This window comes from Rana temporaria, chromosome 1 (genome assembly GCF_905171775.1).
Source record: "Rana temporaria chromosome 1, aRanTem1.1, whole genome shotgun sequence".
Lineage (NCBI taxonomy): Eukaryota > Metazoa > Chordata > Amphibia > Anura > Ranidae > Rana > Rana temporaria.
In genome coordinates, this window is record NC_053489.1 from 450,376,952 (window position 1) to 450,500,517 (window position 123,566).

At 43.8% G+C, this 123,566-nt stretch overlaps 1 protein-coding gene across 1 annotated transcript; it reads right to left on the reverse strand.

The window, feature by feature from the left end:
- Positions 1-9,834: 9,834 nt before the first annotated feature.
- PPEF2 (protein phosphatase with EF-hand domain 2) lies at positions 9,835-107,984 on the reverse strand. Its single transcript, XM_040327577.1, has 18 exons — positions 107,885-107,984; positions 102,239-102,256; positions 87,524-87,547; positions 81,626-81,753; positions 70,544-70,598; positions 68,681-68,856; positions 66,925-67,039; positions 63,496-63,542; positions 59,224-59,390; positions 59,099-59,135; positions 40,770-40,919; positions 36,737-37,144; positions 32,709-32,894; positions 27,688-27,830; positions 27,486-27,592; positions 17,319-17,482; positions 13,972-14,059; positions 9,835-10,293 (listed from the first exon to the last, which is right to left on the reverse strand). Exons 1-18 carry the CDS (start codon positions 107,946-107,948, stop codon positions 10,091-10,093), a joined length of 2,280 nt encoding a protein of 759 aa, XP_040183511.1. The 5' UTR covers positions 107,949-107,984; the 3' UTR covers positions 9,835-10,090.
- Positions 107,985-123,566: the final 15,582 nt, after the last annotated feature.

Here is a 123,566-nt window from a genome sequence, read left to right on the forward strand (position 1 = left end):
ACGCAGAGGTGATCAAATAACAACAAAAGAAAGCTCTATTTGTGGGGAAAAAAGGACGCCAATTTTGTTTGGGTACAGTGTTGTATGACCGCGCAATTGCCATTCAAAGTGCGACAGTGTTGAAAGCTGAAAATTGGCTTGGCGGGAAGGTGCGTAAGTGCCTGGTATGGAAGTGGTTAAGGGAATCCAGTGCCCCCCCAGAACTAGTGTGTGGGTCCCCTGAAAATTACTGGGCGGGGTTATACAAAAACAGGGTGTGACCTTGACAGGAAGGGGTGGGTCATTTTTCTATTAGGAGGTGCAGATATGTAGTCAGGCCTAGGGCAGAACCAAACCTAAATATACTACTGCATATTAGGGCTTATTTAGACCGGAAACCGATTTACAGCGTGTTTTTATATTGTGGGAGGAAACCCACGCAGGCACAGGGAGAACATGCAAACTCCATGCAGATGCTGTCACGGGCGGGATTCGAACCAACGACTCTTTTGCTGCTAGGTCAAAGTGCTATACACTACACCACTGTGGTGAACGAACATGATTGCAGCTGAAAGCATGAGAACTTTTATTTTTTTTTTCAATACCATGCTTTCCAGCCTTATTGACCCCGCCTCTCTCCATAAAGAGGACCTGTCACACACTAGTCCTATTACAAGGGATGTTTACATTCCTTGTAATAGGAAGAAAACTGATCATTTTTTTTTTATTTTTTTATTTCAGTGTAAAAAATTATAAAACTAAATAAAAATAAATAAGAAAACCCATTAAAAAATTTTTAAAGCGCCCCGTCCCGACGAGCTCGCGCACAGAAGCAAACGCATACGCGAGTAGCGCCCGCATATGAAAACGGTATTCAAACCACACAAGTGAGGTATCGCCGCGATCGTTAGAGTGAGAGCAATAATTCTAGCCCTAGACCTACTCTGCAACTCAAAAAATGCAACCTGTAGAATTTTTTACACGTCGCCTATCGAGATTTTTAAAGGGTAAAAGTTTGACGCCATGCCACGAGCGGGCGCAATTTTTAAGCGTGACATGTTGGGTATCATTTTACTCGGCGTAACATTATCTTTCACAATATATAAAAAAATTGGGCAAAATGTATTGTTGTCTTATTTTTTAATTCAAAAAAGTGATTTGTCTCCAAAAAAAGTGCGCTTGTAAGACCGCTGCGCAAATACGGTGTGACAAAAAGTATTGCAATGACTGCCATTTTATTCCCTAGGATGTCTGCTAAAAAAAAATATATAATGTTTGGGGGTTCTGATTAATTTTCTAGCAAAAAATTTTTGATTTTCACATGAAGGAGAGAAGTGCCAGAATTAACCCGGTGGGCAAGTGGTTAAAGTACTCATGGCTATAAAGAATAGAGTCATTGCTCATTAAAAAAAAAAAAAAAAAAAAAAAAAAGGGGGTCCCTCCAAATTAAATTACCAGGCCCTTCAGGTCTGGAATGGATATTAAGGGGAACCCCGCCGTAAAAAACCCCCCAAAAAATGGCGTGGGGTCCCCCCAAATATCCATACCAGACCCTTCAGGTCTGGTGTGGATTTTAAGGGGAACTCCACCCCAAATTGAAAAAAAAATGGCGTGGAGTCCCCCTAAAAATCCACACCAGACCCTTATCCGAGCACGTTGACCTGGCCGGCCGCAGAAAAGAGGGGGGGACAGAGTGCGGCCCCCCCCTCTCCTGAACCGCACCAGGCCACATGCCCTCAACATGGGGAGGATGTCCCCATGTTGATGGGGACAAGGGTCTCATCCCCACAACCCTTGCCCGGTGGTTGTGGGGGTATGCGGGCGGGAGGCTTATCAGAATCTGGAAGACCCCTTTAACAAAGGGGACCCCCAGATCCTGGCCCCCCCCCTATGTGAAATGGTAATGGGGTACATTGTACCTCTACCATTTCACCCCAAAAAAAATGTCAAAGTGTTAAAAATGACAGTAGCCGGTTTTTGACAAATCTTTTAATAAAATCTTCTTTTCTTCTTTCCTTCGGGTTTCTTCCGCTGCTTCTATCTTCTCGTCCACATCTTGCCCGACGTCTTCTTCTATCTTCTCCGTCCATCCTTCAGCCTTCTGGTCACGCATCTTGCCCGTTGTCTTGTCCTGTCTTCTTCTCCGTCCTTCCGCCAGCCTCCTCGCATCTTGTGTCTTCTCCCGTCTTCTTCTCGGTCCGCCAGCCTTCTCGTCCCCGGACTCAGCGTTTGAATTTGAATTGGGCCGTCGTGTTCCCGCTCCTGGGACCCGCCCCCCTCTGACGCCACAAGTAAACTCCTTAGAAGGTCATGTGCGTCAGAGGGGGGCGGGGTCACATGAGTGTGACACGGCGGGAACTTCTTCTCCGGGCGGCGCGATTGAAATTGAATTCCCCCGCTGTGTGACGCTCTGTGACCCCGCCCCCCTCTGACGCACATGACCTTCTAAGGAGTTTACTTGTGGCGTCAGAGGGGGGCGGGTCCCAGGAGCGGGAACACGACGGCCCAATTCAAATTCAAACGCTGAGTCCGGGGACGAGAAGGCTGGCGGACCGAGAAGAAGACCGGAGAAGACACAAGATGCGTGACCAGAAGGCTGAAGGACGGACGGAGAAGATAGAAGAAGACGTCGGGCAAGATGTGGACGAGAAGATAGAAGCAGCGGAAGAAACCCGAAGGAAAGAAGAAAAGAAGATTTTATTAAAAGATTTGTCAAAAACCGGCTACTGTCATTTTTAACACTTTGACATTTTTTTTGGGGTGAAATGGTAGAGGTACAATGTACCCCATTACCATTTCACATAGGGGGGGGGCCAGGATCTGGGGGTCCCCTTTGTTAAAGGGGTCTTCCAGATTCTGATAAGCCTCCCGCCCGCATACCCCCACAACCACCGGGCAAGGGTTGTGGGGATGAGACCCTTGTCCCCATCAACATGGGGACATCCTCCCCATGTTGAGGGCATGTGGCCTGGTGCGGTTCAGGAGAGGGGGGGGCCGCACTCTGTCCCCCCCTCTTTTCTGCGGCCGGCCAGGTCAACGTGCTCGGATAAGGGTCTGGTGTGGATTTTTAGGGGGACTCCACGCCATTTTTTTTTTCAATTTGGGGTGGAGTTCCCCTTAAAATCCACACCAGACCTGAAGGGCCTGGAATGGATATTTGCCGGGAACCGCACGTCTTTTTTTTTTTTGGTTTTTACGGCGGGGTTCCCCTTAATATCCATTCCAGACCTGAAGGGCCTGGTAATTTAATTTGGGGGAACCCCTACACATTTTCTTGTTTGTTTTATGAATGAATCCCTTTAGAATTGTCAGAGCCGACAATTCATTATAGCCGCGAGTGAATTTTTAAATGACTTTTTTCCTTCTGAATGTCACTTTGTGCAGGGGGAGTTCTAAGTGCGGGAAAAATGCGCTATTTCACATGCTGACATTACACCCCCCCTAGGTACGAAATTTAAAGGAATATTTCACTTTTATTGTTTCACTTTAAGAATTATTAATTTCACTGCTCCCGAAAAAACGGCCGTTTTAAAAAATAAAAAAAGCATTGATACATGTTCCCTGGGGCAGGACTGAGGTCCCCAAACACTTTTTAGGACAAAACTTGCAGATTAGCCTTTAAAATGAACACTTTTGATTTCTCCCATAGACTTCTATAGGGAGTTCAGCGCGGCTTTTCATATTAGTTTCAATGCGCCGGCTGCTACGCTGGTTCATGCGCCCAATTAAGCCTCCACCCGGAGTACTAATTAACGCATGAACCAGCGCAGCGCACAGAGCATAGTAAATCAGGCCCATAGTGTAGTACCGCAAAGATATTTATTGATAAAAAGCAATTCAAAAAATTACTCACATTTTGTAAAAGAATAACGAATGTTTTTAAAAGGTTTGTTGCCGGCCGGCGAACATGCAAAGCGGAGCTCTTTCTCCTAACGTGATGACGTCACCGCACGTCCTCCCAGACGCGTTTCGTCATTGGACGTTGTCAATGGGATCCTGCAGACTGGGTTGGAAAAGCTCCTCCACTTGGGACAGAAATATTTATCAACAATCTCCCTCAAGAAATCTATGAAGATAAATTAATAACACTTGTTCTTATGATAACATTTGTAGTGGACACATTACACAAGTGAAAGCCAAATGCCTGAAAGACAGCATGTGTACTGTTAATTAGATGGCTGTTCATTAGATGTACTATTAGATAGGGATGAGCCAAACACCCCCGGTTCAGTTCGCACCAGAACACAAACAGGCAAAAAGTTTGAGCAAACATGCGAACCCTATTAAAGTCTATGGGATACGAACATGAAAAATCAAAAGTGCTAATTTTAAAGGCTTAAAGTATATGCAAATTATTGCCATAAAAGTGTTTGGGGACCGGGTCCTGCCCCATGGGACAAAAAAGTTTTTAAAACAACCGTTTCAGGAGCAGTGATTTTAATAATGCTTAAAGTGAAACAATAAAAATGAAATATTATTATATTATAATAATTTAAATATCGTGCCTGGGGGGTCCACTTAGTCTGCCTGTAAAGTGTCGCTTCTGTGTGATATGTATGTACATGTGTCACAGCAAAATTACATTTCTAAAGAAAAAAAAATATTTAAACTTGCTCGCGGCTGTAATGTATTGCCTAAGCTATAAGAAGATTGCCAAGACCCTGAAACAGAGATGCAGCACAGTGGCCAAGACCATACATCGGTTAAACAGGACAGGTTCCACTCAGAACAGGCCTCCCCATGGTCTTTTTTGCCTTTCTCTAGGATTGTGTATATGGGATTGCATGATATTATTTTTTATTTATTTATTTGTATAGTTGAACTAGATGGACTTGTATCTTTTTTCAACCTGACTAACTATGTAACTATGCGGTTTTGCATTAGAAGTAATATTATCTGACTGAAATTTCTGCCTGTACACTGCCTATCTATAGAATCGTTGCAGATGCCTTCTCTATAATATAACATCAATAACAATCCAACAGGCAAATGTATATGCCTCACAATGGCTGTGGTTTGTGGGTTAACATGCCCAGAAGGTAAAGAGCATTTTTTGAGTTTTTGTGCAAATTTACAATTTTGTCTTCAGCACTGGACAAGCTAGTTTGATCCTAGTAAAAGTAAACCCATGTCTACCAAAGCTTTACCTGCCATGAGAAACATGAAGACTGACATTGTAAAATTCAAGTTCCCTGGATACCATGCTAATCAACAGATGTCAATACTTTGGCCCGGATTCTCAGAGGACTTACGATGGCGCAGCGCCATGTACGCCGTCGTAAGTCTGAATCCGACCCGTCGCATCTATGCGCCTGATTCTTAGAATCAGTTACGCATAGATATCCATTAGATCTGACAGGCGTAAGTCTCTTACGCCGTCGGATCTAAACTGCATTTTTTTTGACCGCTAGGTGGCGCTTCCGTCGAATTCCACGTTGAGTATGCAAATTAGCTAGATACGCGAATTCCCGAACGTACGCGCGTCCGACGCAGTAGTTACGATGTTTACGTTAGGCTTTTCCCGGCGTAAAGTTGCCCCTGCTATATGAGGCGCAGCCAATGTTAAGTATGGCCGTCGTTCCCGCGTCGAAATTCGAAAAAGTTACGTCGTTTGCGTAAGTCGTCCGTGAATGGGGCTGGACGTCATTTACGTTCACGTCGAAACCAATGACGTCCTTGCGGCGTACTTTGCAGCAATGCACACTGGGAAATTCCACAGACGGCGCATGCGCCGTTCCGCAAAACCGTCAATCACCTCGGGTCACAGTAGTTTAACATAAAACACGCCCCCCTGATCCAAATTTGAATTAGGCGGGCTTACGCCGGCCGATTTACGCTACGCCGCCGCAACTTACGGAGCAAGTGCTTTGAGAATAAAGCATTTGCGTAAATCGGATACGTTACGCCACCGCAGAGATACGCCGCTGGACGTGAATCTGGGCCTTTGAGTCCAGAACAAAAATCAGTTGGGTGGGTCCAGCACTGGGCTCTGCTGATGCGCTCTACTAGAGACACCTTTTGTGCAAACTGGTGGTTAGCCAAGAAGTGACGTACAGATCAATGGCCACAGTGCACCTGTCTAGTGGAACCCTGTCCCTGAAAACTCCTTAGGAAGTATGCCCAATGGGAGGGTGTAAGCTATCTGGATGGGGCTTTCCACTGGTTCCTGCCTTTTTCCAGCTTGGAGGGGACAGCAGGGTGTCTTAGGACCACCACTTGTTGGCCCCTACTGAGTCTGCGTGGTCTCCATTTGGGATGTCTTTTACAACTTTGCCATTTTTCAGGACACCTCATCAGCCTTCACACCACCTCCTCAGACACGCCAGTGTCCCCCAGGATGTTTATTTGGAATCCCTGCTGCCTAAAGCCTCATACACACAATCGGACTTCCATCTGACTTTTCCATGGATTTTTGTCCAAAGGGGCGTTGGCCGTGAACTTGTTCTGCATACACACGGCAGAACTTTTTCAGCCAACATTCACCAAATCACGTGTTTTTTCAGCTCTTTACCGCCAACCTTTGAGCAACTTCTGCTATTGTCGTCTGATGTTTAGCATTGGTTCTGAGCATGCGTGTTTGAACTTTGGATTTTAGTCCGATGGACTTGTGTACACACGATCGGATAATCCTCCATCGGACATTTGTTGTCAGAAAGTTTGAGAGCATGCACAGCGAGCATTTGTCCGTTGAAAAACTGAAAACAATTGTCCGAAGGAGCATACACACGGTCGGATTGTCCGATAAAACACCTTCGTCGGACCGCTGTTGTCAAAAAGTGACAGGTGACAGCAGGGACGTGGAGCTCTGTGTGTAAACACAGAGCTCCACGTCCTGTCAGGGAGAGAGGAGACCGATCTGTGTCCCTTGTACATAGGGACACAGCATCGGTCACCTCCCCCTAGTCAGTCCCCCTCCACACACAGTTAGAACACACCCAGGGAATACGTTTAACCCCTTCCTCACCCCCTAGTGTTAACTCCTTCCCTGCCAGTCACATTTATACAGTAATTAGTGCAGTTTTTATAGCACTGATCGCTGTATAAATGTGAATGGTCCCAAAATTATGTCAAAAGTGTTCGATATGTCCGCCTCAATATCGCAGGCCTGACAAAAAAATCGCAGATCGCCGCCATAACTAGTAAAAAATAAAAAATAAATCATAAATATATCCCCTATTTTGTAGGCGCTATAACTTTTGCGCAAACCAATCAATATACGCTTTTTGCGATTTTTTTTAACAAAAATATGTAGAAGAATAAGTTTTGGCCTAAACCGAGGAAAAAAAAATATATAAAAAGCATTAACCCTTTGTGCTTCTGCAGAGTGTTTATTAGTACCCCTTGTGGAAATCCCTCACTTTTCTTCTTAGTATGACAGATCATAGGTGCAAGGAAAGCGATCCTGTGGGCCTTGCCAGCTTCCGATCCACTAACAGTTCTAGGGTGTTGCAGTGTACCTCCAATAGGCAAACTTAAAGTGATATTAATCCCTCAGTTTTTAAGCACTTTTAGCAGCTGATTTGATGACATCATATTTTAATCCTTGCCTATGTTTCAGTTTAAGCAGGTGCTCCTGTTTTCTCCTGTTTCACGGTGGTTCCTTTCTCTAGCAGCACCTTTGGAGCCGCCTTGCGTGCAGGGAGTAGAGTTTTCTCGACCTACGTTGTGTTTGTCAATAGAAACATACAGCTTTATATCCAAGGCACTATCCTGTCCTGTCCCGTCCCCCCCCCCTCCTATTTTTAAGCTAACAGACTGGCTGGAGACTACAATGTCCACTGTTAACTCTTTCCTGTGAAAACCTGAAGTTCAAGGAGGCGTCACTGACAGCTAGAGCCAGCAGCACTGAAAGTTGTAAACTGCAAATGCTAGGTTAAGAATTTTTCAAATGGTCCTCTACACGTAGGCGATTATAGCACTTTTTTGGGTCATTATTTGATTTATTATTACTATCATTTTTTGATTTGTTTATATATACTATTGGTAACAACTCGTACACTGTTGCAAATGTTATGTATTAATTTGTAGCTTAAGAGCACTATAAAAGAATATTTCAGTGACACAATTGTATACTATTTTGATAAAGTCATTTTGCATGGTTGTGAGCGCTGTAATCTATATATTAAAAAAAATATATATATATGTATCCTTGTTAACCACTTCAGCCCTGGAAGATTTTACCCCCTTCCTGACCAGAGCACTTTGTACAATTTGGCACTGCGTCGCTTTAACTGACAATTACGCGGTCGTTCGACGCTGTTCCCAAACAAATTTTTTTCCCCCACAAATAGAGCTTTCTTTTGGAGGTATTTGATCACCTCTGCAGTTTTTATTTTTTGCGCTATAAACAAATAAAGAGCAACAATTTATGAAAAAAATATATTTTAAACTTTTTGCTATAATAAATATCTCCAAATAAGAAAACAAACAAACACATTTCTTCATCAGTTTAGGCCGATGTATATTCTTCTACATATTTTTGGTAAAAAAAAAAAAAAAAAAAAAACACAATAAGCGTTTACAAACTATGGGAAAGATTTATGGAATTTTTATATATATTTTTTTTACTAGTAGTGGCGTGATCTGTGATTTTTAGCGGTACTGCGAAGGACACATCAGAGACTTTTGACACTTTTTTGGGACAATTGACATTTATACAGCGATCAGTGCTATAAAAATGCACTGATTATTGTGCAAATGTCAATGGCAGGAAAGGGGTTAACACTAGGGGGCGATCAAGGAGTTAATTGTGTGTTCCCTCAGTGTGTTCTAACTGTGGAGGGATAGGATTGACTGAGGCCCCGTACTCACGACCAAACATGTCTGCTGAAACTGGTCCGCGGACCAGTTTCAGCAGACATGTTTGGCCGTGTGTAGGCACGAGCGGACCATTTTCGGGCGGATCGGACAGGTTTCCAGCGGGCAACTGTTTCCTGGACTTGCTTTAAAACAGTCCGCTGGAAACCTGTCCCCCCGACATGTACGGTCGTCTGTACAGACCTATCGTACATGTCCGGCCGCCCGCCATCCCTCGCATGCGTCGAATGACTTTGACGCATGCGTGGAAGCATTTAAAAGGCAGGCCCGCCCACGTCGCCGCGTAATTGTCGGGGCGACACCGCGTCATCGACGCGGCGACACCGCCGACACGCCCTGCGTATTGTTTACGTGCGGAGTTCTGTTCGATGGTGTGTACAGCCATCGAACAGAAGTCCCCGGGCAGACATGTCCGATGAAAACGGTCCGCGGACCGGTTTCATCGGACATGTCTGCTCGTGAGTACAAGGCCTGAGAGAGGAGACATATGGTTTTTCCTACTGAGTAGGAACAAACGATATGGCTCCTCCTCCCTGACAGCCCAAGGATTTGTACGTTTACACACACAAATCCCCGTGCTGGTGCCACTGCTCATGCACACGATTGTGCATGGCCGGCGCCCTCTGGTGTCCGCTAAAGGAATGGACGTACCCATATGGGATTTTGCCAAGGGGGCATATTAGAAAATATAAGAGCACAATGTACATGAGATAAAGTGCCAATAGATTATTTTAGGATCATGGCTTGCTTACATAAGATACAATTATGTATTTTTTAAGATATTCTGTAGGTAGATGCTGTTGTCTACCATGTCCCCAATACTAGTTCCAGAGCAGGTATGTCTTCATGTAATGTGGCGTGGAGGTGTCCCAGCCTCAAACCAGCACTGATAGCAGGTACCAGCCAAGACAGCCTTGGCTGAATAATATCATTGCCATAAAAAGCTAATTTTATAATATTGGTTCAAATTGACAGTCACAAGTATAGAAGGAAACACATCATGAATTGCAATAATGGACTCTTACCTTCTTACCTCTAATGTCTATAGCATGCAATTTTATTTAAATATTATGTAAAATACAGGTTATGTTTTTCAGATTTACATTCACATTATAATACATACTATTTTTATAATGTACTGATGGGAATTTAATCAATCATGATGAATCTGTACATGCTGAATTTCTCTCTATGTAGAATATTGTATCCTTTTAGAGTCAACAGATTGTATTGGTTTTCCATTTTGATGTGGCTCTGAATTGTATGATAGGGTTTAAATGCGAAGGAGCTTGTATCACAAATCTGGCTCTTTATCTTCAGTGTGAGGTCTGTCTGCTAATCGGAAGGCTTCCAGGAACTCATTGATGTCTATGTTGCCATCTTTATTAAAATCTATGCTCCTGGCCATGTTAGCAATGGCGTCATCGCTGACCTCTATTTTCAAATGGGAGCTCAGTAGCTTCCAAGTGTGATGAAACTCCTGAAATGAAATGAGGCCTGAAACAGAAAGAATGAAATAACCTAATCATAGTGTAGCAAGTCTAAATATGATGCTTAATTGCTTTTGTTACCAGTATATATGAGTATTTACTGTAAGGTTGGCCATACATGATTTTTTTTTTTAATTGAGCAGCAGGTGGAACAAAAAAAAATTGCCAATTCCCCCATCCACACATTCGAGGTGATTAAGGTAATCACTCCCGCTGTGGTATTGTATTCTGCCAGTGGGGAACCTTCCCTGCCGTCAGAATACAATGATCATTGTTGCCAGCTATAACAGGTGGTGCTGATTGTATACAAGTCGATCAATAGATCAACTTGGTAACAACCAGCCAGCTCATACATGGATCAAAATTTGTCTGGTCAATTCTGAACAGGCCAAATATTGATCCATGTATGGCCGGCTTTAGTTAAACTATGCACAATAATTCCTTTATCCATTAGAAAAACAATATAAACTTTTCCTGTAGTACAGCGATCACACTGTGCATTGCTTGTGCTATTTATTATGTTTTTTTTTTAAAAAGGACTTGCATACATTTTAAAAAAGAAGCATGGACTTACATACTGTATATATTTATACTCACCTAGGTGGATGCAGAATCAATCCAATGCTGCTTCTGTCCTCTGCTGGCTTTGAAGTAAGAACTAAGCGATCAAACACCACAATCGCTCAGTTCTCCTCCTCTGCTCTGAGCAAAGACCCTTGTCTGTCAGTCACTGGCTTTCTGCTTTGCTCCTCCAGTGCTCACTGGAGCACTGGGCTGTGGAGAGACTGGCTCAGACTCTTAGCGGATTACTCGGAGACTGAGCCTGGTGCCAGTACAGGCCTCTAGGTGGATCCTGACCATATGGTTGTGATCTTTTCTGAGCCTGGGCCAGCTGAGTGACATCAGCCGACAGCAGACTTTAGTCCACTGTTGGCTGAAAATTGGTCACAGGAGTGCAGAACAAACTGGACTCGCGTGCCTACAGAAGTATAGCCAAAATAGCTTTTTTTAACCACATCCCCCAGGTTGATGTCATTTGATGTCGGGGACTTGAAGTGGAGAAAACTGAATGATGCCAGCTGCAACAGGCATCATCCAGGTATCTTTTTATTTCAGCCGGTGATTCCCTGCAATCTAAAAGCCATCATAGTGGCTATTTAGCCTCTTGATTGCTTTTACAGGCAGCCGGAGGGGGCGGTAATCCCCCTCCTGCCGCCCTCTGGTGCTTCTCCAGTCTCTGGAAATGAAAAGTGGTGGTGGTTTTCCATAGAGCTCTGACCCTCAGAGGCTGAAAGCAACATCATGACATCACTTTTTTGTTTTTTGTCTTTTTATCTTGGGCTTTCCAGCAAAGAGGAGAGATCTGGGGACTTATAGACCCCAGATCTCCTTGTAAAGGGGACCTGTCAGTAAAAAAAGTGTAAAAAAAATAAAATAAAAATAAATAAATAAAACAATAAAAATAAAACATTTTAAAATGCCTCATGCTCGCATGCAGAAGCAAACACATATGTAGGTCACGCCCGCATATGTAACCTGTATTTAAAACCACACATGTGAGGTATCACTGCGATCGTTAATGTATGTAAGGTATCACTACAATCATCAAAATAAAAAATAAAGAAATGCTTGAAATATATACATTTTATGTGTAATGAATCTATATAATATACTTTATGAGGTTTCACTTTTTGAATAGACTTCCTGATTTTTTTTTTCTTTTTTTATGATATTAAATTTTTTTTAGATGCACCTGTACATTTACCAACGGCTTCCTAACAACCAGTGGGGATCCCCACCCATCTTATTTAGCTGTCAACCAAGGTTTCTAGGCTGACGGATGAATGTAAACAAAGGAGGGAGGGGGGTTTGACATCACTGGCCAAAAATAACCATGACCAATGACAACAGACACTAAACCTGCCCTTCGTTTACATTGACCTGTCAGCTGGGAATCTGTCATTTGTGGTGAGTATCTGTCAGGAGTGGGTTGTATTATAGGTTGTTTTGTTTTTATTTGTTCAGTGGGCAGCTTTTTTTGATAAGGATTGATGTGAATCCTCATTGCTGGATGTTGTGATTGACAATGAACACACACAATAGCTCCTTAAGTATTAATGTTGACGTTAAAATTTATATTTGGGTTTAGTCATATCCTTTTATGTCATTTTAGTTTTAGCCGTATTTTAGTCATCTGAATTGTTTTCATTTTAGTAGACTAAAATCTCCAGTACATTTTAGTTGACTAAAATCATTTAGTAACTCTAATGGGTTTAGTTAAATTGTAATGCTTTTTTTAAGCATTTCTCTAGAATTTTGAAACTCATGTACTCCTGGAGTAAAAATCTAACAACATGTTATTATTTATTGTATTAAGGTTTGAACATGCAATACAGACATAGATTTAGCCATTGTGATATATAACTAGTGTTCATTTTGATGTCAAATTTCAATTTAGTTTTACTCATTGGGCCAGATTCTCAAAGGCGTTACGACGGCGCAACACCATTAGCGCCGTCGTAACACCTCATCTGGCCCCGGGTATCTATGCAACTGATTCTCAGAATCAGTTGCGCATAGGTACCCATTAGATCTGACAAGCGTAAGGCTGTTACGATGTCAGATCTTAAAAGTATTTTTTTTTCCCGCCGCTAGGTGTCGCATCGTCGCTTTTCCCCGTCGTCTATGCAAATGAGGTAAGTACGGCGATTCCCGAACATACGCGAGGTCGACGCAGCGAATTAACGTCGTTTGCGTAGCGTACCCGACGCGTAAGGTTGCCCCTGCTAATTAGCAGGCGCAACCAATGTTAACGATGGCCGTCGTTCCCACGTCGAATTCAATAAAAATTACGTCGTTTGCGTAAGATGTCCGTTAATGGCGCTGGACGCCATTTACGTATACATCTAGGCAAATGACGTCGGGGCGACGTCATTTAGCGCAATGCACGTCGGGTAATTTACCCGACGGAGCATGCGCAGTACGCTCGGCGCGGGAGCGCGCCTAATTTAAATGGTGCCCGCCCCATTTGAATTGGGCGGGCTTGCGACGAGCAATCTAACGCTACACCGCCGCAAGTTTACAGGTAAGTGTTCTGAGAATCAGGATGTAAACCTGTAGACCTGCGGCGGTGTAACGTAGATCTCATATATTACGCTGCCCAGGAGCAGCGCGAATGTATGAGAATCTGGCCCATTGTCTTTTGACCAAAACACCATTTTAGTTTTAGTCGTATTTTAGTCACCTGAATTGTTTTAGTTTTAGTCGTATTTTAGTCGACATTCAATAGAAGACTGCGAGCAGGCATAGCATGTCTTGTCTGCAAAAACGAATTTGGGCAATTTAGGTGTAGTTCCACTTTAATGTTAATGTGTTACAGTATATGATTATTTTTCTGCGTTCCAACATTAACAATAATAATGAAAAATACAGATGTAGAGAAGGCAAAAAATGTATTGTCAAAGCAATACCTTTCAGTAAAAGGTATAATTTTGATAAAAAATATTTACCTTCTCTACATCTGTATTAAATCCTGGTTTTCATTATCTTTATTTTGCTGGCTACAATGATCAATAATAATGATTTTTTAATTTATGTTTTAGCTTTATTACAGGGTTTAATGAATATATACATTTTAAAAGTAGATTTTTGCTGTTTATTTTCAGTGTAATTTAACTGCACTTACCTGAGCTATCACTGTCTATTATCCTAAATATTGTTTCCAAATCTGATCGGTTTCTGTACAGGGCTTCTAACAGACTCGACTGTATATTCTACAAGTGATAAAGAGAGAGAAAATTATACAATCGACATGTTTAGTTTAAAGGCATAATACTTTAAATCAAAAATAGACAATAAATAAATTCTTACCCATAAAAAGGAACATTAAAGGTATTGTACCTGTAGTGCTACCCCCTCAGGAGCCGCTGGTTGTTGTTGGGATCGGCATATTAAGTTACCTCAGTGTTGTCTAGGGGTGTATTTGATGAGTAGAGTAGTGAGCGAATGTCCAGTCAATGAATAAAGAGTTTTCAAATGCTTTATTTCCAGGCCCAACATGGCCAACATCAACATCAAATGAGGAGAAAAGGTTGATGAAGCAAGAGAGAACTTTGCAGTATCAGGCCTGGATATGAACCGAGCAAACCTGCTCTCAGTAGTATCAATTGCAGTTCGTCGCTACTCTAGCCAGAGTGGGTGAAGTGCCCCCGGACAGACTCCCGCCACGAGCCTGGCAGCCGAAGTGTCACTTTAGATTGCTGGGAGGAACAGGCCTCTGCCACAGACCCGCCTCTAGGGCCCCTGCCACAGGCCAATTATTTTGAATGAGCTAAATGGACGAATTGAGCGAATCCTCCCAGTAAGCATAGGTCACCGGATGACAGCAAAGTGTACCTGTCAGCATTCCGGTCACCAGATCCCCGATGGTTCGTTCAAGCCCTGTTGGACAACCTGCCTCTGGGTTCTCCTCAAGCCGACCCCCCATCGAACGGCATCCTGCCTGGGATCTCCTCAAAAGAATTGGGAACCCAGTAAGTCACTGGGGTCCCTATCAGGAACGTGGAGCTCCGCCTAGCGTGTAACCCCGGCCTGGTAGGCCATCACTGGGGTCCGTTGGATGCGCACACCCTGAAGGTGGGTGCCGCACCTGGAACCCGCGAAGGACTAAGAAAAATGGCGTCTGCCACAGATATACTCCTCCCCAGCATGCTCCGCGAGGGAAAACGCCTCCAATTGGCAGCTGGGGAAAAGTGGCTCTGCCAGAACCCCTCTAGCGCCACCTGTCGCCCAGGTGTGGAAACGACACCCCTGGAGCGCAGACTGACCCACAAGGCAGTTCAGGAATGACAGCAGCCCAAATTTAACAAATTGCGAATGGGAGCAAAATAATTCTCCCATTACCCACTAACTTTAGCGTAGTGCCCATACTGAAAGTAAGGGGGTGCTACATACCTTTTCAAATGTTTTCATTGATTTTACTAGGTATTAGTATAGTTATATTTCTCTGTTGTTTGTCTGCCTTTCCTTGTAATGATGGGCTCACATGTTGTGGCTGAAGTTTGTAGTGTCTTGGCTGATCAATTCCCCTATGTCCATCAAATAATTTATCTGCCTTGTCCCTATTCACCAGCAGGCAAGAAAACTATTCTAATGGGTCACATGCATTTCTAGCTATTTCCCTGTGTTGGATCACAAATGTTATATGAAACAAACACATCTCTCCCAGCATGGGAAGCTCTGTTGATTGCTTTCACCTTGACCAGAACTAGCCTGCCATGGTGATTGCCTCATGTTTCAAACAGAATGTGAAGATTTACTCTACTATAGACTGTCCAACAGTGGTGTCGCTATGGGAGTGCGGGGGGTGTGGACCGCACCCAGGTGACACCATCGCGGGTAACACCATCCCCAGGGTGGCAAGGGTCCTGGGTTATGAAGGCAGGGCTTTTTTTCAGCTGGAACATGGCCGAGTTCCACCACCTCTGCCACTAGCCCTGTATTTTCCTCTCACTGCTGCTGTCACTTCTAATACAGATGTCCGGCTTCTGCATAGAGATTGACAGCGCAAATCTCCTGGCAAGGCGGCTGCACTGAATCCTCTCTGCTCGGGTGCAGCTGAGCTAGTTTTAATGTGGGGGGAAGACCAATGACACTGCTGGTGCCGCTGTGTGGGCATCCATCCAGTCGTGTTGCCGCCGGGTTGCCCGCTGTGATTTCCGGCACCCACAGCATCTTTCTCGCGGCCATGCAGATTCCAGTAGGGATGCAGTCAGCTAAATCCGATGGCGTTTTTGTGTAAGTATCATGATTCTCCTCCTACTTCCTGTTGCCTGACCTTAGGAGGTACTAATGGATTGGTGATAGGAAGAAGCCTGATGAAGTCCTGCCTGTTGATTGAGGGAGCATTATGAGTGGTGTGAATTAGTGAAATAGCATGGCCCTCGAATATATAGGTGCTATCCACCACTGCTCTCATGGGGTGATAGTGGAGAGCTTCTGGTGTATTGATTAAGATCTTGCTTTGCCTTTGTAAACCCTCCTGCCCTATATCTGCCAGTTAACTAGCATTTTAACATTGCAAAGGTCAGCAATGGCTGCCTCCATGTTTCTCTTGCAACAGGTTACTGTTAAAGCATTCCTTTGCTGCCATTAAAAAAAAAGAGTTTAAAGCTGAACTCCAGGTATGACCTTCACTGCATACTTAAATTTGGTCCAACCGGAACCAATGTAAGTATGCATATCTCAAACCTGAGGGCCGCTGGGGAAGCTGACAATCACTGTAGTAATCTGTGCTACTACAGTAATCACTGCAATCTTCCAGGTGCTGTGCAGCTGCCCCACTACACACTGACCACAAGTTGGTCTGTTGTCGACTTGATTGGATGAGGTGGAGAGGAAGAGAAATGACATGCAGGACCTGGAAGATTGTGGCAATCACTGTTGTAACGCTGATTATTACAGTGATATCCATTTTCATAACGGTCCCTCTGGTATTAGATGTGCATAACTACATTGGTCCATGCTGGACCAGTGTACAGTAAGTATGCAATAAAGATAATCTAGAGTTCAACAAAGTATGCTTGCTAAAAGAAACGAATGCCTCGTTTCCACTGAGCGGATCGGTTCGGGTCGCTTAGAATGGAACGGGTTAGAATGGTCCGGTCTATTCTTCAGAGCATTTCCACTGCAAATCGGACCATCCAGGACCATGCAAGGTTTAGAAAAAAAGCCTAGCACATCCACCAATCAGTGAGATGTATTTGTAGGTCCGCCCTAATGGAACCGTTCCATTCTCTATGGCCCCACATCTGAAGCAGGACCCAGAATGGTCCGGTACGGTTCGCTTTTATGGCACGCTTTCATAATGGAAACACCCAAAAAAGCGTACTGTACCAAACCGTACTGAACCGATCCACTCAGTGGAAACGAGGCATAAATGTCTTTAAATATACAGTTCCTCACAGGGAGAAGTGTTAAACTAGTAGAAAAAATATTCTTTTACATATACAGTACATATTTAAAAAGCTTTACCTCTCTAGTTGGCTGACACACAGAGAGTTCATCAAACCATTCTTTGTATTTTAGTAGACCGTCTGTAGCATTGCGGACAAGTTGTGGCCTGAGCATTCTCCATGGCAGTCCTAGTTTTAAGACCGACTCTAGTGCAGTTGCCCAGTCATTTAATGTGATGGATCCTGTATAGAAAAGTTAAGCAATGTAATTAGGTCTTGAGATAACATAAAATCCATCTTTCCTGCCTCTAGCTTGCACAGCCTGTGGTTTGAGAACTCCAACATCTGGCAGCTGATGGTTTCCACTATTTCCACCAAGATCCTTCCCGTTCCCATTGTTTGGCAGACATAAAGCCACAGTAGAATTACAAGAATTGTTTCTAAAGGTTCAACCTTTTCTTGATATGCATTACAGGGCAACAGGTTAAAGAAAAGCTTACCAGTGGCTGAAGACCTTTAACAATGAAGAGTAGACTGAGCTACAGGTTTGACAGACTGTCAGGCCCCGTACACACGGCCGAACAGGCGGACCAGTTTCAGCAGACATGTTCGGTCGTCTGTACAGCCGAGCGGACAGGATTCCAGCGTACATTTGCCCGCCAGACCGTTTTTGAGCGGGCAAATGTTTCTAAACTTGCTTAGAAACATGCCCGCTGGAATCCTGTCCGTCGGACATGTTCGGTCGTCTGTACAGATTTACGGTACATGTCTGAGCGGCCACCATCCCTCGCATGCGTCGAATGACTTTGACGCATGCGTGGAAGCTTTGAACTGCCAGGGCCGCGCACGTCGCCGCGTCATCGTCGCGGCGACGGCGCGGCCTCGTCGCCGCGTATCGTGTACGCGCGGATTTCTGTATGATGGTGTGTACAGTCATCATACAGAAATCTCCGGGCGGGCATGTCCGCTGAAAACGGTCCGGCGGACCGTTTTCATCGTACATGTTTGCCCGTCTGTACGAGGCCTCAGAGTTAAAAGCTGGAAAAAATAGGATTTTTATAACAGCTTACCTGTAAAATCCTTTTCTTGGAGTACATCACGGGACACAGAGTCTTAATCATTACTATGTGGGTTATATTCCGCCATCAGGTGCTGGACACTGGTGTAATCAATTAGAACAGGAAGTTCCCTCCCTATATAACCCCTCCCATACTGGGAGCACCTCAGTTTTTGTCCCAAGCAATAAGTGTCCCAATATCCCCAAACAAGAGGGGTGGGGACTCTGTGTCCCGTGATGTACTCCAAGAAAAGGATTTTACAGGTAAGCTGTTATAAAAATCCTATTTTCTTTATCGTACATCACGGGACACAGAGTCTTAATCATTACTATGTGGGATGTCCGAAAGCAATGCTTACTGAGGGGAGGGAGACACCAACAATGCAGACTGCCATCAGACACGAGGACCTCTAATTCTGCCTGCCGCATATTGTGGCAACAAAAAAAGGTTGCATCCTCCTGCCGTCTTATGTCCACTTGATAGGATTTAGTGAACGTAAGCACAAACGACCAAGTTGCAGGTCTGGCAAATCTGAGTCATAAAGGCTTGGTAATGCACCCCGCATGAAGTGCTTACTATCCTGGTAGGGTGCACCCCAAAAAGAAACAGGGGGAAGCCCTCTCTATAAACCACAAGCCTGAATAATAACCTGATGAATCAACATTTGACAATAGTTGATTTAGACGCTACCTGCCCCTTGCTGGGGCCTCCTGGTAACGCAACAACATCAGTCTTCCGTATCCGAGCAGCCGCTTCAGATAGGTCTTGAGCTCTCTTACTATAACGAGAGAGTGCATAGCCATTTTAATAGCCGATCTGAACACTGCCCGCCCCATCTAGGGGCTTTCTGGCAACAAAACGTTAGGTTTCTATATCTGAAGCCTTCAGATAGATCTTTAACTGCTCTTATCTTTATTAAGAGAAAGCAATAACCTCTCCTTCCGCGGATCAAGATCCTGAACAAAAGGAAAAGGAAGGCAAGAATATCTTAATTCAAATGAACACTGGATCCTTCTAGCCATTAAGGTTGGGTGAGTATTTAACATCACCCTTCTTGTAAAAATAATTAAGTATGGCTCTATACAAAGAAAGTTGCCAATACTCTCTTGCGGAGGCAGCCGCAAACAAGAACACCAATTTCCTCTTTAGAAGGATAAAGGGAAATATTTATGGTGCATCAGCCCAAGGTGCTGACTCTGTAAGCCAGCATACTGGATCCAATCCTCCGAGCACAAGGGCGCCTTAACTGGCGGACTTATACCCGTCACCCCTTGTATAACGGCCCAGATCAAGAGTGTGCCGAGATCGGACCCTTGATGGAACTTAAGGCCAGCTCCATCTCTTTTCCAATGTAGAAAGGTAAGAATTTTACCTATGACCTACTACCAAGGATTCCACCCCTTGGTTTCACACCAGGAACATGGGCCTTCCATATCCTAGGATATCTGGTCCTGGAGGCCAGCTGTCCTGTATGAATCAAGGTAACTGCCACTGATTCTGTACACCCCGATCCTCAAGAATGCAGGCTATAACAGCCAGACCATTAATACCCATGTATGCAAGACAGGATGTAACCCTGCAAAGTAGGCCTGGACAAGCTGTAAGGGACCCTGGGTCCTCTACGATCAGTTCTGCTGTCCCTGCGCAGTAAGGTTGTATGGGCTATGCTGGAGCAATTAAGCCAGCTTCCGTTCTCTTCTGATGTAGCATGGAAGCCACGAAGGTTGCGGCCCTGGGGGGAGAAAACACATAAACCAGCGACAACTGGGCCCCCAGGGTCACTAAAAAATCTGTCCCGCATGCGGGTGGATCCTTTGTCCTTGACACAAAGTTGTTCAATCACTTGTTGAACCTGGACGTCAACACCCTTTATGTGCAGGGTAACGTTTCTATGACATTTGGTCAGAAAAAAGTCGGGGTGTAGAGGCCAATCTCCCGGACCCGATTGTTGATGGCTCCAGCGAATCGCCTGCCAATCTAGCATTCCATGAATGACAATTGACAATAGGCAAGGCACAAGCTCTTCTCTGGTAACCAAAGTAAACCACTAGAGAGGCATAGTCAGATTGTATTCAGACAGAGCAACCCTGTAACCTAAACGTTCAGGTCCTTAAGCCGGATGCTCCATCCGTAGCTCTAGAAAGCTAGCAGATAAGGCTCCCTAGGAGCTTGACCACCTTCCCTGTGCCGTGGTCTCTTCCAGGCCTGGATTCTATCCCTAGAGGCCAGTCCTCGCAACCTGCTCCCAGGTAATGGGTATGAAGGATATTCCCTTCTGCCAATCATTCAGTTAAGAACCCTAAACTGAAATTCCAGCATATCCCTGGGACAAGACTCCTAGGATAATGCTAGGTTAGGATCCACTCGTTCCAGCCCGACAGAGCAAAGTTTATATCAGCCTTGAATAAAACTGAGCATAGGGAACTGTGTTTGAATAAAGACGGCATATTCCCTCTAGACTGGGATCCTAACCCAGGAGTTCCAGATAATTAATCATGCTGGACTCCCCTAGGCCCAGCCATGCTACTGACTGATCTGTCAGCACGGGTTTGCCTCGGAATGACATTACTGCTATACCCTGGGCCTTTAGCCCTGCTAGAGGCGGGCCCTAGCAGCCTTGTAAATAAACACACATGCAAATAGCTCCCCCTATGTGCATGTGGCAAGCTTTAAAGCCATATGCCTCTATGGAAGCGTGTGTTCATAGAAGCGTGAGTTCATAAGAATATGTTTTCCGCAAACACATGAAAAAGGGGGCGTGCTGTATACACGCATACATATAGCATGTGAGCTATGAACAAGCATCCTGCAAGCAAGGCCAAGGAATCCTGTATAATTAAGGAAACCTAATTATAATGCCTCCTAAGTCAAACTCTAGGCAAACATGCATTCTTATGCGATTCAGCAAATTTTCATGCGATCCAACATCTATGCATCTTAAGCACTCTTGTGCGGACAAGTACCCTTGTGGGACCAAGGATTCTTGTATGATCGAGTACCACTGTGCGATCCAGCAATTTTATGCAATTAAGCCTTTTAATGCGATTTTTGGCATTTTTGCGGGCACAACCTCTCTGTGTGACCAAATATGCCTGAGTAATCCAGGACTCAGGTGATCAGATAACCATGTGTGAACCCGCATCTTTATGCACTCCAGCATCTTTATGCGATTTCAGACCTTTTTGTGGAAACAAGCCTCTCTGTGTGACCAAATATCCTTGGGTAATCAAGGTTTCCGGTTTGTCAGGTAAACCTGTGTGATCCCGCATTTCTATGCACTCCAGCATCTTTATGTGATTTTAGGCATTCCTGTGGAAACAAGCCTCTCTGTGTGACCAAATACCCTTGGGTAATCAAGGATTCGGGTTATCAGGTAACCATGTGTGATCCCGCATCTTTATGCACTTAAGCATCTTCATGCGATTTCAGGCACTCCTGTATAAAACAAGCCTCTCCGTGCGACCAAATATCCTTGGATAATCAAGGAATCGGGTTATCAGATAACCATGTGTGATGTCGCATCCTTAAGCCCTTAAGCATTTCCATGCGATTTTAGACATGCCTGTGGAAACAAGTCTCTCTGTGTGACCTAAATAACCTTGGGTAATCAAGGACCTGGTTTATCAGGTAACCATGTGTGATCCCGCATCTTTATGCACTTAAGCATTTTCATGCGATTTTAGGCATTCCTGTGGAAACAAGCCTCTCTGTGTGACCTAAATAACTTTAGGTAATCAAGGACCTGGTTTATCAGGTAACCATGTGTGATCCCGCATCTTTATGCACTTAAGCATCTTCATGCGATTTTAGGCATTCCTGTGGAAACAAGCCTCTCTGTGTGACCTAAATAACCTTGGGTAATCAAGGACCTGGGTTATCAAGTAACCATGTGTGATCCCGCATCTTTATGCACTTAAGCATTTTTATGCGATTTTAGGCACTTTGCTGTGATTAAACACCCTTATGTGACCATATAAAATCATACGAACAAAATAACATGTCTCTTTATGTGATCAACAATAAAACATGCTTTGTTACCGTTTTTTACCCCACATGCATTTTGAACATTCCAAACTCATGTACTTCATGCAAACATGTGGACTGTAAAGAGGCAGTTATGCTCTGCAGATGTGTGCGTCTCCGCAAACCTGCAACGTTAGCCATGTGCACAGCAGCAAATGTGCACCCCCCCTGTTGTGCATTCGGTTAGCCTGAAGCCAACACCAGGATGAGGACTTTAAAGAGACAGAGGCTCTGGCCGTCTAGGCTAAGTGAAGTTATATGCAGCTTGGATCTCTGAAAAGACTGCAGCTGCAACCAGAGCTTTTGGGGCTTCTGATAGTTTTCTCCTCATTAACACCTGTTATCTGTTCTCTGAGAGTGAACCTTCATCCTCAGGTCTTTCAATCCCTTGTTTGAGGATTTAGAGCAGGGAAAGGGACACACCATGTTTTCTGCTTGTGAGGCTGCTGTGAATATAGCAGTTAACATCTTATAGACCTATACATGCAATGCAACAAAACATATGCAGAGTGCTGCAATGTTGGGGGAGGCTCACGCCTGACAGGGCTAATAGCTAATTATGTAAGCTATCTTAAGTCTCTACAGGGGAGGATAGTATCATGCAAGCATGATAAAAAAGGGCCACCAGATTTAGGTGGTGATACCCCTTCCTACCCCTGAACCCTCTTTTACGGGGAGACAAAGTCCTAAGCAAAAAGCAGAGGAACTTAACCCTGGTGCATCAACAGTTGAACTTAGTCTAGCAAATAATGCTTGCTAACACAGCTAGATGCCGAGTAGGTGTCTTAAATGAATCTGTATCCAATTTCCACAAGGTGCTTACGTGCTCAAGCTACTGTGTCCCCCTGGCTTCTCTGACGTCTGGGCTTTTCGAAGGGGCCGCCCTGCGTCAGCACCATAAGTCGGCGCACGTGCGCGTGCGCCAGCGGCAACCGCATCGTCCCCCCGCCTTCAAAGCGCGCCCCTTTCACGCACACGCGCGTAGGGGAATGGTGGAGGTGGGGGGAGAGGGAGATCCCCCAAGGAGCCGTAGAGACTACGAGGGACCCCCCCCCCATCGTGGCAGAGCCTGAAGCGGAGGCAGTAAGCTGCACCCTAGATCAGCTAACCTTGAGCTTCCGTTCCTGGAAAGCATGGCAAGCGAAACACCCGGCATGTCCTCTTATGGCCCTTCTTGGAAAACAGATAAGACATACTCATGTAGGGGTACCAACCTCCTGAATGGGAGATCTATGGGTATTACAGCCATCCTGTCTCAACAGACATAGTGGTTTCTTTGCCAAGGCACACATGCATTATAGGCAAGACCCAATAGCCCCTTCAGCAGAGGACTAGGACCCACTAGGGGAGGTATATGGGTGCCAGAGCCATCCTGTCTCAAAAGACTTTGTGGTTAAGTTGCCCATGCATAGAAGCATAAAATAGGCGAGACCCATAATCCCCAATGGAGAACCCACTGTCGGACCAAGTCCCGTAGGTACCTCCGCTTACCTTTCCACGCTGCAGGGTATTGCAAAGCAAGAGGCCCAGCCTTCACCCCTCAACGCGGGCTTCGTCTCAGACCTTCAGGGACTGGGGTCCATAGCAGGTCACCTCTCCCCTGGACCTATATAGCACCCTGGCAACAGAAAAAATATTTGGTCTTTGGCATCGACCAATGTACTGGAACCCAGGGTCCAGCTCTCAGAGAGAAGCATTATAGGCAAAACCTCGTTCTTCGTACCGAGGCCCGGGTACCGTCCACTTTGGCTATGAAGCACCTTGGACGGATCCGGATTTTATGGAGGCTTTTTACATCCAGCATGGATCCCTCCAGTGGAGCTCCTCAGAGCACATGTTAATTCGTGACCAACACCTTAGACACTGGTGAAAAAACTGAGGTGCTCCCAGTATTGGAGGGGTTATATAGGGAGGGAACTTCCTGTTCTAATTGATTACACCAGTGTCCAGCACCTGATGGTGGAATATAACCCACATAGTAATGATTAAGACTCTGTGTCCCGTGATGTACGATAAAGAAAAATTGACTTTTTTGGGCCAGAAGTCTACTGAAAACAGGGTTAAGGTATTATTGGCCAATAAATCAGGGGCCAGATTCAGGTACGAGTTACGATGGCGTATCTCCAGATACGCCGTCGTAACTCTGAGTGTGCGGGGTCGTATCTATGCGCCTGATTCTTAGAATCAGTTACGCATAGATTTCCCTAAGATCCGACCGGCGTAAGTCTCTTACGCCGTCGTATCTTAGTTGCATATTTACGCTGGACGCTAGGTGGCGCTTCCGTATATTTAAGCGTAGAATATGTAAATTAGGTATGTAAATTAGGTAGATACGCCAATTCAGAAACGTAGGTGTGCCCGGCGCATTTTTTTACGTCGTTTACGTAAGGCTTTTAGTTACCCCTGCTATATGAGGCGTACGCAATGTTAAGTATGGGGTTTTGCGTAAGTTACGTTGACGTCGAAAGCATTGACTATTTGTGGCGTAATTTGGAGCATGCGCACTGGGATAAAAACGTCAAAGACGTGGGGTCACGATTAGTTAGCATACAACACGCCCCCTACCAGCCAGTTTTGAATTAGGCTGGCTTACGCCGGCCCATATACGCTACGCCGCTGTAACTTCAGGTGTAAATTGTTTCTGAATACGGGACTTGCCTGTCAAAGTTACGGCGGCGTAGCGTATATGAGATACGCTACGCCAGCCTAAAGATAGGCATTTGTATCTGAATCCGGCCCCAGAAGTTTAAAGAAATTAGATGGTTGCTCAGTCTGAGACCAACTGGTAAATATGGAGGATGAAACATGATGGTATCGGGTTCTCTCTCCCTTTTCTGAATTTCTCATGCCGCGTACACATGATCATTTTTCAGCATGAAAAAAAACGTTGTTTTTCAGCATGTCGAAAAAATGAAGTTTTCCCAACTTCATCATTAAAACGATGTTGCCCACACACCATTGTTTAAAAAAAATGATCTAGCAAAGCGCGGTGACATACAACACGTACGACAGCACTATAAAGGGGAAGTTCTATTCGCCTTTGGGCTGCTTTAGCTGATTCCGTGTTAGTAAAAGACGATTTGCGCTTTTTTGTCTGTTACAGCGTGATGAATGTGCTTACTCTATTATGAACGGTAGTTTTACGAGAACGAGCGCTCCCATCTCATAATTTGCTTCAGAACATGCACAGGTTTTTTTTAAGTTGTTTTAGCTCACACACGATCATTTTTTACAACCCGAATAACTACATTGTTTAAAACGACGTTAAAAAATGCAGCATGTTTGAATTTTCGTTTTGTCGTTTTTCAGAACCTGAAAAATGATGTGAAGCCCACACACAATAATTTTAAATGACATTTTTGAAAAACAACGTTTTTTTTCATGCTGAAAAATGATCGCATGTACGCGGCATAAGTCAAAAATAAGAAGACCTCTAAAGCTAGGTTTGCACTTGTTTCCACAGCCACAACCACCCACAGTTACATGCAGGAGATGTGTGTAGGCTCCATTAATCCTTAATGGCACGCAGCACGCACTGGAAATTGCACTGACACTGGGAACTGCACTTGCAGTTCCCATCTGGGCTGCAATTTCAAAAATGGAGCAGGGACCTTTTCCCTGCTTTCAGGAGGCAGAGCCGCATCTGTGTGAACCTAGTCTAAAGATCATCTAAGTCTCAGACACTGCAAATCGACTTGTCAGTCACCCCTCAGAATACTTGAGGTACCTGTAATCCACTGTAGTTAAAAACTTAAACAACAATTCTCCACAAGTAAATTAGGTAAATGTGTATTCAAAAGTTAAAATCTAATATTCATTTCCACATTGACTTTTAATTATTCATAGTCAACTCCAACTACAGTAAATTATCACATAATCTTTGTTCTGACTAATGGGTTTAGAGAGGTGGAGAAGCAGCAGTACACTGATCTTCCTACTGAATGGCCGTGCAGGGTTCGTGTCAGCAGATGTCTTGGCCAATTGAGGACAGACAGGCTGTTCTCCCATCACAGCCAAAAAACTGACCAAACTGGTATAGATGAGCTCTCTTGCCTAGTGACAGACAGACAGACACATATCAGGTATATAAAATGTTGGGGTGACATATTCTTTAACCTGAATAATCTTGAGGTATGAAAACTTACTTTTTTTGAAGAATCCCCACATGTTTACTTCCTTGCATGCAATGACAGATAGGGGTTGATTTACTAAAACTGGAGAGTGCAAAATTTGGTACAGCTGTGCAAGGTGTCCAATCAGCTTTTAACTTGTTCAATTAAGCTTTGACCATTTTGGCATTTGTGTGCTGCCTTTCTATGGTTTTATGTACTGCAACCATTTACTCCTGTCTGAATGCTAAATTAATAAATAAAGAATAAAAAAAAATGTAAGCTTTGACAAGAAAATCTGGAAGCTGATTGGTTTCTATGCAGAGCTGCGCCAGATTTTGCACCCTCCAGTGTTAGTAAATTAACCCCAATATTGACTATGCCTTGTGACTATACACTACTGTGTCACACATTTCACAGAGCCTGCCTTCTGAATGATAGAGGTGCTGTAAAATACAGTGGAAACTTCAGTAACACCACATCTAATGCAGTATGTCACTTTTTTTGCAGTCCAAACAATCGGATTTTGGCTTGGGCTTCGAGCGGATGGATCCTTTGGGGCAGCCTTTGAGATGCGATCCACTACTTAATGCTTTTCAGTGAGGTGGCAGAGGGAGCTTGACAGTCAGCTGGAAAGCCATATGTTAACTCCTCACCTTCTTTTTTAACCTGCATCACCATGTTTGGTGCGACCTGATTCACATAAAGGGTCATGTTTTGGAGCAGTACTGCCTGGCAAATGCAACAGGGGGTATAATTCTTGTAGCAGCTCTGAAAGCAAAGCATTGTGATTGCGCCATGTGTACAGCCCTGGGCGCCTGCATGTTCCCCTACCCCCTTTACTTTAATCTGTGTTTTGGGCAGACTGTTTATTCAATCCCAGTTCATGCTCTACATTTACCTACATTTTTTCAGAACACAAAAACCCTGGCATTTATGCTCACAATAAACAGCGGGACTGGTGTGTACACTTATTACACACAACCCTGTACTATACATGTTAACCTGATGGTAATATTTAGACATAAAACAAAAAAAAAATCATATTTGACTTACCTGTTTTATTCTTGTCATATCTTTTAAATTCATTAAGAAGTCCAGATTTATGAGCAAAAAGTTTTTCCCTTAAGGCCTTCAGAGCGGATGCTTCCACAGTGCTCACTCTAGGAAAAAAAAGGCACAGGTGCCGTAAGAACTCACCCAAAGCTGCCTTGACTTGTCATTTTGAACAAAATGCTAGGAATATAGGAAGCAGTACCTTTGCCTCATGGTCAGAGTGTTGGTAGTTTTGTTTGCTTGATATTGCACAAAATGTGGGACAAGGTCATGCCCTAGTTTCACATATGCCCCTTTGTTGCTGCCAACTTCATAGTAATTAGATGCAGAAAATATTGTGAGAACCTGAAAAAATAAAGGAACAAACATTTTTATGTCCAAAGATTATATAATGGCTGAATTAATTGCCTTAAATATGCAGTGGACACCTCAATGCCAACGTAACGACTTCTACTGTCGGAAATAAAGCGTATGGAGGAGGGGGGGAAAGCATATTACTGATGACATCATCACGCTTGTAGTAGTAGTGGGGACGCATTTCGGTGAGCTGTCTGTCTGCATATGCCGGCTTATACCTGTGGAAGTATATAGTTTGAAGCACTGTATCCATTACCTTTTTTGTGAGTGTTCTAAATATTATCAGTGAGCACTATAAGTTCTCTTTCCATTTCATGTATCTATGGTACTGTATATGATCATGTAGATATGGTGATATGAATTGGGGATCTTATTTGGTGGAGAGAGAAGACCAGACCACCACATTAATCCTTGCTGGGGAATACGCTATGTTGACCCTCATTATTATTGAGGTCATTACCATGAGGTGAGCAGATTTAAGTATCACTGGGTGGAGTGTTTCTTCACGTCACACAGTAGGAATTCTGGTGCGAAGATCACAGATGATTCACTCTAATTGGGATCTGATCACTGTGGATTTTTTTTGCATACAGTATTATATATAACACCTGTTTGTTATCAGATAAGGGCTGCACTGGGTCTGGAGATCTATTGCTTGTTTTTTTAACTTTTCATTTTTTAACTTTGTACAATTTGATTGCTGGTAATATTATTTTTTACACCTGTGTAATACTTATGATTTTTATTCTTGTATATTTGTGGGCAGCAGTGCACTGTTTTGTTATTTTATTAATGTGGAGTTGTAGCGAGATTACCTTTTTAGCATTAGCTTGCGACCCTGGGTATATTGGCTTCTGATTGCACAGACTGATTTTTGGTTATTTATTCTGATTGATGTCTAGTTAATGCATCTGTAGCCAAAGGTTTGTAGACACCCTTTCAAATGATTGAGTTATGGTATTTACTGTGAAGGGTACTGCTAAACCTACTGCAGTTAGGGGAAGGCTTTTTTCTTTTCCAGAATGACTGTGCACAAAGCTAAGGGCCAGATCCACAAAGAGCCGCCGTAACTGCAATATTCTGATTTAAGTTACACTGCCGCAAAATTTCTACCTAAGTGCCCGATCCACAAAGCACTTACCTAGAAATTTTCGGCTGTGTAACTTAAATCCGTCCGGCGCAAGGCGTTCCTATTTTCATGGGGCGAGTCCCATTTAAATTAGGCGCACTCCCGCGCCAGACGTACTGCGCATGCTCACAACGTCATTTTCCAGACGTGCATAGCGCGGTTTTACGTTACGCCGAGTTTTGAGAATCGCGCCGGGTAAAAAAAGTTGCGTCGGAAAAAAAAAAAGATACGGCGGGAATTAAAAAAAAAAAATAACAGCGTCGCGGGTAAGAAGGGTCTACTTTTACAAGGTGTAAACAGTTTACACTTTGTAAAAGCAGCCCTAATTTTACGATTGCAACGTAAGTATTTACGGAGATTTCACGAAGCTAAACCGCTTCGTGGATGTCCGTAAGTGCTCATTTGCATACGCGAAGCGGCATTTCGACTCGAAATGCCCCCAGCGGCGGATGCGGTACTGCATCCTAAGATCCGGCAGTGTAAGTCCCTTACACATGTCGGATCTTCTGCCTATCTTTTGGAAACTGATTCTGTGGATCAGTTCCAAAGATAGAAACAGGGATACGACGGCGTATCAGTAGATACGCCGGCATATCCCTTTTGAGGATCTGGCCCTAAGTTCCCAAAGACATACTATAATAAGTTGTGTGGAGGGACTGCACAGAGCCCTGACCTCAACCCTATTGAACCACTTTATAATGCATTGAAACATAATTTGAGAAGCAGTCAACATCAGTACCTGACCTCACAAATGTTCTTTTGGCCGAACTGAAACAAATTCCCACAGGCACACTCCAAAATCACAGCTGGCTAAGCTGTACTGTAAGTCTGAAGGCTTCATCAGTTAAAGGGTTAGTTTACCTTTACTCAGTGGCATATTATCCGTGTGTTTGTGTTGACACTTTCCTGGGTAACAAAATCTGATATACCTCCTCCCCTTAACTTCTCCTGCTCAATCTCCAGGCTGCCAATTTTAATCTCTCTGAGCATGCATTAACAAACTACCCTTGGACCAGAAGGTCTTTCACAGAAGGTTTTGGCCAAGCATCCAAAATGTTCATCTTCCACAATAGCAGAAACTAGGGTTGTCCCGATACCACTTTTTTAGGACTGATACTTTTTTTTATGTACTCGCCGATACCGAATACTGATACTTTTCTTAAATGTGTCCCCAAATGCAGCCATGTCCCCCCACATATTGCAGCCATGTCCCCCACATATTGCAGCCATGTCCCCCACATATTGCAGCCATGTCCCCCACATATTCCAGCCATGTCCCCCACATATTCCAGCCATGTCCCCCCACATAATGCAGCCATGTCCTCCACATTCCAGCCATGTCCCCCACATAATGCAGCCATGTACTCCACATTCCAGCCATGTCCCCCACATAATGCAGCCATGTCCTCCACATTCCAGCCATGTCCCCCACATTCCAGCCATGTCCCCCACATTCCAGCCATGTCCCCCACATTCCAGCCATGTCCCCCACATTCCAGCCATGTCCTCCACATTCCAGCCATGTCCCCCACATTCCAGCCATGTCCCCCACATTCCAGCCATGTCCCCCACATTCCAGCCGTGTCCCCCACATTCCAGCCATGTCCCATACCTGGATGATGCCGCACGTGCCGCCGTTAATCAGCGTGCGGGGAACAGCTTTCGTTTGAATAGCTGTATCCCCGCCGCGTATAGACACTCCCCCTTGCGCGGGATTGGACAGATCATCCGTGCAATCCAGCGCAAGGGGGAGTGTCTATACGCGGCGGGGATACAGCTATTCAAACGAAAGCTGTTCCCCGCACGCTGATTAACGGCGGCGGCTTTGCGGTTTGCAGCGCCGGGTTTGCGGCGGCGGCGGCGGTGGTGGCGGGGGGGGATGACAAGTATTCTATTTTAGTATCGGGGGTATTTGCGGGAGTACGAGTACTCCCGCAAATACTCGGTATCGGTCCCGATACCGATACTGGTATCGGTATCGGGACAACCCGCCATGGCCTGTGAGGCCAAAATACAAGGATTACAATCATTTACACATTCTCAGTCTCTTAAGATCAGAGGTGCATTAATGTGTCTTTCCCTAGGGCATTGGGATCATACATTCTGGTGAAGTAAATCATGTTAATGCCTCGTACACACAACCGTTTTTCTCGGCAGGAAAAAAAACAATGTTTTTCCCAACGGGATTCCTCTCAAGCCTGCCTTTCATACAAGTACCAAATACCGCCCGTCCAAAGCGCGGTGACGTACACCACGTAAGACGGGACTTTAAAGGGGAAGTTCCATTCAAACGGCGCCTCCCTTTGGGCTGCTTTTGCTGATCCTCGTGTTAGTAAAAGTTTGGTGAGAGACGATTCGCGCTTTTCAGTTTTCGTGCTATTCAGTCCATTACAGCGTGACGAATGTGCTATCTCGGGAAAGCATACACGCGACCGGTTTTCCCGACGGGAAAAAGTCTGCGGGAAACATGTTCTCTTTTTTCCCATGGTTTTCTCGTCAGGAAAACTGTGATGGAGCATACACACAGCCGGTTTTCCCAGGCCAAAAGCTGTCATGGCAGTTTTCCCGACGAGAAAACCGGTCGTGTGTACGAGGCATCACTATGCCATCAGATCCATTGTTAGTAATTCATATTTCTGGAAGAACTTGATTAAGTACTTAGGGTTCAGTGACCATTACTTTGCATCTGGAAAACTGTGGCTCAGTGAAACTGCTAATGAGTGGTCCACCCCAGTAATGTGGTTTGATGACAGATTGACTAAATCGTTTTCTGCCCACTGAAATCAAAACTAATTGCAATAGAAGATTCAGACTAGGAGCGCTCACTTTGCAATTTATATAAGTGACAGCTGTGGTGTTGTCTAGCTGTAACTTGACTCACTTCCATTGAATAAAAGGATGAAAATGCTGACGGATAAGAAAAGCTCCTCTCAGTTTGAGGACATTGGAGGATGTGTTTGGGGGTGCCCACCATTTTTCCTGTACTGTTTGTTCTCAGGAAATGATACCCAGACACTGCCATTGGGAGTGAATGTAATCCAGTCTTCTGGGTTGAAGGACAGCAGGATCCACAATATATACTAAGATATATATACTAAAGCCCTGTACACACGATCGGATATCTGATGGAATCTAATCCGATGGATTTTTTCATCAGATATCCAATGAAGCTGACTTTCATCAGTCTTGCCTACACACCATCACTTAAAAATCAGATCGTATCCAAACATGGTGACGTACAACACGTACGACGGCACTATAAAGGGGAAGTTCAAATCCAACGGCGCTACCCTTGGCTTTTGCTGATTTTGTGTTACCACATGTTAGTAAAAGTTTGGTGAGAGACGATTCGCGCTTTTCAGTCTCCGTGCTTTTCAGTCTGTTACAGCGTGACGAATATGCTATCTCCATTCCGAATGCTAGTTTTATCAGAACGAGCGCTCCTGTCTCCTAATTCAGTCTGAGCATGCATGGATTTTTGACCGATGGACTTCCCCACAGACGATCGTTTTTTTCTATCGGTTTTTTAACCATAGGAAAAATTTAAAACAGGTTATATTTTTTTTCACCAATGGGGAAAAAACTATGGGGCCCACACACGATCAGTTCGTCCGATGAAAACGGTCCATCGTTCCGTTTTCATCAGACAAACCAATCGTGTGTACAGGGCTTAATATATATTGGTTTCTTTTTAAGTCTTCTTAACTATATGCAAATAGTTATAATTTGTCATTTACCTTTCCATTGTGGCAAAACTCATATCCTTCTTGCTTACACTCATGAGACCGGATCAGCATTTGTAATCCATGTTTTTGCAGGATTTTTTCAGTTATATCAGGACCAAAGTAACATCCTCCTCCACGTACTGTGTTTGACTTGCAGCCATCCTGAGCTATAGGATCACTCCACAAAATATCTACAATCTATTCATGGGTTTAAGAGTTATCAAACGCATTCATGCAACATTATGGACTGATTTAACAAATGAAAAGAAATAGAAATACAGTAATAAATTAATGCTGAACTGTAGCCATCTAGAAAATGTAATGTTAGAAATCTGGACTAGTGTTTTTATCATAATATGTCAACCCCCCCCCCCCCCCCCCCAATAGTAATTCTTTACCATTAAATGGCTTCAGCTTCTGTTCAAGTACTGGCTCCTGTCAAGCTGCTTGCTACGTATTGATAAAACAGGCACACGTCTAGGGGAGGGAATCTATAGATGTGATATTGCAGTGGATAAGAGATGGGCATGTCCATCGCTGCATCGTTCAGTCTTATAGAAGCTTCCGCACAGAGTGATCAAAGACATCCCCTGCTTATAACATTGTTTGAAATTTTTGTTTCGTTTTTAGGTAGCTACAAGAACACTAGAATTCTGGCAGATTCAATAGGTATTTTTCTGTACTTGCATGAAATATGCTTTAAGGATCACTAAAGAGAATTATAAAATAAAAATAACAAACCTCCACTGTGCAGCTCGTTTTGCACAGAGTGGCCCTGAACCTGGTCTTCTGAAGTCCCTCGGCGGCTGTCTCGGCTCCTCCCCGCAAGAACTTTCCACCTTCATGCGAGCTCTCTCACATGGTGGAAAGTCCTTGCGGGCGCGCTGCCATGATACAGCCGGCAGCTATAGCCGCTCACTGTATCACTCGTCCCCGCCCCCAGCGCGCTGCATCATTGGATATGATTGATAGCAGCGCGAGCCAATGACTGCGCTGCTTTCAATCAACCAATGAATGAGCCGAGAAGCCAACCGAGAAGCCTGCGCATTTACGGCGTGGGACTTTTGAAGGGTCAGGTAAGTAAACGGGGACTGGGGGGGGGGGGGGGGGGCTAACGCTGAGATGTTTTTTCACCTTAATGCATAGAATGCATTAAGGTGAAAAAACGTACCTTTACAACGCTAAATAAGAAAACATTACATCTAGGGACTGATAAGTTGAATTATATTGCATTTTGATGCAGGGCATACAGCATGCAATGTGGCTGATTTAAATAAAAATGGATAGTGTGAAATTTGGTGAAGCCATGATAGCCAATCAGCTTCTAACTTCAGCTTGTTCAATTAAGTGTTGACAATAAAACGTGAAAGCTGATTGGTTTCTATGCAGAGCTGCATCACACTCTGTGTGCATCAGTTTTGGCAAATCTCCCCCCAATGTGTCTTTAAAGTGGTTGTAAACCCTGTAGGTGCTTGAAATATCTCCTAAACCTCCACAGTTTAGGAGATATTTGCAAAAGAGACGGACGCGATGTCTCTGGCGCAGGCGCACTTTAGAAACCTTCATAAACGGCGATCGGGCCGTTTCTAAAGGTGATCGTGCCATGACTGGTGGCCCCCGCGCGCATACATCACATAGTAGCCCATTATGCTTTATCTTTGCAGGGAAACAAAGAGGAAGTAAAACCTATCAGGGTTTACTTCCTCTTTAAAGCGGTGTTTCACCCTAAAAACAAATTTCTAGCATGCCATCAAGCATACTAGCGCGATCTACAGTACACCTTTCTTTTATTTTCTTTTTTCTTTTATATTTCTTTTAGTTTACTGCCGTAGTGAAGTTTCATAGGAATGGGCATTCCTATGCACAGGGAAGATGATTGACAGCCGGCTATGGCGCGTCACGCTCCCCGAAGATAGCCGAAATAGGACTTGCCTCTTCACGGCGCTATACGGCGCCTGCGCACAGACATCGGACACCGTGAAGAGGCAAGTCCTATTTCGGCTATCTTCGGGGAGCGTGACGCGCTATAGCCGGCCGTAAATCATCTTCCCTGTGCATAGGAACGCCCATTCCCCGCGGGGAGTCTGAAACTTCATTACGGCAGTAAACAGTGAGTACGGCGCCAAAAAATAAAAGAAAGGTGTACTGTAGATCGCGCTAGTATGCTTGATGGCATGCTAGAAATTATTATTATTTTATTTAGGGTGAACCCCCGCTTTAACATCTTTAGGAATAATTCCAGGCATTGGTATGTTATACATAGTTACTTTGGTCTAGTTTGGACCAATGTAACTCTGTATATAGTATACCTGACCAATGCCCTAGAAAGTTGGAAATCACTGACATAGACACCGCTACTCCAGTGATCATCACTTGCTTACCGGTGCTGCAACGAGTGGCTGCTGTCCTGCATTGTGAACACAGGAGGTTGGCCACTATGCTTATGCCCTTCAGAATGCTTTTCCTTTTTTTGTTGAATGACTGCAAAGTGTTCTCTGATTGGACAAGGTTGAGAGTGTCACATTACTTCCCCACCTCATCCAATCCAAGAGCACTTTGCATTCATTCAGAAAATGTGAAACATTCTCTGAATGGCACTCGTGCTCAGTGGCCAACCTTCTGTCTTCAGAATACAGCAGGGCAGTCGCTCAGGACTGGACACTGAAGCAAGTGAAGATCACTGAAGTAGCTGTGTCTACGCTTGTGATTTCCAACTTCCAGGACCATTGGCCATGTATGGTACATACATACCGTAGTTACATTGGTCCAAGTTGTACCAATGTAATTATGTATACCGATGCCTGGAGCGATTCTTTAATAATATACAATATAAAAGTCAGTTCTAAATAATGAAGCAGAGTTTAATTCATGAAAAAAGAGGTAACACTGTTTCGCATCATGTAAACTAGCCTACACTGGCAGCTCCTAAACTTGAGTTTAAATGCTTTTGGTGTTTTTTCGCCAAAGCTCTTAAACTCAACTCCATAAAAGTGTATGTGTTAATGTACACATAGGGCCAGATCCTCAGAGCGAATACGCCGGCGTATCTACTGATACGCCGGCGTACTTTCAAATTACCCGCGTCGTATCTTTAGTTTGAATCCTCAAACCAAGATACGACGGCATCTGGGTTAGATCCGACAGGCGTACGGCTTCGTACGCCTTCGGATCTAAGATGCAATACTTCGGCGTCCGCTGGGAGGCGTTCACGTCGTTTTCCGCGTCGGGTATGCAAATTAGCTATTTCCGACGATCCACGAACGTACGAGCGGCTGGCGCATTCCTTTATGTCGTCTCTAGTCGGCTTTTTCCGGCGTATAGTTAAAGCTGGTATTTTGCGGCGTATAGTTAGACTTGCCATGTAAAGTATGGCCGTCGTTCCCGCGTCGAAATTTGGATTTTTTTTTTGAGTAAGTCGTCCGTGAATCTGAATGTACGTAAGTCCTGTCTAAGTTAAAAAAAATTAAGTCCTAGCGACGTCATTTAGCGCAATGAACGCCGGGAAATTTCGGGACTGCGCATGCGCAGTTCATTCGGCGAATTCTTTGAGGATTCAAAGCAGCCAAAAGTAAGTTACAGCGGTGTAACGTATCTCACATATGCTGCGCCGATCTATTTCTATGTGGATCTGGCCCATAAGGTTTTAGCAAAGTTTAGAAGTTGCCACGTTTAGGTAAGCTTCAACCTCCCTCTCCTGAACACAGAAGAACCACGTTCAGGATAAGAACGTTTTGACCATTGGCCATGGCAAATGTAGGCCAGTGTACATAAAGCCTTATCTAGCAGCATTGTTCAGGCAGTGCTATCTTATTCAAATACTACTGCCACTAGGTAATAGTACACATCGGACTTAATAGCATGTGTTTCACACTATGCTGACCTCCTGTTTGTGTAGCTCATTAATAATTTTGATCTTTTGGTGCCAATAGGGTACAAATGGCACTATAGGGGTTATGGTCAGGGGTGATCTATAAAACTAAAACTATCTTCTGTTTGAAAGAAATTGTAAAACAAGTGGAAATAAGCTACCGTATATTTACCTGCTTTCTCTCTTCATTGTCCATGTCATACTCTTGCATTTCTCCGGATTCTGATTCAGAGTCAGAAACAGACACCGGACTGTCAGGCTCACGAATGGTCTCAGTGAAACCCACTTGTCTTCGACATTTTACTAGTTCTTTGTCCACAGCTTGCTTCACTCGTTTGGAGATCTCTTTTCTGTCAATTGTCATGGTGGTGGGGCTACTAGCTGATCGTTTCCCCTTATAATTGGGTAGGAGGCTTGGACTGGAGCTATAGGAGAAAGAACCACTCCTTGGGGGCTGCCAAGGCGATGCCACTGTTAGCGCATTTTCTCCATTTGTACCCTGATCAGTCTTCTCTTCTGTCTTTTCTTCTATCTTGTTTATCTTGTCTTTCTTTTTTCTAGGCCTCAAAGTAGATGCATACTAAACAAAAGCAGTTTAAAAGTGACTTATGTATTTTTTTTCCTGTATTGCTCTATGATCATATTTTACATTTTCTCACACTAAGATAATATATTATTTTAAAATATGAATCTGGTTAAAATTGAGGTGCAGCAATCAAAATTTGTTACTGGTCTATTTCAAGCCCAAATCAAGCTTATGCCTTTTTTATTTTTAAATAGGAAGGGTTAGAGCCTCTGTTATCATTGCTGTTTGTGACCTTGTTGGTCAGATTCCTCCTGACTTCATCTCAAGACCTGATGAGAAATGTCCCCAATAGTGAAACTTACAATACATATACAGTAAAACCTTGGATTGCAAGCATAATTAGTCCCGGAAACATGCTTGTAATCCAAAGCACTTGTATATCTAAGCAAATTTCCCCATAAGAAATAATGGAAACTCAGATGATTCGTTCCGCAACCATTTACTCAAATGGTTTTCTGGTTAGTCCTTATTAAAAGATTATAGCAATGTGACCAGGTGAATGACATTGTCTGCCATTTCTTCCCAGAGAATTTGGAAGTGACATGTAGAAGCTAAATGACCATTTGTCTTCTGAATGTAGCCACAATCAGAATGCCTCCCTTTTGAAAGTGTATAAATTGCTTAGAGGCTAATGGACTCAGTAGAACAGATATTTTGAATGTATGACAATGTATACACACTGTTCTCCAAGCTTTTAGAGTTTTCTGGAAGCTTGCTTGTATATTAAATACATCTTTTTGAAATCAATTTGGATTCAGCAGTCAACTTTACTGAAGAACTTTAAGTTAAGGTTTCTTCTCCGTCAGTAACCATAAAATGTCTATCCACAAATGTTATAATCAGATAATCAGTTCTGACATGACGCTACTCTTATATCAAGACATCGCTTGTCTATCAAGTCAATATTTATTAAAATAAAATTCTTGTCTTGCAAATCGCTCTCAAACCAAGGTTTTGCTGTATTGTAGATTTGGGAGGGGAAATACATTCTAATAATGCTGGTATTGCTGCCTATGCCTTAATTTACCAGTGGCAAACACATCTCCCATTTCTTGTCCTGGTATCACAGTAACAGGAAGGGCTATTTCTGCTATGAGGTTATAACATATATAAAAAAGCTTTTTAATTATTTTTCTTTGTGAAGGTTCTAATTTATCCAAAGGAGAAAAGAATTGTTTGGGCTTGGCTATTGGAAAATCATTGTACAGTGAACATCCCTTTAATAGATACATAATAAAGAAAATAGGATGATGGGACTTTTAAGGAGCACAAGAAACCAAAATGTAGAAAAATAGAAATTTTATAAAGTTAAAATTTATGATTGAATACATAAAACAATTCATATATTGGATCATTGAAATTCAAATTTATTCAGGTTATGGTATAGCTAGTATTAGGTCATCACGTTCAATTGGACTTGTTCAAGTTCCTCATTGTTCTATCCAAAATAAATAAATAAAAATAAAACTGACTACATTTTGGCTATAATAAAAACAATTGGAATTCTCAAGAAAGGCTAGCAAGGCAAGTGTAAAGCTGGCCATAGATAGAGTAATTTTTGTATGAAACATCGGACATGCTGGTTGTACCTAAGTTGATCAATCAACTTGGGTACAATCAATCTGCCCATACATGGTTTGAATCTCGGCCAGTCTCTGCTGAATTGGCCGAGAGTTGAACCATCTATGGCCAGCTTATCACATAATTTGTAATAAAAACACATTTGCCATTCTGAAGCTTCACTCCAACCACTTTGCATATTATTTTATATATATATACCGTGAATGTGCCCTGTGGCTTGCGATGCGATGCATACAAATGCAAAACGTGCAGTTATTTAAATAAAAAATAAAAATAATTTAAACTGTTCCTTATATTGTAACAAGACAAGTCACCATCCCTAAATAATGGACCCCTGCCTGCATGTTAAAACATCCCATTTAAGCATGCAGGCTAGTGTGAATGAATCCTGTCCATTAGTGAGACCTGCTACTGTACATGCTTGCATTCTAGTAACCTCACACACAGGGCCGCCATCAGGTGGGTACAGGCAGTATACCTGCAAGGGGTCCGGAGGTTCCCAGGGGCCCGGAGGCCCACAGGGCCCCAGATGGCAAGCCCCCCCCTTTTTTTTTTTTTATATATATTTTTTTAATATATTTTTACTTTATTTTTTATTAAAGGGCCAATTTTTTTTTTAGGGGTCCGGAGGTCCCCAGGGACCCTGAGATTCCCAGGGCCCTGGATGACAACCCCCCTTTTTTATAAAAAATATATATTTTTTTTATATATTTTTTTTATTTTTTATATATATATATATTATATTATTAATATTATTATTATTAAAGGGCCCAGGGGGCCCGGATGGCAACCCCCCTTTTTTATAAAAATGTTTTGTTTCTTTTTTATATTATTTTATTTATTTTTATATATATTTATATATATTTTATTAAATGGCTCAGAGGTCCCCAGGACCCCATGTGGCAAACCCCCTTTTTTTTATTAAAGGGCCCAGAGGTCCCCCAGGGCCCTGGATGGCAACCCCCCCTTTTTTATATAAATGTTTATTTTTATTTATTTTTTATATTATTATTTTATATATATATATATATATATATATATATATATATATATATATATTTTATTAAAGGGCCCAGAGGGCCCCAGATGGCAACCCCCCTTTTTAAAAATAAATACATTTAAATATATATTTTTTATATATATTTATATATTTATATATTTTTTATTTTTATTAAAGGGCCCAGACAGAGGTCCCCAGGGCCCCGGATGGCTACCCCCCCTTTTTATATATATTTTTCTTTATTTCTTATTTTTTTTGTAAAGGGCCCCCCCCGCTTCTCAATTTCAGACGGCAGCACCCCCCCCCCCCGGTTCTCTTCTCCAGGGGGCCCATGCCTGAAGCTGTGTAAGGGGCCCCATAATTCCTGATGGCGGCCCTGCTCACACAATGGAATCTCACTCAGCTGCATTTTCTATATTGTAAGGAAAAGGTGAGTTAAACTTCTTTGTAATAGTCCTAATAGACCTAAGAAACGAATGCCCTGTACACACGATCGGAACTTTGTCTGACCAAACTCACATCGGAATTCCGACGGAATTCCATCGCAGTAAAATAGAACATGTTCTCTATCTAAACTCCGATAGAGAACATGTTCTATTTTACTGCGATGGAATTCCGTCGGAATTTCCGATGGAATTACTCCGATGGGGCATACACACGGTCAGAATTTCCGATGGAAAAAGTCTGTCAGACTTTTTCCATCAGAAATTCCGATCGTGTGTACGGGGCATAAGGAGCAAATATTCAAATCGCCAATAAATTCTGCACCAAATGAAGAATTATCAGTTTTGGGTGGACTAGATTAGGTTACGTTTACCTATCCATTGTCTCCAAATATTTGTAAGATTATTTCTTTGCATTAAAAAAGGGGTAAAAAGAAGATAGAATTCTCCAACAGCTTGCACTTAAGCATTATCGTTTCATACATTGAATAGTTTAAGGAACAGCAAGAGCATTGTGGGATCCTGTAGTTTGTGACAATGGCCATAGTGCAATTAGTCATTTTTCAATGATAAATAGAAAGTGTACATATCTTACCTTGTGTCTTTCTATTTTAGAGAGCATCTCTAAGTCAGTAGAATCTGACACTCCTCCGTGGGTAATTAATATTTTTTGATCAATTATAGCTGCTAAAGGAAGCCAGCTAAATACACTTTGCAACATTTTGAGGATTTTCTTCCCATGAACCTTTAATATCAAAATCAAAGAAAAATTATAAATACTGTACTTACATAGCAATAATGTAGCATAAACATACACTGAATTACCAAAAGTATTGGGACGCTTACCTTTACACACACATGAACTTTAATGGCATACCAGGCTTAATCCGTAGGGTTCAATATCAAGTTGGCCCACTCTTTGCAACTATAACAGCTTCAACTCTTCTGGGAAGGATGTCCACAAGGTTTAGGAGTGTGTCTATGGGAATGTTTAACCATTCTTCCAGAATCGCATTTGTGAGGACAGGCACTGATGTGAACAACAAGGCCTGGTTTGCATTCTCTGCTCTAATTCATCCCAAAGGTGTTCTATTGGGTTGAGGTCAGGACTCTGTGCAGGGAAGTCAAATTCCTCCACCACAAACATGAATCCATGTCTTTATGGACCTTGCTTGGTGCACTGGTCCAAATCATTTTGTGGAGAGGGGATTGTGGTGTGGGGTTGTTTTTTAGGTGTTGGGCTTGGCCCCTTAGTTCCAGTGAAGGGAACTCTTAAGGAGTCAGCGTACCAAGACATTTTGGACAATTTCATGCTCCCAACTTTTTGGGTAAAGTTTGCAGATGGCCCCTTCCTGTTCCAACATGACTGCACACCAGTGCACAAACCAAGGTCCATAAAGACATGGATGAGCACGTTTGGGGTGAAGGAACTTGACTTGCCTGCACAGAGTCCTGATCTCAACCTGATAGAACATTTTTGGGATGATTTATTGCCAGCGCCTTCTTGTCCAACATCAGTGCCTGATCTCACAAATGTGCTTCTGGAAGAATAGTCAAACATTCCCAAAGACACAGTCATAAACCTTGTGGACAGCCTTCCCAGAAGAGTTGAAGCTGTTATAGCTGCAGAGGATGGGCCAACTCAATATTAAACCCACGGACTAAGACTGGAATGCCATTAAAGTTCATGCCAGTGTAGAGCAGGTGTGCCAATACGTTTTGTAATATAGTGTATGTTGCTTCTACTACCTAGGGATGAGCTTAGAGTTTGCGTCGTACACATGTTCGACTCGAACATTTTCTGTTCGTGCGTTCGCCGAATTTCTAAAATTATGGGCCGCTTGCGCCAAATTCGAGTGGCGTGTCACGGCCCATAATTCAGTGCATTGCTGGCTGATGATTGCCCAAGCATGCACTATGACCCGCATGCTTGGCCAATCACAGCGCTGTAAGCAAAGAGAGCCATAATTGGCCAAAGCCAGGGTGGCTTTGGCCAATTATGTCTCAGGGGGTTTAGTACACGCCCCACATGATATAAGGCCGCCTGCGTGGCAGCCTTGTGTAGTGTGTTGCGGCGGTGGTGAAAGACGAACAGAGAGAGAGACAGTGTCATTTCATTTGAGTTAGATAGAGCAGGCAGGCGAGTCAGTTAGCTGCAGTTACAGTGTGTAGAGGATATGTAGAGGATATATATGCATCCCAGGTGTTGTATATATATTTATACACTGTATTCAGTTTAGCTAGATCCGTTCCTGTATTCTCTTCCTAATATACTGACAGGCAGGCAGGTGATTGTGCTAGCTGCAGTATTTTTACTTAGTGTACTGTGTCCTTTGCACAGTGTGCACCTAAAGCTTACCTGAATACAATTGCTTGTGTTTTCATACTAATACCACAGGCAGGGATCTGCAAGTATTTTCATTTTGTGTACTGTGTCCTTTGCACCGTGTGCACCTAAAGATCCCTGAATACAATTGCTGGTGTTCTCATACTAATACCGGGGTAGATTCAGAAAGCAATTGCGTCTGCGTAACCATAGTTACGCAGCGCAATTGCTTAGTTGCACCGGCGTATCGAGTGCTCCTGATTCAGAGAGCTCGATTCGCCGACTGCAGCCTAAGATATGACTGGCATAAGGCTCTTATGCCATCGTATCGTAGGCTGCATTCTTACGCTGGCCGCTAGGTGGCGTTCCCGTAGTGGTCAGCGTATAGTATGCAAATTGCATACTAACGCCGATTCACAACCCTACGCGAGCCCTGCGTACGCAGTTTACGTTGTTTCCGTTCGTCGGGTTCCACGTAAGGCTGCTCCTGCTATTAGCAGGGGCAGCCAATGCTACGTATACCAGTCGTTCCCGCGTCGCGAATTTAAAATTTAACGTCGTTTGCGTAAGTGAATCGTGAATGGCGCTGGATGCCATTTACGTTCACTTTGAAGCAAATGACGTCCTTGCGACCTTAGTGTACTGTGTCCTCTGCACAGTGTGCACCTAAAGCTACCTGAATACAATTGCTGGTGTTCTCATACTAATAACACAGGCAGGGATCTGCAAGTATTTTCACTTAGTGTACTGTGTCCTTTGCACAGTGCGCACCTTAAGCTACCTGAATACAATTGCTGGTGTTCTCATACTATACCACAGGCAGGGATCTGCAAGTATTTGCACTTAGAGTACTATGTCCTTTGCACAGTGTGCACCTAAATCTACCTGAATACAATTGCTGGTGTTCTCATACTAATACCACAGGCAGGGATCTGCAAGTATTTTCACTTAGTGTACTGTGTCCTTTGCACAGTGTGCACCTAAAGCTACATGAATACAATTGCTGGTGTTCTCATACTAATACCACAGGCAGGGATCTGCAAGTATTGTCAGTTAGTGTACTGTGTCCTTTGCACAGTGTGCACCTAAAGCTACCTGAATACAATTGCTGGTGTTCTCATACTAATACCACAGGCAGGGATCTGCAAGTATTTTCACTTAGTGTACTGTTTCTTTTGCACAGTGTGCACCTAACGCTACCCGAATACAATTGCTGGTGTTCTCATATTAATACCACAGACAGGAATCTGCAAGTATTGTCAGTTAGTGTACTGTTTCTTTTGCACAGTGTGCACCTGAAGCTACCTGAATACAATTGCTGGTGTTCTCATACTAATACCACAGGCAGGGATCTTCAAGCATTGTTAGTTAGTGTACTGTGTGCTTTTCACAGTGTGCACCTAAAGCTACCTGAATACAATTGCTGGTGTTCTCATGCTAATACCACAGGGTAAGGATCTGCAAGTATTTTCACTTATTGTACTGTGTCCTTTGCACAGTGTTCACCTAAAGCTACCTGAATATAACTGCTGGTGTTCTCATACTAATACCACAGGCAGGGAGCTGCAAGTATTTTCAGTTAGTGTACTGTGTCCTTTGCACAGTGTGCAACTAAAACTAACTGAAGACAATTGCTGGTGTTCTCTTACTAATAATACTACAGGCAGGCAGTTGATTCTGATAGCTGCAGTATAATCAGTATATATACATCCCAGCTTTGTGCAGCTACATATGCCTGCAGGCCATTAGTATGTCTGGAAGGACAACAAGGAGAGGCAGACAGTCACGAGCCGCACTGTTGCATCCTCATCAGCACGTGGCGTGGGACACGCTTGTCCTTTTTTCGGCAGCTGGCCATGTTGAGCCGCAACATGCCGAAGACTTGGTGGAGTGGGTGACCAAGCTGTCCTCATCCTCCTCAACCTCTCTCCCAGGCTCAGGGTACTTTGTCTGGCAAAGCAGCTGCCAACACGGCATCTTACCTCGGCTCAATGGCATCAGTCCTAGCCCCAACATGACCTCCTGAAGAGTCCCCCAAACTGATGATGGCACCCAGCTAGAGGAAGGCAGTAACGTGAGCCCAGAGAGAGTGGGTGCCCAAGAAGGACAGCAATCTGGCAGTCATGTTCCCCTAGCTGCAGCATACTGCCTGGTTTGCTCCAGTGATGAGGAGGGAGGGGATGATGAGGTCACTGACTCCACGTGGGTGCCTGATAGGAGAGAGGAGGAGGCACAGCTCCAACGAGGCAGGATGCCCTTCAGGGGCCAGCTTAAGGGCAGCACACCGACTGCATCACACCGCAGACGTTACCTATCTTTCACGGCGCATTGGGTGACTCTGCTGGCAGCTAGGAAGGATGCAGGACAAGGTACAGTAGTGTTTTTAGGTTGTTCCACCACCACGCCTCCAAAATGCTACTACTGGTGATTCTGACACACCTCTCTCCTCCACCCCCTCCTCTTTATTTTCCTCCATGGCCTCTTCCTGTGCTTTGTCCTCGGAACCAGCGCTGCTCCGTAGGCGTTCAAGGAGCTACGCAAGTACGCAGGCAAAAAGATGCCATGTGGTGCTTGAGCTGGTGTGCTTGGGGGACAGGAGCCACACTGGGGCAGAGGTTCTGTCAGCTCTGCAGGGGCAGGCTCAGAGGTGGTTGACGCCACGCCAGCTTAAGCCAGATATGGTGGTTTGCGACAATGGCACCAACCTTCTATCCTCTCTCTGACCGGGACAACTGACCCATGTGCGCTGTTTAGCTCACGTCCTTAACTTGGTGGTGCAGCGGTTCTTGGGCAGGTACCCGGGCTTACAGGATGTCCTGAAGCAGGCCAGGAAACTGTGTGCATTTCCGCTGGTCATATAATGCCAGTATTCGGCTGGCTGACCTCCAAAAGGAATACAACCTGCTCAAGAACCACCTAATCTGTGACATGCCCACCAGGTGGAACTCTACGTTGGCCATGCTGCAGTGGCTGCACACGCAGCAGAGGGCCATCAATGAGAATCTGTGCCAATATGGCACCAGGACAGGGTCAGGGGAGCTTGTTTTTTTCCCCACACCAGTGGGCCATGATCAGGGATGCATGCACTGTCCTGTCACCATTTGAGGAGGCCTCGAGGATGGTGAGCAGTGACAGTGCATGCATCAGTGACACTGTCCCTTTTATCCACCTGTTGGAGCACACGCTGCGTGGAATAATGGACAGGGCACTTGAGGCAGAACAGAGGAAGAAAGAGGAGGACTTCCTTACCCCTCAAGGCCCCCTTTATCCAGACAGTGTTCCTGCTGGCCCGCCTATCACACAGGAAGAGGAGGAGGAGGAGGATTGTGTCAGCAGTGAGGTGGAGCCTAGCACTCAGCATCAGCAGCAGTCTTCAAGGGATCAATTACAGTCCCAAGAAACCTATGAACTTGTACGTGGCTGGGAGGAGGAGGCTTCGGATCATGTCGTCCTGAGTGACCCAGAGGACTCCGGACCGAATGCCTCAGCAAACCTACGCTGCATGGCCTCCCTGATCCTGCAAAGCCTGCGGAGGGATCCTCGTATTCGTGGTATCACGAAGAGGGATCATTACTGTCTGGCAACCCTCCTTGATCCACGTTACATGGGTAAGGTTGCGGACCTTATCTTGCCGTTGCAGAGGATGAACCATATTCGGATGGCCTTGCAGAAAGGTCTGTGCAACGCATTCCCAGAGACTGGGAGGTTACAAAATACTGGTCCTGGACAACGTGTTGCTGAGGCTTCGGTCAGTCAAAGAAGGAGCGGTGGAGAAGGTGGCTGTCTGACCGATGCGTTCAGACAATTTTTTAGTCCGCAGCCCCAAGGTATGATTGGTTCCAGCAACCATTGCCAGCATCTGTTTTACATGGTGCAGGAATACCTAGGGGCAAGATCAGACTTGGACACCTTTCCCACCGAAAATCCTCTGGGTTACTGGGTCTTGAGGCTGGATCACTGGCCAGAGCTTGCACAGTATGCAATTGAGCTACTGGCCTCTCCTTCATCCAGCGTTCTTTCGGAACGCACATTCAGTGCTGCTGGAGGCTTTGTAACCGATCACAGGGTGCGCCTGTCCACCGACTCGATCGATCGACTGACCTTCATAAAAATGAATCAGTCTTGGATCACCACCAGCTACCAAGCACCTGATGCTGATATAACCGAATATTTTTTTTGAAATGTCAGATCCCTTCAAGACTGCCTATGCTGATGCTGAGTGACTATCCTGTTATGCTGAGTGACTATCCTCTTCCTTATCAATGATCATGCTGATAGCTTGTAAGAATATTTTTGGTTCTGGGCACCGCCACCAGTGGCCAAGGCCCAATTTTTCTGCCCCTATTTTACAGGGGCGTGTAATTACAATTCTTGATCTAATATTTCACAGCAGGGCCCATTCCTGCGCTCCAACTAGAGTATCTGTGAGGGGTTGCAGTGTTGTGGCACCAGCACCAGTGCCTAAGGCCCAATTTTTCTGCCCCTGTTTAACAGGGGTGTGTAATCACAATTTTTGATGCAGTACCTTGCAGCAGGGCTCATTCCTGCGCTCCAACTAGAGTATCCGTGAGGGGTTGCAGTGTTGTGGCACCAGCACCACTGCCTAAGGCCCAATTTTTCTGCCCCTGTTAAACAGGGGCGTGTAATTAAAAAAATGTATGCAATACTTTGCAGCAGGGCTCATTTCTGCGCTCCAACTAGAGTATCTGTAAGGGGTTGCTGTGTTGTGACACTAGTGCAGACCTGGGCAAACTACGGCCTGCGGGCCGTATACGGCCCGGCGGACCTTTTAATCCGGCCCCCGGGCGGAGCGCTAGTTACGGCAATGTAGTAGCTGGCGGCGCAGGGCGAATTACATTGCGCAACGTCTCCTGCATGATGGTCAGTGGCTGGGCCGGCCATCAGCTAGTGGGGGGGCGGGGCTACGGCTTGAGCCGTACGTGCAGACGCACACAGGGAGTTGACATCACGTCAGATGTGCAGGAAAACTTCACAGTCATCGTACTTTGGATCTGTTGTGATGGTGAGTGATGTTTTGTTGCTGTGCTCACAGACTGATGAATACCATCCATATTATATACTTCTCATATCTATTTTCTGTGGTGTCTGTCCCTTGTCATGCTTTGTGCACATTTTATCTCCTCTTTTTTGAGTTTCTGACATCATCAGGTGGTTTATGTAATTTTAGCAGAAAATGCACCAATATATTGCAAACCATAGCTATGGTTTGCAATATATTAGTGCATTTTTTGATAAAATTACATAAACCAGCTGATGTCAGAAACTCAAAAAAGAGGAGATAAAATGTGCACAAAGCATGACAAGGGACAGACACCACAGAAAATAGATATGAGAAGTATATAATATGGATGGTATTCATCAGTCTGTGAGCAGTCCATGTGCAAGCTTGCAACATTATTCATACAATGGTAAATGTAAGGGTAGGGGTGTTGGCGCTGCCTACGTGGACACTTGTCCACTGAGCACCCTTAGGTGGTCTATCTGCTAGAAGCGGTAAGTGAAAAATCAAATATCTGCTAGAAGCGGTAAGTGAAAAATCTAATATCTGCTAGAAGCGGTAGGTGTGGCATAGATGCTGGCAGTACAATAAAAAGAAAATAAATAAAAGGGCACAGGTGGTCTGGGGGGGCCTTGGGGAATGCTGCAACAAATTAAACGGCACAGGGGGATTAGGGGGGTTCTGCAGCTTGCAGCACCCTGCCTAATCCCCCTGTGTTGTTTCATTTGTTGCAGCATCCAAATCCCCCCCTGTCCCCCTGCGCCATTTTATTTGTTGCTTACAGCCTGCAAGCAAAAAATAAAACGGCATTGGTGGGGGGGGGGGGGGTGTTTGGGGGTAATCTATGCTACAAATCTGTGAGAACTGCTGCAGCTACATAATGTGGGGGAACTGCTACCTAATATAGGGAAACTATGCTACAAATATGGGGGAACTATGCAACCAACCTAATACTTTGTTTTTGGTTGCATAGGCAGCCCTGGGTGCACTTTATTGGATCCTTGTCACAACAGGACTCTAGGTCTCAAAATGTCTGCTAAAAAGAGAAAGGTAGATGCTGAATGCAGAGTCTTCCAAAAGAATTGGACTGCTAAGTATTTATTTACCGAAATCAGAGGTAAAGCCGCGTGTTTAGTTTGCGGGGAGCAGATCGCCGTTTTTAAGGACTACAATTTGAGTCGGCATTACGAAACAAAACATGCTGCAAAATATAAAAACTTGACTGACGCAGAAAGGGTGCAGACTTCGGAAGCTTTGCTAGCTAAGTTGCAAAAGCAGCAAGGCTGTTTTACAAAACTTCACGCAGCCAGGGATGCAGCAACCCAGAGCAGCTTTGTGATATCCCACAAAATCGCGAAATACAGTAAGCCGTTCTCAGAGGGGGAGTTTATCAAAGAGTGCTTGGTGGACTCTGCAGCACTAATATGCCCTGAAAAAAAAGCGGCATTTGAGCAAGTCCCGCTGTCCAGGCGAACCGTGACTAGAAGGATCGAGGACATTGCAGGGAATTTGGAGCTTCAACTGCAACGTGAAGTGGCACGTTTCGACTTTTTCTCCTTGGCTTTGGACGAAAGCTGTGATGTCCGCGACACAGCCCAGTTACTTGTATTCGTCCGCGGGATAACCCCCGAGTTCAAGATTACGGAGGAGCTGGCAGCAATGCGGTCGATGAAAGGAACGACGACAGGGAGTGATCTGTTCACGGAGGTAAATGAGTGCATGGACAGGCTGGGACTGAAATGGGACAGACTGACAGGCGTCACAACGGACAGATGTCCAAATCTCACCGGAAAAAATTTCGGACTTTTGAAACGTATGCAAGATAAAGTGACTGAAATCGACATGGATCAGAAACTGGTATTTTTGCATTGTATTCTACACCAACATGTGTTATGCAAATCAGTGCTAAAAATTTACCATGTCATTGATGTTGTTACTAAAATAGTAAACTTCATCAGGGCAAGAGCATTGAACCACAGACAGTTTGTCGCACTATTGGAGGAGCATGAGACCGAGCATCGTGACATCAGCTACCACACAGCTGTCAGATGGCTCAGTCTGGGAAAAGTGCTAAAAAGAGTCTGGGACCTGAAAGCAGAGATTCGGGAGTATTGTGAGAAGAAAGGCAAAGACTTCCCTGAGCTCTCAGATGAGGACTGGATGGCAGATTTTGCATTTTCTGTTGATGTGACTGCACAGATGAATTTACTGAACACCAAACTGCAAGGCAAGGGCCTTTTTGTTCATGAAATGCACAGCCTGGTGAAGGCTTTCATGACAAAGTTACAGTTTTTTTCAAGACAACTGGAGAGCAACAATATAACTCACATGCAAACCCTGAAAGAAGTCACACCACCAGCTGATCACCTCCGCAGGTACTCATCCATGTTGGGAGCATTGCATGGTGAGTTTTCAAGGCGATTTGAAGATCTCAGACAAATCGAAGACAAAATGTGCCTGATTTCCTCTCCCTTTACCTGCAGTGTGGATAATGCACCCAGTGATGTTCAACTGGAACTCATCGACCTGCAGTCTGATGCAGTACTGGCAGAGCACTTTAAGTCAAGATCTCTGCTAGATTTCTACCCTTCTCTCAAGGAGGAGAACTTTCCAAACATGAGGAGACGTGCTCAGAAGATGTTGGTTCTCTTTGGCTCTACATACGTATGTGAACAAACATTTTCAATGATGAAGTTCACGAAATCCAGGTATAGATCCTCTCTCACTGATGATCATCTGTCAGCTGTGCTTCGCATCTCCACCTCAGTCATTCAACCTGACTTCGATGCACTTGTTAAAGCCCAGCAGAGACTAGATTTCTCTCACTGAACAAGAAAAGAGAACTTAAAACACCAAAGACTACAAATGTTGTTAGTAGTGAAATGTTGTTAGTAGTGATGTTTAGTGACAGTTCAATATGATGTATCTTGCTTAAAGGGGTAGTTAACTGAAAAACATTTTCTTTTAAACATTGGGGGAGATTTATCAAAACCTGTCCAGAGGAAAAGTTGCTGAGTTGCCCATAGCAACCAATCAGATTGCTTCTTTCAGTTTTGAAAAGGCCTCTGAGAACTGAAAGAAGCAATCTGATTGGTTGCTATGGGCAACTCAGCACCGTTTCCTCTGGACGGGTTTTGATAAATCTCCCCCAATTTCTTTTCAACTGGTGACAGAAAGTTAGACAGATTTGTAAATTACTTCTATAAAAAATCTTGATCCTTCCAGTACTTTTTAGCCACTTTAGTGGCTGCATACTACTGAGGAAATCCCTTTCTTTCTTGGTTTGTGTGATTTGTTGTCCACAGTGTTCTCTGCTGACACCTCATTTAGGAGCTGTCCACAGCACCAATGGTTTGCTATGGAGATTTTCTCCTGCTCATGCAGTTCCTAAAATGGACAGTGGTGTCAGCAGAGAGCACTGTGGACAACGCATCACGCAAATCAAGAAAGAAAGGGATTTCCTCAGTAGTATACAGCCGCTAAAAAGTTCTGGAAGGATTAAGATTTTTTAATAGAAGTAATTTAAAAATCCGTCTAATTTTCTGTCACCAGTTGAAAATAAATATTTTCCAGTTGACTACCCCTTTAAGATTTGGAGTGTCTTTGCATTATGTCTTGAGAATGCTAAGAACCTCTTTCCAACAGTAAATGAAACTCAAAATGTGTTTGAGTGAACGTGATTGGAAATTTTCACTAATATGAGTCACAAATAGTGAAAAATGTTCATTGTTTTGGGAAATTTTGTTTAATAAATTAAAAAAAAATTCTTGTAAGGCAACCTCACTTTTTCATTGTTTAACTATAACAAGTACTCGTACCAGTTGTCCAACAATGATATTTACTGCTTTTTATAAAGAAATACAATTGATTTTATGCAGTATTGTGTTTAGCCTTTTGGCCCGGCCCTCCAAAATATTTTTAGTTTCTCATGTGGCCTCATCGAAAAAATAATTGCCCACCCCTGCACTAGTGCCTAAGGCCAATTGTTCAACAGGGGCATGTAATTACAATTCTTGATCTAATATTTCACAGCAGGGCCCATTCCTGTGCCCACCAAGAGTAACTGAGAGGGCTTACAGTGTTGTGGCAACGCCACCACCACCACCACCACCAAAGGCACAATTTTTCTGCCCCTGTTCAACAGGGGCATGTTATTACAATTCTTGATCTAATATTTCACAGCAGGGCCCATTCCTGCGCCCACCAAGAGTAACTGTGCGGGCTTACAGTGTTGTGGCAACACCACCACCACCACCACCACCAAAGGCGCAATTTTTCTGCCCCTGTTTAACAGGGGCATGTAATTACAATTCTTGATATAATATTTCACAGCAGGACCCGTTCCAGTGCCCCCCAAGAGAAACTGCGAGGACTTACAGTGTTGTGGCACCAGCACCACCACCACCACAGGCCCAATTTCTCTGCCCCTGTGCATGTAATTACAATTCTTCATATAATATTTCACAGCAGGGCCCGTTCCAGTGCCCACCAAAAGTAACAGTGAGGATTTACAGTGTTGTGGCACCAGCACCACCACCACCAAAGGCCCAATTTTTCTACCACTGTTCAACAATGGCATGTAATTACAATTCTTGATATAATAGTTCACAGCAGGGCGTTCCAGCGCCCACCAAGACTAACTGTGAGGGCTTACAGTGTTGTGGCAACACCAACACCTAAGGCCCAAATTTCTGCACAGTATATACGGCAGGCCCCTACTTTCAAACATCCAACTTACAAACGACTTCTACTTGCAAACGGAAGGAGACAACAGGAAGTGAGAGGAAATCTACCCCTAGGAAGGGAAATTCTCTCCTGTAAGATTTAATATGGGAAAAAGGTGTCTCCTCTCCACTGATGCTTTATCACCAATCCTTGTTTCACTAAAAAACCCAAATGTTCTAAAATAAATTTGTCATTGGGACAGAAAGGGAAGTGAAATCTTCTGAACAGGTGCACAGACAGCAAAACAAATGTTACAGGGGTGATAACCCTTCCCTATGTTTTTCAAATACTTAAAAATATATTTTTTGGCTGGAGCTACACTTTAAAAATGTACCAGTTCAAAATTACAAACAGATTCTACTTAACAACAAACCTACAGTCCCTGTCTTGTTTGCACTGCCTGTATACTGCTGTTTAGAGTATATAGGGCCTGGGGCCACGCCTTTCCTTTTTTTATTTGGGTGCGGGGTTCCCCTTAATATCCATACAAGACCCAAAGGGGCTGGTAATGGCCTGGGGGGGCCATGCCATTTTTCTCAATGATTTTCATCCATATTGCCGGGACCAGACATTACATTAAAGCAGCAAGCAGTTTTAAATGACTTTTTTTCCTATGCAGGGACAGTTCTAAACACGGGAAACATGTGCCACTTCACAGGCATACTATAGGCACCCAGCAGGTACGATATTTAAAGGAATATTTCAAATTTTTTTTCCACTTTAAGCATCATTAAAATCACTGCTCCGGAAAAAACTGCAGTTTTTAAAACTTCTTTTGCATTACATGTCCCCTGGGGCAGGACCCAGGTCCCCAGACCCTTTTTAGGACAATAACTGGGATATTAGCCTTTAAAATGAGCACTTTTGATTTTGAACGTTCAAGTCCCATAGACTTGCAAACTTTCGGTCCGTTCGCAGGTTCTGGTGCGAATCGAATTGGGGGGTGTTCAGCTCATCCCTACTACTATCTACACAGAACACACTCTACAAATAAAAAAAAAAAACAATAAATTATTTAAGTTATATAGTCAATACTGTAAGGCTCCATTCACACCTGAGTGATTTGGATCACAGGCAGAATCGCTGCCATCCTGCCCACGATTCCAGAATCATGGCAAAACGCAGAATGCATTTGTGATACTATTATTATCTAATGGCACCCCAAACATTTTTTGCTGTGACTGTAGAGCGACAAAACACGCTACAATCGCAGCAAAAATCCCCACCCGCAAACACTCCTGGCTCTGTGGGAAGATTTAGTACATGAGCCTCTTTGGAACATTTTTGTAGCCGAGGGAGGCTCAGTAAAATGAATGGTGTTGCTCCAAAAACGAAAAAGAACTAAAAAAAACATGCTGCAGCAGCTGTTGCTGTGCAATGCTCAGGTGTGAACGGAGGCCTAATTGTTAGACGTGCTTTTAATCTTTTTTGTTCTTCTTCCTCTACCGTTTAGTAAAAAACTGGCATGCCACAAAAGATTCTGTCAATTTAAATTTGGTTCCACATCAATATTAAGCACATGCTGGTCACCCTGAAAAAATAACTAGCATAATTGAATGCTGCCCACTGTATGCTTGAAGCTGATCTCCTGGTAGATATAAAAGACACAAATTAAAGTGGTATTAAACCCAAAACCAAAAAATGTATTGCAGCTTACAATCATTAGATGTGGTGGCTGTACCCGCTTTCTTTTGTTTGTTTTTTTTCGACTCTTTTTTCACAGATGATCTGGCAAGTAACTAGGGTTGCCACCTTTTTTCCAAGCCAAACCCGAACACTTTAGTGGCCTGGGACACCTTTGGGTGCCTCAAGGAGAGCAGTAATGCGGTGCGCAGTGGGTGTGGCCAGATTGCTCTTGCTAATATCATCGCCCTGCCCCCCAGTGGTGCTGAACCTGCCCCCAGGCAACCGCCCACAGCTCCTGGATGTGTGCCACTATCTTGGTTACTTGGGGAGCCACAACCCAAGCTAAATAATGTGTCCGGGTTTCAGTCCACCTGAAACCCGGACACATGATTCAAATGAGTAAATCCCGAACAGGTGGCAACAGTACCAGTAGCACACCTCCTGTATTAAGGAGACACAACTCTGGATGAATGAGAACAGGAGGCACAGCAGAGACAGCAGCTTTATCAGTCAGGGGGAAGGTAGTGTTAAGTGTATTAGCAGATTAAAATACACTTAACACATTGAAGCCAAACTCCGGCTCACACTTAGTAATCAGTTACAGCTACACTTAGAAGGTTTTTCACCTAAAGCCTGTAGAATCACTTTAAAGTAGAACTATAGGCAAAACTTTCTTTCCCATTTTAGGTAGAGTAATGCCTCGTACACACGATCAGATAATCAGATGATAAAAATCGCTTTCCGATTGATGGCAACGATAGTCTGATTGTTAGTACACAGCTTTCGACAGCCGTTCGTCCAACAATATTTGAAGGGACAAACACAAAAACATTGCTCAGACGATAGCCCAGTGAACAACAACCATTTAATCAGTATGTGCCTGCTAAAAAATCGATAGACAAACACCATTCATGATCAGAAACACAAAAATAACCCGGTAAGGAAATGGGAGGACGTAAACCATGTTCGTACCTTGAAAATTCTCCAACATACCAACAAAAAATCATTTGCAGCCTATCACAAATATGCCTCTACAATACGAATGGAAATAGCCAAAAGGCGTGGCAGACACGGGGGTCCACACGTATTTGACATCATTTACAATACATAGCTAAGCAAACCAGGTTTTCCAGAATCGTATGATTTTTTTTTTACATTTTACAGAGCACAAAATGCACTGTTGAATTCGATATTAGTATTATGCAACAAAAATGCGAACCATAAGTCGTACGATTATCTGTTCATATGTACGAGGCATTAGGCATGGTTACAACCCCTGTCAGAGTTTTTTTCGCCATCTGTGCCTCATTGCAGGGATTTCCAGTCACTTCCTGTCCCATAGCCAAACAGGAAGTGAGAGAAAAACCCTCCAAATTAAAGGAATTCTTTGGGGACCCCCAGGTCATCAGAACTAGTGTTACTAGTATTACTTTTCTGGGGACAACCCAAAATGTGGGATTTTCCTTTCCTTTCACTTTCAATGATAATGGTAAACAGGACAAATAGATAGGGTGAATCTAGGTAATGGGGGCGCAGACAGCAATAAAAACTGACAGGTGTTCTAATCCCTCTCCACTCCATCCAAAACTAAAACAAACGTTTTGCCTTTAGTTATACTTTAAGGCCGCGTACACACGGTCGGACAAAACCGATGAGAATGGACCGAGGTTCAGTTTCATCGGTCCAAACCGACCGTGTGTATAGCCCATCGGTCTGTTGTCCTTCGGTCCAAAATTTTAAAACATGCTTTAAAATCGAACCGATGGCCCGCTGCCTGATCGGTCCAAACTGATGGTTAGTACAGAAAGCATTGGTTCAAAACCCGCGCATTCTCAGAATCAAGTCGACGCATGCTTGGAAGCATTGAACTTCGTTTTATTCAGCACGTCGTGTGTTTGACGTCACCGCGTTCTGACCTGATCGGTTTTTGGAACGATGGTGTGTACGCACATCAGATCATCAGGCCACTTCACCGGTGATCCGATGGAAACTGCCCGTCGGACCATTCTCATCGGTTTGGAACGACCGTGTGTACAGGGCCTAAGTGGTTTGTCTCATCTGTGTAAACTCTTATACATTCTGTTGGAGAGCTTGTGCTTTAAAAAAAAAAAAAAACAGACTTGCCGGCTGGATCACCAAATGAAAATTGAAGAAAGAAAGCCTACAAAAGGAAACTAATACAGCTATCACATCTAACAATTGTAAACTGTAATGTAAAAAAAGTTTGGTTTTTGGTTTAATACTGCTTTAATGCAAGTCTGTATTCATTAATACATTAAAGTGATTGAAAACGATCACCTTGTAAAATCATTACCTTAAAGGAGTTGTAAAGGAAAACATTTTTTTGCCTAAAATTAATGTCTGCAAGGTAGACAGACAGAATAGTGTAATGATTCTGTTAAAAAACGAGTAAATACCTATTAAATTTCTTCATCTATATCACCTCCGGCATTCTAGTTTCTGTTCTCTCATTCACTTCCTGGTTTGTGGCGCTCGTTCATGTAAGAACTACATTTCCCAGTAGACAGAATTCTCACCGCTCCAGGTGAGCCTTGTGATGATCAGGGGTTGTTGAACCACCAGGGTGCTGGCAATGCGATAATGGCAAAAAACAAAAGAACAAAAGCTGGACAGCCGCACTCCAAAATTTTGGAGAGATGTCTTTATTTTCAACTGTGCAAACAGTCACTGCAAGCCCACAAAAATCAGTATGGCCAACGTTTCGCACTGGCGTCAGTGCTTAGTCATGGCTACATTTCCCAGTATGCATTGCGGCACGCCCAGTAATTCACACCTCCTTGAAGTCTCTAACACGTAGAGAGCGTCCTGCCGCACAGATGTAGTTCCCAGGAGGGGGTGAGCACGGTACTGACCACTGCAGTAAAGCCTCCCTTCACGGTGGTAAGTAACAATCAGACAAGCAGGAAGTGAACAGAACAGAGAAGAAATAGATCAACTTCTGAGCAAAAACGAACAATGAGGAAGTGAAAAGAGGAATGTCTGCAGGTAAAGGATGCTTATTATGAAAAAAAATGTTTTCCTTTACAACCCCTTTAACCACTAGCCGACCAGCCGCCGCAGTTATACGGCGGCAGGTCGGCTCGGCTGCGCGAGATCATATAGCTATACGTCATCTCGCATTGCAGCCAATAGGGGCGCGTGCGCGCTGCCGGAGGCACGCGCGTGGGATCCCCGCTCGCCCCTGGTGCCGACGCGCGTTCCCGGTGGGTGTGATCACCGCCGGGCACCCGCGATCGCTCTTTACAGAGCGAGAACCGGGAGCTGTGTGTGTAAACACACAGCTGCCGGTCCTGTCAGGGAGAGAAATGACTGATCTTCTGTTCATACAATGTATGAACAGCGATCAGTCATTTCCCCAAGTCAGTCCACCCCCCCTTCAGTTACAACACACCTAGGGAACATAATTAACCCCTTCCTCGTCCCTAGTTTTAACCCCTTCCCTGCCAGTGGCATTTTTATAGTATTCAATGCATTTTTATAGCACTGATCGCTATAAAAATGCCAATGGTCTCAAAAATGTGTCAAAAGTGTCCGAAGTGTCCGCCATAAGGTCGCAGTACCGATAAAAATCGCTGATCGCCGCCATTGCTAGTAAAAAAATATATTAATAAAAATGCCATAAAACTACCCCCTATTTTGTAGACGCTATAACTTTTGCGCAAACCAATCAATAAACGCTTATTGCGATTTTTTTTACGAAAAATATGTAGAAGAATACGTAACGGCCTAAATTGAGGAAAAAAATGTTTTTTTTATATATTTTTGGAGATATTTATTACAGCAAAAAGTAAAAAATATATTTTTTTTTCAAAATTGTCGCTCTATTTTTGTTTATAGCGCAAAAAATAAAAACTGCAGAGGTGATCAAATACCACCAAAAGAAAGCTCTATTTGTGGGAAAAAAGGACGCCAATTTTGTTTGGGAGCCACGTCGCACGACCGCGCAATTGTCAGTTAAAGCGGCGCAGTGCCGAATCGCAAATAGGGGCCTGGTCATTGACCAGCAATATGGTCCAAGGCTGAAGTGGGTAAAATAGAAATAAAAAGCAAAACATTTTCGTATAGATACAAAAAAACGTTATAAATACATTTCTTTTTTTTATAAGTGAGTACTTTTCCTCTGCTGCATAAGAGCTGGGGGAGGAGAAGCAGCAGCAGCACATTGGGCTTTCCAGTGAAAGGCTGTGCATTGCGGGGGGGGGGGGGGGGGGGCATGTCAGGACATCAGGGGTCAAGTCCTGGAGAAAAAAGTGTGGGAACTCCCACCCAAGATCCACTACCCCACCAAAAAAAAATAAAAAAATTATACGCTCATATGCATAATTACTAAAAGCAAGTTCTTTCTAAATCCCGTGATAACTTGCAGCAGACCTCCGCAATGTCTCCTGGGAACAATGACAAAAGCTCCAAGGAGACATTGCGGCATCGAGGTAGTGACGGAATACCCGCACACTACCCGATGAATCCATATACAGGAAGCGGCCAGTAACATAATCCTTTACTAAGGTTCGCCTGCCCCTGACAGTGACTCGAGCTGGGCATCGCCGCTTAGTGAAGGATTGACTCGGGCGGCTCGGCTGCTCTAGTCCTGCAAAGGGAACAGAGTTCCTGCTGTAAAAAAAGTGCAGGAACTCCGTTCCCATGCGTTCCCGCAGGACTTGAGCCCTGCAGGACATGTCTGATCATTGGAGGAGAGCAAACTGAGCATAGCTAGAGAACTGACCACGATGTGTTCTTCTGTTTAGTGTGGTCAGTTTGAAATAGGAAAGCAGAGGTACTGGCAGGAACACCAGGGATTTCACACAATGGAAGCAATACAATAAGAACAGGAGACTTTCACATACAAGTACATGGTACTGCAGGCACTTATCAGGAATATGAAGTGTTGAGGTAACAAATGTTTAAATAAAGCGGAACTTGCAGTACAGATGATAACACCGGCTTTCCTGGAAGATTATTGGGGGAATGCAAAGCAGGCAAAATCCAGTGAGAAAACATTTTAGTCCATTGCAAGAGTGTCTTCTCGCAAGATTTTGGCGGCTGTGTATTCTCCGAGAACTTGCTTTAACGTTACATTTTGCATTTAGGAACATCATGTGACTTTCAAAGGGGGAGGGGTCTTGGACAATATATGTAGACCTTGCATTTTACTGCAAGGTACGCTTGAAATTTATTTTGTTAAATGTAATACGTTTCACATGCATACCTTATATTTTTTCATTACTTCTTTTGTAAATCCATACCTGAAAAACACAATATAAATCACAATTTTATTTCAAATACATATATCATATGGCATAATATACTGATTTACTGTTTTGTAGACCCTACCTTAAATTGACTATATAGTCTTCATGATTTCCTCGGTTTAAATGGACAGACTTTGGGTAGACCAGCAGGAATGCAAAAAGGATCATCAAGATCTCAATCGACTGTTTCCCTCTATCTACAAAGTCTCCATTGAAAATATAAGGCTTCTCTGCTGATGGGAGACCATTCTGAGAACACCAAGAGAACATTTTATTAGGTAACAACACAAAACACTTTTATGTACAGTTTCCTAACATTTCTGATTTAAAGTGGTTCTAAATGCATTCCCTGCATTAGGATAAAAAAATGTCCCATTGGTTATATCAACCCCTCACTTCCCTTAGGCTACTTTCACACTGAGGCGATTTTCAGGCGCTTTAGCGCTAGAAATAACCTCTGAAAAGCGTCTACCGTACTACTGAATAGGAGAATAGTACTATTAGACCCCTATGGGGTTAATTATTTTGGAATTTTACCGTAAAAGGGGTTGTAAAGGTTTGTGTTTTTTCACCTTAATGCATCTGATGCATTAAGGTGAAAAAACACCTGGCTGTCACAGGCTCCCAGCCCCCCCCCATTTTACTTACCTGAGCTCGTTCACCTGCTCTGCACGTCCACTGCGCCCTGTTCTCCACAGAGTCTCTGCGTTGATTTGATAGATTGATAGCAGCGCAGCCATTGGCTCCTGCTGCTGTCAATCAAATCCAATGACGCGGCCACCGGGTGGCGGGGCCGAGTCATACGGTGGCTATGGACGCCGACTGTATGACATGGGAGCACGCACGCAAGGTAACCCCCTCGAGAGAGAGCTTCCCAGAGGGGGTTGGCTATTGCAGGGAGGAGCAGCGAGAGCCGCCGTGGGACACCAGAACAGCAGGATCAGGGCCACATTGTGCAAAACGAACTGTCCAGTGGAGGTAAGTATGACATGTTTGTAGCTCCGTAGCTGGACTTAGTTGCAGAGTGGAAATCCATCCACAGCATTAGACCATACCTCCCAACCGTCCTGGATTCCTCGGGATCCTCCCACAATTTAAAGTGTGTCCTGGGCGCGACATTTGGTGGGGAGACATTCCATGCCTCCATGTTTGTTTTGGTTTCCCGCCGCCATGTTTGAGTCCGGTGCCCTGTGATTGGGCGTATGGGGGTCATGTGCGGCGTGGGGCTGGCCTGTCAGCGATCGTCCAGAAGTCCCACCTCTGCACATGACCGCTACACACCCAACCACAGTGCGACGGTACAGTGCAGTCATACACCATGGAGCGGGCTGCAGGCGGATGGAGCAGGTGGGGAGTCGGGACAGAGTGGTCTTTGCACAGGTAGGAGAACCCCCCCCCCCCCCCCCCCGCTGAACAACTTTGACCCCCCCCCCCCCCCCCCGCTCTCAACAACTTCGACCCCCCCCGCTCAACAACTTAAACTTTGGATTTTTGGATTTTTTAAATGTTGGGAGGTATGCATTAGACTCCTGTGTCGGCGGTTTTGCCTCCAATATGGCCACCGTACATTCTCCGGATGTTGTCATTAGCGAAGACCGGATATGACACAGAGGCATGTGACGTCAAGCATGCGCAGTATATTGAGACGCTGGGGACCACACCGGCCGCCATTTCTCCTTCTCCTCTGGACGATGTAGGCAGATAATCGCTCCACAAAAGAAATGAAAGGAGAAGTTCAGCCTAAGCTCATTTGGCTGGACTTCTCCTATGGGTCACAGGAGTGCCATTCGTTTTTCACTCCTGTGACCTGTTTTCAGCAGAGAGCGGGTCACAGGAGTGCAAAACAAATTGCACTCCTGTGACCCATAGGAGAATTCCAGCCAAACGAGCTCAGACTGGACTTCTCCTTTAAATTCTTATGTGGTAGCTCCCCACCCCTCCACAGCTCAGCGCTCCAGTGAGCGTGGAGGATGTTGTAGCAATGTATGTATTCTAAACAAAGTTGTTCTATGTTGCAGAGTGGTATTAATATCCTGAAGACGATTTCATATGTATTTTAAAATGCTTTGGACATCCCCAACTCTTGGAACCATCTATTGCCTATACAAATGATGGTTATCAATAGCAAGTAGCTGGGGAAATACCACCCTTTGCATCCAGACTCTTATATATGGTTGATCTTGATATACAGAATATGTGTCGTGTAACGATCAATCCTAATGTGTGTGATGTTTTTTGAATATTGAAGAAATTTCTTATTTTATTTAAAAATATAATAATAAAGAAATAAAGAAATGTAAAATTGTATTAATTGGTTGTCTAAAACAATCCCAAAAAGAGAGGATTTACAATTTGTCAACCCTTGACAATTTTTTAAGTTGGGCCCCATGAGCTTTTAGCCATAATGTGCTAGTATGCACAGCATATTATGGCAGATTTACCAAGTGACCCCCTCCAGCAATTTGCTGTCATTGTTCCTGTCAGTCCTATACACTTGGTTGACCAGGCCATGATGACATCACTCTCAAACATGGATGTCATATCAACAAGGCACAGAGCAGAGCCATAAATGTTTGTTGAGCTGCACATGCTCGGCTTAATGTATATAAACACTGACAGGCAGGGAGAAGGGTTTATGAAAGAAGAGACCTACGGGGTCCCTTCTTTCATAAAAATCCTACCTGTCAGCCTTTTTTTTTATTACCACTTTAAAGCCCAAATTAACTATTAGTTTAATTTAGCTAAATATCTGTCATGGACAAAGTAGGCCACAAGATGGTGCTAGCAGCGCATCGGCGCACGCATGAGCGGCAATGGCGCATCGGCACGCACGGGCACGCGCATGAGCGGAAGCGGCACGCGGGCATGTGTTGACACCATTTTGGCACCAACCAGGCTATTTAATGGAGCTGACCCTTTGGCCTCTTGCTGTTCGGTCTTCAGTGCCTCCTGTTACCCACCTGACACCCGTTACCTGATTGTCTCCAGTTCCTGCGACCCGGCTTGCCTCTGATCTTTCTTGACCTCCGCCTGCCCTGACCCCGGCTTGTCTGACCTCGTCTCTGCCTGCTCCTCTAATCTGACTGCTGTCCGCCTGTTGCTGATCTGGCCTGAACTACGACATCGCTCCTGCTTCTACCCTGTACCTGATCCGCCCTTCAGTGTTTGACCCGGCCTGCCTGACCCTGCTTGTGCCCATACTACAGAACACCTCCCTCCTGTTGCTGATCCCGGCTTCCTGCACCAAGCTCCAGCTGTCTGTTGCCCTGCTATCCCCGGCACCGCTGACATCTCCCTGGAGTCTACAGGAGTCCACCTCAGCTCCAGCACAGCGTTCCTGCCAGATGCTTGTGCAACTTTGTACTCTCGAGCTCCCTGTCCACACTACCAGGGGCTCCGGAGTCAGAGAAGCAAGAGCAGCCGCTCCCTGCACGTCAGGCTCTTTCACCAGGTACGTGACAATATCTTCCAGGTGCATAAAAAGTGTGCAAAGTCTTAAGCCTCATACACACACACGGTTTACTCTGCAAGTAAAATGCTGGCAGAACTTTCTTGCCAAGTAAACCGTGCGTGTGTACGAGGCTTTCAGGTTTCTCGTCAAGAAAACTGCCCAAAATCTCGATGAGAAAAATAGAGAACCTGCTCTCTATTTTCTCATCGGGATTCTCGGCAGAAACCCAAGAGTGTGTATACTTACCTGTCGCCGTGGAAACCCGCGCATGCTCGAAATGACTTTGACGCATGCGCGTAGCATCCTAGGCATAGGTACGGTGCAGCAAGATGTCCTGCGATGGCATCGAATGTGACGAGCGCATGCTCGTCCTACGCGATGACGTCACAGTGTTCTTGCCATTCAAAAGAACGTGGTTCTTTTGAATGGAGTGTCTGTACACTCGGCTGGCAAGAGATTCTTGCCAAGAATCTCGTCAGGAAAAAAAAAAAATTCCTGAAGATATTCTGGCCCATGTGTACACGGCTTGACTGTTAATTTTCTTTTGTCTTTATTTCTTTAATTTCCTATTCTTGCTATAATTATATTTATTAAATAAAAGGCAAATATTCTTCCTATTTTTATTCAGGTAAATCGCCTTTATCTGTAGACACGGCTTGAATAATAATTGTATGTTTGCTTGCTGAAATATGTTGAAAAAATTAACAATTCCCATAGTGGTAGTAATTTTTACAAATAGCTCCATAAAGGGTATACAGGTACGATAACTGAAGTTGATCGAGAGAGCTGAAGAAGGTAATTTATAATCAGGAATGGGTTGGAACATTGTTTGCCTATGTGTGAGCTCAGCGATAAAGCACATTTTAAAAAAGTACCATAAAAACACTTATTCCTACCACACACCTTGTAAAATATCAAAAATAAATCATCCAGACGCCCATGCAGGTCCCCTTGAAAAAAAAACAGAACATTAAAATTAGCAAGCATTCTTTTGTTACAAATATCGAAGTAAGCATTAATTAATAAATCTATACAATACATTATGCTTTTTCCCTTACCCATTTAGAAAATGTATAGTTAATGTTTTAAAAAGAAAGATTAAATGAAGAAAACAATTCAAGACTTGGTGATAATATTTTTATATGGTAGGATTTGCCTTTTTCTATGAATCTGAGCCATAACTTACACCCAATTACAATATACAGTGTACATATGCACATAATACACATATACTAAGATATACACATACTGGATATAATATACAATGTAGTAAGGTCTCCCTCTCTGTTAAAGCCTCTATGGAGCTTTGTAGAGGAGGGAGGGATCTTGTGATTATTGGCTTTGGCCTTCCATTGGCTTTGGCCTGACCATTATGTTTACTGGTTGTTAAGGAGCGGGAAGCCACCCGCTCCTTGACAACTGGTACACATTCCACAAATACTGCATGCCTAATTTCTGCATGCATTAAATTATTTATTTCCTTTTGTGAATGGAGTTTAACCGCTTGCCGACCATCGCACGACAATATACATCGGCAGAATGGCACGGGGTATATATACGTCCCCTTAAAGAAGCGGCATTGTGGACGCACACGCGCCACCACAAGCTCTGTGACTCCGACCGCGGGTCCCGCGAACTCGATGTCCCCGGGGATACCCGCGATCGTGTCACGGTGAGGAAGAACGGGGAAATGCTGATGTAAACAAGCATTTCCCCAGTCTTCCTAGTGACAGGACACTGATCACAGCTTCCTGTGATCGGAAGCGGTGATCAGTGTTGTTTCACACACAGCCCATCCCCCCTACAGTTAGAAGCACTCCCTAGGACACACTTAAGCCCTTCAGCGGCACCTAGTGGTTGACCCCTTCACTGCCAGTGTCATTTTCACAGTAATCAGTGCATTTTTATAGCATTGATCGCTGTAAAAATTACAATGGTCCCAAAAATGTGTCAAAAGTGTCCAATGTGTCCGCCATAATGTCGCAGTCACGATAAAAATCGCTGATCGCCTCCATTACTAGTAAAAAAAATAATAATAATAAAAATGCCATAAAACTATCCCCTATTTTGTAGACGCTATAACTTTTGCGCAAACCAATCAATATATGCTTATTACAATCTTTTTTACCAAAAATATGTAGAATACATATCGGCCTAAACTGAGGACATTTTTTTTATATATTTTTGGTGGATATTTATTATAGCAAAAAGTAAAAAATATAGCTTTTTTAAAAATTGTTGCTCTATTTTTGTTTATAGTGCAAAAAAATAAAAACCGCAGAGGTGATCAAATACCACCAAAAGAAAGCTCTATTTGTGGGGAAAAAAGGACGTCAATTTAGTTTGGGAGCCACGTCGCACGACCGCGCAATTGTCAGCTAAAGTGCAGTGTAGAATCGCAAAAAGTGCTCTGGTCTTTGGCCAGCGAAAGCGGCTTAAGTGGTTAATGCCTATTCATGTAGTATTTACAGAGTGTTTGAAGCCTCTTTCGGGAAATACCCCACAAACGGTCTAGTGAATTGCAAGTTTTAAGGATCTTAATGTATAAAGCCTTTGACACTTATGAAATGCTTCTAATTATACTTTAGTATACCATAGTAACATCTCCTATTCATTAAAAAAAAAATAATTGTATATATGTATCCAAATTTGCTAACAAATGATAGCCCACCTGCCCCCCAAAAAAACTAGGTACAGTGCCTTGAAAAGTATTCATACACCTTGAAATTTTATACATTTTATCATGTTACAACCAAAAACGTAAATGTATTTTATTGGGATTTTATGTGATAGATCAACACAAAGCACAACATAATTATGAAGTGAAAGGAAAATGATAAATGTTTTAAATTTTTTTCTAAGAAAGAAGAGATTTAGATTCTGCATTTTATTTTAACAAGGGGAAACCGACTCTGTCCCCACTTTGTCCCTCTAAAATTGTTCAGAATAGCTTGCAGTACTATGTATAATCCTACTCTAAAGAAACAAATAGAAGGGTATGAAATTAGTGTTTTTTCATCAATTTTTATTTTATTTTAAACCATGCTGTGTGAATGAGAACACATAAACATGTAGTGGGGGGTTCCCAAATTTGACCGCAAATGTAGGAATACTCCTTAAATATCCCCCCCACTTGTAGAACAACGATAGTTGTAATAATTATGGTACAAGTAAAATAAATATAAAGAAGCATATGTTTGTAACCAACTTTTATATTGAAAGCGGCACTAAGCTCTGCTTTCAATAACACTGAGCAGGCAGGCTCTTTATTGCAAAAAAGGCATGCAATGTCTCTTCTGCAATAAAAGACACCTACTTGCCTGCTCACAGGGCTGTCTTAATGAGAGGGCACACCTGGGCACTGCCCAGGGGCCCCAGCTGCATGGGGGGGCCCTGCAATTTCCCCAAAGCAGCTGGTCCTTGAGCCCACTCTGCCCCGAATTTGGGCGCCCCCATGATGGCACTCAGAGTGATGGGGGGATATCTGGGGTGTAGAGGGGACTGAGTGCTGGGGAGGCATCAATCTAGCAGATATATTATATGCACAGGACAACTTTGTTACTTTATGTATGTAGTATTTTCCCACTGGTTCTTTGCTGTACAGAATGATTGTTCATGTAGTTAATGCGGAGCTCCACCCAAAAGGTGCCTCCTACCCAGGCCTTTTTTTCTCAGAAAATAGGTGCAGGAACTCAACCACAACCTCGTTCAGATTTCACAAACAGTAGAAGGGTCTTAAAGGGGCATTAAATACCAGACTTGCATTGCATACAGAGTGCAGAGTTCAGGGGGTTACACACAGAGTGCAGAGCTGTCACTTGTAAATGCAGAAACCGGACTTCTGTGTTTACAAGTGATTGTGGTGAGCAGGCACCAAAGGGTCTGAGCCAGAGGTGGTGGAAGTGAGTTCCCCCAAGTTCTCCCTGGAAAAAAGCACTGCTCCTACCTACTTGATGTCTGTTTACCTGCACTGTGTCCGTTGTAGGGGCGCCAGAGCATTACTTTGCCCAGGGGCCCATGATGCTATTAAGATGGCCCTGCCTGCTCACAGTCTGCTTTGGAATGTACACTGAGCTGCAGTTTACATTCCAGCACAGCACCCATGTTTCTGAATAATTGTACTCCAGCACATGTGCAGGAGGGATGTCATCCCATGCCGGCCAATGAAGAAGGCCACAGCCTGCCACGCGGAAGAAGCCTGGCAGAAGATGCTGATGTTGGCAAGGAACATTGGACTGTTGAATGAGAACTAAGTATCATTGACTTTAGCTCCACTTTAATACTTGAGCTAAGCAAGCATACTAAAAGCAATCTTTAAGAATATTTTCTTACCACAAATAGTTATTTCTTTGCTGTAACTTGTCATGATGCGTTTTATATTTGGCAGTTGTTTGAGATGCTTTCTTGTCTCATTTAAAAGATGTAGCACATAACGAGCGTGGAGCTGCTACTAGGAGGAAAAGTTCGTGAATCAGATAATGACATAACAACCAAGAACAGTTTCTCAGTTTCAAACACTTGAGTTCAGAGGTGTTGATTTACTAAAGGCAAGTGGGCTGTTCACATTACAAGGGAATTTTCATTTGGCTTAGTGAAGTGGTAGGTGGCACTGATAGGCAGCACTGATAGGTGACACTGATGATGAGACACTGATAGGTGACACTGGTGGGCACTAATTAGCAGTACTGATGGGCACTGGTAGGTGACACTGGTGGGCACTGGTTAGTAGCACTGGTGGTCACTGTGTGGGACCTGTGCATGTCCCTCTTACAGAAGCCGGTAATCCGCTTTATTATTTTCTCCTCACGCTGCCACCGTGAGGAGAAAAAAATAGCGGATGACCGGCTTCTGTTTACATTATGTGATCAGCTGATTGACCCTTTAGTCCAATCCCAGATCAACCGTGTCGCAAGGGAGGATGCAAGGGGCGCGCGGGCAGCATGAGCATGGGAGGAAGACCATTTACGCCCTCCCGGCATTTTAAACCTGTGCTGTTGCTGACTTTCGGTTATAGCGCGGGTGCCAAGTGGTTAAAAAAGAATCAACACTTTACAAAGAAAACATTCACTTTCCTGTATGAACAGTGTCTACTCCTTTAGTAAATAAGTACCACTTCCTTCTTATATCTCTAGGGACTTAAACTGTTACTAAACACATGGCCCTGCATTCACTATATCTGGTATTCAATAATACACAGAACATGAAAATGCAATGGTTAGTAAATACAAACTGCTAATTACCTTTTTTCATCCGCAGTAAGAGCAGTCTTGTGACTTCTATCAATGTCTGGTTAAAGCTTGTAGGAGGAGTTTTAATTCTACTTTGGCTGTCCTATAAGGCTGCAGTTCCCTGACCATCTGTCTGGACAGTGCTGATTGGCCCTGTGCTGATCACATGCACCCGCCCAAGAAAAAAAAATCATTTTATTTTATTTTTATTTTTGCTTACTTTCCAGTATTTAGGGAATTTTAAAGTGCAGCAGTCTGGTATAAATAATTTTAGCGAAAGGTTGTTTTTATATATACTTTACTGCATATACAGACTGAATTTAGTCTTGTGTGTTCAGTAGCACTTCTAGGCCTCGTACACACGACAGAGTTTCTCTGCAAAAACCAGCAAGAAACTTGCTGGGAGATATTTTTTTGCCGAAGAAACCGGTCGTGTGTACATTTTACGTCGAGGAAACTGTCGAGAAACTCGACGAGCCAAAACGAGAGCAAGTTCTCTATTTCCTCGACGGGAATGGAGAAACTTGCCTTGTCGAGTTCCTTGACAGCCTAACAAGGAACTCGACGAGGAAAACGATGTGTTTCGCCCGTCGAGTTCCTCGGTCGTGTGTACGAGGCTTCAGTGGAAGGATCTGTTTGGTTGCATTCCTCCTATGCGGCAATAGGGGGACTGCAACCATTCATCCATAGCTGAACTATTAGAGTAGGCTAAAGTAACCCCTTGTGAGGTTGTCAACTTAGCTTCCAAAGATCTTGTATCCTTTAATGTATTATAATTAATACAGAGTAATACAAATAAATGTTGAAATGGTGCATTCTGAGATGCACTAGACTAGAATAAGTTATCAAGTTATACTTACTTGCTTCTGTTTGAAAGACTCCACTAAGGCCGCTGCATGGCTTGGCTTTAAAGGAAAGGTCAGTTTAGGACCCGTGTAAGACCCTGGCACCTCAATAGATTCATAATCACAGTATTTCTCCAACTCAGTGTCTTTCAAGTTTTCTTCTTCAGTGAACATACGACAGATAAAATTCCCTTTAGGAAGTTAGAATGTCACATAATAATTAAAAAAAAGGGTGTAATAAGGCAGGATAGCACACCAATACACAAAACATTCTGGCTATCCATTTATTTAATTCTTACTGTTATTTTTAATTGTTATTTTTAATTAGAATGTATTTATCAACCCATATGTCTCAAGATGGGAGAGTGCAAGAGTTCATTGTTGTTTACTGGAGAATGATTCAAGCATTAGAATCGCAATAAAGTTCAATATATACAAGAACCTTGCACAATTTAAAATGGTTGCATGGCAGCCTATTATTCCCCTAAGCATTACAACAGAGGGCAATCATGCGTCTTTCCCCTGAGGAAGACACGTGATCGCCCTGTGACGTCACGTGTTGGGGAGGGGCCAGGATGGGGGAGGAGACAGTCACTTGCTCTCTGAGCTAGCTGCTGATTCACACAAGCCTGAAAACCATTTGAGGAGTATATTTTAAATAGCCTGGTGCACTACAAGTACCTTTAAAGTGTGAGTACCCTTATGTTTACCTACAATACATTTCTATATTTAAACAATAATGCACTATCTGGCCTCTTTTGTATTTTAAATTGAGGATACCATGTTTGGATTACACCTGGGGGAGCCTGAAAATCCTGCTACTTAGAGCCCAGAGGTTGTTCAGCTGCTGTTGTGGACCAAACCTAATTGTGTGGTCACACAATTGGAGGTGAGTGCAGTCACACAGGGGGAGCACGTGTGTGAAGTCACGGTTAATATTATTTGGGTCATCATCACAGAGTCACTTTATGGGTCATTATATTATATATATATTTTTGTTTTCATTGTGGACTTGGTGAAAATAAGTTTTGAATATTATATGGTTTTGGTAAATCTAAAGTCAAAAATCTGCAGAAAATCTAATAGTGTGTATAGGGCTTAAAGCGGAGGTTCACCCTAATTCACATGTATATCTTGCTTAGCTTCCTTATATTCGTAAAAAGAACAGTCCGGATTTTTATTTATTTTTTTCATCCTTTATGTACCTTGTAATTCATGTTTTCAATGTACTTCTCCCCGCGGGAGTAGGCGTTTCTATGCCTAGGGGGATTGTCATCTGGGAGGTCGGCCAGATGATTGACGACTGTTTCCCCTGGCGGTTAAGGCCCCGCTCCTTGTATTGCGTAGGCGCGCATGAGTTACGGGGTTTCCGAAAGAAGCCGAACATGCAGAGATGTGAGTCGGCTCTATACGGCGCATGCTCTCTGCATGTTTGGCTTTTTCCGAAAACGCCGTGACTCGTGCGCGCCTACGAAATACGGGGGGCGGGGCCTTATCCGCCAGGGGAACAGCCCTCAATCATCTGGCCAACCTCCCAGATGACGATCCTCTTAGGCATAGAAACACCTACTCCCGCGGGGAGAAGCAGATTGAAAAGATTGATTACAAGGTACGTGCGGCATAAAAAGAAAAACAAAATTGCGGACTGTGCTTCTTACAACTATAAGGAAGTTGGTCAGATGTAAATATATTAGGGTGAACCTCCGCTTTAAGGCTAGCCATTGACAAGAAGCACCAAATGTAGGATGCCTCCAATAAAAGATTTTTCCCCACAAAGCATACAACAAAGGTTTCTGCAGGGACCCTCTAGTTAACAGAGCTGGGGATAAAATGTCTTGCTTGTCACATACATTTCAATTCTATTGATTAGAAACTTACTCTCCTTGCTATCTGGAGTGAAATGGTCCATGAGAAAGTTGAAGAAATCATAAAGCTGCAATAAATTAAAACAAAAGTTAGAGAAAACCAACAGTAAGGAAAAACATTAAAAACTAGAATATAGACACATGCTTAAAGCGGTGGTTCACCCTAAAAACTACATTTTTTTATTCCACTGCCCCCCCACATTACAATTCGATTAAGGCTCTTATTATTTTTTCCATGCTGTACATACCTTATTACAGCATATTCACCCGTGCATCCGGGTTGCGAGTCCCGCGGGAGTGGGCGTTCCTCACATGTGTTTGATTGACATTTTGCCCAAAAACGAGCTCCCCCCCGTCGCGTAAGCCGCGTCACGATTGGCGAAAGGAGCCGAACGGCGATGCGCATGCGCAGTATAGCGCCGACTCGCCGTTCGGCTCCTTTCGCCAACCGTGACGCGGCTTACGCGACAGGGGGGAGCTCGTTTTTGGGCAAAACGTCAATCAAACACATGTGAGGAACGCCCACTCCCGCGGGACTCGCAACCCGGATGCACGGGTGAATATGCTGTACTAAGGTATGTACAGCAGGAAAAAAATATTAAGAGCCTTAATCGTGATGGAATGTGGGGGGGTAGTGGAATAAAAAAAAGTTGTTTTTAAGGGGGAACCACCGCTTTAACTTGACTCTTTTTATAAGTTCCATAGTTCATTTAGGGCCAGATTCACAGCGGAGATACGACGGAGTATCTCAGATACTCCGTCGTATCTCAGATACTCCATCGTATCTCAGAGAGTATCTATGCGACTGATTCATAGAATCAGTTACGCATAGATAGCCATAAGATCCGACAGGTGTAATTGTTTTACACTGTCGGATCTTAGGATGCAGTACCTCGGCCGCCGCTGGGGGGAGTTTGCGTCGTAAACCAGCGTCGGTTATGCAAATTAGGAGTTACGGCGATCCACGCCGGTTTTTCGCGTTCGCTGCTAGTCTAGTTTCCCGTCGCAAAGTTAGTCGTCGTTTTTGGTGCCCTAACTTTACACAGCACACGTATGTGCTGTATAAAGTATGGCCGTCGTTCCCGCGTCGAAATTTAAAAATTCACGTCGTTTGCGTAAGACGTCCGGGAATACGGAAGTACGCTACGCACGTCGCCGTTCGAAAAAATGACGTCACTTCGCGCAAAGCACGGCGGGAATTTCAAAACGGAGCATGCGCGGTAGGTCTGGCGCGGGAGCGTGCCTAATTTAAATGGCACACGCCCATTTAAATTACGCGGGCTTACGCCGGAGGCCGCCAGCGTAGGTTTTCATTGCAAGTGCTTTGTGAATCAGGCACTTGCGATGAAAACTTGCGGCGGTGTAACGTATCTACGCTACGTTAAGCCGCCGCTAGTCTACGTGAATCTGGCCCTTAGTACTTATCTTAATGCTTTACCAAATGATAATAGAAATAATAAAAAAGAAAAAATAATACACTTTAAAAACATAAAGTTACACTGTGTCATTGGGGTGTTTTGTACTGAGATTGGTATGTAATTTTTTTAACCACGTAAGGACCGCCGCACGACTATATACGTCGACAGAATGGCACGGCTGGTCCGAAGCTCCATGACCGTGCCCGCGGGACCTGCGGACCCGATCGCTGCGGGTGTCCCGCGATCGGGTCATAGGAGCTGAAGAACGGGGAGAGGTGAGTGTAAACAAACCTTCCCCGTTCTTCTCTGTGGCAATGTCAGTGATCGTCTGTTCCCTGATATAGGGAACGATGATCACTGACATCACACGTCCAGCCCTGCCCCCCTACAGTCAGAAACACACATGAGGTCACACTTAACCCCTACAGTGCCCCCTAGTGGTTAACCCCTTCACTGCCATTGTCATTTTCACAGTAATCAGTGCATTTTTATAGCACTTTTCGCTGTGAAAATGACAATAGTCCCAAAAATGTGTTAAAAGTGTCCGATGTGTCCGCCATAATGTCGCAGTTACGAAAAAAATCTCTGATCGCCGCCACTAGTAGTAAAGAAAAAATTATTAAAAAAAATGCCATGAAACTATCCCCTATTTTGTAAACGCTATAAATTTTGTGCAAACCAATCGATAAACGCTTATTGCGTTTTTTGTAATATGTAGAAGAATACCTATCGGCCTAAACTGAGGAAAAAATAAATAAATGTATATCTTTTTTTGGGATATTTATTATATCAAAAAGTAAAAAATAATAGGATTTTTTGTACTCACCGTAAAATCCTTTTCTCTGAAGTCCATGGACGGACACAGCTCCTTAAATCTTGACAAGTGGGTTATGTTCCCTGTTTACAGGAGAGGACTAGGCAGAAACATGTTAAATAGTTAAATACATGTTACATTAACAGAGTTGAACAGCCCCGCCCAGGGGGCGGTCCCTCCAGACATAACCCTCCTCACTGCAGCATGCAGCCTCAGTTCGTAACAAGCAGTACAAACCTAAAAAGGAGGGGTGGGAGCTGTGTCCGTCCATGGACTTCAGAGAAAAGGATTTTACGGTGAGTACAAAAAATCCTATTTTCTCTTATCGTCCATGGACGGACACAGCTCCTTAAATCTTGACAAGTGGGACGTCCCCAAGCAGTGTCAAAAAACGAGGGGTGGGAAATATATCAGTAAAAACAATTTTAACTTCACCCCAAAACAAGCAGAGCTCCTCAATGGAGGAGGTGCAACTTTAAACAGCCGCCGGCAAAAACTAGCGGCTGAAAAAAACATCATAAGATGCACTCACAGCAACCATGTAAATTCTGGAAAAAGCGTGAACGGACGAGCAAATCGCCGCCTCGCACACCTGTGAGACCGACGCATGATGTCGAAAAAAAAAAAACCCAGGAAGCACCAATTGCCCTGGTCGAAAGTGCCGTGACCGGAAAGGGGGGCCCGCCCCTTAGAAGCATAGGCCTGTATGACGGCCTGCCTGATCCACCGAGAAAAGGTGGTCGACGAGACCGCCAGGCCCTTTTGTGGACCAGACACCGACACAAAAGAGAGTCAGAAGCTCCGAAATGGAGCCGTAGTAGGCTGGTATACCCGCAAAGCGCGTACCACGCCTAAAGTATGAAAGGCCGAAACCTCCTTCGGAAGAAGGGAAGGTCGCGGGCGCACCATCACCTAATCCTTATGGGGGATCAAGCATGGCGGCTTGCAAGACAAGACCGCCAACTCAGAAACCCCTCTAACAGAGGTAAAGGCCACTAAAGGGGCCACCTTCTGAGATAGTGTCAAGAGAAAATCTCTCTGATGTTTCCAAAAGGAAGGTTCCTGAAGAACCGAGAGCACCAGAGTCAAAACTCATGGGGGAAGAGATGGGTCAAGAGGGGAAAGTATATGACAAACCCCTTGCACACAAAAAAAGGGGACCCACCAGGGAATGGGCCGCAAAAAGGCCACTAAACGAACACAGCCAAGGCTGAAATCTGCCCCCAAACGGTGCTTTAAGCAATTTTTAGATCCAATCCAAGCTTTAAAAACAGCAGGACCCTTGACACCGAGAGTACGCCCGTGGACGTCACTCCATCCCTTCGCACCAAGAGAGGTGCGACGGTAGATCCTCCGGAAGAAGACTACGGTGCCCTGTTGAGATGACCGAGTCAGACAGACCCTGGTCACCTAAAGTCTGGCTTCCAATAACCATGTTGAGCAAGTCAGTGACTGTACAACAGGAGGAAGTATGGGACCTTGAGACAGGAACCTCCTGCCCTGGCAATTGCCAGGGTGCCTCCGCTACCAGGCGCCTGATATCAGCGTACCAAGGACACCGAGGTCAATCTGGAGTGATTAGAATCATCGGGATCTCCTCAGCATCCACTCTGTGGAGCGGCCGAGGAAGCAACTACCATGGAGGAATGGCAAAAAATCACTGATACAGACAACACAGAGCCACCAGCGCGACTGACGCGTCTGTACAAGATCACTAGACCTGGCCACTAACTTTGACACCCTTGCGGCGAAGACAAGCTGCCAGGAGATCCATGCCATGTGAGGCTCACCTCCTGCAAGGGAGCCAAAACAACCCAAGCACAAAGACCAATCGCCCTGGTCCAGCATCTGGCGACTCCAGTAGTCCGCCTGCCGGCATACCTGATGGTAGACTGAAGCCAAGGCCGTGGCGTTGTCTGGCTGAAACCAGATCGGTCGACCACAAGGAGAAGCATAGCCTGATCGCCTAAAATAGTAGGACAATGAACAGTAGACAGCACCTGGTATTCCCAGGCGGTCTCTCACCAGGCACTAGCCAGGCCCGACCCTGGGTAGCTACCGAGACCAGACACATTCAAGGAGGTGTGGTCATAGGTCCACGCAAGTCCAGCGACTCAGGGCCGACTGGACCCCCCAGTTTTGTGAACCTCCCGGTTCACAAACCGTGAGCTGGCATCCGTCGTAAACACCGACCACTGGAAGGAAGGAACAACTTCCCGGACCGAAGAGTCGGGAATCTCGGTCACCAACTCAGAGAGACTCTGACTAGGTGGCGCACAGGAATCTAATGATTTCAGAGACAAGAGATTTTTTACCACCTGGACAGTAGTTCCCCTGGAAAACCAGGGTGTGGAACTGGGCATACAGTACCACCTTGAAGGAGGCTACCCACAGACCCCGAACCAGCAGGCGCCCGGAGAGAAGACTGATTGCGTGATGCCAATACCTTCACCGCAGACTGAAGAGTCTGCAATTTCTCCAGGGGGAAGGACCTTTGCCACTGAGGAGTCTGGATCAACACTAGATACTCCAACGCTGAGTCGGAACCTAGCATGCCCATGATTTGAACCCTGGGTCGCACACATGGAGGGCAGGCTTGCTGCCACCGAGCTACACTTTCTGGCCTAAACGTTTAACATCCACCCGAATCTTCGGAGGGTCTGAATGGGAATAACCCATCCACTAGGTCGGAGACAGAAGCTGCTCTCAGAAGAAAGCCTCGCTGTCCCAACAAAATTCAAATAAGTGCGAGCTCCTAGCTGAAAACCCATGGTGCCGACGCCAGATCAAAAGGGAGGGCCACAGGCTGACAGAGACCCTTCTCTCATCACGAAGCACAGAAAAAAACACTGTGACATGTGCAAAACGGGACATGAATGTATGCATCCCTGATGTCCGAGGACGTCAGGACATCCCCCGGATGAAGCGCAGCTACCACCGAACAAATGGATTCCATGCAGAACTACCCGACGTTCAAAGGTATTTAGGGCCTGAGGCCCATAGAAAACCCCAAAACTCTCGTCCTGCAGGAAAGGTAAAATTACCTCGCAGCTTAGCAAATCCCACACTGCCCAAGGCAGACCGACGGGCCGAGAGAGGAAGACACAAGGACAGAACTTTGTTCTGTGGATAGGAGGAAACCCTATCTAGTACTCCGAAGAGACCACCTCGCAGACCCACTAGTCGGAGAGCAGGGAGGTTTCACTGAATTGTGAACCTGCAAGCCGCCCCTCCCACCCAGAGCCCAGGGAGGGAAGGCTATATACATTGGCAGGATTTGGGTGAGGCGTGATCGGCTTATGCACCCAGGGACAGAATAGTCCCCCAGCTGGGCCTTTGACGGCCTGGGAGGGTTGCCCCTAAATAATACACACACATGGTGTGTATGTATATTATGTAGGTGTATGCACACATGTCTTTGGAGGAAACCGGAGTACCCGGAGGAAACCCACGCAGACACAGGGAGCGACAATGCAAGCTCCAGGAAGATTGGCGTCAGTGTGCGGATTCTAACCAATGACTCTTTTGCTGCCAAGTAATGGAGTTAAGCACTACACCACCGTGTGCATAAAACCATTCTGAAACAGACGCCCTGGATAACAAGGGCGCAGCATTCAATGAAGCATCACAGACCTATATGAGGCCCTGGACCAGCTGGTCCGCTAGGCTAATAACCTCAGGAGAGAGTCGGTGCTCCTCCACTGTCTGGTGCAAAATGCTCACTCTGTGAGTTGTATACAGCACTAGGGGTCAGAACTACTCCAGGATGGCCGCCGAGCGTTCAGAACGCGGCCACAGGAAAATGGCCGGCACAATGTAAGCTGCGCCATAGCGGGGCTACAACAAAATGGGCGCCAATGGGAGTTTTCAATGCAATTGAAAAACCTCCCAAAAAATGGTGCCAGCGTCGACTGAGACCCCAGTGTAGTGGGCACAAGCCAGACCCCAGCATGGTAAACATGGAATGGGTCAGTACTTCGGATCTTCTATCAGTCAGATCCATAGAAGTGGGGGTTCCCGCCCGGCGGTGAGGGACTACAAAAGCCCTCAGCGGCTTTTCTCATTCCGCATCTCAGAAATTATCAAAGAAGGGCACAGAAGGAAAAAACCTACACAGCGGTCTGATTTGTGTGATCCAAAAAAGACCGAGCCCTCGGCGGAAACCCAGCTGCACTATGCAGCTTAGGAGAGTCCCTTGCAGCAGTAAAAAGCGCACCCATAAATGCCTTATTCTGCCTTTTTTTTTTTTTTTTTTTTTTTAACTAGGTACCTGGTCCATGGCTCCATAACAGAGCATTCCCCAGGGGATAACGGGGGAAGGGGGCACTCTTTTACCGCCCGCCCGCAGTCCACCCCCACCCTGGCACAAACTGTGTCCAGGACTAACAATAAAAACTCTGTGGGAATCCCAGGTGCTAACACCTGCTGCCACCACCAGCATGTGGGGAAGGACCCAGATACTGACTCCAATATTTACATAGTGTGTATTATAATATGCACACCTGTCCATAGAAATAGACAAAAGCTCCTAGAGCCCTATTCAGGGCCTCTCACCCACTTGCTGCGCTGACCAGGGGTAACCAGGGGACTCCCTCAGGAGGAGACTGCCCAGCGCTGCCTGTGAGGAAAAGAACCGTGAGGTAACTTTTGCAGGGACCTGTGTTTAAACAGGAAAAGCCTCCTAGGGCTGTTTTATTTAAGGACAAGTCACAGATACAGCATAAAAAGCAAAACCATTACAGGTGTCACCAATCAGTCAGCGTCTGCTGAAGTATAATCATAAACATCTGTGCTCATCACAGGGCTTTTTACCTCACAGGAAAGCCCAATACAAAAAAGAAAAAACACAGGCCAGATAACAGTCCCCTCAGGAAGGCCCCCTCCCCCCTGACAGCGGCAATGTTAGCAATGCAGCAAGGGAAAGGAGCAGGGAAGGGAGAAGGGACCCCCAAACCCCAGGAATGCCCAGCTGTACCAACCCACCGAAGCAGGAGGGACTGTACTTACCCGTCCAAGCGAGGACTCGCTGACGCATTCCTGACAGAACTACAACCGAAATGGAGGTAGCTGTCGGCCCGGTCCACTGTGAGTGAGACAACACCACAGCCCAGTCATATGTGGACCTCGGAGCAAAGCTCACCGGCCACCCCAGGAGTCATGGGGTATGGCGTGGCAGACCAAGCCTCTTTGCAAAGGTGTGCCCACGCTTGCTGGTCGGACTGAGTAGACTACAAGGATCTATATTATCCAGCCTGTCTCTCAGCCGACAGTTGAAAGAAGATTCTTCAAGAAAAAGTGAAAATAAATAAAAGAAGATAGAATAAAATAAAATTTCTCCTCAGGGCGCTGGGCCCAAAGGGAGCCATACGTCCTTCTCCTTTGCTAGGCAGAACGAAACTGAGGCTGCATGCTGCAGTGAGGAGGGTTATGTCTGGAGGGACCGCCCCCTGGGCGGGGCTGTTCAACTCTGTTAATGTAACATGTATTTAACTATTTAACATGTTTCTGCCTAGTCCTCTCCTGTAAACAGGGAACATAACCCACTTGTCAAGATTTAAGGAGCTGTGTCCGTCCATGGACGATAAGAGAAATTGAGTTTTTTCAAAATTGTCGCTCTATTTTTGTTTATAGCGCAAAAAATAAAAACCGCAGAGGTGATCAAATACCACCAAAATAAAGCTCTATTTATGGGAAAAAAAGGACACCAATTGTATCTGCCTTGTCATTTAGGGATTGGGATAAATGATTGGATTATATTGTTTGATTCTTATAATTATTTGTGTATTTTTATATGCCCCTCCAGACTGGTCCTTTAGCCTATCGCCAGCATTCTCCAATACATCTCTTGGTACATGAGTGTTTGATATAGAATATCTTCCCCTCTCTATGGTACACCAATTGGCTCCGTATAAAGGTTCCTCTCCTGATGCTGCTCTAAGAAATGTATTTTACACATTTCTTGAATGTTTCTATCCATACGTTCAGGTAAGTCTATATACCCTAATATTCCCTTATATATATTTTTTCATCTCTATATTGTATTTTACTTTATTTTTTTTCTATTATTGTATATACCCGTTAGGCATCCTGATTATGACATTGATTATGATCTGGTCATCATCTTTACATTATTGTGCATATTTGAATGTGTTTAATTTTTTTGTTTCATGTGTCTATATTATGTCATCCTTTAATTTATATTTCACTAGTGCAATCTCCTGAAGAAGCCAAACTATACGGCAAAACATGTCGAGAAAATTGTCTGCTTGCATTTATGAAATTCTATTGAATATATGATGGATTTTTATATCTTTTCTATTTTTGTATTGTAAAATTAATTTTTGATATAAATTTTTGTATTTTGTTTAGCACCTTAAAAATCCAGTTTAATGCCTATATTTATTCTTTTTTTTTTCTGTTCAGCCAACAGATTCCTCCATCCTGAAGGAATCATCCCTTCCCACCGTGACATTGTATTCTGACAGCAGGACCCAATTTTTTTTCCAAAATGTCTCTTCAACAGAGGTCATTTAATGATCAACTTCTATTGAGTGGGCATGGCCATACGCCGATTTAAATTTGGCTATTCCCTGATGAACCAGACACATTTGGAACAGGGTATGACCAGCTTTGGCTGAGCTCAGAAGTGTGTTGACAAGATTAAAGTCTCTTGAATGAATCATACCTGGAAATCTGGGTCATCAAGGCATTAATAAGGCTTATTGCTAAGTAAACAATGATAATGATAAGGTGAGCAGGCATGTTCACCTTAACATGTCTACTTCCTAGATAACACATATCTGGACCTAGGGCAAAAGTATACTTATAGTGGCCCTACATTAAATATAGACATGTGGAAGTAAATAAGTATTTATATAGGCATATCTGTATTTGATTTAGGATATGTTATTATCACATTGGTTTTGAAAGTAAGGCCCTATTTACACAAGCACCTCCGCTTAACAGAATCCATTTGCTCAGGGAGGAATCACTCCGTTGATCTCTGCTGAGCAGGCGGATGATAGGTCCATGTCCGCTCTGCTATGCAGAGCGGACATGGACACAGTCCAGCTCTCCTCTATGGGGAAATCAGATGGGAACGGTCCATTTTTATTTGATTCGATTTGCCAGACAGATGGGGAATATGTCAGCGGACATCTGTCGCTTCATAGAGGACAATACAGTGTCAGATCATGTCCGCCTAAAAAACTAACAGACAGACTTGATCTGACAGCCCGTGTGAAAGGGCCCTAAAGCAGATCTTTTAAAAGTGGAGTAGGCCTTTGCTGATACCCTTAAAGCAAACCAGTCACAACCAGGCTTATGCCAGAGTGAATATTTGGCCTCAAATTACTATAATTGGTTATATTGGTTATATATCGGTTGAACTAGATAGACTTGTGTCTTTTTTTCAACCAAACTAACTATGTAACTATGTAAATTTGTCTCTTTATTTAGCTTTATTTACTTTATCTTTGTTTGACACTTCAGGAATTTATCAAGGGATCAAAGGTCACCTGAAGTTATGCACATTTTGCTGGTTCAACTACCTCTACCATACAAACTGTTCACTCAGAAGCTAGGTTAAGCAGGGAAGTCAAGACTGAATATTCAGATTCCAGTTACAGTTGTGACTGGTTCTCTTTAAGTTTACCTAATTCCCAAAACAGTTTTTTCTTGCTGAATGAAATTTGTATAATTTCAGAAAACATAGTATAGCAGTTAAAGTGTAAGTTCACCTTTTACAGAAAAATCTGTAAGGTGAACTTACACAGGACCCCCTCCTCGCCACCCCCCCCCCGGTCCCCCTGACCTGGACCATGGCAATCTCCCGTTCTAGGCCCCGGTATTTCCGCATCAGGAGTCCGGGGCTTATAAACCCCCTCAGCTGACTGTCCAAAAAGTACCTCGTCAGGAGGGATGTTTCGGAGCATTCTAATTGGTCTGCGCTGTCACATGGTTGGCACCGACCAATTGGCGGGCCACATAGTCCGTCCGGTCAGCTGGAAAGAACACGCGTGGATGCTGAGGGGATTTCTAAGCCCCAGACTCCTGATGCAGATATACCGGGGCTCAGAGCGGGAAATTGCCCTGGTACTCAGTAATCAGTAGGTCAGTATGACCGGGGGGGGGGGGGGCGGGGGGGGGGTCGTGTGTAAGTTTACCTTACAGATTTTTCTGTAAAGGTGAACTTACCCGTTAAATATGTTTTGTGAACCAGTGAATTTGACACAGCATGAAGACTTAAGAGGTTTTGATCCTTTTTCTAAGATCAGCTGACATTGTTGATAGAATCAAGCAGGTTGGATTATTTGGTTGCCTCAAAGCTTTTATTTCTCTTAATTTTCACCTGGTGATCCTGCCAGTCAGTCTGTTATTTTTTGACATCCTTTGCTGGAACAAGATGTCCAGCAAAAGTTGCAGTTAGAGTATTGAGACAAACCATTTACCACTGACAAGAGGGCTAACAATAATCAGCTTTTATTTATGTAAAACCTTTTTCACAAAATAATAAAATGTTGCTGTAACTGCTTATAAAGTTTTGGCTAGAGTTCAGCTTTAATTTGTTGGTGAAGTCCATCAAAATTTGCCAGTCCATCTAAAACTACCCTATCCCCAGATTGATAACACTGCTGTTCGAGGGTTGCTCAGTAGTGGTGGAGACACCTTAGGGCAGGAAGTGTCTTACTGACTGGATTACCAGGTGAAAATTAAGAAAAAAGCTTAAAAAATAAAAAAAAATGAAGCCACCATTGGCTTGGTGGCCTGCAATATATATATATTTTTGGGGGTTTACATGCGCTTTAACTAGTAGTGTTGATTTATAGCAAACCACTGAATAGTTCAGATCTTTCTCTATTACCTTGTTTTGGTCTTGCTCTCCTGTGTATTCTATGGACTGGAAGATACTCCAAGTACATCTCCTTCTGACTTCTAACTGGGCCACATAACGCCGGTACCAACGTTGGATGAGGACAGCCGACTTGAAAGCTTCACAATTTAAGAATGGCCATTAAAAATGTTAATACTGGAGCATCACAGCTAGATATTCCCTCTACAATATACAGGTTTTGTATAGAGTGTGGAAGGGTTGCAACCTCTGTCATGTCTTTATTTTTGTGTTTGTCCCTGCTAGATTCCCCCTGTTCATTGTCAAGGTGACATGAATTCACCAGAACAAAAGCTGTGGGAAATCTTCCAGAAGGGACACCTGTTCATGTGACAACTGTGCAAAGGGGAAAATCCCTTCACACAGAGAAGGAAGTGTGGGGGAAATCTGTCAAATGGGGCACAGACAGGAAAAATATAAACTGGCAGGGTTTCCAACTCTTCCATCCTATAATCTAAACTAAAATAAAAACATTGGCTATGCATACATTTACATTTTAAAACAGTAATTGACATAAACACAAGTAGGGATTACAATATTTACCACAGTATTATGTAGTGTTCATAGACCGGGGATCAGCAACTAGTAGATCACAGCCAGGTGACTGGTAGACCACAGTCTGGGCTTGCTGACCTGCCATCCCAGAGCATCAAACAGAGTGCAATGCAGAGGAATTACTAAAGATGGAGCTGTAGTAGGGAGCAAGAGCCGCATAAGCCAATGCCTCCTCTGTGGTGCTGGCTCCTGTCCCATGCAGAGTGATATCAACTGCACTCCATTTGTTATCCCGGCTAGCGGTCTCCAGAGTGGTGCCAGCAGTGGGAAAGAAGAGATGTTCAGATCAGTATGAAGCTGATTTAAACCCATATTTGCCGTGCAAATCACGCGATTGCAACATGGTAGTATGGCAATTAGAGGTTTTAAATCAGGTGAGAGGAGGTGACACTGTGCCTGGTGATCTTCGACTTCTCTTATGTTGTTCGGGTGGATCTCCACCTCTTTATGGTTGTCTACTCCTGTCATAGACTATATACTATAATAAGCACACCAAGAAGATATTTTCATGGAAAATAAATGATCTTATCTAGTCAGTAGGACTAAAAAAAATAATCTGCCATCATATTATACAACATGTTTCACATGCAGTACACAAGGAACATCAAAGTTCCCAACTGTCCCTCTCTGGGTACCAAAACTTCCTGTCCCTTTCTCCAACCGCTGTCCCTCTTTCTAGACATATCACTGTAAAAAGTGCACTATATAACTACAAAATGCAGAATGGCATTGGAAACAGATCTGTAGTGAGTTTTTTTGTGTAAACTGGCCCTAATAAAGAAAGTGTGTTACTGGCCATATCACCAGGTGAAAACAGATAGAAAGAAGACTGAAAAAAGAAAATGGAGTCAGCCACCACATTTAATGTATGAAAGTTTATTAAATTTTTGGTTTTGTGTCTAATACCGCTTTAAAGCTGCCAGACATCACTTTCCCACCATGCCTAGTATGGTTAGTCGTTCTAGTTGTTAGAGTTCTCAGGGATGCTTTTAATTCCCAGTCCAGCCTTGGTATTGTAAATTGTCTGCAAATTCTTTAAAATGCTACATATTCATTTTGTTTGAATTTTTTTTTTAGCTGAACATTTAATCATATAGAGTAAATCCTTGGTTTGCAAGCATAATTTGTTCCAGAAACATGCTTGTAATCCAAAGCACTTGTATATCAAAGCATTTTTTTTCAGGGTATAAAAGAGAAGAGAGGCACCTCTAAGTGTAGCAAAATGTTGCTAAATGTTGTACCTTCATTAAATGTAGCCATATTGCTACAATTGGAGGCTCCTCTCTTCTCTTTTATACTCAGTTGTGACATGACGCTACTCTTATATCAAGACATCGCTTGTATATCAAGGCAAAATGTATTAAAACATTTTGCCCATCTTGCAAAACGCTCTCAAACCAAGTTTCTCTCAAACCAAGGTTTTACTGTACTGTATATTTGTCATAGTGCTCAGTCTATGTATAGCAGAAGTAATAATTTAGACCTTTGCCATCATTGTCACAGAGCACCCTGTAATTAATTATACATTATACAGATCAGTATTGCTCATTGAGTACAGTTACATATTCTTCTCCTACAGGTGAGCAAAGAACACACAAAGCAAAGCACCTAAATTCTAGTACACATGAGCCGGCGGCATCAGTCGGTTCAATAGAAACCAGCCAATATTTGAACCGTGTGTGCAGCCAGTCTGACAGGCCAAATGGCTGGCTTCTATCGAAAGGGCATGACTGAAAAAGCTCTCCCAATTGGTTGTCGATGGCTGAGAGCGCTGAATGGTATGTTCTGGCGAGTAGGGGGGAGGGTCCCTCTGTCAGAACACAATAGCTCAGCGGGGGAGATCAATCCAATGTTAGTATGGCGACTCCTTCCAAACTGTCAGGTTTTTTAGTTCAGCCAGCTGGGTTGAACGCAGGGTTGGACTGGCCATCGGGACTACCGGGAGTTTCCCGGTGGGCCGATGGCTCAGTGGGCCAGTTGTCACTCAGGGGCGTAGCACTGATGTCGGGGATGGGCGGGGCCAATATGCGGGCAGAGGCGGCTCTCTAATTAGGCAAATAAGGCGATCGCCTAATTGAAGAGCCGCCTCTGCTGACAACAATGTCGCCGCGGCGTTAAGCTCCGGTGTTGTGCGGGTTAGCATGCCTGTAAACTCCACGGCCAGGCAGTGGAGAGAGGGGTAGGAGCGTGGCTGAGTGTTAAGGAGGAGGCGGGGCCAGCGCTGTGCAGTCCGGGGGAGAAGAAGGGGAGGAGATTCCAGCAGCCAAAGCACAATTCCCGCTGCTCCGAAGATCGCGCCCCCCCCCCCAGCCTTCGCCCCCACCGCTGGAGTGCTCAGCGAATCGGTCCCCACACACCAGGAGGAGGAATCTGGCATGCCGTGGAGGGGTAGAGGAAGGTACCGCGGAGGAGGCCCCACGAACGCTGTATGGAGCCGATGGTAGGAGAGAAGAAGTGTCCGAGCGGCAGGCTGGGAGGCGAGATGAAAGAGCAGAGGTGAGTGCTGCTGCAAAAGACCTGCAAGCCCGAGGAGCCAGTGAATCCTCATGCAAAACCGCAAGTAAGTTTTTAGAGGCTACAGGCATTTCACTGTTGTCACAGTGACTTTGATTAACTGTTTGTGGGGGGGGGGGTTAATTTACAATGGTAATTTTAATATGCAGCATGGAGGGGGTTAATGTACTGCCACTGGTCACTGATGCATTGGTGACCAGTGGCAGTTAATTAACCCCTTTGTGCTGCATTATTGACACCAGTGTCAGTGTTAATTAACCCCTATATGGTGCAGCATGAAAGGGTTGATGAACACTGACACTGGTGTCACTAATGCAGGAAAAAGGGGTTAATTAACTGCCACTGGTCACCAATGCATCAGTGACCAGTGGTGTATTTGATACTGCCCACCCCATACACTCCGCACCCCTCTCCTGTACATACCACCCACCTCCATTCACTCCGCACCCCTCTCCTGTACATACCACCCACCCCATTCACTCCGCACCCCTCTCCTGTACATACCACCCACCCCAGACACTCCGCACCCCTCTCCTGTACATACCACCCACCCCATACACTCTGCACCCCTCTCCTGTACATATCACCCACCCCAGACACTCCGCACTCCTCCCCTGTACATACCACCCACCCCAGACACTCCGCACCCCTCTCCTGTACATATCACCCACCCCAGACACTCCGCACCCCTCTCCTGTACATACCACCCACCCCATACACTCCTCCCCTGTACATACCACCCACCCCAGACACTCCGCACCCCTCTCCTGTACATACCACCCACCCCATTCACTCCGCACCCCTCTCCTGTACATACCACCCACCCCATTCACTCCGCACCCCTCTCCTGTACATACCACCCACCCCATTCACTCCGCACCCCTCTCCTGTACATACCACCCACCCCATTCACTCCGCACCCCTCTCCTGTACATACCACCCACCCCATTCACTCCGCACCCCTCTCCTGTACATACCACCCACCCCATTCACTCCGCACCCCTCTCCTGTACATACCACCCACCCCATTCACTCCGTACCCCTCTCCTGTACATACCACCCACCCCATTCACTCCGCACCCCTCTCCTGTACATACCACCCACCGCATACACTCCGCACCCCTCTCCTGTACATACCACCCACCCCATACACTTTGCACTCCTCTCCTGTAAATACCACCCACCCCATACACTCCGCACTCCTCTCCTGTACATACCACCCACCCCATACACTCCGCACCCCTCTCCTGTACATACCACCCACCCCATTCACTCCACACCCCTCTCCTGTACATACCACCCACCCCATTCACGCCGCACCCCTCTCCTGTACATACCACCCACCCCATTCACTCCACACCCCTCTCCTGTACATACCACCCACCCCATTCACTCCGCACCCCTCTCCTGTACATACCACCCACCCCATACACTCCGCACTCCTCTCCTGTACATACCACCCACTGCCATACACTCCGCACCCCTCTCCTGTACATACCACCCACTGCCATACACTCCGCACCCCTCTCCTGTACATACCACCCACCGCCATACACTCCGCACCCCTCTCCTGTACATACCACCCACCGCCATACACCCCGCACCCCTCTCCTGTACATACCACCCACCCCATGCACTCCACACCCCTCTCCTGTACATGCCACCTACCCCATACACTCCGCACCCCCTCTCATGTACATACCACCCACCCCATACACTCCGCACCCCCTCTCATGTACATACCACCCACTTCATACACTCCGCACCCCCTCTCGTGTACATACCACCCACTTTATACACTCCGCACCCCTCTCATGTACATACCTCCCACCTCCATACACTCCGTCCCCCTTTTGGTTTCTTTAGTGAGATATCAGGGGTCTAAACGGACCCCTGAAGTCTCACTATTGAGACTGCTCCAGAGATCGCGCCCTAGCCTCGGCGGTAAAACGCCGCTATTTTTACCGCCGACAATTGCGTATAGTTTACTGTGTTTGTGTGTGTGTTTTCAAAAATTAAGTGGGCCGGTCTGGATGAAGTCCAGGGCCAAATTTTTGTCCCAGTCCACCCCTGGTTGAACGAAAAAAAATAAAAAAAATAGTAGTGTGTTCCAGGCTTCAGGCCCCGTACACACGAGAGGATTATCCGCTGGAAACGGTCCTCCGGACCGTTTCCGCGGATAAATCCTCTGGCGGATTTTGATCTGATGGTTGTACTAACCATCAGATCGAAATCCGCGCGGAATCCATCCGCGGTGACGTGTCGCGCCGTCGCCGCGATGATGACGCGGCGACGTGCGCGACGCTGGAAGGTAAAGACTTCCCACGCATGCATCGAATCATTACGATGCATGCGAGGGAGGGGATCGGACGGATTGATCCGGTGAGTCTGTACAGACCACCGGATCAATCCGCTGGACAGGATTCCAGCGGATAGATTTCTTAGCATGCTAAGAAATTTTTATCCGCTGGAAATCCATCGGCCCGAAAAATATCCGCGGATAAATATCCGCTGGGCCGTACACACCACAGGATCTATCCGCTGGAACTGATCTGCGGATAAATCCCAGCGCATAGATCCGGTGGTGTGTACGAGGCCTCAGTCTAATAATTTTACTTGATCTCTCTGCATATTAGGTAAATCTTGCTGAATTGCATTAGGATTAATAAAATATCTTCACAAATATATTTACAACTAACTACAAAGGATGAAAAATATCAGTCGGCTGTGCTCATCAGCTGCTATATCTTTGGTAAACATCTTTTTTATATTTGTTCTCTATAATATATTCTGAAAACATACCAGTTCCTGCCGGTGCAATAGGACCTGTAAGGCAATTGATTAAAAGGTGTGTTACTTTGCCGAATATTAGTTTCAGTATTCAATCAACTAAAGCTGAGCTCTATTGTACAAGGGATTGGACAAGAGGCTGATATCAAGTTGATTCCGGTAATTACGTTGCTTTAATAATTTTGTATTTATGAATATAGAGCCACAATGATTTTTGTCTTTTATATCTGTCTGTAGATCAACTTTAAAACACAAAGTGGAAACCCTTTTAAAAAGAAAACGAAAAATATGATCTGTTTTAAGTTGCAACACTGACTTAAATAAGAAGGTAAAAACAAATAAAGAAATAGTGCAAAAGGATACTGTAGTTTCCCCAATATCTCAACATCAAAAATATTTGTGCATAGTTTTCTTATGGTAGCCACCAACCTTGAAACCATGATATGGAAGTTGGATATTTATATCTACATTAGAAGCAATATCAGTGCTACAGTGCTATCAGTGGGGTTTGATTCCTACCTGATAAACAAAAACGAAAAGGAGCTCCTGGTACAGTTGACACCAAGAATTCCCATCATTTATAATCTGACGAAGGAGCACACGAGTTTGAATAATCCACCTGAGAGACCTATTGTTAGTGGGATTACTAATCCACCTTACGGATTGGTAAATATGTTGATTTGTTCTTACAGCCCTTGGTTAACAATACTCCAGCCTTTTTAAGAGATTCTATGCAAACAACAAAATAAACCTCTAAATTGACACTTGAGGATGATGTATTCTTAGTGACAGACGATGTTTCATCGCAGTACACACTATCATACCCCATCAGAGGGGGTACCAAGCCGCTGAATATTTTCTGGATAAGGACAACATGTTGACTCCATCTTATAAACAGTTCATTTTGGACAGTTCATGTTATGTTAGGGTCTTTTGAGGTGCCCTTGCGGGTTCCAATATGTCAGTAGAACTACACGACACTCAATGTGAGGATAGGTGAGCATCTTACAAATATTAAAAAGAGTTTATAGGACACAGCGTGTCCAAGCATTTTCGTCAATGCCACAATAGGAACCCTTCCCTTTTGCAGGTTGTAGGCATTGAAAGGTTTGCCCCTCTTAGGGGGAGTAACCTTAAAAAAATCTATATCCTGTTGTGAAACCCAGTGGATCTATTATTTAAATATAGATATATATATAGAGATGTTGAACAGATGTATGTATTAAATTGGAAAATAAAAATAAAATGGATAAAAAAAAATATATATATATAGACCACTGGGACTCAACATAGAATGGGATATTAACTGATAACTGTTAAGCCCTGTACACACGATCGGTCCATCCGATGAGAACGGTCTGATGGATTGTTTCCATCAGTTATCCGATGAAGCTGACTGATGATCAGTCGTGCCTACACACCATCAGTTAAAAAAACGATCGTGTCAGAACGCGGTGACGTAAGACACAACGACGTGCTGAAAAAAACGAAGTTCAATGCTTCCAAGCATGCGTCGATTTGATTCTGAGCATGCGTGGATTTTTAAATTTAAAACAAGTTGGCTTTTTTTTAACCGATGGATAAATAACCGATGGCGCCCACACACGATCGGTTTGGACAGATGAAAACGGTCCATCAGACCGTTCTCATCGGTTTAACCGATCGTGTGTACGTGGCCTTAGTCTTCTGCTTAGTATCCAATGAGAGATATGAGTTGGTTCAATTTAAATTGCTTGATTCGTGATACCTGGCACTTTGCAAGTTAAATAGAATTCTATTTTATTCAGAAATAAGGTATATTGGTATTCAAGTGGAGGGTTTTCCTCTTTTTTGTCTATTCGCCCAAGTTTTGGGGGACTTGATTTAATTTTTTTAGATTTTTATGTGCTGTGTTTGTATCATTGATTTATTTAATGCGGAATTTAAGAATTGTATTTGTATACTCCTATGACTGGCTAGTCTTTTTATTTTTATGTGTCCAATTAATTAAAATGTTCTTATTTTTTGTTTTTTATGTACTTTTAAGATATGTTTAGTATGGGTCTATATTCATAATTATTTGAGTTATTGATTTACAAGAAACATAGTAATAGTTTTATGTTAGTGTATAAGTAGTCACTTCTATATATATACAACATGCTTAATGCATGAGACACCTGCTTTCTTATGCTATGGGAAGTTAAGAACCTTTGAACTTTTCTTTTCATCAGTTGTAGCTATTGTTTTCCATGCCATATATATAACTGGGAGGACAGGGATTGAGTTTGAGTTGGATTTAGAAGAGACATACAAATCAAGGACCATCGTCTCCAGGAACTTCTTTAATTGAAGGAGTTATGAACTCCCCTGGTTTGAATATGCTGTATTTATCTGTATTGTATCGTCTGTAATACATCTTTAATCAAAGCTAAGTAAAGCTCTTTTATTACTATAATACTTGTGTGTTGTTTTAATCATCGTTTTAAGGGTATATATATGAACCTGACAATAAATGAATACATGTAACACAGAATTTAACCCCTTATTACAATATGATCAGTATTGATCTTTTTGGGCATAATTGTTTGTTTAATATGGATTAGATATATTGCTTCACAGCAAATTACAAATTGGTGGTGACACGGATATGGACACAGATATTTGTGACTTCCGGGGCCACCCGCATGTATTTGTATTTTAATGTGGATGGCTAACATTCAAGATGAGTCTCCTTTCCTAGTTGAAGTCTGTTACTGGGAAATGCGTCGGGCGGAGACACTATTTGTCACGTCATCCCTCATGAGCAGGCTGGTGCCAACCATAGTGTTGAAGAGAGAATGAACCACATGACCATGAAAAATATGAAAGTGGCGGAAGCATTCTTTTTGATGTGGATATGCCAACAACATACTAGGGAGAGGCAATCATAACTGTCTGTTAAGCACACACCTAGAACAGCAACGGAGAAAACTTTATAGGAGCTATGGAATAAAAGAGGCCTGACTTGAAACACAAACACACAAAATCTTTGGACGCAAGGCATACATACATACAGTACATGTTCCTAAAGTACGGTGGGCAAAATGGGGACCTTGTACTGAGGAAGGTGTATTTGTTGGCTCAGTGTCCATTCACACTAAGTGCAATGGGACCGCATTGGGCGGCTATTACCCTATACCGCCATGTCTAAATGGTTTTGCGCTATACAGTTAAAGTTTCCCATAGACACAGTCCTAAACTTTGTGGACAGCCTTCCCAGAAGAGTTGAAGCTATTATAGCTGCAAAGGGTGAGCCAACTAATTATTGAGCCCTATGGACTAAGACTGGGATACCATTAAAGTTCACGTGCATGTGAAGGCAGGCATCCCAATACTTTTGACAATATAGCATACTGTATATTGTCTCTGTTTAAAGAAGATAAATTCTGGAGTGTAAGTTTAAATGTAGCACTTAGTTGTTACTGGCATGGAGATACACCGGCGTATCTCTTTTGAGAATCTGGCCCTCTGTCTCTACTCACCCCTCTTCCTGACTAGGAATGCAGTTAGGGGTTTCCACTACTAGGAGTTAATTACAAATCTCTGCGATTTGTAGTGTTTGTTAGGGCATTTAGTGAGAGCTGACAATTCTGTGTAGGAAGAGATACTGTTTTTATTAAATTTTTTATTTTAGCATAGCTACATCTCCTCCAATGACAGTGCCTGGCTTGAATTAATCCTAGAAATTGTCAGAGTTGTAAAATAAGACCCCCCCCATTGCACTTCAGTTTGGTTTGCTATCAAGTATGCAAACTTTGAGCTTGATTTGCAAAACTTTGCAAACCTTATCCGTACCAGGCTCTGTAGTGACTGTTTTGTGAGCTTCTCCCCTTTAAATGACTTGATGCGGTCTGTAGATTTTGCCTTTGTCTACCCCCTATCCTCAGTAGCATGTATTCACCTTTTCTTGCTCCATTGCGGCTTCATTTGTGGTTTGGCCGCCGTGGAGAAATGCCAGGTACTTCCATGTATGGGTCAGTATGTGACTGACTTTCCTTCTCCCCTGTGCCAGTGCTTGGTGTCACATGATTGGCCCAATATTGTCACGTGGGTCCAAGAAAGGATTCCCTAGCCCTGTGTAAGCTCATACAAGTCAGTTTGCAGCTTGCACAGGGCTTTCCTTTACCCCCATAGTCTCAACAGCCAAGAGCAGCATGGGAGGGAGGAAAGGTACTACTGGGAAGAGGGAAGTTTTGTTCAGTGACCCTTCCTTTGTTCTGTATTGCATGCAAGCAGATAAATAGCTCACCTTACTTGGGCTAAAGTAGAAAGAATCTACTGTGTAATCTACAGTATCTCACAAAAGTGAGTACACCACTCACATTTTTGTAAATATTTTATTATATCTTTTCATTTGACAACACTGAAAAAATGACACTTTGCTACAATGTAAAGTAGTTAGTGTACAGCTTGTATAAACAGTGTAAATGTGTTGTCCCCTCATAATAACTCAACACATATCCATTAATGTCTAAACCGCTGGCAACAAAAGTGAGTACACCCCTAAGTGAAAATGTCCAAATTGGGCCCAATTAGCCATTTTTCCGGTGTCATGTGACTCGCTAGTTTTACAAGGTCTAAGGCCTCGTACACACGACCGAGGAACTCGTCGTAAATGAAATGTTGTTTTCCTCGACGAGTTCCTTGTTAGGCTTGTCGAGAATCTTGACAAGCTATCTTTGCGTACACACGGTCAAGACCAAATCTCGTCATTCTCAAACGCGGTGACGTTCAACACGTACGACGGCACTATAAAGGGGAAGTTTGATTCCATTGGCACCACCCTTGGGGCTGCTTTAGCTAATCTCGTGTTGCCGCGTGTTAGTAAAAGTTTGGTGAGTGACGATTCGCGCTTTTCAGTCTTTGTGCTCTCAGATCGTTTTTTGCTGTTCAGTTTGTGCTTGTGGGTTTGTATCTTGTCTTTCAGGGCGTGTGGTCAGGTCGTATTTGTTTTACAGTGCGTTCCTGTCCACTCGTTTCTGGTTTTCAGGTCGTTTTTCATAGGACTTGCTGTTCTTCAGTGCTTTCTGTTTAGTGCGTTTCTTTCTGATTAGTCGTTCGTTTCTAGCCATGTTGCAGGCACCTGCTCGTCGTCGAGTTCGTGTTATGCAGTCGGTGTGTGTTGGTCTTCTTGTTTTAGACCTAGACGAGTCCATGAACAGGGTGAGGAGGCGTTCATGGACCAAGAATTGGTTGCTCCGTAGGAGCACGTTGCTCCTCTGCTGCGGGAGATCCAGGAGAATAATTAATCCTGATGACTACAGGAATTTCCTTAGGAGGTCTGACCCCGTTTTCCAGCACCTCTTGGCTTTGGTGTCGCCATATATCACCAGGCAGGACACCGTTATGCGGGAAGCCATCAGCGCTGAGCAGAGGCTAGTTGCCACGTTACGCTATCTGGCAACTTGGAGAAGCCTGCAGGACTTGAAGTTCACGACGGGCATCTCCCCCAGGCTCTGGGCCTCATAATTCTGGATACATGTTCTTCTATCATACAGGTTCTGCAGGACGACTATATGAGGGTAAGTTTTCTCCTTTAATATCACATTCAATGTATTTAATGTATGCTAATGTATTGTATTTATTTCCTCCTTCCGTAATTACCATGAATGTCCCCTTTCCCCATGCATGCTGTAAGCTTTTAATGGCCATTTTTTGGCCTACATGCATATTTCCCTTCACTAACCTCCGCAGCATTCTAACCTGGGCCCAAACACACCTAGCCTAGTCCCTTCCCAATGTATGTTGTAAGATCCATTGTAGTGCTTTATCCCCCCCCCCCCAAATGTGTTTTAAAGTATAGCTTCACCTTTTTTTTTTGAGGTCCCAAACTCATCTAGCCCCCCTCCCCACCTAAACAATGGTACAATCAGAGGGGGTGAGGAATGTGATAATTGGGCCTTATATTTTTGGGGTTAAATGCTCCTTAAAATAAATGTTATAATGATATTGGCCAATAATGTTTTTGTCTAACCTGCTTGCAATGTTATGTGCAAAAGTAAATTATTTTTTTGGTTTGATTCCACAGCTTTCGTCCACGCCACAGGAATGGCAGACTGTGGCATCGGAGTTTGCTACGCAGTGGAACTTCCCCAACTGCGGTGGAGCCATTGACGGGAAGCACGTCTGCATCGTGCCACCACCCCGTTCTGGTTCCCAATTCTACAATTACAAGGGGTTTAATAGCATTGTGCTGATGGCGGTGGTGTCAGCACAATATGAATTCCTCTATGTGGATGTGGGGAAGAATGGCCGGATGTTGGATGGGGGAGCCTTCAGGCAGACGGAGTTTGCACTTCGTCTCCAGAGCAATGACCTTGCATTGCCACCGGATGCAGAGAATGTTGAAGGACTCCCCTTTGTGTTTTTGGCTGATGAAGCCTTTGGCCTGGGACCGCATCTAATGAGGCCATTCCCCCAAAGGACCCTCACCCCAGAAAGGAGGGTGTTCAACTACCGACTGGCCAGAGCCCGAAGAGTTGTGGAGAATGCCTTCGGGATAATGGCCAGTCGGTTCCGCCTGTTTTTAACCGCAATGCATATGGCGGAGTATAAATGGAACTATATTATTTTTTGTTGCTGCATATTGCACAATTTTTTAAGGAGACAGTCTGCTACCTATATGACCACAGTTGGGCCCGAGGCCGGACTTACCTCAGGTTAAATCACCTTGCCGGGCCTAGAACCTGCCCGTACTGGCTTGCCCCCCCCAAAGTGCCCGTGCAGTCCGGGATAAGTATGTTGAATATTTCACGGGTAGGGGGGCCATTCCTATGCCAGCCAATCTGTAATTTATTATTTTGAGCCAAAACCTCAAAAAATCTGTTTAAAATCCATTTTTGATGTCTCGCTTTTGTTTATTTTAGCTGTCTCCTTTTTTTTCCCTAGTGAACTACATGTAGTGTATTTTCATTATGAACTAACAACCATTTCACAGGTAACACCAAAACTAAACACATTAGAATTTCTAGGGTATTTAAGAAAAACAAGACACACTTTCTTGTTGGTTTGACCAAAAAAATTTTTTTTTTATTTGCCATAAACTGGCATTTTAGTTTTTTTAACGAAAAATAAAAACAGAATATTACATAGCACAAAATATAACAATGTAAACCTCTAGGCAATAACGCAGACATTGTACATTTTTTTTAAATTGTCTACCTGCCCATTGTAAGATGGGTGTTGGCACCCCTGGACAAGCCAAAATTTGAAGATGCACACAGTCTTTTTAGGGTTAAAAATGATCCCTATTGTCAACATGTGCTATCTGCCATCATGGGTGATCAATGGACGTGTTTTATGGATGCAACCCCTTCTTCCTTTCACCTACTTGCACCCACAAAACACGGACCTAGATATCCCGAGATGGCAGATAGCACATGTTGACCCACTGTGTGCATCTTCAAATTTTGGCTTGTTAGAAAAAGTAGAAAAATTTGGGGGTAAAACTGGGAACAAAAAATGTTTTTTTTTTAGTTTCCCCCCAAGTCCTCAATTATGTTCTTCAAGCTTTTCTCAATAAAGGCCATTTTTTGCTTGATTACATACATCTCCCTGCTGCACGCCTTTATTTGGAGTAGATTTTGGGTCTTGGAATGGGAGGATCGAGGCCTTTCTTCTGCCACATAATCATCCCCTAAAAACCAAATTAAAAAAAGGTATTAAACATCTGCAGGCCTGTTGTAGTAATTTCAACCACTTCTCCTTCCTCCACATCCTGAGGTCTGGGTGGGCGCTGAGGTGTGGGCTCCTGGCGAGGTGGGCGCTGAGGTGTGGACTCCTGGCGAGGTGGGCGCTGAGGTGTGGGCTCCTTGTGAGGTGGGCGGTGAGGTGTGGGCTTCTTGCGAGGTGGGCGCTGAGGTGAGGGGTCCTTGCGAGGTGGGCGTTAAGGTGTGGGCTCCTGGCAAGGTCTGTGTTTTCCTGGCTCGGAGGAGTGGTATCCTCCCAATCTTCTGTCCCCTATGAGAATGAAACAAAAAGTACACTTAGCCCACACATATTTGAGGGCAAAACTATGAATATTAAACATTGCTTGGAAGTGGGGTACATGTGTCTGTTTGGGCAGTTACAAGCAGAAGACATGTTTTTTGCATACACTATTCTTGAATACTCACCTTTTTGGGACACGTTTCACACATGTAGACACCCCAAAAATGCACAGGAGCACCTGTGGAGGTCACCCTAAAAAGGTTGTTCTGGTGGCCCACACTAGTACTCTTGAGTGCAGGTGTGTAAACAGCTGCTGAGTGCCCTCTCATTTTAGACTGATGTAATTTGGATTTGAATTCTAGTTACACACATCAGCTAGACACCTATTTAAACATATTTCTGGAATATAATCAAGCCAATAAAAATTTAGTTAACCCTGTATCTTCAGAAAACATTGTATGTAGTGGACGAACGGATGTGTTTGAAACGACCGTTATTTTAGAAGGTCCTATATGCAAAAGCATCAACATGGAGCAACATGCAAGTTCGGAAAAACAATAATAATAGGGACACAGGAGATGTACTTACTTTTTTCAAGCATTCTCTTAATGCTTCTTAACTGTTCCGGCTCCCTGAGTTTGAGGTCTGACCACCTCTTTCTGAGCTGCTCCTTGGATCGTTTCACCCCAAAATGACGATCCAGACTTCTTTGCACTTTATCCATAATTTTGGCCTTCCTTAAATTAGGGTGGGTATAGGGCCCATGCTTGCCATCGTAATCAGACTTTTGTAAGATGTCCACCATTTCCGCGTAGGACATGTTAGATGCCTTGTATCTGCTCCGCAATTCTAAGGTTTCCTCATCAGGCTCTGGGCTTGTTGTGTCGTCGTTAGACGAATTTATAAGTACAGACACCTGCTCATCAGATTCCGCCATGTCGTAATTTCTGGATGATTTAGGCTGAATTGGAGACACCTGCTCATCTGATTCTGCCACGTCCGCTTTTCTGGATGATCTAGGCCTCATTACAGACACCTGCTCATCTGATTCCACCACATCGGCTTTTCTGGATGATCTAGGCCTCATGACAGACACCTGCTCATCTAATTCTGCCATGTCGTTTGCGCGCCGAAAGAGAAGGGGCGGGGAAACATTGAGTAAGAACGTCATGGGCGGGCGACATGTGCGGAGTGTCACGCATGCGTAGTGTATATAAAGCTTAACACACATGTGTCGTACGTACGCTCGGTGTGCGGAGGAAGACGTTTGAACGACGAACGTGTGAACGAAGGTATGATTTGAACTTGGGACATCAGTGGCCTATACTGCTAAGAGATTTAAGGGCTATATGGGGATAAAGATTACTTGAGTTTATAGACTGTGATTGACATTAGTATATTTGTCTTTTATTTTGTCTTGCAGAAAATATGAATCTATTTCAGGAGAGGGAGTTCCTGGGGGAATTTATTGATAGGTTAAGGGAGCTGCCCGTTCTTTGGGCGACAAAAGACCCCAACCACAGGAATAAAGAACTAAGGACAGCAGCACTGAAAAGCCTGCTCCCATTTGTGCACACAAAGATGCCCCATGTAACAGCTGAACATCTGGACACTAAAATTGGGACCTGGAGAGGCACATACAGGACTGCGCGTAACAAGGTCCTGGCTTCTCAGAGGTCTGGAGCAGCAGCAGGGAAGGTATATGTATCGAAGTTGTAGTACTCCGGCAGAATGCCTTTTCTTGATGACCACCAGGGCTCAAGTCCTGAGGGAACGCGTGGGAACGGAGTTCCTGCACTTTTTTTCACAGCAGGAACCCAGTTCCCTTTGCAGGACTAGAGCAACCGAGCCGCCCGAGCCAATCCTTCACTAAGCGGCAATGCCCAGCTCGAGTCACTGTCAGGGGCAGGCGAACCTTAGTAATCCTTTGTTACTGGGCGCTTCCTGTATATGGATTCATCGTGTAGTGTGTGGGTATTTCTTCACTTCCTCGATGTCGCAATGTCTCCTTGTCATTGTTCCCAGGAGACATTGCGGAGGTCTGCCACGAGTTATCGCGGGATTTAGAAAGAACTTGCATGCGGTTTAGTAATTATGCATATGAGCGTATCATTTTTTTTTTTTTTAGTGGGGTAGTGGATCTTGGGTGGGAGTTCCCACACTTTTTTCCCCAGGACTTGACCCCTGATGACCGCCTTGAATCAAGGCCATCACTTTCCAGCCTTACCCCCAGACAACCCCTCAGAAAAAGCTCCAGACTTCCCTCCAGCCTTCCCTCCAGCCAAGCCTCCAGCCTTCCCTGCCAAGCTGATCCTTCTCAGGAGCAAGGTGAGCCCTCTCAGGAGCAAGATGAGCCTTCCATCCTGGAGGAAGACCCGGATTTGGCTGTCTGGAGCCAGGTATAGTATTTAAAATGTATTTCTTGTGGAAAAGAAATGCTGTAAAATAGATGATAATATGTAAAAAATATCTAATGTTTGAACCAAAAGTGTTTTCTATATTGATAAACAGTAGTGGCCTAAAAAGTTGGGGAGAAAATAATGCAAACTGCTGGGGTCAGAATGATTGTCTTTTATATTGAGTTTCAATCAATTTGCAACAGTCATGAGCTGAAAATTGATTGTGATTTTTGAACCCAAAACTCAAACTGTCCTTTTTTTAAACACGGGAGGACATCAGCCAGGATGAGGGTCTGGAAAGTGTCAGGCAGGAGGAGGCCAGGGTGAGTGGCACAGAGGAGGTGGCAGGAGTGAGTGGCACAGAGGAGGTGGCAGGAGTGAGTGGCACAGAGGAGGTGGCAGGGCCAAGTGGCAGCACAAGGTGCCAGGTGCCTCCCATCCACCCTCCTACAAAAAGGGCCAGGAGGGATATGAGAGTGAGCGAGGCAGCACTGGCCGTGATTATAGAGGCACAGGCCACCCTCCAGCAGCCTACCACCTCTGAAGAGGGCTATGGCACCCTCGTAATGGCCAAAATGAGCCAAATGACCGAGGACCAATGCCTCATATTTGAGCCACTACTAGTAAGTTTGCTGAATAAGGGGGTGAGGGGGCTACTTACTGAGGACACAGTCATTTGTAGCCACGGCCATCCTCCCCCACCAGCTTATTCTCAACCTCATCCTCCTCCACCTTCTTATTCTCAACCTCCTCTACCTTCTTCTCCTCCACCTTCATCTCCTCCACCTTCATCTCCTCCACCTTCTTCTTCTCAACCTCCTCCACCTTCTTCTCCTCCACATTCTTCTCCTCCACCTTCATCTCCTCCACCTTCATCTCCTTCCCCTTTCTTCTCCTCCACCTTCTCCTCCTCCACCTCCTCCTCCTCCACCTTCTTCTCCTCCTCCTGCCACGAGTACACCTCCAGAGGCACAGGCTCCAGCCAAGCGGAGAAGGAAGGCTGCAGAGAAGTTTGCAGAGCAGGCTGCAGGGAAGGCTACCAGGAAGACCAGGAAGTGATGGCCTTGCTTCAAAGTGGTCTGACAGTAGGCAGCCTGCTGTAGTACCACAACCTTGGGACATATATCTGACCTGCTGCTGTTCCTGACCTCTGGGAGTCCAGGACCAGATTGGGCTCCCTCCTGAATGTGCTTCTCAATGTCCCAATTTTAGTGTCCACACAAAAGTGCACAAATGGCAGCAGGTTCTTCAGTGCTGCCTTGTATTTATTTTATTTATATTCTTTACCAGAATAACAGGTCATTTTTTGTTTACAGTTCATACTTGTCTATGTGTTTTTAATCAAACCAAAAATGTAGCTTGTGAGTAGGCAGGTTAACTTTAAAAAAAAACTACAAAAGGAAAAATAAAAATAAAAACATGGAGATGACTAGAAATTAAATAATAATTAAATAATAATTACACATGAAGATCTGTATTTGAAAAAAAATTTTTTTTTCGGGCTATAGAAATTATTCCAAAATATTCATAAGATCAGCATGAAAAATGTTAGAAAAAGTTAGTCAGAACTCTGTGTGAATATCAGCTGCAAAAGAAGATCATTATTGTTCATTTTTGTCCCATTCTAAAGATGATTTAAATGCGCAGCATTTAAACAATGCCATAATTTTTGCAGCGTGACAAATGTGCTATCTCCATTACGAACGCTACTTTTACTGAAGGTGTGCTCCTGTCTCATACTTTATTCTGAGCATGCACGGTTTTCTAAGCATACACACGAACGTGTTTCTCGTCGAAAACCAGCCCGACGAGGAACACGACGAGGAAATTGAGACTCCCGACGAGGAAAAAGAGATCTTGTTCTCTTTTTTTCTCATCGAGTTCCACAACAGTTTTCTCGATGAAAAACATACACAAGACCGTTTTCCTCTGTAAAAAAACTCTGCCACCAAGTTTCTTGATGGATTCTGTTGAGGAAAACGGTTGTGTGTACGAGGCCTCAGGTGTGAATAGGGAGAGGTGTGTTACATTTGTTGTTATCGCTCTCACTCTCTCATACTGTTCATTGGAAGTTTAACATGGCACCTCATGTCAAAGAACTCTGATAATCTAAAAAAAAAGAATTGTTGTTCTACATAAAGATGGCATGGGCCATAAGAAGATTGCCAAGACCCTGAAACTGAGCTGCAGCATGGTGGCCAATACCATACAGCGGTTTAACAGGACATCTTCCACTGAAAACAGGCCTTGGTCAACCAAAGAAGTTTAATGCACTTTCTCAGCATCATATCCAGAGGTTGTCTTTGGGAAATAGAAGTGTAGCGCTACCCCCGCAGGAGCCGCTGATTTGTTTTGGGATCGGCATATTAGGTTACCCTGCATTATGTCTAGGGGTAATAGCAGTGAGTCAAAACAGTGAGCGAATGTCCAGACAGTGAATAAAGGTTTTTTTTCCAATTCTTTATTCTCCAGGCCAACACGGCCAACATCAACATAAATTGGGAAGGACAAGGTTGATGAAGAGTAAGAGAGAACCTTTCAGTATCAGGCCTGGATATTGAATGGAGCAGTCGATACTGCTCTGTATAGTACCAAGTTGTAACTCGTCGCCACTCTAGTTGGAGTGGGTAAAGTGCCCCCGGACAGACCCCTCTCAAGAGCCTGGCAGCCGAGATGTCACTTAGGATTTCTGGGAGGAACAGGCCTCTCTCACAGACCTAGCTCTAGGGCCTCTGCCACAGGCCAATTACAATAACTGAACTAGATGGATAAATGGAGCGAATCCTCCCAGTAGATTTCTGCATTGGTTACCAGATGACAGCAAGCATACCTGTCAGTACTCTGGTCACCAGATCCCCAATTGGTTTGTTCAGGCTCTGTTGGAAAACCTGCCTCCGGGTCCTCCTCAAACCGACTCCCCAATCGAACGGCACCCAGCCTGGGATCCTTTCAATAGAACCTGGAACCCAGTAAGTCACTGCGGTCCCCTTGTACCTCCGGATGAGGTTCCAAGTAGTCTGCAACTTTGGCCAGGTGGGCCGCGCCTGCGGGGTCCATGGATGTGCACACCCTGAAGGTGGATGCCGCACCTGGAATGGGGACCCCGCAAAGATTTTAGAACACATGACCCCTGTCACAGATATACCCCTCCCCAGCATGCCCCGCGATGGAAAAGCTCCTCTAATTGGCTGCTGGGGAGAACTTGCTCTGCCAGAACCCCTCTGGTGCCAGCTGCTGGCCAGGGATGGTATCACATCCCTGAAATACAGACTGACCCAGTGGACATTTCTGAAATGACAGAAGTCACAATTTAAACAAATTGTGAATGGGAGCAAAATAACTCTCCCATTCCCCACTAACTTTAGCGTAGTGCCCATGCTGAAAGCAAGGGGGCGCTACAGAAGTATGAGTGCTGCCTGCATTGCTGGTCGGGGGTTAGCCTTTCAGTGCTCAGACCATACGCTGCATTAAATTGGTCTGCATGGCTGTCTTCCCAGAAGGAAGCCTCCTCTAAAGATGATGCACAAGGACTAAGGACATGGATTACTGGAACCATGTCCTGTGGTCTGATGAGACCAAGATAAACTTATTTGGTTCAGATGGTGTGTGTGGTCGCAACCAGGTGAGGAGTACAAAGACAAGTGTGTCTTGCCTACAGTCAAGCATTGGGGTGGGAGTGTCATGGTCTGGAACTGCATGAGTGCTGCCGGCACTGGGGAGCTACAGTTCATTGAGGGAACCATGAATACCAACATGTACTGTGACATACTGAAGCAGAGCATGATCCCCTCTCCTTTGGAGACTGCGCCACAGGTCAGAATTCCAACAAAAAGACCCCGAACACACCTCCAAGATGACCACTGCCTTGCTAAAGAAGCTGAGGGTAAAGGTGATGGACTGGCCAAGCATGTCTCCAGACCTCAAATTGAAGGTGGATGAGCGCAAGATCTCTAACTTCCACCAGCTCTGTGATGTCATCATGGAGGAGTGGAAGAGGACTCCAGTGGCAACCTGTGAAGCTTTGGCGAACTCCATGCCCAAGAGGGTTAAGGCAGTACTGTAAAATAATGGTGGCCACACAAATTATAGACACTTTGGGCCCAATTTGGACACTTTCACTTAGGGGTGAACTCACTTTTGTTGCCAGCAGTTTAGACATTAATGGCTGTGTTTTGAGTTATTTTGAGGGGACAGCAAATTTACACTGTTATACAAGATGTACACTCACTACTTTACATTGTAGCAAAGTGTCATTTCTTCAGTGTTGTCACATGAAAAGATATAATAAAATATGTGAGGGGTGTACTTTTGTGAAATACTGTACATGTATGGACATTGCCCTTTAAAAAACATGCTTAGAGACAGTAACAAATATCCATACCTTGATTGATGGATTGAGCTGTGGAAAGGCAGAAAATAAAAGTTACACATAAGACGTTACACAATAGATTTTTGTAAACTTTAATTAAAATTATTACTAATTGTCTAATTGAAAACTTCCCCTGCTAAATTTCTCCCACACCAGAGTTATGTGCCACGCAAACTGAATTCAGTAATAGAGAGGAGAGAAGCAGCAAGGGGAGAGATTTCTAGAGGAACTTCATAGTGCTGGAGCATGGACTTTAATGTGTGAATTACACACAGGCCGCTCCCATTATATTAAACCTCTAACAAAACTATAGTTATGGGTTTAATGAGTAATATATGCAAAATATAATGTAAGAGCTGCACACATTACATTACATCTATCTAGTAAATAGGTGTTTGTGCCTGGGCACTGGGCAGTAGTTTAAAGGGAGGCCTAAAATGTTTTTTCATACAGAGACCCTTTGGTGACTTTGTCTTTGACTTATGCCTTTCTATTCTACAGATCACAAATAATCATGAAATACCTTTATGATAATGGGTATTATAAGTTACAGTGAGTACGGAAAGTATTCGGACCCCCTTACATTTTTCACTCTTTGTTATATTGCAGCCATTTTCTAAAATCATTTAAGTTCATTTTTTATTCATTAACCACTTCCAGACCTTAGGTGTTTTTCAGATTTGGTGTTTGCAAGACTAAAACATTTTTTTCTGCTAGAAAATTACTTAAAACCCCCAAACATTATATATATTTTTTTTCTAACACCCTAGAGAATAAAATAGTGGTCATTGCAATACTTTTTGTCACACCGTATTTGCGCAGCGGTCTTACAAGCGCACTTTTTTTGGAAAAAATTCACTTTTTTGAATTAAAAAATAAGACAACAATAAATTTGGCCCAATTTTTTATATATTGTGAAAGATAATGTTACGCCGAGTAAAATGATACCCAACATGTCACACTTAAAAATTGCGCCCGCTCGTGGAATGGCGTCAAACTTTTACCCTTAAAAATCTCGATAGGCGACGTTTAAACAATTCTATAGGTTGCATTTTTTGAGCTACAGAGTAGGTCTAGGGCTAGAATTATTGCTCTCGCTCTAACGATCACGGCGATACCTCACTTGTGATTTGAACACCGTTTTCATATGCGGGCGCTACTCGCGTATGCTTTCGCTTCTGCGCGCGAGCTCGTCGGGACAGGGCGCTTTAAAAAAAATTTGTTTTTGTTTTCTTATTTATTTTTATTTATTTTATTACTTTTTACACTAAAAAAAAAAATGTGATCACTTTTATTCCTATTATAAGGAATGTAAACATCCCTTATAATAGAAAAAAGCATGCCAGGTCCTCTTAAATATGAGATCGGGGGTCAAAAAGACCTCAGATCTCATAATTAGACTAAAATGCAAGAAAAAAAAAATTGAAACTGTCATTTTTTCAAATGACAAAAAAAAAATGTTTCTTTAAAAGAGGCTGGGCGGGACTGACGTTTTGACGTCACTTCCGCCCAGCAGAGCTATGGGGACGGGTGAAGGAGATTTTTCCTTCAGTCTCGTCCCCAGTCACCAGCCGAACGCACCCGATCTCCTCCGCCGCTACCGACGGCTCCAGTAAGCGGCGGAGGGCGTGGGAGAGCGGCGGGAGGGGGAGGGCCCCTCTCCCGCCACCGATAACGGCAATCTTGCGGCGAATCCGCCGCGAAGACCGCCGTTATCGTGTACAGGACCGCGCACACTAAAGATGGATACCTCGGTTGTGGCAGCAGCTGCTGCCGTTACCGAGATATCCATCTTTAAAAAGAGGACGTACATCGTCGCGCGCAGGTCTGGAAGTGGTTAATGTACACACAGCACCCCATATTGATAGAAAAACACAGAATTGTTGACATTTTTTCAGATTTATTAAAAAAGAAAAACTGAAATATCACATGGTCCTAAGTAGTCAGACCCTTTGCTGTGACACTCATATATATAACTCAGGTGCTGTCCATTTCTTCTGATCATCCTTGAGATGGTTCTACACCTTCATTTGAGTCCAGCTGTGTTTGATTATACTGATTGGACTTGATTAGGAAAGCCACACACCTCTCTATATAAGACCTTACAGCTCACAATACATGAATGAGAATCATGAGGTCAAAGGAACTGCCTGAAGAGCTCAGAGACAGAATTGTGGCAAGGCACAGATCTAGCCAAGGTTACAAAAAAGATTTCTGCTGCACTTAAGGTTCCTAAGAGCACAGTGGCCTCCATAATTCTTAAATGGAAGACATTTGGGACGACCAGAACCTTTCCTAGAGCTGGCCATCCGGCCAAACTGAGCTATCGGGGGAGAAGAGCCTTGGTGAGAGAGGTAAAGAAAAACCCAAAGATCACTGTGGCTGAGCTCCAGAGATGCAATCAGGAGATGGGAGAAGGTTGTAGAAAGTCAACCACCACTGTAGCCCTCCACCAGTTGGGGCTTTATGGCAGAGTGGCCCGACGGAAGCCTCTCCTCGGTGCAAGACACATGAAAGCCTGCATGGAGTTTGCTAAAAAACACCTGAAGGACTCCAAGATGGTGAGAAATAAGATTCTCTGGTCTGATGAGACCAAGATAGAACTTTTTGGCCTTAATTCTAAGCGGTATGTGTAGAGAAAACCAGATACTGCTCATCACCTGTCCAATACAGTCCCAACAGTGAAGCATGGTGGTGGTAGCATCATGCTGTGGGGTATTTTTCAGCTGCAGGGGCAGGACGACTGGTTGCAATCGAGGGAAAGATAAATGCGGCCAAGTACAGGGATATCCTGGATGAAAACCTTCTCCAGAGTGCTCAGGACCTCAAACTGGGCCGAAGGTTTACCTTCCAACAAGACAATGTCCCTAAGCACACAGCTAAAATAACGAGTGGCTTCACAACAACTCCGTAACTGTTCTTGAATTGCCCAGCCAGAGCCCTTACTTAAACCCAATTGAGCATCTCAGGAGAGACCTAAAAATGGCTATCCACCAACGTTTACGGAAATTTGTAGGAGAAGAAAGCCCCTGGGATGGTACGGATTGTAATAATGGAATGGAATTGTCAAGAGGTATATAACAAATGTTTACCATCCAACCTGACAGAAATGAGGAGGATCTGCAAGGAGGAATGGCAGAGGATCCCCAAATCCAGGTGTGAAAAACTTGTTGCATCTTTCCCAAAAAGACTCATGGCTGTATTAGTTTAAAAGGGTGCTTCTACTAAATACTGAGCAAAGGGTCTAAATACTTAGGATGTGATGTTTCAGTTTTTCTTTTTTAATAAATCTGCAAAAATGGCAACAATTCTGTGTTTTTCTGTCAATTTGGGGCGCTGTGTGTACATTAATGAGGAAAAAAATGAACTTAAATGATTTTAGCAAATGGCTGCAATATAACAGAGTGAAAAATTTAAGGGGGTCTGAATACTTTCCGTACCCACTGTATATTTGTAGCTTTGATTCATACAGCCCTTTCAAATATTACATCTATTAATTATTCTAAGAAAGATCTATATAAAATGAAAACTAATGAATTATGGAATGATGGCTTGTCTACAGGATACAAGGGCTATTCTGATCAGCTCATTCTAAAAATGTTGGTGTTCAGGATAGATTTATGACAAATAGTATAAGAAATTGTCATGCTGACTTTCTTTTGCATTGCATTTTCTCATTAAAGCGGAGTTCCACCCAAAAATTGAACTTCCACTTTTTGGAACCCTCCCCCCCTCCAGTGTCACATTTGGCACCTTTCAGGGGGAGGGGGGAGAAGATACCTGTGTAATACAGGGATTTTGCTCACACTTCTGGGCATAGATACCCGAGCCACCTACGGGTATATACGCCACTTCTGGCGCCTTCTCCGCCCCCCTGTCTTCTGGGAGACACACAGGTCCCGCGCCTGTGTGTCTCCCAGTTCCCTACTGCTCCGCGCGATCCCACTGGTCCCTGCTGTCTTCCGGGACACACACTGGTCCCAGAAGACAGCAGGGACCAGTGGGATCGCATGGCGCAAGTTGCTCATGCACAGTAGGGAACCAGGAAGTAAAGCCGCCGCCATCTTCCCTTACCGAAGATGGCGGTGGCAGCACCTAAAAACCAAGAGACAGATCGGCTTTGGGTGCCGACATCGCGGGCACCCTGGACTGGTAAGTGTCCTTATTTTAAAAGTCAGCATCTGCAGTATTTGTAGCTGCTGACTTTAAAAAAAGAAAAACAGCGGAACTCCGCTTTAAGATATAAGGACAGAAGTTTGACCTAATTTAACAATATATTGCAAAAAGTAACAGCTGGGTTACAAAAAACTGTGAAGTGACGCTTTGCTCTTCTTTGTATTATGAATGCCCCTGTTCCAACCACTAGTCAGTGGTAGTTTTTTATATTCACTAAAACCTAACTCAGAAAGGCCATACCTAGCCAAAGATTCCAGTATTCAGCAGTGTAGTTTTTATTTTTTTTAATGATTACTAGCTTTGGGAAACTATAGGTTACGTAACTTCTTAGGCCTCGTTCACACAGGCGTACTTAACGTTTATCATTAGGCCTCATTTCCACTGGCGTTTTTACAGCCACGTTTCTGAGCGTTTTTTACAGCTTAAAAACGCCTGTCCATGTTATTCTATGGCTTCATTCCCACATAGGCGTTTTTGAGCTGCAAGTGGCATAGACGTTTTTGAGCTGTAAAAAAAACGCGGGACCAGGGCGTTCTGAAGCTCCAGAGTAGAGCTGTAAAAACGCCAGACGTTAAAAAACGCTCAAAAACGCGACCGCGGCATTTTTAAAGCTGCAGCTCACAAAAAAAAAAATTTTTTTTTTTTTTTTTTTTTTTTTACAAAATAAACATGGACAGGCGTTTTTAAGCTGTAAAAAAGCCTAACAACAGTGGCTGTAAAAACGCCAGTGGAAATGAAGCCTTATTATTGAGTGAAAGTGAAAATAAACTACTAGAGACTAGTTTTTGAGACCTGGGGGTCCCCAAGGAGTCCCCTTAATTTTCAGGGATTTCCTCTCACTTCCTGTTTGGCTATGGGACAGAAAGTGAAAGTAAATCTCCCCAATGGGACACAGATGGAGAAAAAAAATCTGACAAGGATTTTTTCCCTCCTTTGCTCTAACCAAAATGAGAAAAAAAAAGTTTTTCCCCTTTAGTTCTACTTACAAGCATACACTTTTGCAGGGGCCTTGTCTTCTCACACGGGATGCACAGGTGTCCTGTGCATCCTTGTGCAGACAGTTCCATTTACGTCTGTTGCGACATAGCGGCTGAACGGACACAATCGCTGCTCCTAATTTGACATCCATGCGGGTATATGTCCCAAACTCACTTTTTATGCATTTGTTTCTTATGCAAGCCAACATAACCCACAGGCGAGCGTATGCTTAAGTATCCCAATGTGAATAAAACCCTAAATTCCATTTTGTGACGGTTGTCTTTTCTATATACACATTTAAATTGTTCCTTAAAAAGTTTCTCAAACATAAAAAAAAAACAAAAAGTGAGGTCCAACCATTCTTAAATGAATGCATCATTTCTATTTGTGTAGATACCTACTCAAAGTGAAACATAACATAAAGTTATTAAGCTATAACATCTTGCATTGGCCCTTCAATAAAATTACCCACAATTTTAATCTTACCGTATAATGTGAGCTTACCTTTTTTAGATTTTCGAATGGAATGGTTGTCTGGAGGAGGGGTACTGGATGTCCCACATCCCATTGTCTTTTCTAAAAAGTCACCAAATAACAAAAAAAGAGTTAGCATACAAAGACATTTTAGCTGATGTACAGTTGTGTTCAAAATTATTCAACCCCCCAATGCTGTAAAGGGTTTTAGGGAATTTAGTGTACATTTGTAATTGTATTCAGAATGAAATCCTACAAGGACTTCTTAAAGAACCATATGCAACTAAAATGACATCAATTGGTTTTGTAATACAGAAGTAAATGTTTTTTTTGTGAATTCTTCATTTACACAATTATTCAACCCCTTAAAGACTACCACTCTAAAGAACAGAGGTTCATTGAAGTGTTTTCAATCAGGTATTGAAAACACCTGTGGATGTCAGGGAGCAGCAATAAAGCCTAATAAGCACCAATCAGGCAGCTTTAAAATGACTATGATACTCAGCTCCTTCTAGACATTTACTGGTGTGGTTACAAACATGGTGAAGTCAAGAGAATGGTCGGGGAAGACAAGAGAAGAGGTGATTACTCTTCACAGGAAGGGCAATGGCTATAAGAAGATTGCAAAGATGTTAAACATACCAAGAGACACCATAGGAAGCATCATTCGCAAATTTAAGGCAAAGGGCACTGTTGAAACGCTACCTGGTCGTGGCAGAAAGAAGATGCTGAATTCGACTGCTGTGCGCTACCTGAAGCGTAAAGTGGAGAAAAGTCCCCTTGTGACTGCTGAGGAACTGAGAAAAGATTTGTCAGATGTGGGTACTGAAGTTTCTGCTCAGACAATACGGCGCACACTGCGTAATGAAGGCCTCCATGCCAGAACTCCCAGGCGCACCCCCTTGCTGTCTCCAAAGAATAAGAAGAGTCGACTGCAGTATGCAAAAATCATGTGGACAAACCACAGAAGTTTTGGGATTGTGTTCTGTGGACTGATGAAACAAAATTAGAAGTGTTTGGGCCCATGGATCAACGCTATGTTTGGAGGAGGAAGAACAAGGCCTATGATGAAAAGAACACCTTGCCTACTGTGAAGCATGGCGGGGGGTCAATCATGCTTTGGGGCTGTTTTGCTTCTGCAGGTACAGGGAAGCTTCAGCGTGTGCAAGGTACCATGAATTCTCTTCAGTACCAGGAGATAGTGGATAACAATGTGATGCAGTCCGTCACAAACCTGAGGCTTGGGAGACGTTGAACCTTTCAACAGGACAATGATCCCAAGCATACCTCCAAGTCCACTAGAGCATGGTTGCAGATTAAAGGCTGGAACATTTTGGAGTGGCCATCGCAGTCACCAGACTTAAATCCGATTGAGAACCTCTGGTGGGACTTAAAGAAAGCAGTTGCAGTGCGCAAGCCTAAGAATGTGACTGAACTGGAGGCTTTTGCCCATGACGAATGGGCGAAGATACCCGTAGATCGCTGCAAGACACTTGTGTCAAGCTATGCTTCACGTTTAAAAGCTGTTATAACTGTAAAAGGATGTTGTACTAATTACTAAGATTGAATGTCAATTGGGGGTTGAATAAAACTGATAATGATGTGAGCACAGAAAAGACATTTGTGGTTATTTCATTATAAATGTTATGTTATATTTGTCTGACCTACACGTGCCTCTTTGATTTAATTGTAAGCAGGATGACTGAATGATCAAAATCAATGTCAAACTGGGCAAAACAATCAATTTCAGTGGGGGTTGAATAATTTTGAATACAACTGTATGCTTCCAGCCCATGTGGCAACAGATTTAAGACTATTCTGTTCCAGCAAGATGGTACCACAGAAAACCAGCTCCATACTGACATGGCTTGATTAGTTTGGGAAACTCCAAAGAGACCTAAACTCACCATAACTGAAAAGCTTTGTGATGAACAGGAATAGAGGGCCAGATCCACAGCCAGCGGGCTTAACTTAAATCTTCCTATTTAAGTTACACCGCCGCAAAATTTCTACCTAAGTGCCCGATCCACAAAGCACTTACCTAGAAATTTTCGGCTGTGTAACTTAAATCTGTCCGGCGCAAGGCGTGCCCAATCTAATGGGGCGAGTCCCATTTAACTACTTGCCGACCGCCCACCGTCGTTATACGTCCTCACTTTAGAAATGAATATCTCGGTAACGGCAGCAGCTGCTGCCACAATCGAGATATTCATTTCTTCTGTGGGCGGCCGTGTTAACGATAATGGCGGTCTCCGCGGCGGATTCGCCGCGAGATCGCCGTTATCGGTGGCGGGAGAGGTGCCCCCCCCCTCCCGCCGCTCTCCCGCGCCCTCCGCCGCTTACCGTAGCCGTCGGTAGCGGCGGAGGAGATCGCGACCATCCGGCAGCTGAGCGGGGACGAGACTGAAGGAAAAATCTCCTTCGCCCGTCCCCATAGCTCCGTTGGGTGGAAGTGACGTCAAAACGTCAGTCCCGCCCAGCGTCTTAAAGAAACATTTTTTTTTTTTGTCATTTGAAAAAATGACATTTCCAAATTTTTTTTTTTTTTTTGCATTTAAGCCCACATATGAGATCTGAGGTCTTTTTGACCCCAGATCTCATATTTAAGAGGACCTGTCATGCTTTTTTCTATTACAAGGGATGTTTACATTCCTTGTAATAGGAATAAAAGTGATCATTTTTTAAAAAAAAAAATTTTCAGTGTTAAAAATTCTAAAATAAATAAAAATAAATGCGAAAAGCCCCAAAAAAATTTTTAAAGCGCCCCGTCCCCGACGAGCTCGCGCGTAGAAGCGAACGTATACGCGAGTAGCGCCGACATATGAAAACGGTATTCAAACCACACAAGTGAGGTATCGCCGCGATCGTTAGAGCAAGAGCATTAATTTTAGCGTTAGGCCTACTCTGTAACTCAAAAAATGCAACCTGTAGAATTTTTTAAACGTCGCCTATCAAGATTTTTAAGGGTAAAAGTTTGACGCCATGCCACGAGCGGGCGCAATTTTTAAGCGTGACATGTTGGGTATCATTTTACTCGGTGTAACATTATCTTTCACAATATATAAAAAAATTGGGCCAAATTTATTGTTGTCTTATTTTTTCATTTAAAAAAGTGAGTTTTTTCCAAAAAAAGTGCGCTTGTAAGACCGCTGCGCAAATACGGTGTGACAAAAAGTATTGCAATGACTTCCATTTTATTCTCTAGTGTGTTAGAAAAAAAAATATATAATGTTTGGGGGTTTTAAGTAATTTTCTAGCAAAAAAAAATGGTTTTGTCTCGTAAACACCGACTCTGAAAAACAGGCCCGGGGCTAAAGTGGTTAAATTAGGCGCGCTCCCGCGCCGGACGTACTGCGCATGCTCCCGACATGATTTTCCCGACGTGCTTTGCGCAAAGTTACGTTACGCCGAGTTTTGTGAAACGCGCCGGGTAAAAAAAGTTGCGTCGGGAAAAAAAAGAGATGCGGCGGGGAAAAAAAAAATGTAAAAAAAATTTTGACAGCGTTGCGGGAAAGAAGGGTCTACTTTTACATGGTGTACTAACTTTACACTTTGTAAAAGTAGCCCTAATTTTGCGTTTGCAAACTAACAACTTACGGAGACTTCACGAAGGGAAACCGCTTTGTGGATCTCCGTAAGTGCTAATTTGCATACCCGACGCGGAATTTCGACGAGAAATGCCCCCAGCGGCGGCCGAGGTACTGCATCCTAAGATCCGACAGTGTAAAACTATTACACCTGCCGGATCTTAGGAATATCTATGCGTAACTGACTCTGTGAATCAGTCGCATAGATAGAAACAGGGATACGACGGCGTATCAGTAGATACGCCGGCGTATCCCTTTTGTGGATCTGGCCCAGAGATTGCAAGCTTGGTCTACTCACCCAACATTAGTACCTGACCTCATAAATATTCTTTTGGCTGAAATTCCCACATGCACACTCCAAAATCTTGTTGGAACCCTTCCTAGAAAAGTGGAGGCTGTTATAGCTATAAAGGGGGTCATCTCTGTGCTCTTGCCCATGGTTATAGAAGGGGATGCCCAGCAGCCTAATATAGGTGCGATGGTCAGGTGTTCATAATTCTTTGCCCATAGAGTGTATGCTACCATATATACAGTATCTCACAAAAGTGGGTACACCCCTCACATTTATGTAAATATTTTATTATATCTTTTCATGTGACAACACTGAAGAATTACACTTTGCTACAATGTAAAGTAGTGAGTGTACAGCTTGTATAACAGTGTAAATTTGCTGCTCCCTAAAAATAACTCAACACACAGCCATTAATGTCTAAACCACTGGCAACAAAAGTGAGTACACCCCTAAGTGAAAATGTCCAAATTGGGCACAATTAGCCATTTTCCCTTCCCGGTGTCATGTGACTCGTTAGTGTTACAAGGTCTAAGGTGTGAATGGGGAGCAGGTGTGTTACATTTGGTGTTATCGCTCTTACTCTCTCATACTGGTCAATGGAAGTTCTACATGGCACCTTATGGCAAAGAACTCTCTGAGGATCTAAAAATAAAGAGTTGTTGCTCTACATAAAGATGGCATGGGCTATAAGAAGATTGCCAAGACCCTGAAACTGAGCTGCAGAACGGTTGCCAAGATCATACAGAAGTTTAAAAGGACAGTTTCCACTCAGAACAGGCCTCGCCATGGTTGACCAAATGAGTTGAGTGCACATGCTCAGCATCATATCCACAGGTTGTCTTTAGGAAATAGACATATGAGTGCTGCCAGCATTGCTGCAGAGGTTAAAGTGGTGGGGGATCAGCCTGTCAGTGCTCAGACCATACGCTGCACGCTGCATCAAATCGGTCTGCATGGCTGTCATCCCAAAAGGAAGCCTCTTCTAAAGATGATGCACAAGAAAGTGGAAGAGAACTCCAGTGGCAAACTGTGAAGCTCTTGTGAACTCCATGTTCCAGAAGGTTAAGGCAGTGCTGGAAAATAATGGTGGCCACACTAAATATTGACACTTTGGGCCCAATTTGGACATTTTCACTTAGGGGTGTACTCACTTTTGTTGCCAGCGGTTTAGACATTAATGGGCTATGTGTTGAGTTATTTTGAGGGGACAGCCAGTTGACACTGTTATACAAGCTGTACACTCACTACATTGTAGCAAAGTGTCATTTCTTTAGTGTTGTCACATGAAAAGATATAATAAAATATTTACAAAAATGTGAGGGGTGTACTCACTTTTGTGAGATACTGTAGGTAATTATTTTAGCATTAAAATCTGTAAAATATTTAACATTTCTACAATATGTTGCATTTATAAGGGAACTAACGAGTGGTATGTTTTATAAATTCTGTCTTAATTTACGATTGTGGACCATGTTCAAGCCTATACAGCATAAGACAAGCGGTAAACTTTTCTCTTTGAGGTTTTCCAATACCTTCTCTTTGCCCACATCATTCATTCTGGTTAGAAATAACCTTATATCTATTTTAGTTATGGTCTGCAGAAGTACTTTAGTCTGGGCAGCTACAAGAAGACCATGGACAAACAAATGCAAACCTTGCTTAGATGAAGCCCTTGAGAATGTCATACAATATTTTCTATTTTACAGTCTCTCTTTGGGAACTACCGGTAATTCAATTAAAAAACAAATTTGCAACAGATTTAGATTTTTCTATTAATGAGGTTGTAAAGGTTTGTTTTTTATTTTCTAAATAGGTTCCTTTAAGCTAGTGCATTGTTGGTTCACTTACCTTTTTCTTCGATTTCCCTTCTAAGGCTCCATGCACACTGGAAGCTAAAAAAAGCTATAAAAAACAGCAGTAGCTTTGCAGGGAGCCTTTCAAAGTTTTTCAGTGTAGCGTTTTTTAGCTTTTTCTTTGCAATGGATAAAAAAACGCTAGAAAACGCTGGCGAGCTGCGTTTTTGAGCATTTATTCGCATTTTTATGCGTTTTGCGTTTTTTCCCGCTGAAAAACTGCACTTTGAACGTGGTTTTCAGGCGTTCAGAAAAAAGCCCATAATCTCCACTGCTCATTAACGCTAAAAAACTTCCACGTGTGCATGGACACATAGGCTACCAAAACGCTGTAACACCAAAACGCCAATAAACTGCAGTTTATGAGCTTCAGTGCGCATGAAGCCTAAATGTTTATTTTCTTTGTCTGAATTTCTTACTTCCTGTTCCTCCTCAGTAAGCTGTTCTGGCTGACTAACCCCCAGCCAGAACGGCTCGGATGATGGGGGCAAGCTTACTAAGGAGAAACAGAAAGTGAGAAATTCAGACAAAGAAAAAAAAAATTAGAAGGGAAATCGAAGGAAAAGGTAAGTGAACCAACAATGCACTAGCTTAAAGGAACCTATTTAGAAAATAAAAACCAACCTTTACAACCCCTTTAATTTTCTGTTTGTTACAGTAGGCTACACATATATTTTATCTTTGAAAGAACTGTAAATGTATTATGAATGCGTATGTTTATATGTTGAGCTCCATTATAAATTTTAAGAAATGTGACAAAAAATATATCATCTCTGTTTATAAAGGCATAGCAAAACCATTTTGCTGCCCTTTAGTTTTCTTGGGGTTGTTTATAAACCAGTCAGGGCCATCCAAATGTCATGGAAAAATACAAATGGATTTGACTTCACCTTTTTATATAATACAAATCTAATAGATGATATATTGAAATAATATTGATAAATCCAGAACTGTACAGTAAATCTAATAAACACTAACTAAAAATGTCGTTTGATGTGGTATATACTTCTTGTAAATGTAGTTTTCATCATTCATTGTGTGAAATTTGACAAGTCTGATTTGGTAAGTCACTGACCTCAAACCAGCCCAAATATATTTTATTAACCTGCTTACACCAAATGCAATTTTATATGTTTTGTAAACACAGTACGAACACATATGCAAGAAAAATTTCGAGTTTACAACATTGTGGTGTTTTCATGTGCGTTTAAAAAAGTACAGCATGATGGCTTTTTTCACACTTAAACGTACTGTAACGCACAGAAATATACGTGACCGCACTGCAAATGCATGTAAATTCCACTACGTAAAAAACCCCCATAAAAAATATTTAATTAATACACTGCAAATGTTACAAAAAGAAAAACACTGCAAACGCAATACAAATGCATGTAAACACATAAGTTGAACTGCACACTGAAAACAGAAATTGTGGTGTAAATTAGCCCATAAGCATTAATAATGCAATTGCCCTAATAATTTCAACAATTAACTATTCTATTTTTGTCAAGCGCTGTGTTTAAACAAATGACTAGAAAAAAACATACCTTGCTTTAAGCTTTTTTAAACCAGCACTATTTTTTCAAGATCCCCAATGCTGTAAGAGGAAATGTTTGGAGCTGAAAGAGAAATATCCAGCATAATCTTGAAAAAGTCATCATTATTGAGACTATGGGTTTCATCTGCTGGGCAAAGTGCACCTTTGGTTTATTTACAAAACTGCAGAGCTATGTTAGCCCACGTGACTCTTAAGACACTGAAAGGATCTGTAATGGATTAGGATTATACAGGGCTCTGAAACAAATACTCTGCAGACTTTTCCCTAATAGCTATGTAGTGTCACACTGAGTAAGCGTTGCTTCTACTGGTAATGGAAGAAAAGCATTGCATTGCATGAAAAAGCACACTGTAATTTCAGCATACGATAAGATTCATCATTTGTTTGTTTAGTTTTAACCAAAAATGGTATCAGCAGTTAGATAAGAGACATATTAGGCTTTGCGAGTCTTGCAGCAGAGCTTTAGAGTGTTTAGTTGCTGATCAGTAGTGCCCCCCCCCCCATCTATGTGTCTGGCCCCCTAATCCACATGCAGGGCGCCGGATGTATGGGTTCCAATGTTGTTGTTTTTTTTGAAGCACGAGGCAGAGGCTCTAATAGGCTTCAAAAAAGGATGGAATCCCACCCAGTTGTGTGACAATAGCGAATTAAGCTGTCCATTTCCTGATTGGCCGAAAGGAGAAGCGATCCTTTTGTACTAGGTGCTGTGAGGAGACGCACGGAGGAAAGCACTGCCTGCGCCATAGATGGCGTAAGTGCGGGGTCGACCGACTGACCCATGGGGGGGTTGCAGGTGACCCAACCGACCGGGGGTGATGACTGATTGTGGGTGCATTGTTTGCCGCCCCCCCAAAAAAAACACCAGCTGCCACTGTTGCTGATCAGTAGAAAGTGGTGCTGCTCATTCACACCGAAGGCCCCATACACACGATAGAATTTATCCGCGAATACGGTCCAGCGGACCGTTTCCGCGGATAAATCCTCTCAAGGATTTCGGCGGATTTTCATGCGATGGAGTGTACACACCATCGCATTGAAATCCGCGCCGAAATCCTCTGGCGATGACGTGTCGCGCCGTCGCCGCGATTATGACGCGGCGACGTGCGCGACGCTGTCATATAAGGAATTCCACGCATGCGTCTAATCATTGCGACGCATGCGGGGGATCCCTTCGGACGGATGGATCCGGTGAGTCTATACAGACCAGCGGATCCATCCGTTGGGATGGACTCCAGCAGATGGATATGTTCTGCATGTCAGCGAATATTCGATCTGCTGGAATCCATCCCAGGGGAGATATATCCGCGGAAACAGATCTGCTGGCGTGTACACACCATAGGATCTATCCGCTGAAACCCATTTGCTGGGATTTATCTGCGGATGGATTCTATGGTGTGTATGGGGCCTTACAGATTGGGTCACTAACCTCTTTGAAAAAGCCACAATGACAGTGCAGCACACAAAGCTGTTGTCTGTGCATTGCATATATCTGCATTACCCTGCATAAATTCAAGCTTCTGAAGTACTGATTTTAAAGGGTCACTAAAGGAATTTTTTTTTTAGCTAAATAGCTTCCTTTACCTTACTGCAGTCCTGGTTTCATGTCCTCATTGTTTGTTTTTGCTCTAATCCTTCTCTGTTCTGAACACTTCCTGGTTGTCTGTTTCCTGATGAAAAAAGTAATGGGAGCTTCTCTCTGTGGTCACTAATCAAGGAGGTGTGATTACTGTTTGTCTAAAACCCCTCAACACCAATCAGTTTTGTTTTCCATCACTGCCCTGTATTGGCTATGTGACTCTGTACAGCAAAGGCAGGAAACAACATGCAAAAACGAAACTGAAACTACAGGTACATTATATGATTGATTTTTATCTATTTTTAAAAGGAATCAGTTAACTATTATGTCTCTATACCCTGTAACCAAGTCATTTCAGCAAAAAAAATGTTTTCCTTTACAACTTTAAGCCTAAAGCCTGACTTCTACCTACATCACAAAAGGTACCCCAGCTGGATTAAAATGAAAAAAAGCAACTCTAGTTGCAACATCTGCTTTCTGGCACTGTCCCCACGGTAATTCTGAGATGTCATCACTCAACATCATCCAACCCAAATGTGATGATATACTGGGGGTACAGGGCATTGTAAACCTACCCCCTGATAGGATGTCATCACTGTGTATTTCCCCACAGTGTAATGTGCTGATATATAATCACATCGGTGCCACTCTCTGGATCACTGAGGAACACCTCCTGATATGAAGACCTCTGGGAAAGGTAAGTGTGTAAAAAAAAAGTGATTGAGAGATGGGGACAGAACCAAAAAATAAACCTTTAATTTCCTGACAGTAGGCTTGATTTAAAAAAAAGCATATTAACCACTTAACCTCCCTGGCAGTATGATTATTTCAGATTTTAGGTGCTGAAAGCGGTACCATTATTTTGCAAGGCAATTTGGTATTTTACATTGTAGGCCTATAATTCTTAGGAATAACTCACTTAAATCTGTCCAAACAAGAGTCTAGTAGGCATCCCGGGTATGAAAAAGTTTGAAAAACGAAATCATAAATTATAATATAATAAATAATTATAACAAATAATAATATAATTATAATAAAAATTATTCAATAATGTAATCAACTCAAAATCACTGAAATTTGCTCAGTTGCAGAATTGTCGCTGTCATTACTTTTATTTTTTTATGACGAATTTCCCCACAAATCGCTATCGCTCAATTCTGCAAGTGATTATAATTTATTATCGCTGTTTTCTAGCTGCTCTAAAACCACTTTTGACATAAAGGGACACTTTTGATTGCTATGGACAATCTACAGTTTGCAGGCAGAAAGAAAAGTTTTTATTATACAAAAGTACATGTAGGGCACTGGGCAGACCACTAGGGACAAGGGGGGGGGTGTATTTTTTACATACAGTACTGTAATCTATAAGATTACAGTATACTGTATGTAATGTGTTTATTGACTTTTTTGAATTTGGCGCGGTTCACCGCCCCTGTGCGTCGTAACATCGCAGGGAACTGAGATTGGCGGCACACAGGGACACTGTGTGAATTGAGCGAGGACCCGCTCGCTCACACAGCGGGGATGCATCGCTGGATCCAGGGACAAGGTAAGTAACTTTGTCTGTGGCTGCTGCGAGGCGAGCCCGAGTCTGGCTCGGGGATACCGCTTTTGGTACAGAAATCTTACCCTGAGCCAGACTCGGGAATACCGCCAGGGGGGTTAGGACCCGGACCAATATGCAGGTTAAGGACCTTGCCCCTTTTTGTGATTCGGCACTGCGCCGCTTTAACTGACAAACGGATGTGGCTCCCAAAAAAAATTGGCGTCCTTTTTTTCCCACAAATAGAGCTTTCTTTTGGTGGTATTTGATCACCTTTTTTGCACTATAAACAAAAAAAGAGCAACAATTTTGAAAAAAAATCAATATTTTTTACTTTTTGCTATAATAAATATCCCCAAAAAAGATATAAAAAAAGTATTTTTTTTCCCAGTTTAGGCCGATACGTATTCTTCTACCTATTTTTGGTAAAAAAAATCGCAATAAGCGTTTATCGATTGGTTTGCGCAAAATTTATAGCGTTTACAAAATAGGGGATAGTTTTATGGCATTTTTATTAATAATTATTTTTTTACTAGTAATGGCGGCGATCAGCGATTTTTTTCATGACTGCGACATTGTGTCGGAAACATCGGACACTTTTGACACATTTTTGAGACCATTGTCTTTTTCACGGCGAAAAGTGCTATAAAAATGCACTGATTACTGTGAAATTACAAAGGCAGTGAAGGGGTTAAGCACTAGGGGGCGCTAAGGGGTTAAGTGTGCCCTAAAATACTCTAAAATACAAACACGCATGCTCAGAAGCAATGCTAACCATAACACAACAGTTGCCCAAAGGGTGGCGCTAAAGAGGTGAAAAACCAAGTCGTTTCAAGTTTTTTGTCCGACAATTATTTGCCGTTTGTATGCAATACAAGTTCCTGGCCAACGCCCTTTGGACAAAAGTCCTACGCTTTGTCCGCAGAAAATATGATCGTGTGTACAAGGCTTTAGACTCCATTTTGTAGTAAGCAATAGGGAGACCATAAGAAGAAAGTGGAGGGACCTGAGAATTCAGCCAGAAACTCGGTTCAGAGCTGAATTCTGCCAAGAAACCGGGCCGTGTGTACACTTTCTGCCGAGGAAGCCGACGAGGACCTCGGCGAGGAAATAGAGAACATGTTCTCTATTTCCTTGTTGTTCTATGGGAGAACTCGGCCCGCCGAGCTCCTCGGCGGCTCCAGGACTGAACACGCCGAGGAACTCGATGTGTTTGGCACGTCGAGTTCCTCGGCCGTGTGTACGGGGCTTCATAGTGTAATATAAGAAATGTGTTTTACTGGGAACTAAAAAAATCCTACACAGAGAGCAGCTTGTAACACCTTACACCCAAAGCTGACATCAGAGGAGGCATAAACATTTCCCTGGTAGAATGTAACAAACAAATGAACAGAATCAAAGGTTGTAGTCCTGCAAATATGAGAAACAGATGCCGGATGCTGAACAGCCTTGAAGCATGAACAGATTGAATAGGGGGTGCCTTAACAGAAAAAGAACACTATTCTTCACACTATACAGTAAGTTTGAACGATAACTTTCCTGATTCACTTAGCAATCGTGAATCGAGAAGCATGGAGACCCATGGAGTAACCCTCAGGAAGTACAAAAAGGGAATCCAACTGTCAAAAAGAGACAAGAGCTGAGAGTGAAGCCTCGTACACACGACCGAGGAACTCGACGGGCGAAACACATCGTTTTCCTCGTTGAGTTCCTTGTCAGGCTGTCGAGGAACTCGACAAGGCAAGTTTCTCCATTCCCGTCGAGGAAATAGAGAACATGCTCTCTTTTTGGCTCGTCGAGTTTCTTGACAGTTTCCTCGACGAAAATGTACACAGGACCGGTTTCCTCGGCAAAAAAAATCTCCCAGCAAGTTTCTTGCTGGTTTTTGCCGAGAAACTCGGTCATGTGTACGAGGCCTGAAACTCTCACGGCCTGTACGATGTCAAGACAGTGGCGAGAAATTTTCTTTGGATATTTTGGAGCAAGACATAAACAAGGAAAGACAGTATCCTGGTTGAGGTAAAAATAAGTGACCACCTTAGGGAGAAAAGGGTATTTAGGCCTCAAGACAACCTTGTCCATGTTTAGCAATGGCTCCTCACAGGCTAAAGCCACTTACTTAGAGACCCTCTGTACAAAGGTGATAGCAGCAAGAAAGGCCACCTTGCAAAAAAAGCCTAGACAAAGAAATATCCCTCAGAGGTTTAAAAGGAAGAACCAAGAGAATCAGATTAAGGTCCAAAGGAGATATAGGAGATTGTTTAAATTGAGAGATGTGTGTGACACACTACACAAAAGCCTTAACTAGCTACTGAGAGGCCAATGGTCTCTGAACCAAAACTAACAAGACCAGATTGGAAGAAGGATAGAACAGGTCTCGCTGAGTACTTGCACCAAATAAAATAGGCCTTTCAGCTGAGATGGTAAACTTTGCAAAAAGTCATGTTGGATTTCTTTTGATTGTATAATCATGTAGCCTTTTGGATCCACATGCAGCATTTTTTATTGTCGTGGGTGACATTTGAGTAATAATACAAGTACCATACTACCTGAAATTCCTCCTTTAAGCTCTCTTTTTATTTACATATACTACTGTATTTACATTTACCTGTACATGAAATTGGAAATTCAAATGAAACTATCAATAACCATGAAGGTTTTGGCTGGTATGCACCTTTTTGCCCTCCTTTTACATGCATTTTTGTACCTAAATTTCTGGTCAGTTTGCAGCATGTGTTACATGTTACAGTTAATAATGTAAACTTAATAATAGTTTACAGGCTTATTTTCAATACTTTTGAATATACATACTGTACATTCGTATACAGGCTATGTTTATGAAATTTGTCATCAAAACCGTTTTCTTATTTAACAAACGCAGTTCCTATAAAACTTGAACCCCCAGGGTTACAGGAAAGTATTCACTTTCACTTCACAGTGTATATTTACCTATCTGATGATGCAGTGTTCAGAAAAAAAAAAAATTAGGTCGCAGTCTTAATATCTGTTTATCCATGTGAAGCAAATCGTGTGAGTAAGCAGGTAACAGTGCTTAAGACGCTATTAATACTAAAAGGTCAAGCACCGAACGTACCTACAGGTTCATAAATACAGCTGTACTTTTTTTTTAATGAAAACTTTTTATATGGCATTGTTTATTTTGATACTGTTTGTTATGCAATACTAGAAATATAGATTCAATTATACATTTTGCATATAACTAGCCAAAATTGGCATTGATTGCATTCAGAAAGTTCACTCTGATAATTTTAAGTGACACTAAACCCTGTTTTTAAAAAAATTATCTTTCCTCTTAACTCAAAAATTCCCTTTTTTTTTTTTGCTGCTGTGATCTGACTTCCAGTTGGAGGATAGCTATGTTAATTCTCCATTGTCCCACTGTCCCAGAAACTTAGCCACCCTCTTGCTTTCAAGATGGACTAGGAACTAGTCTTGGGATTATGGGGTTTGTAGTATGCATAGAGCAGTGCACATGACCACAACTAACGTGCACTGCCATGGGCGTCCACAAAACCTTTTTTTTTGGGGGGGCATCATTTTAAGATCACCCATGCACCCCTCATAAAGGGGAGGGCTTTATTACAGAAAGCACAGGCATGCAAAGGTTTAAGAAACCTGATGCAAAAGCTTAATAGAAGGATCAAGCTGCCATTGTCTGATTAGCAATTTCTAACCTGGTTTTAACCTGATAAATCAAGAAGATTACAGTATAATCGAGTTCCATGAAAAATCATAACAAGAGTCCAAAAGTCACAGATTAAGAGAGCTCAAGTGTCCTGATTGTACCGTACGGTGAGCTAGAAACAGAACAATCCAGGGCTCTTGATGTAGAATCCCAGAACATAGGAGCTCATTAAAGTGAAACATCCGCGTAGGGAAATTATTTAATTATATTCTAAATGCAATGATAAAGTCCATACACTGCCACCAGATATCTCCGGTCAAGTGAAAGTGAAATATACCTTGTTTTAACGTGAGGAATGGAAGTGCCTTAAAACATCCTACTCACCAAACCGACATGACACCTATTACAGGTAGTCAAATAAAGCATGGGTAACGAAGAGATGTCTCCTCCAATGGAAAAATTTCCCCAAGCGATATATCCGCCAATGAAGATTAGGTTCATAAATATTAAGGATAGAAGAGAAAACTCCTTGTGGTGTAGCTTGTAACTTTTATTACTCATAAAAATATATATGCACTTAGGCCTTGTACACACGATCAGTCCAAACTGATGAAAACGGACTGATGGTCTGATGTGCCTACACACCATCAGTTCAAAATCCGATCGAGTCCAACGCGGTGACCTAAAACACAACAACGTGCTGAAAAAAATGAAGTTCAATGCTTCCAAGCATGCGTCGACTTGATTCTGAGCATGCGCGGGTTTTGAACCGATGCTTTTGCGTACTAACCATCGGTTTTGACCGATCGGTCATCAGTCCGATTTTAAAGCAAGTTTTAAAACTTTGGTCTGAAGGACAAAAGTCTGATGGGCCATACACACGGTAGGTTTGGACTGATGAAACTGAACCTCAGTCCGTTTTCATCAGTTTGGACTGATCGTGTGTACAGGGCCTTACAGTTCAGTAAAACTTGAAATGCCCATAAAACACTGAGCAGGTAAGCCGATCGCATTCCACCTGCGTTTCAAAGGGATGGCGGAAGTGACATGTCACGCACTAACTGCTCTAACGTGTTTCGTCAGCAGCGTCTGATGTCAGCAACTTTCCTTAAACTTTTCTGATGTGGATACAGACTCTGGCTTAGAAAGCATTCAGACCCATGGGTCAGCATTACAGCCACGTAAAAGCATTTTTAGAAGGTTAGCAATGATATCTCCTGCATATCTATCATGAAATAAATTTAACACATTGACCGTAATTATACAAGTAGTGCTGTTAGATAAGCTCCAGAACATGGACACCGGCTGCCTCACCTCAGGCATGTGCTGGTGCAGGCGGACAGCTCACACTCAGCTCTTCAGGCGTGCCTCCCTCTTTCCCTCAGGCTCTGAGCCTGAGAAGATGGAGGAGCTGGGTGGAGCCAAAATTCACCAGGCGTGAAGGAGGAAAAAGTTCCTCCTCCGCTCTAAATGCTGGGGCCTCACCTCGGCCTCATGACGTGACATAACTGGTTGCTAGATGCAAGGCGGGAGGTGAGTCTAGCAACCAGTGCAGCAGGCAGCAGAGAGGCCAGGGGACGGTGCAATAAGAGAGTCCAGAGATGTGAGTTTTTATGTAAGAAAACTATTGTTTTCTATGTGCCCTGTTCACTACTTG

What these genes read in the sequence shown, in the direction of transcription:
- PPEF2 (XM_040327577.1), bottom strand. Translation starts at nt 107,948, where the DNA reads ATGGGATGTGGGACATCCAGTACCCCTCCTCCAGACAACCATTCCATT. An exon ending in ACAATGAAGAGAGAAAGCAG is followed by an intron (nt 32,895 to 36,736) that starts GTAAATATACGG and finishes ACCCATGAATAG; the next exon opens with ATTGTAGATATTTTGTGGAG. An exon ending in ACTCTGACCATGAGGCAAAG is followed by an intron (nt 27,593 to 27,687) that starts GTACTGCTTCCT and finishes TTTTTTTCCTAG; the next exon opens with AGTGAGCACTGTGGAAGCAT.